The 144,179-nt window shown below is 40.5% G+C and overlaps 1 protein-coding gene across 1 annotated transcript; it reads left to right on the forward strand.

Annotated features, from left to right (window-relative positions):
- The first annotated feature begins 20,038 nt into the window (after positions 1–20,038).
- Positions 20,039–105,292, forward strand: LOC112207721 (MAM and LDL-receptor class A domain-containing protein 2-like). The gene is made up of 16 exons (XM_063800078.1): positions 20,039–20,374; positions 21,637–21,771; positions 22,234–23,140; positions 45,526–45,627; positions 46,559–46,705; positions 50,194–50,360; positions 55,853–55,945; positions 58,663–58,870; positions 61,822–61,933; positions 64,790–64,936; positions 73,658–73,755; positions 82,786–82,959; positions 92,115–92,290; positions 94,303–94,363; positions 95,283–95,421; positions 105,177–105,292. Exons 8-16 carry the CDS (start codon positions 58,727–58,729, stop codon positions 105,290–105,292), a joined length of 1,167 nt encoding a protein of 388 aa, XP_063656148.1. The 5' UTR covers positions 20,039–20,374; positions 21,637–21,771; positions 22,234–23,140; positions 45,526–45,627; positions 46,559–46,705; positions 50,194–50,360; positions 55,853–55,945; positions 58,663–58,726.
- The last annotated feature ends 38,887 nt before the right edge of the window (positions 105,293–144,179 follow it).

A 144,179-nucleotide genomic window follows, 5' to 3' on the forward strand; every position in this document is an offset into this window, starting at 1 on the left:
CCTGGATTGATGCAGGGAAACTTGGTTCCAGCCCACCTCCTCCTGCGGAGGCTGAGTCAGGGGCTCTTCCCTCGGCCAGGCTGAAAGGCAGCAGTTGGTCCCCCTGTGAGGTCTTCCACATGGCCTGGGAGAGTCTCCCCATCTCTTCAGGCAGAAGGGAGGACAGTCCATAATGTTCCTTCCAGTCCTCTGACATGTCATTTTTCTACCCCAAATCTTGCACTTTACCCCCATAGAGAGCTCCTGAAGGGGGAATTTTAACTGGCAAAACTCAGAACTCCATCCAAACACAACCGAAACCATCCTGGGTGGCTTAGAGGTGGCTGCCTCCCAGACAAGTCCGTAGCCCCACAGAAACGCCTGGTCCGTCACCTGCCAGAGCTCAGGCTTTTTGGTTGAAGTCGGAGGCAGGCCCAGCCCCGAGTGTGCCCCGGTTTATCCTGAGCACAGACTTGGTGCGGTGTGTGTGTCAGACCAGCGAAGCGGGTCTTGCTGCTTGTCCTGTGGTTGGCCCTTGGCTCCCAGCCTCGAGTCCTACCCTTAGGCCAGGTCAGAGCAGGTTCAGCAGCAGGACTGGCTAGGCACCACCCAGGCTCATGAGGTGGCTTTGTGGGGAGGAAATGAGGTTGTTTTTTTTTTTTTTTTCTCTTGTAAAGTTGCTTGTTGTTAATTTAAAATTTTAATTTCATTTCTGAATTAACATTCAGCAAAGCTGCTATTTTTTGGTGTACAGTTCTATGAGTTCAACACATTTATAGATTCACGTAGCAGCACTGTGGATACAGAGCAGTTACATCACCCCCAGAACTCCGTTCACAGTCACACTCCCCCCACCCAGCCCCGGCAGCTCTCCCTGTGGTTTGTCTTTTGCAGAGGAAATCCCGCAGCTGGCGGCACTTGGAGACCGGCTGCTCGCCGAGCCGACCGCGCGTGCGCGGCTCCCTCCCCGCGCGTGCTGAGCGCCGCGTGGGGTTCCGCGTGGAGGCGCCTGTGCCGCCGAAGCGTGTTTGGGTTGTTTCCAGGGTGGGATGGTTGTTGGGTAGAGCTGTTTGTGCATTTGCGTTGTAGGTTTTTGTGTGAACATAAGCTTTTGTTTCTCTCGGGTACGTACCCAGAAGTGCAATTGCTGAGTCATGTGGGCAGCGTGTGCCCAACTTTACAGGAAAACACCACCGGCCGCCCCTTCGCTGTGCGCTCCTGCGAATCAGGAATGAGTGCCTGCTGCTCCGCGTTCTTGCGGGCACCCAGCATTTTCCGTGCTTTACATTTCAGCCATCCCGGAATGAATGAAAAGCCTTTCCTAGTGGCTGTAATTTGCATCTCCCTGGTGGCTGATGGAAGCTTATTTCCCATCCATATCCCTTGCTTGGTGACGCATCTGTTCAAGTCCTTCCCCGGTTTGTAACTGGATTATTTGGTGTTTTTACTGTTGGATTTTGAGAGTTCTTTATGTATTCTAGAACAACTCCTTTGCCAGATATGAGATTCACAAATATTTTCTCCAACTCTATGTCTTGTGTTTTCATTCTCTCAACAGTGACTTTTGCAGCATTCATAGGGATTTTCTGTTTTCTTCTCAAAGTTTTATAAACCACTATATTTAAAATTTTAATTTAAAAACTATAAACCTATTATAGTTTTTAAATTAAACTGTAAACCTCTTATATAGATTTTCTGTTTAAACTCATGATTCCTTTTAAGTTAATTATTATGTAAGTTGTGAGGGTTGGGTCAAGGCATTCCTTTGCTTAAAATCCCCAGCTTTTCATTTCTCTCAGACAGAAGTCTTGACCTGCAGGGTCAGGCTCCCCTGCTCTCTGAGCTCGCCCTCCCCACGCAGCGCTAGCCCCTGGACTATTCTCACCACTCAGGCCTTGGCCTCCATACCCGCTTGGCACCCACCAAAGGGTCCGGGGACCCCTCCACAGGGCAGCGTTCTGTCTGTGAGGTGAAGCGGGAGCAGAGGGCCAGGCAGAGCCAGGCTGGGACCCAATCTCTGCTTCAGGCTGGTCTTTTTTTTTTTTTGAGACGGAGTCTCGCTGTCACCCAGGCTGGGGTGCAGTGACGTGATCTCGGCTCACTGCAAGCACCGCCTCCCGGGTTCACGCCATTCTCCTGCCTCAGCCTCCCGCGTAGCTGGGACTACAGGCGCTCACCACCTCGCCCGGCTAATTTTTTTGTATTTTTAGTAGAGACGGGGTTTCATCGTGTTAGCCAGGATGGTCTTGATGTCCTGACCTCGTGATCCGCCCGCCTCGGCCTCCCAAAGTGGTGGGATTACAGGCGTGAGCCACCGCACCTGGCCAGGCTGGTCATTTTTGCCAGAGTTAGTGTTGGATTGAGGGACATGGAGGGAGGAAAGGGGCTCAGTTAGGGGCAAGTTTACTTGTGCAGGTAACCAGGGTGAGGGCTCGAGGGGAGAGGAGAGATAAGGAGGGCAGAGCTCAGCCAAGTTGGCCTGATGACATGACCAGGATGTGATCACTAGATCCCCTGCCTGGAGCCCGAGTGTGGCCCCAGGTCTGGATAGTTACAGCCACTTGGGGAAGCTTCAGTTTCGGAGCCACAGAAACCAAGAATATCGTCTGGGAAGCTGATGTGCAGAGAGGAGAATGGAGCGGATGGAGGTGCGGTGGGGGAGAGAGACAAAGAGACAGAGAGGAGAGTAAAAGCCTGTTGCTGGCTCCACTGTGTTGGGCTTGTCAGCCCAGCTTCTTCTTGTCCCATCCATAAAATGGGCTGGTGTCGCCCATCCTGGTTAGGAGGCACAAGGAAGTGTTGCGCTGTGTGCTCGGCCCAGCTGACTCAGCAGCTCTCCAACCTTGGGGACTCTCCAGACAGGTGTGTGCAGGTGAGGTGCTGGACCAAGGAAGGGCAGGTGGAGGATATGGCCGAGGGGAGGTCTCTGAGCTTTGAGGGTGCCCTTGAGGCCCAGGACTGACCCCTGGAGGGAGAGGCTTCCTTCCTCCTGTTGGGGCTCAGAAAACAATGCCCCAAAATGAAGCCCTCAGCAGCAGCCTCAGAAGCAAAAGTTGTCTCTGACCTTCTCCTGCCCTCCTGTCTCTCAGTCTCATTCTCCCCGAAGGCACTGTAGAAACCAGACTCTCTTTTTCCCCAAGGCCGGTCACAGAAATCAGAACCCCTTCTCCCCAGAGCTGGTCAGAAAACCTAAAAATATTACTCAGTTTTCCATCTACCTTTCTATATAAGAGCTGACCAGAGAGAAATGATCTGACATCCCTTGTTTGACTGTAGGTTATGAGACTGTCATTCCAGAGAGGGCCCTGCCCCACGTCCAGAGAAGAAAATGCTCAGAGACGAAGACAAATCTAGACAGACCTTGCTGGGTTCCCACTCAGTCTATTCACATTAGATCAAGCCCTTTGTGTCCAATCCTTTTTTTAGAGGACTGTTCGTACTTTATTAAACCTAAACATAAAAATGGACAATTTCCCCCATCGTTGGGTCTTCGTTCTAAAGGTTCTTATATGTACACATTAAATAAATTTGCATACCGTTTCTCCTATTAATCCATCTGTCTCATGTCAGTGACTTCTCAGCAAACCTTTAGGGGCCAAGGGGCCCCACGCTCTGCAGCGGCAGGCACCGTGGGCCTGGGGTGCAGTTGTGGCCACACTCGGACCCTCCTTGGATCTGGTTTAGCTGTGCTGTGTGCTTGTGGGAATGGATTGCCATGATTTCTGGGCTCTAATAAATTGTGCTTCAATCGACTCTTGAGGAGTTAACGAGAGGCCTCACTTCAGACCATAAACACCCTCCCTGTGTGGGATAGAAACACACGTCGTCACAGCCAGGAGGTCAGTCGGGTGAGGGTCTGCTTTGCTTACAAGGTCCAGAAACCCAGCAGAAAACCCTCGAGGCCACATCAGTGAAGAGTAACTTATTTCAGCGACATTTCCACATGTGACACAAGACACACGTTTCCTGCATCCACCTTTAAAGTCAAGAAGTTGAAACTGAATAAAGCCAGCAGGCAGCGAAAATCACCTGCACTCAGTTCAGTTGTGGCAGGAAAGGGAAAGAGCCATGAAGAAAGGAGAGGGGGATGGAGAGGAGAAAGGAGAGGGGGATGGAGAGGGGGATGGAGAGGGGGGTGGAGAGGAGAAAGGAGAGGGGGATGGAGAGGAGAAAGGAGAGGGGGATGGAGAGGAGAAAGGAGAGGGGGATGGAGAGGGAGAAAGGAGAGGGGGATGGAGAGGAGAAAGGAGAGGGGGATGGAGAGGAGAAAGGAGAGGGGGATGGAGAGGGAGAAAGGAGAGGGGGGTGGAGAGGAGAAAGGAGAGGGGGATGGAGAGGAGAAAGGAGAGGGGGATGGAGAGGGAGAAAGGAGAGGGGGATGGAGAGGAGAAAGGAGAGGGGGGTGGAGAGGGAGAAAGGAGAGGGGGATGGAGAGGAGAAAGGAGAGGGGGATGGAGAGGGAGAAAGGAGAGGGGGGTGGAGAGGAGAAAGGAGAGGGGGATGGAGAGGAGAAAGGAGAGGGGGATGGAGAGGAGAAAGGAGAGGGGGATGGAGAGGGAGAAAGGAGAGGGGGGTGGAGAGGGAGAAAGGAGAGGGGGATGGAGAGGAGAAAGGAGAGGGGGGTGGAGAGGGAGAAAGGAGAGGGGGATGGAGAGGGAGAAAGGAGAGGGGGATGGAGAGGAGAAAGGAGAGGGGGGTGGAGAGGAGAAAGGAGAGGGGGATGGAGAGGGAGAAAGGAGAGGGGGATGGAGAGGGAGAAAGGAGAGGGGGATGGAGAGGAGAAAGGAGAGGGGGATGGAGAGGAGAAAGGAGAGGGGGGTGGAGAGGGAGAAAGGAGAGGGGGATGGAGAGGAGAAAGGAGAGGGGGATGGAGAGGAGAAAGGAGAGGGGGATGGAGAGGGAGAAAGGAGAGGGGGATGGAGAGGAGAAAGGAGAGGGGGATGGAGAGGAGAAAGGAGAGGGGGATGGAGAGGGAGAAAGGAGAGGGGGATGGAGAGGAGAAAGGAGAGGGGGATGGAGAGGGAGAAAGGAGAGGGGGATGGAGAGGAGAAAGGAGAGGGGGATGGAGAGGGAGAAAGGAGAGGGGGGTGGAGAGGAGAAAGGAGAGGGGGATGGAGAGGAGAAAGGAGAGGGGGATGGAGAGGGAGAAAGGAGAGGGGGATGGAGAGGAGAAAGGAGAGGGGGATGGAGAGGAGAAAGGAGAGGGGGGTGGAGAGGGAGAAAGGAGAGGGGGATGGAGAGGAGAAAGGAGAGGGGGATGGAGAGGGAGAAAGGAGAGGGGGATGGAGAGGAGAAAGGAGAGGGGGATGGAGAGGAGAAAGGAGAGGGGGATGGAGAGGGAGAAAGGAGAGGGGGATGGAGAGGGAGAAAGGAGAGGGGGATGGAGAGGGAGAAAGGAGAGGGGGGTGGAGAGGAGAAAGGAGAGGGGGATGGAGAGGGAGAAAGGAGAGGGGGGTGGAGAGGAGAAAGGAGAGGGGGATGGAGAGGAGAAAGGAGAGGGGGGTGGAGAGGAGAAAGGAGAGGGGGATGGAGAGGAGAAAGGAGAGGGGGATGGAGAGGGAGAAAGGAGAGGGGGATGGAGAGGAGAAAGGAGAGGGGGATGGAGAGGGAGAAAGGAGAGGGGGGTGGAGAGGAGAAAGGAGAGGGGGATGGAGAGGAGAAAGGAGAGGGGGATGGAGAGGGAGAAAGGAGAGGGGGATGGAGAGGGAGAAAGGAGAGGGGGGTGGAGAGGAGAAAGGAGAGGGGGATGGAGAGGGAGAAAGGAGAGGGGGATGGAGAGGAGAAAGGAGAGGGGGGTGGAGAGGAGAAAGGAGAGGGAGAAAGGAGAGGGGGATGGAGAGGGAGAAAGGAGAGGGGGGTGGAGAGGAGAAAGGAGAGGGGGATGGAGAGGGGGGTGGAGAGAAGAAAGGAGAGGAGGGTGGAGAGCGACAGCTGCAGAGGGAGGCAGGGAGGCCCGCTGGGTGTGGACAGCTGCAGAGGGAGGCAGGGGAGGCCGGCATGGACGCTGCAGAGGGGACACAGCCACTCTGGGAACAGCAGCCAGTGGCAGATCTGCCTGGAATGCTGTTCCCTCCTGTCCAGGATGGGCCTGTCTCTGCAGACAGGGGCCCTCCCCTTCCTGGCCTGGCTGTGCACTCCCTATGTGCATGGTGGAAGCTCTGCAGAGGCCGTTCTGCTCCAGAGTGGGGCATAGCCTTGGGCGAGGTTCACAGCTTGGGGGGCTGGTCCTGCCCTGTCCCACATGTGGCTGTGTGGGCAGCATGGATCTTCTTCCGCGGTGACCCTGTGTGCCCACCTCCGCCAACTTATGCCTGCTTCCCAAGGCCATGGGCCTTACCGTCAGACTTCACTTTTGTGTGTATGGAAAGACACAATTATCGGGACAGAAACAGATCAGTATTTGCCAGTGGGTGAGTGAGGGGAGAGGAGTTTACTACCGAGGGGCCGAACTGGGGCTATTTTTGAGGGATGAGAGTCTTCTGTGTGGCTCTACAGAGCTGGGTACGTGATGTTGTGTTTGTCAAGCCCCACAGGACTGGACCTCACTGTGGGAACAACAAGATCAACAAGAGGAGCAAGAACAACATCAAGAGTCGGGGCCCGGGGGTCCTGACGGGTACAGGACGGGTACAGACCCATACAGGAATCTCAGAGTGTGTTCCACAGCGGGACACGCCTGCGCTGAAAGAGTGGGCAGAAAGGAGCTGACCTGGGTAAGTCCAAAAACAGTGTTTTGATTAGATTCTGGAAAGAATCAAATAACTCTGCATATCTAAGCACTAAACTCCAATTGGTAAAATTGTTTCCCACAGCAATACATGTTAGCAACTTTGAAAGTACTTTTATCTATACTAAGGTTTCACAAATAAGTCAATACAGTATGGGTAGTAAGAGTCAGGGTTCTCACAGCTGGATAAGGAAGTCATGGAAAAGCCAGCGGGGACCCTGAGGTCCATATATAATATATATTATACATATATACAGATCAGAATGGACCCTGAGGTGGTCGGTTATAATCAGATATGCCAGTAGGAACTCGTGTTTACATGATACATATATACAGATCAGAATGGACCCTGAGGTGGTCGGTTATACTCAGATATGCCAGCAGGAAGTCGTGTTTACATGATACATATATACAGATCAGAATGGACCCTGAGGTGGTTGGTTATAATCAGATATACCAGTAGGAACTCGTGTTTACATGATACATATATACAGATCAGAATGGACCCTGAGGTGGTCGGTTATACTCAGATATGCCAGCAGGAAGTCGTGTTTACATGATACATATATACAGATCAGAATGGACCCTGAGGTGGTCGGTTACAGTCAGATATGCCAGCAGGAACTCGTGTTTACCTGATACATATATACAGATCAGAATGGACCCTGAGGTGGTCGGTTATAATCAGATATGCCAGCAGGAACTTGTGTTTACATGATACATATATACAGATCAGAATGGACCCTGAGGTGGTCGGTTATACTCAGATATGCCAGCAGGAAGTCGTGTTTACATGATACATATATACAGATCAGAATGGACCCTGAGGTGGTCGGTTATAATCAGATATGCCAGCAGGAACTCATGTTTACATGATACATATATACAGATCAGAATGGACCCTGAGGTGGTCGGTTATACTCAGATATGCCAGTAGGAACTCATGTTTACATAATACATATATACAGATCAGAATGGACCCTGAGGTGGTCGGTTATAGTCAGATATGCCAGCAGGAACTCATGTTTACATAATACATATATACAGATAGGTTAAATATATACACACACACGTGCGTGTGCATACATGGCTTAGCACACACATCTGTAGATCCTGGGTTTGTCCTTTGAGAGGGGACACCCCAGTAGCAGGAAGCACATTCCATGCCCAGATGTTAGTTTCTAAATTTCATCTTCAATAAAAGGAGCCAAGTCTCCCTGGAGAAATGGCTGATAATTGGGATGTGGGAGAGAAAATACAAGATGAACCTGGAGCATCTTGTAGTCCCAGGAAGTAAGAAAATGCTCAAAAATAAAAATTTTAAAAAGATGTGGACATTTCAAAAGGGCATGGAACCCAAAATGTAAGAGCTCCCAGTGGCCACAGCTAGAATGATTTGAGTGCACACACACACACACAGACACACAGACACACACACAAATCGGATTATACCCCAAAGAATAAAATGAATGTCCATGGATTTGTAAGCATATAAATAAATTATTGAATAAATTAAAACTGAAAGGGTAGCCGGGCGAGGTGGCGAGCGCCTGTAGTCCCAGCTACTCGGGAGGCTGAGGCAGGAGAATGGCGTGAACCCGGGAGGTGGAGCTTGCAGTGAGCCAAGATCACGCCAATGCACTCCAGCTGGGGTGACAGAGCAAGACTCTGTCTCAAAAACAAAACAAAACAAAACAAAAAACTGAAAGGGACAGGCCTTTCTTGGAACAAATTCCAAACAAGAAATGTGGAGTAAATAGGGAAAATCACCATCAGGCCGGGCACAGTGGCTCGTGCCTGTAATCTCAACACTTCGGGAGGCTGAGGCAGGTGGATCACCTGAGGTCAGGAGTTCGAGACCAGCCTAGCCAACATTGTGAAACCCTGTCTCTACAAAAAATACAAAATTAGCTGGGCCTGGTGACACATGCCTGTAATCTCAGCTACTTGGGAGGCTGAGGCAGGAGAATCGCTTGAACCCGGGAGGTTGCAGTGAGCTGAGATTGTGCCACTGCACTCCAGCGTGGGCAATAAGAGCAAAACTCTGTCTCAAAAAAAAAAAAAAAAAAAAAAAAAAAAGGAAAGAAAGAAAAGAAAAGAAAAAAAAGAAAGTCACCATCAGTGCTGCAGGCAAGCTCCCCTGAGGAATGCTAAAATTCCTGTGCAAAGTTTAAGGAGAAAGAAGATATTTGTATAGTCTCAAAGTGTCTCCCCTAAATGTTCAGTAATTACCGCGGTGCCCAAATTCTTTGATGCTCCTTCCTGTAGGAGTTGGAGCTCATGCTGGACTTCATGACTCACTCTTAACCAGTAGGACATGGAGAGGAAAACAGTCACTCTCCCGTGGGGAGACCTGGCAGGCCTCACCTTGGCTGTGTGATCAAGGTCCAGACCACCAGGGATGAGGCATGTTGACATCGTGGCCCCTGAGAGCACGTGATGAGAGGAGCGCCCCCACCCCCCGCCGTGTTCTTCCACAAACGCACAGTTCCAATGTAATCAGAGAGAACATCACACAAACACCAACTGAAGGGCATCTTGCAAAATACCTGAGCAGTACTCTGCAAAGCTGTCAAGGCAGTGAAACGAAGACAGGCCAAGAAAGGGTCACAGGTGCAGGGGACTAAGAAGACGTGAGGACCAGTGCAGCCTGGGGTCTTGGACGTGAGCTGCTGAGATTGCACCCATGTGAGTGTCTCAGTTTCTACACGTGCATCATTGCTGTGTAAGATGCTCAAGTGAGAGGAAGCTGGTGAACGGGTCTGTGGGAAGTTGCAGTACTGTCTTTGCAACTCTTCTGGACATCTTTTTTTTTTTAAATAAAATCTTTTTAACATGAAAATATGCAGAGCACGGTGGCTCGCACCTGTAATCCCAGCACTTTGGGAGGCCGAGGCAGGTGGATCATGAGGTCAGGAGTTCAAGACCAGCCTAGCCAACATGGTGAAACCCCCGTCTCTACTAAGAATACAAAAATTAGCTGGGCGTGGTGATGGGCATCTGTAATCCCAGCTACTCGGGAGGCTGAGGCAGGAGAATCACTTGAACCCGGGAGGCAGAGGTTGCAGTGAGCCAAGATCGCTCCCCTGCACTGCAGCCTGGGTGACAGAGCAAGACTCCATCTCAAAAAAAATAAAGGAAATATGCGTCGTTGGATGCTGTATGACAATCAAGCTACTTACAACAAACAAAATTGAAGGTAAATTAAAAATAATTTATAGTCTTTAAAAAGCAGGAACTACAAAATTTACATTTCTGAAAATGGCAGAAAAATCCCACATGGCTGTATATGTATGTGTGAGATTGTGTATGAATGAGCGCATGCATATATTTTTGTGTGTTTGGATTATATGTGTGAGGGTGTGCATGAGTGTGTATATGATTTGGGGGTATGTGTGAGTGTGTATGACTGTGTGTATGAGTGTGTATGATTTGTGTGTGTGAGTGTGTACATGTATACACTAGTGTGCATATGATTTGGGGGTATGAATGAATGTGTACATATGTATTTATGATCTGAGTGTGTATGAGTGAGTGTGAATGTGAACATGTGTGTGTGAGTGGGTATATGATTTGGGTGTGTGCAAGTATGAATATGTATTGTGTGCATTAATGTGTATATGATTTTGGGCTGTGTATGAGTGAGTGTGAATGTGAACATGTGTGCACGAGTGTATATATGATCTGGGTGTGTATGAGTGAGCATGAGTGTGAACATGTGTGCATGAATGTGAGTATGATTTGGGTGTGTATGAGTGTGAATGTGTGCACGAGTGTATATATGATCTGGGTGTGTATGAGTGAGCATGAATGTGAACATGTGTGCATGAATGTATGATTTGGGTGTGTATGAGTGTGAATGTGTGCACGAGTGTACAATCAGTGTGTATGAGTGAGCATGAATGTGAACATGTGTGCATGAGTGTATATATGATCTGAGTGTGTAGGAGTGAGCATGAATGTGTATGCACAAGTGTGTGTGTATGATCTGGGTGTGGAGTGTGAATACGAACACGTATGCACAAGTATGTATATGACCTGTGTATGAGTGTGAATGTGAACATGTGTGCACGAGTGTATATATGATCTGGGTGTGTATGAGTGAGCATGAGTGTGAACATGTGTGCATGAATGTATGATTTGGGTGTGTATGAGTGTGAATGTGTGCACGAGTGTGTACAATCGGTGTGTATGAGTGAGCATGAATGTGAACATGTGTGCACGAGTGTATATATGATCTGGGTGTGTAGGAGTGAGCATGAATGTGTATGCACAAGTGTATGTGTGTATGATCTGGGTGTGTAGGAGTGTGAATACGAACACGTATGCGCAAGTATGTATATGATCTGTGTATGTATGAGTGAGTGTGAATGTGTGCATAAGTGTGTGTATGATCTGGGTATGAGTGATTGTGAATGTGAGCATGTGTGCACGAGTGTGTATATGATCTGGGTGTGTGGGAGTGAGCATGAATGTGTATGCACAAGTGTGTGTATGTGTGTATGATCTGGGTGTGTAGGAGTGTGAATATGAACACGTGTGCACAAATGTGTATATGATCCGAGTATGTAGGAGTGAGTGTGAATGTGAACATGTTTGCACGTGTGTATATGATATGGGTGCATGTGTGGGTGTGTTTGTGCAGGTGCACTGGGAGCTTTCAGCATTGAGTCTGTGTGGCATCCAGGCTTTTCTGGATAATGTAGAATCAAACCCCATAATTCATTCCAGTAACTTAGAAATTTTCGCTTATGAATACTAAATTCTCCTCACCTAGCAACTGACTGAGCAGGTTGAACAGCACCCTTCGCCGTTCTCCTGCAGAACCCCGTGGAATGGGCCCTGCTTTCTCAGAGTGCTCCTAACGGTGATGAGGGAGCCCAGCTCATTGCGGTTCGTGCAGAAGGCTGTGTGCCATCCCCGGGACTGCACGGGGAGGCGGAGGCTCAGGCGTGGGATCTGAGCTCAGTGGGCCCTTTAAGGACCGCTGCCTTCTTTCCTCCCTTTGGCACTCAGCATCGACTTACGATGGCTCCCAGTCACAGTCCTTGTCACTGCCTGGCATTACACAGGGCCACAGTCCCTTAACTGAAACGCTTGGGACCAGATGCATTTTGGAATTCGGAATGTTTCTTGATTTCGGAGAGAGAAGAGGGGATGGACTGTTGGGCAGCCCTGATTAACCCTGCAGCGTCTCGGCTCTAGAGAGGAGCCTGCACTGCCGGGAGCGTCTCGGCTCTAGAGAGGGGCCTACACGGCTGGGAGCGTCTCGGCTCTAGAGCCACAGCTGATGCATGGCAACGATGAGCTCTCCTGCTTAGTGCTGATGTGCCTCAGCCCCTAACCCCACTGGTGTCCGGATGAGGACCTTGAAGCTCAGAGAAGCTAGGTCAAGGTGAACACCAGTGTTGAGTTTCAGCCCCAGGTCTACCTGATGCTGCCTCCACATTGACTGAGTTGGCCTGGTCCGTTGTGAGGGCAGGTAGAGCCAGGGTCGAGGCGGGGATGCCAAGGTCCCATGCCGCAAAGATGGGTGGGATGGCACAGGAGCCAGTCATCATCCCCAAAGACACAGCTCCGAATACCTCATCCTGAAATGCCAAAGATCAAAATCCCAAAAGTATAAATCTGGAAAAAATAATGTCGATGTTATTTATTTACATTTTTAAAAGGTATGTATTTGAGAAACATAAAAACACAACAGAACATTTCATAGGCCACTTTACACAATAAAATAGGCAACAATAACAGGTATTTTTGCATAAACACTGAGGTAACTAATGACGGCGGCATGGGTGTAGCAGTTATAAGAAGACAGACCATAAAGAAATAAGTCAAAAGAGAAACATGTACACGTATATCACTACAGTTACTAATTGTGTGCACCTAGCCCTATAGCTGTGGTCATCTGAAATATCAGGGATTTTAGACTTTAGGGATTTTGATCTTTAGGGATTTCAACATTCGAGATTATGGTGTTTGGGACTGTGTCTTTCAGGATTATGATCCAAACTCAGCTGGGCCTCCCCTACCTGCCCCAGGAATGTGGAGTGAGAACGTTGCAGCAGGAGAGAACAACACAGCAAAGCACAGCAGGGGAACCGGAAATGCTCACCCTTTGACAGGGTACTTTTAGTTCTGGGGCCTTATCTTAAGGATATTCCAACATATACAAAAAGATTCATGCACAGATATATTTACTTTAGTATTATTTACCATAGGAAAAAAGTTGGAAACAATACATTTTATGTTCTGTAAAATGAAAGAACAGTTAAATAAATCATGGCTCTAAGACAACTCCAGGGCTGTGTACGGAAGTTCAGGGACAGAATCAGTTGAGGCTGTTCCACCTGAGCCTAAGCTTCCTCTGCTGTATGTCGGGAATGAGGTGGGGGCCAAGCGAGATCACCACAGTGCAGGCCAGTGTGCAGGGCACAGGTGGGCACCAGGGAGGGGACGCCGCACAGCCCCATGCTCTCGCCAAAAACGTGCAGAACAATTTGGAAGAAAACATTTCCATCTGTTAATAAAGAGCAACGGCCTCCGGTCATAAGTGACACATGACCCTTTGCCTGAGTCTTTTTAAATTTTTCCATATGTTCCATATTTTCTACACCAAACGTAAGCTACTTTCATAATCACAAAAACTTAATGGAAAGAGGAGGAGGAGGACAGGGGTGGGGAGTAGTAGCCATGGGTTCGAGCCCTTCCTCTCCGCATGACTTGGATAACACAGTATATTCACACAGCCGTTTCCCCATCTATGAACTTCTGAGGTGCTTTTATTAGTTGATGTCTGGGACCCCTAGGAGCTCTCTTTATACCTCATGATATCAAATGCCCACCTTTCCAGCTCCTTTTGGCCTCCTGCCCTTCCTGGAGGGAGATGCGCTCCCTGGAGCTGCTGACTAGGTGGAAGCAGACTGGCTCCTTCAGTGGGTAGGCCAGCCTGCCTGTCTCCCTAGCCCAGTCCCACCGTGCTGGCCTCAGTGGTGGAGGCAGGCGTGGAGCCCTGGAGGAACCACTCCTCCCCAGCCGCCACCAACATTTGTGGCACTGAGAAGCACCCGTGCTATTCTGGACAGGGATGGGGTTGGACACCCATGCATAGGGGACCCTACACCCCCAGGTTTGGCTCTGGGCTAAACAGCAGGTGTGGATTTTGGCCTAGGCCTCGGAGAAGCCATCAGCTAGGGCAGAATTCCCATGTGGGCAGGATGTTATTTAGGAATTCCAGGGCTTTCTGTATTCCAGATTTCCTGTATTGTGCATATGTGCATGCACGTATGTGCCCTCAGCCATGATGTAAAGTGTTTTTCTGGCTGGGGTTGCATCACACAGTTTGGAAGCCACTGCTCTGCAGATTCTGAGGACCACCTCCCTTATTTCTCACCAAATTCCCATTTCTTCTGTTTTTGTTCCACCCACTGCAAAAAGCATACTGCCTTCTCTTCTTCATTGGTGGGCAGTGGGTCCTGCTGCTCAGGTTTCTCCAGCCAGGGCCCTGAACCTGAGCCTGGTGGCGTGGGCAGGGGGCTGACTCCAGGTGGGCCAAAGGCAACCTATCCAACTCTTCAGAATGGCTTTTCTCTCCTCCCTATAAAACATATTTTCTCTCCTCCCTACAAAACATATTTTTGTATTAGGGTGTTTGTTAAAATGAAAACATGAGATCGTGGATGCATAACGAGAAGCCGTGTCGTTACTTCCCAGGCCCTGTGCAAGGTGCAAATCGGCGTGTTAGTGGCTGTTTGCATTTTTTCAATTCCTTTTGTCTTTTCTCCTTATCCTGCCCTTTATATGGTTTCTGCTTTAAGTCAAACATTGTGAGTGGATTGGTGGACGTATGTGTGTGTGAGCGTGTGTGCACAGATGCACGAGAACTGCAGAGAGAGATGGGAGGTAACCAGGGGGATCACTGTTCTCTTCTTCCCAAACATTAACGTTAGGCTGTTCCGCTTCTGTTCTGGAGAGGGCACCCACCTGACTGCTTGGGAGCCTGGAAATGGCCCCACTGAAGCAGCTCTGAGGCCCTGGGCACCCTTTTCCTGGTTGTGGCCAGCTGAGTTGTGCATGGTCCTCCCCGTGGGATGTGCTTGGAGCATCTGCTGGTAGCAGAGCCTCAGTTCCTCTCCTGCGTTCTTTCGCTACAGGTGTTAGACCTGCTGCCCACCTGTGACCTGTTTACTGCCAGGGATAGACCTGTGACCAGTGTGGAAAGCGAGATGCTTTGTCCATACAGCCTGTGGGGCTCAGCCTTCCCGGGGTTGCCCACAGCTAGGCTGGGCCAGGACCCCCAAGCCTGGGAACTTACACCTTTCTCGCCTGCTTTCCTAAAGGTAGTTTTCCTTTGTGATCTCTCTCCCTGAACGGCTAAACCACACTCTGAACAGAAAACTGTCTGGAAAACTGCTTTGCACGTACATCTGATACGGTCCTCTGGAGGGTGACCTCCACTGTCTAGTGGGCGAGGATTGTTCAGCCGCCTTGGCTGTGTCACCGAGCTGCCAAGGGCAGACTGTACCCTGGGCTCACCAGCATGCAAAGATATTTTATTCATTTATTTATTCCATAAATATATATTTATATTATTTATATTTAGAGCCAGTGTATCTCTCTGTCGCTCAGGCTGGAGTGCAGTGGCACGATCTCACTGCAGCCTCAAGCTCCCGGGCTCAAGGAATCCTCCTACTTTGTCCTCCCAAACAAAAATATTTTTAAGGAGCCCACTAGGAGAGTGCTGAGTTTAAAATCTAAGTTCTTGTTTCTTTTTTATTGATGCATAATAGATGTACATAGTTTCAGGGTACATGTGATAGTTTAATGCATTCATATAATTGTAAAAATCAAATCAGCCTACTTGGAATATCTATCGCCTTAAATATTTGTTTTTGCTTTATGCTAGAACTGTTCCGATTCTTCTCTTCTAGCTATTTTGAAATATACAGTAGGCAACTGTCAACTATGATCTATGTAACACTAGGTCTTATTCCTTCTATCAAACCATGTATTTGTACCCTTTAATCAATTTCTCTTTCTCCCCCTCTCCCCGCTACATTTCCCAGCCTCTGGTAACCACGCGTCTACCCTCTATCTTCACGAGAGCTACTTTTTTAGTAGGTGGGTGAGAACATTCAATGTTTGTCTTTCTGTGCTTGGCTTATTTCACTGAAGGTAATGATCCCTAGTTCCATCTTGTACAAATAACAGGCTGTCATTCCTCTGTATGGCTGAATAATATTCCACTGTGTATACACACCACGTTCTGTTTATCCATCATCCGCTGATGAACTTAGAGGCTGATTCCGTATTTCGGCGATTGTGAGTAGTCCCGCAGTAAACATGAGAGTGCAGATGTCTTTACGATATATTGACTTTGTTTCTTTTGACTATATGCCCAGTTAGTGAAATTACTGGATCATACAGCAGTTTTACTTTTAGGTGTTTTTTTTTTTTGTTTTTGTTTTTTTTGAGATGGAGTCTTGCTCTGTTGCTAGGCTGGTGTGCAGTGGTGTGATCTTGGCTCACTGCAACCTCTGCCTCCCGGGTTCCTGTGTTTAAGCGATTCCCCTGCCTCAGCCTCCCGAGTAGCTGGGATTTATAGGTGCGCACCACCACGCCCAGCTAATTTTTTGTATTTTAGTAGAGACGGGATTTCACCATGTTGGCCAGGATGGTCTCGATCTCCTGACCTTGTGATCCGCCCGCCTCCACCTCCCAAAGTGCTGGGATTACAGGTGTGAGACACCGCGCCCGGCCAACTTTCATTTATTTATTTATTTTTTAAGGCGGAGTCTTGCTCTGTCACCCAGGCTGGAGTGCAATGGTGCGCTCTCCGCTCACCGCAATCTCCACCTCCTGGGTTCCAGTGATTCTCCTGCCTCAGTCTCCCAAGTAGCTGGGTTACCGGGTCGCACCACCACGCCCGGCTAATTTTTTATATTTTTAGTAGAGATGGGGTTTCATCATGTTGGCCAGGCTGGTCTCAAACTCCTGACCTTGTGATCCCCCTGCTTTGGCCTCCCAAAGTGCTGGGACCACAGGCGTGAGCCACCGGGCCCGGCCCCTTTTAGTTTTTTGAGGAGCCTCCATCTGTTTTCCACAGTGGTTGTACTAATCAACGTTCCCACAACAGTGTGTGAGGGTCCCCCTTTCTCCACATCCTCGCCGGCATCCCTTCTTCCCTGCCTTTTTGACGAAAGCCATTTTAACTGAGGTGAGAGAAGACCTCATCGCAGTGTTTTATTTGCGTTTCTCTGATGATTAGTGATGTTGAGCATTTTTTCATATACCTGCTGGCCATTTGTGCATCTTCTTTTGAGAAATGTCTACTCAGGTCTCTTGCCCATTTTAAAATGCGATTAATTGTTTGCTATTGTTTGAGCTCCTGGTTATGAATCCCTTGTCAGGTGGGTAGCTTGCAAGTATTTTCTCCCATTCTGTGGGTTGTCTCTTCAGTTTGTTGACTTTTTCCTTTGATCTGCAGAGGGTTCTTAGCTTGGTGTGATTTCACTTGTCTGTTTTTGCTTCGGTTGCCTGTGCTTTTGGGGTCCTACTGAAAAAGTCTTTGCTGAGAACAATGTCCTGGAGCACTTCCCTAATGTTTTCTTCCAGTAGTTTTATAGTTTCAGGTCTCAGTTTTACCTTTAATCCATTTTGGTTTGATTTCTGTGTACGGTAAGAGAGACGGGTCTACTTTCATTCTTCTGCATATCTTTATGTAGTTTCCCCTGCACCACTTATGGAAGAGACTGTCCTTTCCCCCGTATATTGTTGGTGCCTTTGTTGAAGATGAGCTGGCTGTAAATGTGTGGATTTATATCTGGGTTCTCTATTCTGTTCCACTGGTCTATGTGTCTGCTTTACCCGATTAGCAGGCTGATTTGGTTACTATAGCTTTGTAGTAAATTTTGGAGTCAGGTAGTGTGGTGCCCCTAGCTAAATCCTTGTATCTTATGGACAATTATGGACATAACAGTGTTTTGTTATATTTCCACTTCTGTGTAACTCGGGGATGCGTAGTCGGTGATTTGGATGTGGCGTCATATCCGGAAGGCATTGTTCCTGACCCTTGCTTCAGATTCCTATGCGACTCCCTCCCATGAATGCAGCTGCTGCGTGTACTTTCTGCACACGCGAGCCGCCAGCACGCACCTTCTGCACACGCGGGCCACCTGCACCGGCCTTCTGCCCACGCGGGCCTCCTGCACGCACCTTCTGCACATGCGGGCTGCCTGCAGTTTCAGGGAGGAGCTTTGACATCATCAGGTCATTGGAGTTTGATGGCAGCTGCTGCTATTCTTGCTTAGAAAATACGGATTGCGATGAGTTTAGTTTCAGTATCCTCAGCTGTAGGATTTTTTAATAAACGTGCTATATGAAGAATATATAATTTTGTCACTGGAGATTAGACCTGGAGTTTTCAATAACTAGATTTTTAGGTTGCGTGTGTTACATGTCCAATATGTATCCGTAGCCTTATTCTAAAAGTGCGTATATTAATAATTCACTACAAATTTGCTGGTGTAGTGGTTGATAATTATTATGTCTACATTCCTTTTCTATGGGGTAGCAGGTTAGCTGGCAGGGCCTGTAGGTCACACATCTTTGCCTCCCGAGACAATTCTCCAGTAAGTGCTGAGATCAGAGGCTTGGAGTGTCCAGAATGAGATCCAATAAGAGCTGAGCTGAGGCAGCCTCAAGAGGAGTGGAGTGCTGTGCCTTAGCACACCCCAGTTCCCATGAGTTCCTGATTTCTGTACCAGAGGCAGGAGATCTGGCCCTCAACTTCATTTTTCTTTGCCCACAGAACTCATATCAGGGGTATATTTCCACACGTGTCTACAGTTAAGCAGACACGCCTGGCATTTAAAGCCTTTGGCTATGGTCCGTGAAAGTCTGTTGGCTGAAGTCCTGCCACATGTGCCTGCTGCTGTGACCCTGAGGATATCTGTCCATGGGGTTCAGCCCTTCACTTCGGGGTTCATTCATACATGTGTGGCCCTCTTGGGCCAGACACATGGCTAGAACCAAAGTTACAGAGATGAAGGGACCCCATCTGAGAGCCCCAAACAGGAGGGCAACACAGCGAGGTGTCTGAGCACTCGTTCAGGCGAGACTAATGCTGAGCACTCACGGGCAGGCTCTCTTATGCCCCTGTCAAAGAGAATTACTCCCCAGACACTTGTTCAAAATGGCAAAAAGACTATTCAAGACTATTGCAATAGGTTGGCTCATGCCTGTAATCCCAGCACCTTTGGAGGCCCAAGTGGGAGGATCACTGGAAGCCAGGACTTCAAAACCAGCCTGGGCAACAAAGCAGGACCCCATCTCTACAATGTTTTAAAAAATTATTTGGTGCAGTGGCACACACCTGTAGTCCCAACTACGCAGGAGGCTGAGGTGGGAGGATCCTTTGAGCCTAGGAGTTTGAGGCTGCTGTGAGCTGTGACTGTGCTACTGCACTCCAGCCTGGTTGACAGAGCAAGGCCCTGCCTCTTAAAAAAAAAAAAAAAAACACTATTGCAAGAGGAGAGAGAGAGACTGAATTCAACTCTCAATACAACAGAGACAAGTGGGGATAGCCAATGAGCAGGGTGAGGGAGGTGATGAAAAGTTGCTGAAAGGAACTTGGTTAGTTAGCAAGGGTGGGGAAGATTCTCACTAAGGACCTTAGCAGCATTCCTTGCTAGCACTGAGCTCAGCAGGCCAAGGATGAGGCTTCATCAAGGAGAAGGCTCAAAGGAGCCTGAGTGGAGTTTGGTCAAGGAGAGCGTCTTTGTCATCCTTGCAATGACTCATTTTATAGGTAATTAAGTAGGGGGTTCCGACAGGTCAAAGAACTTACCAAAAGAGGAAATTGTGTCCATGTGGCTGGTGGCTCACACCAGGAACTGACAGTGGCTTACTCTTAGAAACTCAGAGTGTGCGTGTCTCTTTGAATCCGTATCTGTGTGTGGGTGGGTGTGTCTGTCTGTGTGCGTGCCTCAGTCTCTTCTGAATTTCTCTCCCAATCCCCGTCTCTCTTTCCTCGGGTCGGTGTTTCCCTCCTGCTGGCCTCTGGCCAGCTATTTCTGGAAGTGTCAGCTGCTCTGTCTTCCTGCCCCTGTCTCCACCATCACGTCTGTGTCTGACTCCCTTTCTTTCCCATACAAAACCCCCAATGCAAGTCCTACTGTTTCTGTAACTGGCCACTGCCTATAACAAATCTTTGCTTAGGTTGTGTTTCTTTGTAGAATAGACTGATGTTCTGTGTGCTTGATTTTTACAAGATGAGCACAATACCTTATCTTTCTTCTTTATTAAAAAAAGGAAAAATCCAACCACAAGATTAATATCTCGTCATGGACTGTGCCCCGCTCGAGCCTCTCCACATGCAGCCCGAAGGAAAGTGGAGGGAGCTGCTCCTTTCCGTAGCCGGGGTGCCCACCCCAACCAGGCTGCCTCTGCCACCCAAGACAGAGGTTCTCTGATAATAATTTATGGGGATTGTTTCCAGAGACCACACCTGAAGCTGCCAACTCCCCGGAGGAAGGCCCTGATTAATGGCCGATGAATTTCTCCTTAAGGCCCTGAAACTGCCTACTCAGAACCAAGCCAGTTTTTCCTGCCTGTCCTGTTTGGGCAGCCAGAGGAGGCAGCTAGAAACCCATTATGCAGGGGATGGGGGTAAGTGGAGGAGGGAGGGGTTGGGGGAGGAGTGGGGAGGAGGAGGAGGGAAACAGGAGACCTCAGGCTTTGGCTATGATGGGGTCAGCCTTTCTACACCATTCCGGGATGCTGGTGTCCACCACTGCTGCCTGGGCACGGGGAACAGAGACTCTGCCTGGTGGGAGCAGACAAGAGGTTCGAGGACCAGAGCTCATCCTCTTCGGTGTGTGCCTGGGAGGAGGTGCAGGTGCAGCCAGTGGGGTATGATTAAAAAGAAGGGACGCGAGTTTAGGGGACAGCCGCCTACGTGCACCAGCTCTCCGTGTGCCACAATCTTGCCTGTCAGGGACCAGGATCCCACTAGAGACCCGAGTTTAGGGGACAGTTGCCCACGTGCACCAGCTCTCCGTGTGCCACAATCTTGCCTGTCAGGGACCAGGATCCCACTTCACAGTTAGCAAATAGCAGCTCAGGGACATTAAGCAACTCGCCCAGCATCCCACCAGCAGACAGTCTCACCTTCAGGGTCGTCTGTGTCTGTTAAAGTCGAGTCTAGTTTCGGGTCTCAGAGCACCTCCCTAAAGCTGCTGTAAACCAAGAATAAAATTCTAAGCTCCACAGCCAATCGCGTGGACCCCGCCTCTGGGCCAAAGGGATTCCAGAGAAACCTGAAGAACTAGTTCAGGCCATGATGAGGACGAGTGGGGGCTGGACAGGCCTCATTATACCCTCCTCCCTTTGGAATTTGGGCAGAACTGACCAGAACCAACATTAAAACAGAGATCTGAAGACTGACAAGGCTCTCTAGCAATAAGATGCCAAATTCCAACCTGACTCCTGTGCAGCATCACATGACAGACAGAGGCCGTGACATCAATATTTTACCTCAAAATATATTTCTTTGACATACTTTGAAATGGCCCTGCCAAGCTGTCTCTTATGGGGGACATTTACATTCTGTAGAGAATCCCTTCCCTTTTCAGGTCTTTCTCTGATCCTGAAGACATTGGCTGAGAGTCTAGCACCTTCTATGGGTCTGAACAGGAAACATTTGCCATCTATTGTCTCTAAGGGTGGCCACCTATGAAACTTCATCTACATAATAAGAACCTTGGTCTCCACAGTCTCTTATCTTAACCCAGACTCTCCTTTCTATTGATAGCAGGTCTGTAGATAATAATTCTTTCAACCAATTGACAATCAGAAAATCTTTGACTCTATCTATGACCTGTAAGCCCCATTACTTTGAATTTTCCTCCTTCCAGACCAAACCAATGCAGACCAAACCAATGCAGAACTCCTATGTGCTGATGGTGGTCTTACATTTCCCTAAGTTTCTGCCGACTAAACTGTGCACATGTTCTCAGGACCTCCTGAAGCTGCGTCACAGGCACTAATCAAAGAACACAAACAAGGTGAGTCTCAATCATTTCAAGAAATCTATTTGCAAGGTTAAGGACACACCTGAGAAAAGAACAGAGAACCACAGGAAAAACTGTGGTCCGTGCTTTTCCCAAAGATTGTCTGGGGACCTCAGTAAGTAAAGGGGAAAAGTGTGGGTATTGGGGAAAGGGGAAGGAGTGGAAAAAATGGGTGTGGGTAAATCAGAGGCAAATGGTTGCATTCTTCAGTCTTTGGTCAGCGTTCACTGAATACACATTTTACATGCGATGGAGGTAGAGGCAGGGATGTAGCTTTTTTGTCTTTGTGTAATAGCTATCTTATTTAGGAACCAGATGGGAAGCAGGTTTGCATAAGCCAGTTCCCAGCTTGGCTTTTCCCTTTGGCTTAGTGAGTCTGGGGTCCCCGGATTTATTTTCCATTCTCACAGGTTGTGGTCCTCACATTTGGCTCAAAATATTCAAAATTCTTTCCAGAGTTTGGCCTTTTCTTCAGCACTGGGAATTGTGATCCAAAGCTTTCCCGGATGAAGCACAAAGTTGGAGAAACAAAACGCAAACTAAACAACAATGAAACAGAACAGAGTTAATCTGCTGTAGCTCAAGAGAGGACGTACCTGCCCCCACCCCGCATCCCTGGGCTCGGGTTTGCCTTGCTGACCTCTGCTGCCACCTGGTGCCACACAGAGAAACTGAGGAGAAACCACATCAGTCTCCTTCAGCCTCAGCTTCACATCTGTGGGTCAAGTAACCCTTTCAAAAGCTGTATAATGTGGGAAAGCTTTCCTCTCAGGAAAATGCACACATCTAACTTTGAGAAGATGCCCTTGGGGGTGCTTCAAGGATCCTAGATAAAGAACCCCCTTTCCTGAACATCCAAGAACCTAAGTTTTTTTTTTTTTTTTTTTTGAGAAAGTCTCGCTGTCTCTCCCAGTCTGGAGTGCAGTGGCGTGATCTTGGCTCACTGCAAGCTCCCCCTCCCAGGTTCACACCATTCTCCTGCCTCAGCCTCCCGAGTAGCTGGGGCTACAGGCACCTGCCACCACACCCGGCTAATTTTTTTGTATTTTTAGTAGAGACGGGGTTTCACCGTGTTAGCCAGGATCGTCTTGATCTCCTGACCTTGTGATCCACCCGCCTCGGCCTCCCAAAGTGCTGGGATTACAGGTGTGAGCCACCGCACCTGGTCCAAGAACCCAAGTTTTAGATCTAGAGTGATGTCAGCATGACATTGATTTCCTGAGGCCCAGGGGTGAAGGAGCTGAGGACAGCAGAGGGGTGAAGGAACTCAGCTACAGACAGCAGCAGCTGATGCACAGGCCTCCCAGCGCCTGAAGTCACCCGGAATTGGGAAGTGCTCAGAAGCTTACAAAGCTGCCTCGAGGTGGGAACACGACATAAATCCAAGAGCAGATCCCTGATCCTATAAAAATATACTAGATGCAGTGGGGTCATTTTAAATGAGCAGAGAAGGACAGACAGATAAACAGAAGGACAAACAGTATTGGGATTGGGATAAATGCTCAGCTTTTGCCCAAACCTTAGTGACTTAACACAAGCATCACTTATTTGCTCACGATTCTGTGGCGGGACCATTTGGTTTGGCTCACAGGGCAGGGACTGTGCTGGTCTTACCTGAGCAGACCTGCATGTCTGCGGTCAACTGGGTTGGCAGAGACAGAGTGACTGTCTTCCTCCAGGAAGCAGCAGGTTAACTGGTTGGCAGAGACAGAGGGACAGAGGGACTGTCTTCCTCCAGGAAGCAGCAGGTTAACTGGTTGGCAGAGACAGAGGGACTGAGGGACTGTCCTCCTCCAGGAAGCAGCAGGTTAACTGGTTGGCAGAGAAAGAGGGACAGAGTGACTGTCTTCCTCCAGGAAGCAGCAGGTTAACTGGTTGGCAGAGACAGAGGGACAGAGGGACTGTCCTCCTCCAGGAAGCAGCAGGTTAACTGGTTGGCAGAGACAGAGGGACAGAGTGACTGTCTTCCTCCAGGAAGCAGCAGGTTAACTGGTTGGCAGAGACAGAGGGACAGAGGGACTGTCTTCCTCCAGGAAGCAGCAGGTTAACTGGTTGGCAGAGACAGAGGGACTGAGGGACTGTCTTCCTCCAGGAAGCAGCAGGTTAACTGGTTGGCAGAGACAGAGGGACAGAGGGACTGTCTTCCTCCAGGAAGCAGCAGGTTAACTGGTTGGCAGAGACAGAGGGACAGAGGGACTGTCTTCCTCCAGGAAGCAGCAGGTTAACTGGTTGGCAGAGACAGAGGGACAGAGGGACTGTCTTCCTCCAGGAAGCAGCAGGTTAACTGATTGGCAGAGACAGAGGGACTGAGGGACTGTCTTCCTCCAGGAAGCAGCAGGTTAACTGGTTGGCAGAGACAGAGGGACAGAGTGACTGTCTTCCTCCAGGAAGCAGCAGGTTAACTGGTTGGCAGAGACAGAGGGACAGAGGGACTGTCTTCCTGCAGGAAGCAGCAGGTTAACTGGTTGGCAGAGACAGAGGGACTGAGGGACTGTCCTCCTCCAGGAAGCAGCAGGTTAACTGGTTGGCAGAGACAGAGGGACTGAGGGACTGTCTTCCTCCAGGAAGCAGCAGGTTAACTGGTTGGCAGAGACAGAGGGACAGAGGGACTGTCTTCCTCCAGGAAGCAGCAGGTTAACTGGTTGGCAGAGACAGAGGGACTGAGGGACTGTCTTCCTCCAGGAAGCAGCAGGTTAACTGGTTGGCAGAGACAGAGGGACAGAGGGACTGTCTTCCTCCAGGAAGCAGCAGGTTAACTGGTTGGCAGAGACAGAGGGACAGAGGGACTGTCTTCCTCCAGGAAGCAGCAGGTTAACTGGTTGGCAGAGACAGAGGGACAGAGGGACTGTCTTCCTCCAGGAAGCAGCAGGTTAACTGATTGGCAGAGACAGAGGGACTGAGGGACTGTCTTCCTCCAGGAAGCAGCAGGTTAACTGGTTGGCAGAGACAGAGGGACAGAGTGACTGTCTTCCTCCAGGAAGCAGCAGGTTAACTGGTTGGCAGAGACAGAGGGACAGAGGGACTGTCTTCCTGCAGGAAGCAGCAGGTTAACTGGTTGGCAGAGACAGAGGGACTGAGGGACTGTCCTCCTCCAGGAAGCAGCAGGTTAACTGGTTGGCAGAGACAGAGGGACTGAGGGACTGTCTTCCTCCAGGAAGCAGCAGGTTAACTGGTTGGCTGAGACAGAGGGACAGAGGGACTGTCTTCCTCCAGGAAGCAGCAGGTTAACTGGTTGGCGGAGACAGAGGGACAGAGTGACTGTCTTCCTCCAGGAAGCAGCAGGTTAACTGATTGGCAGAGACAGAGGGACTGAGGGACTGTCTTCCTCCAGGAAGCAGCAGGTTAACTGGTTGGCAGAGACAGAGGGACAGAGGGACTGTGTTCCTCCAGGAAGCAGCAGGTTAACTGGTTGGCAGAGACAGAGGGACAGAGGGACTGTGTTCCTCCAGGAAGCAGCAGGTTAACTGGTTGGCAGAGACAGAGGGACAGAGGGACTGTCCTCCTCCAGGAAGCAGCAGGTTAACTGATTGGCAGAGACAGAGGGACTGAGGGACTGTCTTCCTCTAGGAAGCAGCAGGTTAACTGGTTGGCAGAGACAGAGGGACAGAGGGACTGTCTTCCTCCAGGAAGCAGCAGGTTAACTGGTTGGCAGAGACAGAGGGACTGAGGGACTGTCCTCCTCCAGGAAGCAGCAGGTTAACTGGTTGGCAGAGACAGAGGGACTGAGGGACTGTCTTCCTCCAGGAAGCAGCAGGTTAACTGGTTGGCAGAGACAGAGGGACTGAGGGACTGTCTTCCTGCAGGAAGCAGCAGGTTAACTGGTTGGCAGAGACAGAGGGACAGAGGGACTGTCTTCCTCCAGGAAGCAGCAGGTTAACTGGTTGGCAGAGACAGAGGGACAGAGTGACTGTCTTCCTCCAGGAAGCAGCAGGTTAACTGGTTGGCAGAGAAAGAGGGACTGAGGGACTGTCTTCCTCCAGGAAGCAGCAGGTTAACTGGTTGGCAGAGAAAGAGGGACAGAGTGACTATCTTCCTCCAGGAAGCAGCAGGTTAACTGGTTGGCAGAGACAGAGGGACTGAGGGACTGTTTTCCTGCAGGAAGCAGCACGTTAACTGCTTGGCAGAGACAGAGGGACTGAGGGACTGTCCTCCTCCAGGAAGCAGCAGGTTAACTGGTTGGCAGAGACAGAGGGACTGAGGGACTGTCTTCCTCCAGGAAGCAGCAGGTTAACTGGTTGGCAGAGACAGAGGGACTGAGGGACTGTCTTCCTCCAGGAAGCAGCAGGTTAACTGGTTGGCAGAGACAGAGGGACAGAGGGACTGTCTTCAGGAAGCAGCAGGTTAACTGGTTGGCAGAGACAGAGGGACAGAGGGACTGTCTTCCTCCAGGAAGCAGCAGGTTAACTGATTGGCAGAGACAGAGGGACAGAGGGACTGTCTTCCTCCAGGAAGCAGCAGGTTAACTGATTGGCAGAGACAGAGGGACTGAGGGACTGTCTTCCTCCAGGAAGCAGAAGGTAAACTGGTTGGCAGAGACAGAGGGACTGAGGGACTGTCTTCCTCCAGGAAGCAGCAGGTTAACTGGTTGGCAGAGACAGAGGGACTGAGGGACTGTCTTCCTGCAGGAAGCAGCAGGTTAACTGGTTGGCAGAGACAGAGGGACTGAGGGACTGTCCTCCTCCAGGAAGCAGCAGGTTAACTGGTTGGCAGAGACAGAGGGACAGAGGGACTGTGTTCCTCCAGGAAGCAGCAGGTTAACTGGTTGGCAGAGACAGAGGGACTGAGGGACTGTCTTCCTCCAGGAAGCAGCAGGTTAACTGGTTGGCAGAGACAGAGGGACAGAGGGACTGTCTTCCTCCAGGAAGCAGCAGGTTAACTGGTTGGCAGAGACAGAGGGACAGAGGGACTGTCTTCCTCCAGGAAGAAGCAGGTTAACTGGTTGGCAGAGACAGAGGGACTGTCTTCCTCCAGGAAGCAGCAGGTTAACTGGTTGGCAGAGACAGAGGGACTGAGGGACTGTCTTCCTCCAGGAAGCAGCAGGTTAACTGGTTGGCAGAGACAGAGGGACAGAGGGACTGTCTTCCTCCAGGAAGCAGCAGGTTAACTGGTTGGCAGAGACAGAGGGACAAAGGGACTGTCCTCCAGGAAGCAGCAGGTTAACTGGTTGGCAGAGACAGAGGGACAGAGTGACTGTCTTCCTCCAGGAAGCAGCAGGTTAACTGGTTGGCAGAGACAGAGGGACAGAGCGACTGTCCTCCAGGAAGCAGCAGGTTAACTGGTTGGCAGAGACAGAGGGACTGAGGGACTGTCTTCCTCCAGGAAGCAGCAGGTTAACTGGTTGGCAGAGACAGAGGGACTGAGGGACTGTCCTCCTCCAGGAAGCAGCAGGTTAACTGGTTGGCAGAGACAGAGGGACTGAGGGACTGTCCTCCTCCAGGAAGCAGCAGGTTAACTGGTTGGCAGAGACAGAGGGACAGAGGGACTGTGTTCCTCCAGGAAGCAGCAGGTTAACTGGTTGGCAGAGACAGAGGGACTGAGGGACTGTCTTCCTCCAGGAAGCAGCAGGTTAACTGGTTGGCAGAGACAGAGGGACAGAGGGACTGTCTTCCTCCAGGAAGCAGCAGGTTAACTGGTTGGCAGAGACAGAGGGACAGAGGGACTGTCTTCCTCCAGGAAGCAGCAGGTTAACTGGTTGGCAGAGACAGAGGGACTGTCTTCCTCCAGGAAGCAGCAGGTTAACTGGTTGGCAGAGACAGAGGGACTGAGGGACTGTCTTCCTCCAGGAAGCAGCAGGTAAACTGGTTGGCAGAGACAGAGGGACTGAGGGACTGTCCTCCTCCAGGAAGCAGCAGGTTAACTGGTTGGCAGAGACAGAGGGACTGAGGGACTGTCTTCCTGCAGGAAGCAGCAGGTTAACTGGTTGGCAGAGACAGAGGGACTGAGGGACTGTCCTCCTCCAGGAAGCAGCAGGTTAACTGGTTGGCAGAGACAGAGGGACAGAGGGACTGTGTTCCTCCAGGAAGCAGCAGGTTAACTGGTTGGCAGAGACAGAGGGACTGAGGGACTGTCTTCCTCCAGGAAGCAGCAGGTTAACTGGTTGGCAGAGACAGAGGGACTGAGGGACTGTCTTCCTCCAGGAAGCAGCAGGTTAACTGGTTGGCAGAGACAGAGGGACAGAGGGACTGTCTTCCTCCAGGAAGCAGCAGGTTAACTGGTTGGCAGAGACAGAGGGACTGTCTTCCTCCAGGAAGCAGCAGGTTAACTGGTTGGCAGAGACAGAGGGACTGAGGGACTGTCTTCCTCCAGGAAGCAGCAGGTTAACTGGTTGGCAGAGACAGAGGGACAGAGGGACTGTCTTCCTCCAGGAAGCAGCAGGTTAACTGGTTGGCAGAGACAGAGGGACAAAGGGACTGTCCTCCAGGAAGCAGCAGGTTAACTGGTTGGCAGAGACAGAGGGACAGAGTGACTGTCTTCCTCCAGGAAGCAGCAGGTTAACTGGTTGGCAGAGACAGAGGGACAGAGGGACTGTCCTCCAGGAAGCAGCAGGTTAACTGGTTGGCAGAGACAGAGGGACAGAGGGACTGTCTTCCTCCAGGAAGCAGCAGGTTAACTGGTTGGCAGAGACAGAGGGACTGAGGGACTGTCTTCCTCCAGGAAGCAGCAGGTTAACTGGTTGGCAGAGACAGAGGGACTGAGGGACTGTCTTCCTCCAGGAAGCAGCAGGTTAACTGGTTGGCAGAGACAGAGGGACTGAGGGACTGTCTTCCTGCAGGAAGCAGCAGGTTAACTGGTTGGCAGAGACAGAGGGACTGAGGGACTGTCTTCCTCCAGGAAGCAGCAGGTTAACTGGTTGGCAGAGACAGAGGGACAGAGGGACTGTGTTCCTCCAGGAAGCAGCAGGTTAACTGGTTGGCAGAGACAGAGGGACTGAGGGACTGTCCTCTAGGAAGCAGCAGGTTAACTGGTTGGCAGAGACAGAGGGACTGAGGGACTGTCTTCCTCCAGGAAGCAGCAGGTTAACTGGTTGGCAGAGACAGAGGGACTGAGGGACTGTCTTCCTCCAGGAAGCAGCAGGTTAACTGGTTGGCAGAGACAGAGGGACAGAGGGACTGTGTTCCTCCAGGAAGCAGCAGGTTAACTGGTTGGCAGAGACAGAGGGACAGAGGGACTGTCCTACAGGAAGCAGCAGGTTAACTGGTTGGCAGAGACAGAGGGACTGAGGGACTGTCTTCCTCCAGGAAGCAGCAGGTTAACTGGTTGGCAGAGACAGAGGGACAGAGGGACTGTCTTCCTCCAGGAAGCAGCAGGTTAACTGGTTGGCAGAGACAGAGGGACAAAGGGACTGTCCTCCAGGAAGCAGCAGGTTAACTGGTTGGCAGAGACAGAGGGACAGAGTGACTGTCTTCCTCCAGGAAGCAGCAGGTTAACTGGTTGGCAGAGACAGAGGGACAGAGGGACTGTCCTCCAGGAAGCAGCAGGTTAACTGGTTGGCAGAGACAGAGGGACAGAGGGACTGTCTTCCTCCAGGAAGCAGCAGGTTAACTGGTTGGCAGAGACAGAGGGACAGAGGGACTGTCTTCCTGCAGGAAGCAGCAGGTTAACTGGTTGGCAGAGACAGAGGGACAGAGGGACTGTCCTCCAGGAAGCAGCAGGTTAACTGGTTGGCAGAGACAGAGGGACAGAGGGATTGTCCTCCTGCAGGAAGCAGCAGGTTAACTGGTTGGCAGAGACAGAGGGACTGAGGGACTGTCTTCCTCCAGGAAGCAGCAGGTTAACTGGTTGGCAGAGACAGAGGGACTGAGGGACTGTCCTCCAGGAAGCAGCAGGTTAACTGGTTGGCAGAGACAGAGGGACTGAGGGACTGTCCTCTAGGAAGCAGCAGGTTAACTGGTTGGCAGAGACAGAGGGACTGAGGGACTGTCCTCCTCCAGGAAGCAGCAGGTTAACTGGTTGGCAGAGACAGAGGGACAGAGGGACTGTCCTCCAGGAAGCAGCAGGTTAACTGGTTGGCAGAGACAGAGGGACAGAGGGACTGTCTTCCTCCAGGAAGCAGCAGGTTAACTGGTTGGCAGAGACAGAGGGACAGAGGGACTGTCCTACAGGAAGCAGCAGGTTAACTGGTTGGCAGAGACAGAGGGACAGAGGGACTGTCTTCCTCCAGGAAGCAGCAGGTTAACTGGTTGGCAGAGACAGAGGGACAGAGGGACTGTCTTCCTGCAGGAAGCAGCAGGTTAACTGGTTGGCAGAGACAGAGGGACAGAGGGACTGTCTTCCTCCAGGAAGCAGCAGGTTAACTGGTTGGCAGAGACAGAGGGACTGAGGGACTGTCTCCCTCCAGGAGGCAGCAGGTTAACTGGTTGGCAGAGACAGAGGGACAAAGGGACTGTGTTCCTCCAGGAAGCAGCAGGTTAACTGGTTGGCAGAGACAGAGGGACAGAGGGACTGTCCTCCTCCAGGAAGCAGCAGGTTAACTGGTTGGCAGAGACAGAGGGACTGAGGGACTGTCTTCCTCCAGGAAGCAGCAGGTTAACTGGTTGGCAGAGACAGAGGGACAGAGGGACTGTCCTCCTCCAGGAAGCAGCAGGTTAACTGATTGGCAGAGACAGAGGGACTGAGGGACTGTCCTCCTCCAGGAAGCAGCAGGTTAACTGGTTGGCAGAGACAGAGGGACAGAGAGACTGTCTTCCTCCAGGAAGCAGCAGGTTAACTGGTTGGCAGAGAAAGAGGGACAGAGGGACTGTCTTCCTCCAGGAAGCAGCAGGTTAACTGGTTGGCAGAGATAGAGGGACAGAGGGACTGTCTTCCTCCAGGAAGCAGCAGGTTAACTGGTTGGCAGAGACAGAGGGACAGAGTGACTGTCTTCCTCCAGGAAGCAGCAGGTTAACTGGTTGGCAGAGACAGAGTGACTGAGGGACTGTCTTCCTCCAGGAAGCAGAAGGTAAACTGGTTGGCAGAGACAGAGGGACTGAGGGACTGTCTTCCTCCAGGAAGCAGCAGGTTAACTGGTTGGCAGAGACAGAGGGACAGAGGGACTGTCTTCCTCCAGGAAGCAGCAGGTTAACTGGTTGGCAGAGACAGAGGGACAGAGAGACTGTCTTCCTCCAGGAAGCAGCAGGTTAACTGGTTGGCAGAGACAGAGGGACAGAGGGACTGTCTTCCTCCAGGAAGCAGCAGGTTAACTGGTTGGCAGAGACAGAGGGACAGAGGGACTGTCTTACTCCAGGAAGCAGCAGGTTAACTGGTTGGCAGAGACAGAGGGACTGAGGGACTGTCCTCCTCCAGGAAGCAGCAGGTTAGCTGGTTGGCAGAGACAGAGGGACAGAGGGACTGTGTTCCTCCAGGAAGCAGCAGGTTAACTGGTTGGCAGAGACAGAGAGACAGAGGGACTGTCCTCCTCCAGGAAGCAGCAGGTTAACTGGTTGGCAGAGACAGAGGGACTGAGGGACTGTCTTCCTCCAGGAAGCAGCAGGTTAACTGGTTGGCAGAGACAGAGGGACAGAGGGACTGTCCTCCTCCAGGAAGCAGCAGGTTAACTGATTGGCAGAGACAGAGGGACTGAGGGACTGTCCTCCTCCAGGAAGCAGCAGGTTAACTGGTTGGCAGAGACAGAGGGACAGAGAGACTGTCTTCCTCCAGGAAGCAGCAGGTTAACTGGTTGGCAGAGAAAGAGGGACAGAGGGACTGTCTTCCTCCAGGAAGCAGCAGGTTAACTGGTTGGCAGAGATAGAGGGACAGAGGGACTGTCTTCCTCCAGGAAGCAGCAGGTTAACTGGTTGGCAGAGACAGAGGGACAGAGTGACTGTCTTCCTCCAGGAAGCAGCAGGTTAACTGGTTGGCAGAGACAGAGTGACTGAGGGACTGTCTTCCTCCAGGAAGCAGCAGGTTAACTGGTTGGCAGAGACAGAGGGACAGAGGGACTGTCTTCCTCCAGGAAGCAGCAGGTTAACTGGTTGGCAGAGACAGAGGGACAGAGGGACTGTCTTACTCCAGGAAGCAGCAGGTTAACTGGTTGGCAGAGACAGAGGGACTGAGGGACTGTCCTCCTCCAGGAAGCAGCAGGTTAGCTGGTTGGCAGAGACAGAGGGACAAAGGGACTGTGTTCCTCCAGGAAGCAGCAGGTTAACTGGTTGGCAGAGACAGAGGGACAGAGGGACTGTCCTCCTCCAGGAAGCAGCAGGTTAACTGGTTGGCAGAGACAGAGGGACAGAGGGACTGTCTTCCTCCAGGAAGCAGCAGGTTAACTGGTTGGCAGAGACAGAGAGACTGAGGGACTGTCCTCCAGGAAGCAGCAGGTTAACTGGTTGGCTGAGACAGAGGGACAGAGGGACTGTCTTCCTCCAGGATCCGGGAGGTTAACTGGTTGGCAGAGACAGAGGGACAGAGGGACTGTCTTCCTCCAGGAAGCAGCAGGTTAACTGGTTGGCAGAGACAGAATGACTGAGGGAGTGTCTTCCTCCAGGAAGCAGCAGGTTAACTGGTTGGCAGAGACAGAGGGACAGAGGGACTGTCTTCCTCCAGGAAGCAGCAGGTTAACTGGTTGGCAGAGACAGAGGGACAGAGGGACAGTCTTCCTCCAGGAAGCAGCAGGTTAACTGGTTGGCAGAGACAGAGGGACAGAGGGACTGTCCTCCTCCCGGAAGCAGCACGTTAACTGGTTGGCAGAGACAGAGGGACTGAGGGACTGTCTTCCTCCAGGAAGCAGCAGGTTAACTGGTTGGCAGAGACAGAGGGACTGAGGGACTGTCCTCCAGGAAGCAGCAAGTGAACTGGTTGGCAGAGACAGAGGCACTGAGGGACTGTCTTCCTGCAGGAAGCAGCAGGTTAACTGGTTGGCAGAGACAGAGGGACTGAGGGACTGTCCTCCTCCAGGAAGCAGCAGGTTGGCTGTGTTTCCTTCGTGTGGTAGCTGGTCTCCAGGGCAGCAAGAGGGACCAAGCCCCAGTGCACATTCTACAGCCTCTGTGCACATCAGACTTGTTAATATCCCATTGGCCAGTGTAAGTCACATGGCCAAGCCCAGATTAAGGAGTGGAAAGACGGAGACTATCTCCTCCTGGGAGAGGAGGCAAAGGAGGTGGGAGCATTATGTGGCCGTTTATGTTTGCAATCTACCATACTTAGCACTTTGAGAAAAGAATTAACTGAGAAACTTGCTTCAAATAGGGCATTCAGTAAAATGAAGCCCCAATTGAAGTAAAAGGCATATATAAAAAATGAAACTGTGACCGATTTTAAGGACAGTATTGGCAAATATTTCTGTGCTCTTGGAGGAGAAGACCCTTATTTGCATGACATGTCAGAAACCACAATGAAAGAATTATTTTAACTTGCATTCATAAAAATTAAAATTATTCATTAAAAACATCGTGAATGAAATTAAAAGTCAAAATGTAAGCCAGAAAATTATTCACAATGTACGTGTCAGGAAAAGACAATACCCTTTAAACTTTGAGAGTTTACATCAGACAGAAAACAGCAAATGACATGATCCAAACTTGATAAAGGACATGAAAAAGAGCCAGCAGTTAGTATGTTTTCTGAATGAATAAGTAGCCAACAGCACATGAAAATGTGTGTATTCCATTTGTAAGGAGAGAAATGCAAACTAAAACAGTAAAGTGTCATTTTCACATCCTGGATTGGCAGAGGGTTTTATGTATTTTACTGATAGTGCTCAATATTAGCAGTAAACAACAAATGGTGAGTTAATATGAGCTTCGGAAGCTCAGGGAAATGATCTCCTTATTTAAACCTGTAGTTCCTTCCTACAGCCAGTGTCTACTGAGCACCTACTATGTGCCAGTCACAGCCTAAGTCCTGAAGGTGTAGTCTCCACTGAGACGGTGGTATTTGCACAAAGACCTGAAAGACAGGAGTGAACTGTGTGGATAACTGTGGGTACCCCTCCAGACAGAGGAGTAGCAATGTGGGTCCCAAGGTGGGACCACATCAGACATGTTCGAGGACTAGCTGAGGGAGAGAGGTGGGGGGTCAGAGGAGATGGGGGCCGGCTCTGCTGGCCATCACGAGCACTCTGGGTGCAGAGGGTGAGAGGTTAGGGTTAGGGTTAGGGTCAGGGTCAGGGTCAGGGTCAGGGTAGGGTGGGGGTCGGGGTCGGGGTCGGGGTCGGGGTCGGGGTCGGGGTCAGGGTCAGGGTCAGGGTCAGGGTTAGGGGTTAGGGTTAGGGTTAGGGTTAGGGTGTAGATATTTCCATGTTTATAGAGATAGCGGTGTAAATATTTCCATGTTTATAGAGATAGCGGTGTAAATATTTCCATGTTTATACAGATAGCCGTGTAAATGTTTACACGTTTATAGAGATAGCGGTGTAGATATTTCCACGTTTATAGAGAGAGCGGTGTAGATATTTCCATGTTTATACAGATAGAGGTGTAGATATTTCCACGTTTATAGAGATAGTGGTGTAGATATTTCCACGTTTATAGAGACAGCGGTGTAAATATTTCCACGTTTATACAGAGCGGTGTAGATATTTCCACGTTTATACAGTCAGCGGTGTAGATATTTCCACGTTTATACAGACAGCGGTGTAGATATTTCCACGTTTATACAGACAGCGTTGTAGATATTTACACGTTTATACAGACAGCGGTGTAGATATTTCCACATTTATACAGACAGCGGTGTAGATATTTCCACGTTTATACAGATAGCGGTGTAGATATTTCCACGTTTATAGAGACAGCAGTGTAGATATTTCCACGTTTATACAGATAGCGGTGTAGATATTTCCACGTTTATACAGACAGCGGTGTAGATATTTCCAGGTTTATACAGACAGCGGTGTAGATATTTCCACGTTTATTTTGGGCAGGAAGAAGGTCAAAATAAGAAGGGGCAATGTTTTTGGCCATATCATTGGCTTGACTATTTTATCTGGGTAACTTTATTTGCTAGGCAGGCTAACAAAACTGAATATTTAGCTTTTAGCCTTTGGAATAGAGGTAAGTAAGGAGAACAGATTTATGAGTGGAATAAGCAAATATATTTGCTACAGAAGCTGGAAATCAACAATGTTTAGAAGTAAACTCCAACTTTCTTTCAAAATCTGTTCCCTCTCGTTCATTCCCTGTTTTAGTCATTGGCAGTTGTTTTTTCTCACTCCAAAAGTTAAGAGTAATTTTTACATATTCTTCTCTTTTTTTCACCTTTATATCAATTTGGCTAAAAAATATTATGGAGGGAATGTCCTACCTTATTTCTTAAATTTTCTCCTCTTATTTATTACTACTATTTATCCAACCCTGACTTTGTTCCAGCCCACATTTTTTCCCCCTATGGGATATTTTTTTTCTTCCAATTTTAATGTATTCTACTCAACAATCTACTTCCAACAGATTATACTTTATAACAGACACCTATGGCCAGGTATCCACTTCTCATAGATCCATCAATAAGTCTTACTGACTCCAGGACAGAATTCAAATATTTTATCATGATATTAGCTCCTCACGATACTGCTCTTTTTCAGTAGTCCAATGTCCTCCTTCACATTTCCCCCAAGAATCCCATACTCTGGTCAAAACAAATTACTTGTGAGTTCAGCAACACAGTGTCCTCTAATTCTTGGGTATTATGCAAACCTCTTTTCCTCTGCCCGAAAGCCTCATTCCATGACTTTTCTTTTTCTTCTTCTTCTCATTTTTCCTCTCCTTCATCCTCTCCCTATCCTCCCCACCTTCTCTTCCCTCTTTTCTCCCCATTCCTCTCCCCTCTGTCCTCCTCCTACATTTCTCCTCCCTCCTTCCTCCACCTCCCTTGCCTTCTTCCTCTCCTTTCCTTTTTCTTCCTTCTTCTCCCTTCTGCCTTCTTTGTTCCTTCCTTTTCTTTCTTTCTTTCTTTCTTTCTTTCTTTCTTTCTTTCTTTCTTTCTTTCTTTCTTTCTTTCTTTTCTTTGTTTTTGATATGTCCTTCCACCATTTATGCTCAGGTTTCTGAGCAAAAGTTTCTTGTGAGTTGAGGTTTCTTGTGCAGGGAATTTTCCCTTATAGACTATCCCTCCACATTGCCACTACCACCCCCTACACACACACACACACACACACACACAGACACACACACACAGACACACGTGTATTGATTTATCTCCATGACTAAATTCTAAGTGCCTTGAGGCATAGTTCCTACCCTGTCTAATTCATTTGTGGACCCTAGAACAGAACAAGCACTTCATAAATATAGATTGACCAAATGATTGAACAAAGAACATGTGCAGTTATTCAAATGCCAAATATTTGAGATTTTGGATTTTTTCTTCTTCCTTGTGAGATACATATGCTCTATTCCATAAAAAAGCAGATTTAAATAAAATATCAAGGGAAGATGTTTTTAACAGTACTTACATTTGTGCTAAGAATATTATATTATTTCTAGGTTTTTGTTTTAGTGTGAAAAATGAAGCTAAGTCCTCAAAGTATATAATGAGGCTTTATTGAAGAAGAATTAATCTGGGCCAAGCATTTCCCATATTTTAATAGACATACAGGTACTTTTGCCATATTATAACAGAAATATTGTATTTAGAAATGAGTGGACTTAAAGAAAATGAGTGGACTTAAGTTGTAACATAGCCGTCTTGTGGTAAGTCTTTTTGATTTATAGAAATGATTGTTTAGGAGGCTGAGGTGGACAGATCACTTGAGGTCAGGAGTTCAAGACCAGCCTGGCCAACATGGTGAAACCCCATCTCTACTAAAAATACAAAAATTAACTGGGCATGATGGCGTGCCGCTGTAATCCCAGCTACTCCAGAGGGTTGAACCTGGGAGGTGGAGGTTGCAGTGAGCTGAGATGGCACCACTGCACTCCAGCCTGGGTGACAAAAAAAGACTCTGTCCTGGAAAAAAAATGATATTTAGATTTCCTAAAAAGACTTCTTTTCACATACGTGGGCCACTATGCACCTGCCCTACACACCCCAGGGCTAGTATATTAGTCTATTATGGCTGCCATAACAAAGTACCTCAGACTGTGTTACTCAAACAATAGAAATTTATTTTTTCTTGATTATTGAGGCCAGACATCCAAGTTCAAAATGTCAGCAGGATTGATTGAGTTTTGTGTCCTTTATTCTTGGCTTATAGATGGCTGTTTTCTCCCTGTGTCTTCACATGGTTATTCTATACCTGACTATGACCTAAACTCTAGTTTAAGTACACCAGCCATATTGGATTAGGGCCACCCTGGTTACCTCATTTTACCTTAGTTAGCTCTATAAAGGCTGTATTTCCAATACAGTCACTTTCAGTAGTACTTTGGGTTAACACTTCAACATAGGAATTTTGGGAGGCATGATTTAGCCCATAATAACCAAGTTCCAGACAACTAGAAACAGCTTCTATGTTCTAGGGCCTGCTGACATCATTAAAACTAGCCAGTCCTAGGCTTGCTTACCCTGCCTCCCCTGCTTCTTCTCCTAGAAACCAGAAGAAAGTTTCTTACCCACATTTCACTCCTCTTCCTCTGCCTCCTGACTGACGCTGGGACTTTCCCACGTGCTCCCTCTTCTTGGAGAGGAGGTGTCTAGAGACACCCAAGAGGAGGTCTATACTCTGGGTGACCAAATAATCTGTATAACAGACCCCCATGACACGAATTTACCTATATAACAAACCCACATATGTACCCCGAAGTTAAAATAAAAGCTTTTTTTTAAAAGTAAAAAACAACTCATAGAGCTGAATACTGGAAAATAGGAACTTTACCATATGTAAATTTATAAATAAATTTGAAAATGAAATGACCAACTTTTAAAGTTGAAAAATTCTGAGATGAGGAAGTTTATAATATATGTCTTATTTATTATACTGTTATTTATGAAAATGAAACTATTATTTTACCATATATATTTCTCTTTACTCTAAAAATATATCATGAAGTCAGGAGTTCGAGACCAACCCGGGCAACATGGTGAAACCCTGTATCTACTAAAAATATAAAAATTAGCCAGGTGTGGTGGCACATACCTGTAATCCCAGCTACTGGGGAGGCTGAGATGGGAGAATCGCTTGAACCCAGGAGGCAGAGGTTGCAGTGAGCTGAGATCACGGCACTGCACTCCAGCCTGGGTGACAGGGTGAGATCCCATCTCAAACAAAAGAAAAAAGAAAAAAATACATATAAGCTATTTTATTTATAAAACTGCTTAGTATTAGGTATGTTCACAGTTTCTGAACACTTTGCAAATTGGACAATAAAACTAATTTTTAATATGAAAGAAATTGTTTAGCCTATTTCCAGATTTTCAAACAATACCGTTCTAACCTCTGCCCCTTCCAAGATATGAAATTTTATTGTACATTTATTGAAAAGAGGATCACTTTAGATTTTACCAAAGTAGCTAGTATGAAAAAAAAATCAAGCCTTGCTATTGTGATTAAATAAGAACATGTTTAATCACTGATTCTTGAATAACACTGATTCTTAAAGAAACAGCTGATTATAATTTTGTATAACGATTTCATGCTGTGGCTCACAATCAGAATATTTTGAATATTCTGTGAATATTTTTAGATTGGTTTTTCAGGACTTTGCCTAAGTCTCATTTGTAAAGCCCTCAAATATACCAATCATCCCTTTATTAGAATCTGAATGATGCATATATATTATCCAGTTAAATAACTAAGGACCTTTTTTATTTTAGTAGCTTCCAGTTCTCTTTTAAGAGACAGTAACTGTTCCTTCCTTGAGATCCACTACAAATAAGGATAACTGACACATTGTCTAAAACCTCTGGAGTAAAAACTGGGTGTCAATTATAACTTTTACCACAATGGCCTTGAGACTTGGACTTCATTTTCTACCCTCTGAGAGAGTCTGGACAATTTCATTTAATCTGTTTGTGCAAGATAAGATTGGAAGGATGGCAGGCCCTAGACATGTGACTTCAGTGGTACAGACACCTTGAAATGGTTGGCAAAGCCTTATTCCACTAATCATGTATCATTGATGGAGGATTTGAAAACCCCTAAAATAATATTGTACTGCCAGATTGTGGTACAATGTAAGAATAAGAGAAAGAGAGTTGGGCACAGTGGCTCACACCTGTAATCTCAGCACTTTGGGAGGCTGAGGTGGGCAGATCACCTGAGGTCAGGAGTTCGAGACCAGCCTCAACCTGGCCAACATGACAAAACCCTATCTCTACTAAAAATACAAAAATTAGCCAGGCGTGGTCGTGGGCCCCTGTAGTCCCAGCTACTGGGGAGGCTGAGGCAGGAGAATCGCTTGAACCTGAGAGGCAGAGGTTGCAGTGAGCCGAGATTGTGCCACTGCACTCCAGCCTGGGCAACAGAGTGAGACTCTGTCTCAAAAAAAAAAAAAAGAAAGAAAGAAAGAAAGAGTGAGAGGAGAGAGGGAAGAAGGGAGAATTAATATGAGTATAAATAACTGACATCTTTAATAACTTTGAGCTCTGGGATTGAATGCACTAAAATAAAAATAGCTGTCCAGATTTATTAATTGACAATTTATGCATACCAGGCCAAAATACTTACTCATATACCACTGGTTTTATGGTTGTAAATTCCAGTTTTCAGGCCAAAGGTAGTTAAAGTGGTAGACACTGGTGAAAGAAATGTAATACATTTGACAAAAGCTACGTTTTTAATTCCATGCAATTTGTACTCAACTGTTTTGCTATTTTTGTTTATAGTGCTTCTGGGTTTTTTTTTGTCTTGTGTAAATAGTGATGAATTAGAGATAATATGCAACATTTAACTGAACTATGGCAAATATTTACTTATGTAGCTCTAGGGACAGAAGATTTGTAGCTATTATATGAATCTACAAAAATTACAGTTTTAATTGTTTCATGGTAATCGTTATTGTGCAATCTTAGCTTCATTTATTGCCAACATTCCCTTAATTGCATATGCAGCTTTGTTTTCAGTGCATCTTACATTCAAGAGGATTTGCATATTCATCATTTGTAAACTCCCATTATGAGAAACCAGATTGTGGATGCATTCATAAATCATTTCCATAACCAATTGCTTCAGTTTTATCACAAATAAAAGTGAACATGATGTATATTGAGTCTACAATGTTTTAAAATTTTTCGTCAGGTTGTTCTTAGGCCATTTATTCATTTATCAAACAAGTATACATTGAGCACCTATTATGCCAATAAGTTTTTTAGATAGTCGTGTGATAGCAGTGAAAAAGCAAATAGTAATCATTGCGTTCACCAAGCTTACAATTTAGTCAGGGAGAAAAATGATACTAAGCAAATAAATAAAAAACATAGTTTATGTCAAGTGGTGATATTTGCTATGGAGAACAGTAAAACAAAAAAACTGTGATAAGAAGTTCTAGAAATGAGGATGAGATGGTGATGTTTAAATAGTCAGTATGGTCACATTAAAACATATAATCTGAGAAAAATAGCCAAACAATAGAGGAAATAAGCCATGTGAATATTACATATGTTGACAAAAAGAGTCAAGCTCTGTAAAATATTAAAAGAGATTTATTCTGAGCCAAACATGAGTGATCAATGGCTCATGACACAGTCCTCAGGAGATCCTGAGAACAGGTGCCCAAGGTAGTTGGGCTACAAGTTGGTTTTACACAATTTGTGGAGACATAAAATATCAATCAATGAATGCAAGATGTACATTGGTTGAGTTTAGAAAGGCAGAACAACTGGAAGAGGGGGCTTCCAGGTCATAGGTAGATTCATAGATGTTCTGGTTGACCATTGGTTGAGTTATTATCTGAAGACCTGGAATCAATAGAAAGTAATGTCTAGGTTACAATAAGAGCTCGTAGAGACCAAGGTTTTACCATGTAGATGAAGCCTCCAGATAGCAAGCTTCAGAGAAAATAGACTGTAGATGTTTCTTATCATACTTAGTTTGTTCTACCAGTAATTACAAAAGGGAGGAGGGTATAATGAGGCATGTCTGGCTTCACTTTCCCATCATGGCCTGAACTAGTTTTACAGGTTAACTTCGGAATGTCTGTAGATGAGAGGAGGAGTCCATTCAGATGGTTGGGGGCTTAGGATTTAATTTTTTTATTTATATATCCAGCTATAAATGCAGAGGCCTTGAGGAAAGAGGCTTTGGTTTATATGAGGAAGGTCATAGTAAGGCATTGATGTTTACTCCATGTAGGATGAAAACCCATGGAAGGGCTTTAAGCAGAGGAGACATGATCTGACCCTCAAGATTATAGTGGAGCAGGGACAAGGACAGAAAGACAAATTAAGAAGTTACTAAGATGATCAGGAAAGAGATGATGTTTCCTGAGCCAGAGTTGGCAGTAGTAGTGGAGGTCGTAATATGTAGTTGGATTCTGGATGTGTTTTATTGATAATGCAGAAATTTGCTGATGGATTGCATGTTTGGTGAGAGAGAGAGAAAGAGATGAGTCTTGGAAGACCCCAAATTTCTCACCTTAACTAGAAGGATGGAGTTTCATTAACTGGGATAAGAAAGGCTGTGGGAAGAGAAAGTTTACGTTGAGAAAAATCAGAAGTTTATTGAGATAGTAACCGCCCAAGGGGTTCACCTTGCCAGCTGCCTGGGCAGAGCCAATTCATCAAGATGGGAATTGCAATAGAGAAAGAGTAATTCATCCAGAGCCGGCTATGTGGGAGACTGGAGTTATATTATCACGCAAATCAGTCTCGCTGAGCATTCAGGGATCAGAGTTTTTAAGGATAACTTGGTGGGTGGGGGGAAGCCAGTGAGCCAGGAGTGCTGACTGGTCAGAGATGAAATCATAGGAAGTCGGAGCTGTCTTCTTGTGCTCAGTCGGTTCCTGGGTTGAGGCCACAAGATCAGATGAGCCAATTTATTGACCTGGATGGTGCCAGTTGATCCATCAAGTGCAGGTTCTGTGAAATATGTCAAGCACTGATCTTAGAAGCAGTTTAGGGAGGGTCAGAATCTTGTAGCCTCCAGCTGCATGACTCCTAAACTATAATTTCTATTCTTGTGGCTAATGTTAGTCCTACAAAGGCAATCTAGTCCCCAGACAAGAAAGAGGTCTGCTTTGGGAAAGGGCTGTTACCATCCTTGTTTAAACTATAAACTAAGTTCCTCCCAAAGTTAGTCCAGTCTCCACCCAGGAATGAGCAAGGACAGCTTGGAAGTTAGAAACAAGATGGAGTCGATTAAATTAGATCTCTTTCACTGTCTCAGTCATACTTTTGCAAAGGTGGTTTCAAGATTTAGACCTATTTCTGTGACCCGAGGGAAGAGGCTTAAGTCAGTATCAGGATACTACTGGAGTGTAGAGTTGGAGTCCACAAAAATTTTGGGCCTGAGGTATAATTTTATGAGTCCCCAGCATTTAGGAAAGGGTTTCATAGCATGTTACTAGGTGATATTAACAAGGTTGTGGGTGTGTAGAGAGGAGAAGAGATGGAGGGACTGAGCTTCCAGGCAGTCTCATGTTGAGCAGATGAGGGAAAACCACAAGAGAGACTGAGAAAAAAAATAGGTGGTAACACAATCAGAAAACCAGAAAAGAGTTTTATGCAAAAGCCTGGTGAAGAAAATATTTCAAGAAAAAGGGAGGGATCAGCTCTGTCCAATATTACTGATATGTCAAATATGTTGATGAAAAAAATTAAATATGAGATTTAGCAATATAGAGGTCAATCTTGATATATGCAGTTTCAGGGGAGTGGTAAAGGTGATGAAAAAACAAACAAACAAATAAGGAATAAAATACTGATCCATGCTACAACATGGATGAACCTCAAAAACATTTTGCTGAGTGAAAGGAACCAAGCACAAAGGCTACAGCCTGCATGATTCCATTTATGTGAAATAGCAGAGTCGGCAAATCCATAGAGATAGAAAGCAGATGTAGTGGCTGCCAGGGTAGGGGGGAGAAGAGAGAATGGTGAAGTGACTGATGGGTACAAGTGAAGAAAATGTCTTGGAATTAGGTAGTTTGATGATTGCACAACATTTCAAATTTAATAAAAGCCACTGACTTGTACACTTTTTTGTTGTAGTTGTTGAAGCAGAGTTTCGCTCTTGTTGCCCAAGCTGGAGTGCAGTGGCACGATCTCAGTTCACTGCAACCCTGCCTCCCGGGTTCAATTGATTCTCCTGTCTCAGCCTCCTGAGTAGCTGGGACTACAGGCATGCAACACCACACCTGGCTAATTTTTGTATTTTTAGTAGAGACGGAGTTTCGCCATGTTGGCCAGGCTGATCTTGAACTCCTGACCTCAGGTGATCCATCTGCCTCAGCCTCCCAAAATGCTGGGATTACAGGCATGAGCCACTGTGCCCGGCCTTTTTTTTTTTTTTTTTTTTGAGTTGGACTCTCACTCTGTTGCCCAGGCTAAAGTGCAGTGGTGCGATCTCGGCTCACTGCAATCTCCGCCTCCTGGGTTCAAGCATTTCTCCTGCCTCAGATTTCCTAGCTGGGATTACACGCGTGTGCCACCATGCCTTACTAATTTTTGTATTTTTAGTAGAGATGGGGTTTCACCATGATGGCCAGGCTGGTCTCGAACTCCTGAACTCAAGTGATCCACCTGCCTCGGCCTCCCAAGTGCTGGGGTTACAGTTGTGAGCCACTGTGCCCAGCCTACTTGTACACTTTAAAATAGGTAAAATGGAAATGGTTAATGATATGTTTTGTGAAGTTTATCTCAATTAAAAAAACTGTTATTGACATAGATTCAAGAGAGAATAGGAGGGGAAAGAACTGGTGTTTGAGTCAGTGTGAGAATAGGCAGAACTTTGAGAAGTTAGTTGGAGAAGGTTGTCGGATCAGGAGAATGTTTTTCTAAGATGGATGAAGTTTTGGCCATTTAGGTCCTGAAGGAAATGATCTTGTAGAGAAAGAGAACACATCGTTGTAAATGAGAGGAGAGGGAATTGGCAGCATGATTCCTTAAATAGCCGAGCAGAGATGAAATTTCTGTCTAAATGGAAGACGTCATCCAGAGAAGGGCATGGAGAGTTGACCCGCTCCTACAGGGGGCAAAGCGTGTGGACAGCTGGCCAGTGAGATTGATGATGCGACTTGTAAAGTTTTCTTCTGATTTCTCTCATTTTCCCAATGAAATGTGAAGCAAGGTGGTGAGCTGAGAATGACAATAGGGAAGGAAGAGCTGGAAGTTAAAAGAGGGAATACAAAGCTTTGAATAGTTGTCTAGGAATGCGGAAAAGGAAAGAATGAGGGTCAGCCTGATGCCAATGGAGTGAGTAGTCATGAATACGAAGTCATTTCAGTCTGCATGATTGTGGACAAAGTGAAATCTGCATGATTTCTTCACTCATTCAGCTGCACAGATACAGGCTTGAGTAAGTGAAGGGATTTATTTTCTAGAGTTTTTGCCATGAGAGTATGGAGAAGTACGAGCATGGCCAGGGAGTGATTGCTTTTCTGACATCTCTAATGAAGGAAATGAAGACAAGGTAGGTGAGGGAAATAACTGAAAATAATTTAGGATCCTGGGCTTGTAGAAGCTGGCGCAGCTGAAATATTGTTAGAGTAGAGATATGAAAAGAAGTGAGCTGGACAGATAGGGATGATGGTTGGTGAGTGGACCACTTGAAATGAAGACAAGGAAACGTTATCATCATTAGTAATGGTAATACTTCTTTTGAAGAGTGATGGCAAAGGTTGTTTTTCATCAAAGTTCTCCTTCAAAGTCATCAATAAGAAGAGATCAAGAAACTGAGAAGCAAATAAAAGTGAATATTTACATGACAGAGAATGACAGTGAGCTCAGAGCTAGAATCTTCAGGGGTTGAGGGACAGGGCATCCTCAGGGCTCACCTACAGTGTCTGTAGGTGATTGTAACAAGCTGGAACAGTGAGGGGTGCCATTTGACATGAGAGTCAAAGCTTGGGTATTTAGGAAGGTCAGAGGGAGAATTGTCTGCAAGTGGTATGGGCAGAAAGGACTCCTAGTCTACCTTCAAGTCTTATATTGGGGGGCTTGGGGAAAAGAAAACAAAAACACAGGCACAATTTTTTTTTTTTTGAGATGGAGTCTCGCTCTGTCACCCAGGGTGGAGTGAAGTGGCGTGACCTTTGCTCACTGCAACCTCCACCTCCTGGGTTCAAGCAATTCTCCTGCCTCAGCCTCCCTAGTAGCTGGGATTATGGATGCATGCCACCACGCCCAGATAATTTTTGTATTTTTAATAGAGACGGGGCTTCACCATGTTGGCCAGGCTCATCTTGAACTCCTGACCTCAGGTGATCCACCCTCCTTGGCCTCCCAAAGGCCAGCCCATGCCTGGGATTACAGGTGTGAGCCACCATGGCCGGCCAACAGGCACAATTTGGGAAGGCTTCAGAGAAAGCAGTTCCAGGGAAGATCCACCTTCCATGTTTAAGGGGCACCATATCTTGTATTGGACACATGTACAACTGTCCTTCAAATAGTAGACTCTGAGTTCCAACATTAGGGCAATTTTTTTACTCCTATGAAGGATTGGCTTTGGGGCTTGCCTGTCATTATGGAGATATGATTAAAATTCTGAAACATTGGCATAGTTGTTTTGTTCTGTTTTTCTCTGTCTCTATTTGAGTGGTGTGTGTGTGTGTGTGTGTGTGTGTGTGTGAGAGAGAGAGAGAGAGAGAGAGAGAGAGAGATAGGGTTACCTAAAGGGTGATGATACCATAAAGAGAAATTGGTTACAGAGTGCTTTGTAGAATGAATATTAACATTAAAGTAAAATACATGAGTCTTTCCAGTTGCACCTGCATTTCACTTCTTGCCAATCTTTAAATTTAACAGATGGAATTTTACTGTGTCAAGAAGCATTGAATGCTGAGCGGGAGCTATGTCATCCAGATACAGATCTCTGCAGATTTGATGCTACAGATGAAGAGTTGAGATGTAAGTGTTAAATTGAGATATTCACTTTTCTGGTATATATGCAATATGTGAGACTCAGAGACCACTCACAGGAAAGTGCACACGCCAACCTTTGTTGCCATTAATGTCCTAGTTTTAGCTGGAGTGTTATTGGGAGGCTGTGGTGGTTTATACTAAATACATCAATTTAAGGCGATGTCATTTTGTGAAACAAACTAAAGCCATTGTGGAATGATATGCAATGTTTCTTCTATAAAATTTCAGTGTGATTATGAATAGTAAATAATTTAAACTAACTAATCTAATCCCATAAAGTAGGTAAGGTAAAATATAAAGCCATTTTAAAAATTGTTGACTGGGTATGGTGGCTCATGCCTGCAATCCCAGCACTTTGGGAGGCCGGGATGAGAGGATTGCTTGAGGCCAAGAGCTCAAAATTAGCCTGGGCAATATAGCAAGATGTCATCTCTACCAAAAGAAAAAAAAAAAAAAAGAATTACCTGAGCATGGTGGCATGCACCTGTGGTCCTAGCTACTTGGGAGGCTGAGGCTGGAAGATTGCTTGAGCCCAGGAGTTTGAGGCTACAGTGGGCTATGATTGCAACACTGCATTTGGCCTGGGTGGCAGAACAAGACCCTGTCTCTTAAAAAAATTAAAACATATTGTGACTGAAGTGGTGACACATACAACAAAAACTAGGAATCTCCTTTTTTTACGGCAATGGGTCACATTTAAGAGGATATTGTACATGTGGATCAACTGAGAAATTTTTGCAAAATGGAGTTGCTGGGACACTCTAAGGCTTATTGAATCCCAACTTCCAGATATAAATGAGTGTGTGCTGATGTGTATGCGTGTATATAAGCCTTTTGGTTGATTACAACACATAACTTGGTTAAGCAGCCACTCTAGCAGACTAATAGTCCACCAAGATCTTTTTCTCCCGTTTAGTGTGTCAGGCCTGTGGGTTTGAATTTGACATGTGTGAGTGGACGTCAGAAGCATCTGCTGGCCAAATTTCCTGGATGCGCACAAAAGCGAGAGAGATCCCTGCATTTGAATCCACACCTCAGCAGGATCAAGGAGGTGATGATGAAGGTAGAAAAAAAAATAATATCTTTTATGTATTACTTTCAGAATTCTGCTTTATGGTGACTAGTTATAAGACATTACATAGGAGGCCTTGGTGAATATACTGAGTATATTTTATTGAAAATACATTCTGCCATAGGAGCTGAAGGTGAAAATAACAATTATGTTTCCAACAGTGTAAAACAAGAATTATACTAGGTTAACAATATTTTTTAAGTTTTATTATTTCCTTCAGGATTTATTATCGTGTGAACAAAAAGTATTAAAAGGCTTTTTTTTTTTTTTTTGAGACAGAGTCTCACTCTGTCACCCAGGCTGGAATGCAGTGGTGAGATCTTGGCTCACTGCAACCCCCGCCTCCTGGGTTCAAGTGATTCTCCTGTCTCAGCCTCCCAAGTAGCTGGAACTACAGGCACGTGCTACCATGCCTGGCTAATTTTTGAATTTTTAGTAGAGACAGGAATTCACCATGTTGGCCAGACTGGTATCAAACTCCTGACCTCAAGTGATCCACCCACCTTAGCCTCCTGAAGTGCTGAGATTACAGGTGTGAGCCATCATGCCCAGCCAAGTCAGCCAGCTCTTTCTTTCTCTCTTTCTTTCTTTCTTTCTTTCTTTCTTTCTTTCTTTCTTTCTTTCTTTCTTTCTTTCTTTCTTTTTTTCCTTCCTTCCTTCCTTCCATCCATGCTTCCTTCCTTCCTTCTTTCTTTCTTTCTCTCTTTCTTTCAACACTGCTCTGTTGTCAATGAGTTTCTTCCTCTTGCTAACATATTAATTTGTATTTTCTGTTTACTTTTATTCTTTTTGCTTTTTTTTCTTTCTTCCTTTTCTTGGAGGGGTGGGTATTGTTACATTTTTATTTTTATTTTTTTCACTGATCTGGAAGCTTTAATTTGTATATCTTATGGTTATGACTATTCTTAATTTTTAGGGTATATTCTTTATATGAAATTTCTTTAACAAAACCTAAAGTGCTCTAGTATTTCTGCCTTCTTTAACATGAGAAAGACCAAACTATCATTTAATTATTTTTTGGTCCTGAGTTACAGTTTAACATTTTAAAGAGTTTTAAAGTCAATATCTTGTTATGATACTTGTAATTAGTAAGTTTATATATTTCATTATTTTTCTTACTCACCATTGTTTTTTAGATTTTATGCTTTCCTTCTTGGTTCCCTTATCCCCTTGCAAAGGTTGACTCTTTAATCAATTTTTCTTTTATTTAGAAAAGATCTGTGGTGATGAGCTCCCATAGTACCTGTAAACTTAAAATGTTTTAAAATTGTTCTCACTTCGAAATAATAATTTATCTGGTCATACAATTTTAGAATTTTTTTTTTAATTTCTAAGTACAGGGTGATTTTCCCTCTTTAGCTCCTGATATGTGCTGTAGTGACGGAGAAGTCCGAGTGCATGTAATGGTTTTTAGTTTAATGCAGATTTTAAAAATGTTTCTTTATCTTTGTTATTTGAAAATTTCAGTATGATGAGTGCAGGAATGAGTATATATTTAATTTTTAATGCTCAGAATGCACATATATCATCACTTGCAGAAATTATGTTATTCTATTCAAGTAATTCTCTCTTACTCCCTCTAATCTTTTCATCTTGAGTTTCTATTAAACCCAACTAATGTTCACACTCCATAACCTGACTCCTCCTTTTTATTTTCTATATAATGTACTCTATTTTGAGTTACATTTCAGGGCTTCTGGTACATGAATTTTCTCTTTGACACTATGGCCAGTCTAGGTTATATTCTGCCTATTGGGCATTTAATTTAAAGTCTTAATTTATTTTTGTTTTAAGTGTATACTTGCTAATATTTTCTTATTTATTTCCTAGTGTATCTTAATATGTTTTTAATAGAATGTATTAGAATTGCATGAAATTTAATTTCTTTTTTGTACAATTTATAAATGTAATTCGTTTTTGCTGTCTTTAGCATTATATTTATATATTTTACTGTGCAGATTATTATTTTGTATTTTTTTATTTTTTGGGGGTAGCAGTAATATTATTATTATGGTTATTTATTTTATTTAAGTTCCAGGCTACGTGTGCAGGATGTGCAGGTTTGTTACATAAGTAAACATGTGCTGTGGTGGTTGGCTGCACCTGTCAACCCATTACCTAGGTATTAAGACCAGCGTGCATTAGCTATTTATCCCAATGATCTCCCTCCCCTCACCCCTCAACAGGCCCCAGTGTGTGTTGTTCCCCTTCCCTGTGTCTGTGTTCAAGTTGTTCAGCTCCCACATATAAGTGAGAACATGTGGTGCTTGGCTTTCTGTTCCAGCATTAGTTTGCTCAGGATAATGGCTTCCAGCCCCATCCATGCTCCTGCAAAGGACATGATCTCATTCCTTTTTATGGATGCATAGTATTCCATGGTGTATATGTACCACATTTCCTTTATCCGGTCTATCATTGATGGGCATTTGGGTTGATTCCATGTCTTTGCTATTGTGAATAGTGTACAGACTATTTTTAAAAAGATTAATAGACTTTACTTTTTAGAATTACTCTTTTCAAACTGCTTTTTGCCTTGCAGGTGCCTTGTAATTTTTTGTTGAAAGTCAGACATGATTTACTGTGCAAAAGACATTAATGTAAATAGTGTAAGCTTTTACATTACGTTTATCCAGTTAAGGATCATATTATGCTTAGTATTTGCTGTAGCTGTAAATATGTGAGGCTAAAATTTGGTCTCATGTTCTTGTTTTTGTCTTTCTTGTTGTATTTGGGTTTCCTTAGAGACTTCTTTTTAAATAAATGTCAGAGACGTGCAGCAGTTTCAGTAGCATGAAGAAGCATTTCAGACTTTATTTTTGAAAATGAAGTTGTAAAATTATAGAAATCTCTTTATAAATCTGTGTTGTCCTTGTTATTAAGTTCAAGAACAGCTCCAACTGGTTTTAAATATCAGATGGGGGAAAATTTATATACAATATCTTTATGTAAAACAAAATCCATAGGTGACGTTTAAAAGGACTGTAGATATCTCATACCTCTATGTGGCTTGGTAAGAAAGAAGACATTTTAAGTTGTATTTCCTAAAACTATAAAGGATTTTCTACAAAAAGTAAATCAAAAAATCATCCAGAGGGGCAAGAATTCTGGGAAGGATGAAGAGAAATTCTTGATTAAAAAAGGATTGAATTGTGATATTTAAAAGAAAATGACAATAATTTGGTGGTATAGCAATTTGTATATGTAGGTTTCTTTTACAGGAATCTTGAACTTTTACAAAAGGGTGTTATCAAATTTTGATTATAGAAATTAGGAGATTTCTCTACATATTGGAAATGATATATAAAAATGAAAACCTGTTATTTGTAGTTGATGTAATCATTTGAAGACACTCTATCCTTTTAAGTAAAATATTTGTGTTTTAAGTCTGGTTTTGAAAACTTCAGAAATGAGATAGTTTTAGTCAGACAGAAAGAAGCTAATGTTTTCCTAAATTGCTTCTTTTTTCTTTTATCTTTCAGGTTATTATGTATGGGTAGGCGCTAAGCATGCTTTCACTCTTAACCATTTAGACAGCAGGGCTTACCTAAATAGCTCTGTGTGTCATTGCCTGGGCAAGAGCTGTCATCTTCAATTCTTTTATGCAATGGAAAGCAGTGTCCTGAGAGTAAGACTGTATAATAATAAGGTAAGAAGAAAGTTGCATTTATTTCAAATTCATTGAATCAATGAAGTTTCTAACTCTTGGCAACTTGTGTTTCGATTTCTCAGTTGTGCATAGGCTTTTATTCTTTAACTTGACTTTATTTGGTATACTTTTAAAAAGAATGATTAAGAAACTAGGATAGGGGACACTCTCATGTACAAAAGTTAATGTGATAACTTGCCCAATATTATTTCATAAAGTTTTCAAAATTCATGGAAGTTTATTAAAGAAACTATAGATCTAATAAAAATGGGATAGCTGAGATTCTGTATTGTGAGCTTTGTATTGAAGCTCTGATGTGATCTGTTTTGGACATTACATCTATATATCATTAGAACTATAAATATAATGGTTAAAACTTACTTGTTTGGGTAGCAGTAGACATAATTTTTAAGACTGGTAATTATTGATTAAATATTGAACAATGGCACACTGGGTAGAGTGAGTCCATTCTTCTTCTCTCTCCTTGTCCAATATGCTCAATGAGTTCTAAAGTGTAAAGCTGGGTGAGTACTCCAATTAGTATAACAGATAAAAACAAACTGACAGCTGATTCCATAGTATAGGAAAACACCCTGCTTTTTCTACTCTTACGCACTCAGCACTCCCAATATCTCACTTCTGACACCAGATGCGTGTTTTTTTTTCCAACACAGCAATTCAGTTCTCTAGTGGACACCAACTGAGTGTCCTTTGATTTGCCTCAATTCTGACACTGCTACGTGAAGATAGTACAGATTCCACAGGTTGAGGTCTCAGGCCCACAAGACTACCCCCACTTCAGATGTCAATCACAAGCTTCCTATTGTGCCTCTTACCTACCAGCTATAAATTGGAGTTCCCATGACCCCCTTCTTAGGTTTGATGATTTGCTAGGATGGCTCACAGAATTCAGGAAAACACTTTACTCATGTTACCCATTTATTATTAAAAATGTAGATGAACAACCATATGGAAGAGATGAATAGGGCAAAGTATGTGGGAAGAGGGGTGGTGCTTCTCTTCCATGCATTCCCGGGTGTGCACCCTCTAGGAACCAAAATGCGTTCAGCAATCTAGAAGCTCTCTGAAACCTGTACTTCAGGAATTTGTATAGAGGATTTGTCACATAGGTATGATCATTTATTAGCTCAATCTCCAGCCCCTCTCTTCTTCCCCAAAGAGGTGGGGCTGAAAGTTCCAAGCTTCTAATCATAGCTTGATCTTTCTGGTGATGAGTCCCATAAGATTCTATTAACATACCTACTGATTAGGAAATTAACAGGTTTTTGGGAACTATCTGCCAGAAACTGGAGATGAATAAATATATTCATAATAAATAATATATAATGTATAATTATATGTAATATAATATATAACAAATAATATATTTATTATTTTATGTATCCAGATTTATATGATTCACATAATTACATCTATATGTATGTGAGATATCTATAGATATATATCTCTACACATCAATATAGACATAAATATATTGATAGATAAATATGGATGTCATATATATATCACATATCTGTAGATATGTGGATGTGATTTTATATATATATATATCTCCCCACACATCCATATACACACATATAGATATATAAAGTAATATACATATGTATATAAATTCTTTTTTAATTGAATGAGATATAATTTTCCTGGCATTCTGGAACTTGTTATGTTTTTGTGTTTTTTGCAATAGTACTTTGTAGTCACTGCCCTGCAATCTATTTAATATATTTCACTCCATTTGGTAAGGTGTGGGGGGAGGAAGAAAAGGGGACAACATCTCCCTATCCTTCCTGCAGCATTACAAACTGTCCATATACGTGGGATCAATTTTACCAAAAAGGAAGAGAGAAAAAATTTAACTGTATCCATGTATGTTCCACCATTCATGCCTCAATATTTCAGTTGCTGTCACCTGTGCTGTTTGAACCAATCCCAGCAAGCCTCCATGCAATCTACAACATTCTATAATTTCCAACTCCTTCTTCAATAAAGGCATAGTAGAGAAATTCTTGAATAATTTCGATGAGTTTAAATTATAGTTAAAATGGTTAAATTATATATGTGGGCCTATGGTAATGCTTTTCAGATGACAGATAATTAATTATTTCATTAAAATTGAATGAATTTTTAGCCTAAATTTAAGTGGAAATTTGTAGTATAATATGGTCTAATCCTGAGGATTATTTTAATCTGCTCTGAAAATGAGTGATGTATTTTAAAAGTTTCAATGCATGTAGAATGGAATTGTGTATTTAATTATGAATGTGAGTATGTACTGTGTATGTAATTATGAATGTGTATATGTATTATGTAATTATGAATGTGTGTATTTAGTGTGTATGTAATTATGAATGTATATAGATTGGAATTACTGAAAATGAGCCATGCCATTCTTCTGGTGGCTTTAGAACCATACAAGAAAAGAGTGAAAACAAATTGGCTTCAAGTGTTACATCATATAAAAATGACGTTAGATACCACACATCATTAACTCTATTAATCAGTAATACAGTTATCAAGATTCTGTCTCTCATATTATAAGAAAAGAAGTTAATCATAGGGAAATGATCTAGTGTATTAACCAGAACCAAATGAATGTACATCTTAGAGATTGTTGACTGATGTTTGATTTGTTAGTATCCTGTGAGGTGTCCTGTCTTTTCTGACACTATTTGCTATCCTCTATACATATGTTACTCACTGATGCAAAATCTGCATCAAAGTACATTTAAGTCCCAAGACAATGTTTTATCACACACTTAAAATGACTCCAAACAAACCTATCATTTAAAAAAGTAGCTCTTGATGAAAATGATGATTTACATCTTTCCATGAACAGAATGCTGTTGTATGTTGCGAACATCTATTACTCTATAAATGTGAGGAGGTAAGCCAAGAAATATCTAGCAAGAATGCTGAAGGTTGTTTTCTTTATTTCCAGAGGGCTTTAGAACTTGAGAAGTGAAAAACTCAGGTGAAGGCAAGTTGTTAAATAAAGAGTTCACTCTTTAGAATCAGCTCAAGTGTGTAGCAATTCTAGTTTGTACCATCTAACCATTCTTGGGTTAGATCTGCGTCCATGATCTATAAAATAATACTCATAGCAACAGACCACTTTTGTTCTGTGTAGGGTTTCCATGTAATTATTTACCAAGAAATTTACATGTAATTTTTCTTTACAACCAAATTTACTTGTAATTCTTTACCAAATTACATGGTCTTATTCCTAGATGTGATCAAAAGTAGTGAAACTCAACAACATTGACTTTGGTACCCTTGATTTCTTCACTGGAAGAGAAAAGCATAGACTGGCATCTCTAAGAGATAGAGTGTTAATAAATATGTTAAATATTTTTCTTGAAAGGTAAATCGGCATTATTGATCCTGGACCGGCGGAGCAAAGATATATTTTTTAAAAAATTATTTACTGATTTTAAGATAAAAGTAGAACATCACTTGAAAAGCTTTGCTGAGTTGGAGATTTCTTTTTTACATTAACACCTGTGAAAAGTAACTAGAAAGTGGAAGAGTAAGAACAGAAATAAAATGAAACCTGATTTCACTAAGAATAAATTCTTTTTACAAAACATTGCTAGTGCCATCAGACTGGAAAATGTATAGAAAAATATAGATCTCATTCACTGTGTACTATGAACTTGGCTTATGAAAAACTATTTAAGTTTGGAAAGAACACTGCTCACTTTTCAAAAATGTAAGTGCACCCATCTTCAGGGGGAGCAGAGGGGAATCAATTAGTCGCTGTGAAAAAAGAGCACGGTAGCTCTAAATTATTTTCATAAAATGAAAACGGGGGAAAGTGGTGAATGCAATTTGCCAAGAGGTGTCACTAAAAGCATCTGTGTAGGGTGTAAGTGTTTTGATGCTAAATAACTGAAGTTGTGTAAGAAATAAGCAGAAGAAAAATTAGTTGCTTGTCTCAACTTTTTATAACTCCAGTTCATCCTGATCCGCCATGAAAGCTATCAGCCGAAAATATGTCCACCCCATGTGCTTCATTGTCTTGTGGAAATCTTCACAGTTGATATGAATAAGTAATGAAGCAAATTGTAATGGATTTAGACTATCTTCTGAAATATTTAGGTCTTGGAAATTTGGAGTAGGCATCTGAGGGTGCAGGACTAAGTTGAAAGTAGATTCATTTTTAGAAAATCTTGGGCATGCATAAAATATGTGAGGCTGAGTGAGGACACAAATATTGATATCACTTATCATTTGGATTAAAACAAGATGTTGCCTTTCAGGGCCGTTTTCTATCTCATGCTAGAAAGTGGGACAGAGCCAGGCTCAGAGCTCAACCTGAGACATAATTATGTCAATCTTCACATTTTTACCATATTGTTACCTAAAAATTCATGCATTCTATATGTAAACATTATGAACAATTTGGTCTATTTTTGGGAAGAAATGTGAATTTGAATGTCTAATAAAATGTAAATAAAAATAAGATTTCAGAGCATAAAAGCATCAACATAAATCATAAAGACCAATGCCATACATGCCGTAGACAAAATTTTGAGTACCTTATAGACTTTTTAAATTTTATTTAGTTTTTTTGAGATGGATTCATGCTCTGTCGCCCAGGCTGGAATGTAGTGGTGGCATCTTGGCTCACTGCAACCTGCGCCTCCCAGGTTCAAGTTATTCTCCTGCCTCAGCCTCCTGAGTAGCTGGGATTACAGGCACCCACCACCACGCCTGGCTAATTTTTGTATTTTTCGTAGAGATGGAGTTTCACCATAGACTTTTATTGAGCTTCTTACATTCAATACATGTTTTGAATGCAGTAAAGGCTTGTTACTACACTCATAGCATGTAGTAACAATTTTACATAGATTTTGCAATCTGAAAAATGATCATTGTACAGGTACATAACATAGATTTCTCTAAAAGATGTAAATAGGCCTTTGATAGAATGACCAAATTAAGAATATAATTTTCAGAATGTAACTGTATTGTTTGGAACTTGGACCAAATGTTTCCACAGGAAAAAATATTTAGTATAAATTGAAATTGTTCAGAAAATGCATCTGACAACATTTTTAACCTTTATATTGTTTGCCTGTAATCTTTTTCTTTTCTAGTATCATGGCAATATTACAAAATGTAATAATGTTATTGAGATCAACATTTAAATTGCTGATCTTATTAACTGTTATTTAGAATTTTATTTTTGAAACGCAGTACTGTTTTTTTAAAAGATTTCATCCAAATTTTTGTTCCATCCTAATACTGTTTATCTACAAAAAGCAGCTTTACTACATAAACATGCTTCATTTTCTTATTTTTTAATGATATTCAGCTTTTTCAATTTGACTACCAAGACTTTAGATTTCCTAGTACTTTATATCATACAGGTAAGGTAATACCTACTACAATGTAATTAAAAGAGCATGTATGTAAATGTGAAGATTAGAATATGGGTAATGAGTGATGTCTTTCTCTTCAAACCAAAGGAAGAAGAAATATTTTGGACATACAACATATCAACTCACAGCCAATGGGTGAAAGCAGATGTGTTAATACCAGAAGATCTGAAGACATTTAAGGTATGAAAGAAAAAAAAGTATTTTTTTTATCATGGTTTAAGTTTTAGCTTTGCAGCAATAAATTGATCATGCACTGCTAAAGTTAAATTAGCATTTAAGTTAGGGATGCGTGCTTGTATATTTGGGGAGAGTGATTGTTTACTTTTTAAATTGTACCTTTTCCTTCTGAGACCAAATTTCCCATGGCGGGGGAAATAGAGTGTATCCACTCTTGTTCACAGCTTCCTCATTCTGCACAGCCTTCCTTTCTTGCTCCCCAGCACCATGCTTTGCCCCAGGGAAACAAATTGCATTATGAAGTAGGTAAATAGTAAACTGGTATTGAAACTTAGTAGAGTATAGGCAAATGTTTTGAATGCAATAATTCATATCTTTATAACACATGGAAAGCTCTATGTACACCAAGAAACATATGAAACATACATAGGCTCAATAGGAATGCTGTCTCTTAAAAAATTAAATTGATATTTTGTGTTGTATTAGGTTGGTGCAAATGTAATTGCAACTTTTGCCATTGTGGCTTTTGCCATTGCTTTTAATGGCCAAAACCTCAATTATTTTTGCACCAACATGATATACGGAATGCGTAAGTTTATTTATGCTGGAGTGTGAGTATAAAATGATGATACTGATTATATGTGTGGGTTATGAAGCCAATTTCATTTCTTTATAGTGATATTCCATTTATACATCCTATCACAGCCTATTGAGTTAACATTTTGACAGTATTTAATTTTCATAGGCTGATATCTGTTTTTATAACTTCTCAGGTACTAAACAAGTTTCTTTTTTTATAAACTGAAGATTAAATTTTGTTTTAACTCAAAGATAAAATGAAGTAAAATGTAAAGAAAATGAATTTGAAAAATAATAAAAAAAATAAATAAAAAAAATAATAATAAAAATAAAAAAAGAAAAATCCCTAAATAAACCAAGTTTAAAGAAAAAAAAATGAATTTGAGAGTTATTCCAGGTTCTCAAGTGGATATGTAATGTAATTAGCTGTTCAATAATTATAGGCCTTTGAGATCTAAGTTTAAAACCATCAATTTTTGAACCTCAAATTGATATCATTTCTGCATTTCTGATCTCTTGCTGCTATGAAAATATACAGCTATACATTAATAATTTTTACATGTATGATATTCATTATGGGAAAAGTATGTAGCAGCATACAAAGTTTTCTTATTGTTGGATATGATTTAAATTTAATATTATTTTCTAAACCAAATTATTAGACATATTTGCAAACTGAAAATCTGACCTTAAGTAATTATTAATGAACAAACAAATATATATCCCTCGTATTTTGTTTGTTTGAAATGGAGTCTTGCTCTGTCACCCCGGCTGGAGTGCAGTGATGCGATTTTGTCTCACTGCAGCTTCCACCTCCTGGTCTCAAGCAATTCTCTCACGTTAGCCTCCCAAGCAGCTGGGACTACAGGCATGTGCCACCATGCCCAGCTAATTTTTTGTATTTTTAGTAGAGATGGGTTTTATCATATTGGCCAGGCTGGTCTCGAATTCCTGACCTCAAGTGATCCACCTCCTTGGCATCACAAAGTGCTGGGATTACAGGTGTGAGTCACTGCACCTGACCTATCCCTCGTGTTTTGAAAAGAAAATCTATTCAGAAACTTTAAGCTGGATGAAACTGAAGGAAGTCAATTTTAATTCTTAGTATCTGGCTGGAATTTTAACCACATTTAGTGCTGTTTAATAGAACTTTCTGCCTAATGGAAATGCTTTATATCTGATGTCCAGTATGGTAGCCACTCATCACATGAGGCTATTGAACAATTGAAATTTGGCTACCATGACTGAGGGAACTAAATTTTATTTTATTTTCATTAATTTGAATTGAAATAGTCCTCTGTAGCTCATGGCTAATGTTCTGGACAGCAAATAATTAGTTATCTGTGATACAGTCAGCTATTTATACTTCTGCACTTTTGGTGTTAAGTAATAATTGCTCTTGGTAGAAACTCAAGGAATGCTAATACTTTGACATTATCTTACACTTGACCAGCAATGTGTGGTTGTTTCATTTGCTAATATTGCTTATCTCCAGAAAAGCTAGCAATTCAATTGGTGACAACAAAATTTATTTACTATAATTGACACTTCTTTTCTCATTAAAGAAATTACTCTTTTATGTAAGTTGAATAGAGTTTTATGTTTATTCCCTTACATTTTTTTATTCCTATATTGTGTCTGTTTCCGTTTGCCTGATATTTTTCTTCATGTATTCAAATACTAATTTCACTAGTTAAAAAATAAGTCAGATGCAGTTACAGCTCTTGTTCTATAAGTAATGACAATACTTCTTATTTTCCTTGAAAATGAAAGAAAGAGAGCTGTAAAGATGATGACCAAGTAACAAGTTTGCAGTCAGGGACATTTTTGATAGTTAAGTGGGATGCTTGTGTTTTGCCTGATCCTGGGAGGTTTCTCTGAGCCTTTAGTGGAGCAAATGTTTCCATCAGTTTTTTTTTTTAATACTTTAAGTTTTAGGGCACATGTGCACAACGTGCAGGTTTGTTACATCAGTCGTATGAGCATGGGTTGAGCTTATCAAACAGGAACTTTGCTATATATTGCCTTGGTTGCTTTAAACACTTTTTCTCAATAACTACTTTGTCTTTATCAACCTTCTTTAGTTTTTTGTCTTATTAAGGAGATTGCAAACTCATAAATTCATCTTTTTCTTCCTAAAGATTATTTTTGAAGGGACTCTTTAGAGCCAGAGAAGTTTTATTGCCCTTGATCACCTCTGGGTCTATGCCTGTGGACAGACCCAATCCAGAAAGCTTTGCTCTGAAGACGAATTCCCTTGCACTAGTGGCCAGTGCATCGCCAAAGAATCTGTCTGTGACTCTCGGCAGGACTGCTCCGATGAGAGTGATGAAGACCCAGCAACTTGCTGTAAGTGAGTGAATGGCTTACTAGTTAACATGCTCTAATTCAAGACTGTTAGTTGGATTTAAAACAGTCTTTGTTTCTATCAAGGCAAAGGTAAGTCATATGTATGAAATGTGATAAATATGCATTATTGCTCTGAAACTATTAGTACTATGCCTTCAGGGATCTCTATTTTAACTTAATGTTTTGGTGCTTGTTGCAAAGTCTGCAACATCTCTCAATTTATTCTACAAATGAATAGTTGTGATTATTGTTGGCTGGGTGTGCGAATGTGTGTGCTTTGATTAAAGAGAAGATGGGTGGTAGAAGGAAACTTTTTGTACCTTTGCCTTGGAGGCATATAGTATGGGTTGCTAACTTTTATTGTGCATGCTTTTTTCCTCTCTAGTCAATCATCTTGGAAGCTGTAGCTGTGAGGGATGAGTAGGAGGAGGGTGGCCCTTCCTCCAGGGCAGCTACCATGATTGTAGAAATCACTTCAGCCATCATGGCTGCCCTGGAGGAAGGGCCGCTCTCCTCTTACTTGCCTAGAAAACACTTCAGCCAACCGGGTGCAATGGCTCACACCTGTAATCGCAGCACTCTGGGAGGCCGAGGCAGGCAGATCACGAGGTCAGGAGTTCAAGACCAGCCTGGCCAACATAGTGAAACCCCCGTCTCTACTAAAAATACAAAAAATTAGCCAAGCGTGGTGGTGGGCACCTGTAATCACAGCTACTTGGGAGGCTGAGGTAGGAGAACTGCCTGAACATGGGAGGTGGAGGTTGCCATGAGCTGAGATCACGCCATTGCACTCCAGCCCAGGCGACAGTGTGAGACTCCGTCTGAAAAAAAAAAAAAAAGAAATCACTTCAGCCATGACTGGCATTTGGGAGGGCCAAAGTGCCCCAACACCTTTCTTTCAGGCCTTTTCTGAAGAGTCTTTGATAGAAGTGATGACAAGAGATCCCATTGCTATTCAAGCATAGTCATAGTTCAACAAAAATATAATTTAATTTACAATCCACAGGATGATTCTCATATGAGGTAACTTAGCAACTGAGATCCCTGTGTCTCTTTAGAAAACATGAATTCCAAGGATATGAATCCAATTTCTGTATCACAAACAGGTGGTTTTTAAAAGATATTAAAAATTTGACGTTTATTTTACTGCAGTGTCTTATTTTAGTGAGATGTTTTGTTGAGCAGAGGTGAAAATATTGTAATAAGATAAATGCCACCTTTTAAGTGAAAAGCTCTGTATAATTGGTTTCTCTTGGGAAGCTTGGATTTTATTAAGAGCAATGCGGAGGGACACAGGAGAGAGGAGATGAGAAAGTAAGGCTAAAATCCCCTTCTGCCATGTTCATCAACAGCAATCCAGTTAATACTTCAGACTCCTAGCTTTAAACCAAGTAATCGGCTAACCAGTGTGAGCTCAACGGAGCTTTTGGGCTGCTCTCTTCTTTTGTTCAAAACAAGCGATGTAAGAGCAATTTATTTACTCCAATGTATGTGAAGTTTCTTTCTATGTTTTATTTAAATTTTTTACAGACAATTTGCTTCATTTCTGTTGGGGAAATATTTCTTTCTAACAGTTTCTATAATTCTTAATGTCAATAACTGAAGGAAAATATATTTCCTTTCTTTCCACGTATATAATTTTTTTTTTTTGAGACAGAGTCTTGCTCTGTCACCCAGGCTGGAGTGCAATGGCATGATCTCGGCTCACTACAACCTCCACTTCCCGGGTTCAAGTGATTCTCCTGTCTCGGCCTCCAGAGTAGCTGGGATTACAAGCATGTGCCACCACACCCACATAATTTTTGTATTTTTAGTAATGACAGGTTTCATCATGTTGGCCAGGCTGGTCTTGAACTCCTGATCTCAGGTGATCCACCGGCCTCAGCCTCCCAAAGTGCTGGGATTACAGGCATGAGCCACTGCACCTGGGCACTTGTATATTTGGAAGCTTAGCTTTTTCCCCTCCATTATTTTCCCCGTAGTAAATCATACTTTATGTTCACCTTTAAAAAATTGTTTAGCATTTGATTTTTGACATATTTTCTCATTTATTGAAGTTTCATTGATTATGTATATGACATTTTTCCAGTTCAGTAGCTCTTGATGGCATATTCTGCTATTTTCTTTGGGTGAATGCAGGAATGGGTAATTGTGTTTCTCAACAAAAACAGTGTTACTTATTAGTCTTTTAAGTTTTTAAATAGTGTAACCTCATTTGTCCAAAGAAAACCTGTCATGTTTGCATGATTGAGATTGACTTGATATAGGGAATATGTCATAAAAATGTAGCCATATTGCATACAGTATATATGTGTATTCATGTATTTTGATACCAAAATGAGTGTTTCATGTAAATGTATATACAATTATTTATGCTGTGAAATTATATAGATTTGGATTATTAGAATTGATATAAATTTACACTATTTGCTGCACTAAAGTATTTAATATATTTTTGCGTATAGACACGTGCATATGTACATTCTTACAAAATAAAAGAGGCTTTCCTTTGAAATTTAAAACCATATTGAAACATTTTACACATACGAAAACATTTGTGTTTTACAAATTTGAATTTGTAATATCAAGTTTTTTTCATAAATGATTCTTCCATGTTCATGAAGCACAAGAAAAATATCTTTATATATATATTTTTATTGCACTTTAGAATGAATCTCTAGGAGGGTATAGCTTGTGCAGGCAGTTTGAATAGCACCAGGAATACTTACCAAATTCTGGAGAATGAGTAAATATGAACTCGTGAGGATTGTCAGTTGGTATTCCACAGCCAGTGTGCTTTTCCCCAAAGGCAGACTCACTCAGGTCTTCTCTCATTATCAAGTTGCTCTTACTTTTAGGTATTATTTTAATATATGGCATAACATAGCCTCCAGACCGGTGGCCTTTCAAAATCAGTTAATAAAAATGGCCTGTGTGTTTTGCTGCAACAGCAGACTCCATGGACCAGAGCATCAGCATTACCTGGGAACTTAGTGGAAATGCAGAACCTCAGGCCCTGGCCCAGCCTTACGGAACCAAAAGCTACATGGAACAAGGTCCCAGGTGATTTGTCTGCATATGAAACTTTGAGAACCACTGTACCAAAGAGGCTTCAGGAAGGAAGACAGCTAGGGGAAGAAACAGATGGCATCTAAAAAAATTGAGAAAAACTAAAGGCAAACAAGTCAGAGTTCTCTCAGGGTAGAAGCAAAAACTCTCTTTACTTTGCTAGTCCTTAAGAGCATCAATATTAATAAAATATTTATAATGTGTATTTGTAATGTATATTAACACAATATTTATAATAGAATCCTGTTAGAATCTAATATATTCTCATTAAATGAAATATTCCCCATTCATTTCCCATACATAGCTTTCTTTCTTATTTCACAGAGAGCTGATTAACTTCTGGAGGATTCATAAAATATTTTACTTTCCATGATCCAGAATTTTTCCCAGCTGCACAATGAAATTCTTTCTTGTCTGCTCATATGCTGTAGTGGTTAAATATGCAAGAGAAAGCTTTGTCATGATCTTAAAATATTACTTTAACTGATGAACTCTGAGTAAAATTTCTCTAAAACCAAACAATAGATTTTTGATGTTTATTAACATAATCCTGTATTAAATGAGGGCAGTTAAGATTAAAATATATCTGCACCCTCATGTTCATTGCAGCATTATTCAAAATATCCAGCCAAAACAACTGAAGTCTCTGAGAATGGATCAAACAAGTGGGGTGTGTGTGTGTGTGTGTGTGTGTGTATAAAATGTATATGTGTTCACAATGAAATATTGTTCAGCAATAATGAAGAAAAAACTTGCTATTTGTTACAATGATGAGCCTGGAGGGGATTATGCAAAATGAAATAACCCAGACAGAGAAAGACAAATACAGCACGATCTCACTTATACATGGAACCTAAAAAAGTTGAATTTGTAGAAACAGAGAGTAGAATGGCAGTTGTCCAGGGCTGAGGCCTGGCCGAAATGGGGAGGTGTTGGTCAAAAGATACAAATTTTCACTTACAAGATAAATAAGTTCTGGGAGTCTAGTGTACAGCCTGGTGGCTATAGTTAATAACACTGTATTGTATACTTGAAATTTGCTGAGAGTAGATCTGAAATGTTCTGATCACACACACAAAAGGTAACTATATGATGAAATGATGCTAATTAGCTTTACTGTGGTAATCTTTTCTCTATGTATATGTATATCAAAACATTACATTGCATACCTTAGTTACAATTTTGTTTGTCACTTATACATCAATAAAGCTTAAAAAATTAATACATATATGTGCAATATGTTTTAAAAATCTCTATCAAAATAATTAAAATACAACATGCCAAACATGTCCAAAGATACACATTGGATCCCTGAACAGTTTATACATGAAATAGATCTAATTTTCAGACACATGCTACAACATGGATGAACCTTAAAATAAGCCAGAGACAAAAGGACACGTATTGTTTGGTCCCAGTTATATGAAGTACCTAAAGTAGGCAAACTCATAGAGACAGATAGTAAAATGGTGGTTGCCAGGGTTTGAGGGGAGGGGATATGGAAAATATTGCTTAATGGGGGTGGAGATTCAGTTTGGGAATGAAAAAGTTCTGGAGATGGATGGTGGTAATGGTTGTACAACAATGGGAATGTACCTAATACCATAGAAGCTTACATTAAAAATTGTTAAAATGTTACATTTATGTCATGTATATTTTACCACAATAAAATACACATTTGTATTTATATATAAAATTTCAATAACTCATATAGGAAAAAAAATATATATATAGAATCTACTTCACTGTGTTCCAAAAAAGTTGGCATGATAGATATATCTTCAAATCAAAATAGTTCAGGAAATTCCATGAAAAAGGGGTTTTTTAAATTATAGGACTTTAAAAACAATTTTAAATGCTAATATGAATTGTGTACCTTCACAGGGGACGTTGGTATAATAGTCAAATGAAAGAAATTTAAACCAAGGATCTTGTATGATGCATTAATTTTTACTGTGATATTGTCTCCAGATGTCTTTCATGTAAAAAAAAATGTTGGGCTGGGTGTGGTGGCTCACGCCTGTAATCCCAGCATTTTGGGAGGCTGAGGCGGGTGGATCACGAGGTCAGGAGATCGAGACCATCCTTGCTAACACAGTGAAACCCCATCTCTACTAAAAATATAAAAAATTAGCCGGGCGTTGTGGTGGGCGCCTGTAGTCCCAGCTACTCGGGAGGCTGAGGCAGGAGAATGGCGTGAACCCGGGAGGTGGAGCTTGCAGTGAGCCAAGATTGCACCACTGCACTCCAGCCTGGGCCTCAGAGCGAGACTCTGCCTTAAAAAAAAAAAAAAAAAAAAAAAAAAAAAAAAAAAAAAAGAGAGACAAAAGATAACACCAGCTCAGTTCCGAATATCTAATTTACCTGCAATTCCAAAATGGCTAGGTATTTTTTTTTTTGAGAAAGTGTTAGGATAGAATAATAAAATGCATACTGAGATGCTGACCTCAAGTTATTTGTGTGTCCAGAATTAATTTAAACTTCCCCCTTCCCAGTGGATTTTTTTCATTTAAACTACCATCTCAGCAGGTTTATAATGGGCAAGCAAATTAGTTACTCCCTGAAAAGCTTTGGAGTTCCACCTTGCATCATTAAATAAAATGGAGATGGCCAACCAGAATGAAATGTACCAGACTTACAGATGGAAGCATGTGGAAGGGTCATGCCTCACACAGCACCTGAGATATTGTGTGTGACTAGATAAAGGAAAGCGATTCCGATCATTAGAGAATATTCACTACCAAGCAGAATAATTTTGCAGGCCTCCTAAGATGATTAGCTAGCGTAGAGCAGTGTTTGCCTGCATGCTCTTCATTTCTCCTCACCTGTTTTCTCTTCTACGTGTAACAGCAAAGCATCTCGCCTGTGACTTTGAGTCGGGTTTCTGCGGTTGGGAGCCATTTCTCACAGAAGATTCACACTGGAAGCTGATGAAAGGATTGAATAATGGAGAGCACCACTTTCCTGCAGCTGATCACACAGCAAACATAAATCATGGTAGGACATTTTCCTCTTTAAAAAAAAATAGTTTTCTTTCTTGCATGTTGTGGAATGATGATACTGTGTATTTTCATTTCTATTCTGTAGACTGTATACATGGAACTCTGGTTTGTCTTGCTTTAAAACCTCCTGACCAAGTTAATAATTGGCGGGTAATTGAGTTCCCTGAAAGGAGCATTGTTTTAATCACCAACATGTTTGTTGTTGCAATTTTTATAAGTTGGGTTAAAGGCATAAAGAGGTGGAAAAGTTTTCTGATCATTTTCTCAAGTTGCCCAGAATCAAGTACAGTAGGCTTGCCTTCTTTTTAGAGCAATCCAATTTTTTCAAAACAGGAAGAAAAATAGTCTAATCTTGTTTCTGGGAACTGAGAACAGAGATTTAGCACTATCTGTGAAATAAATTTACAAATACTTGAATGCAATTTAATCAGTCTTCGGGCTTCTTTATAATAAACAGTCTTATTCTTCCACATATATATTTTTAACCATCATTCCAGTGTTTACATATCATCTTAAAATAGAGGAACCATAACTTCCTGTGGTATTCCAATAAGTGTCTGTGAAACTCCAATAAAACAGAAAGGGTTTGTTCTCTTTTCTCTTTTGTTTTGTTCACATTTATCATCGGATGTCATTCCCCATATACGTTAGCATCGTGTTAACTTTACTTTTTAAATGTATATGTTTTAAGTAAAGAGTGTCTCGCCATGTTGCCCAGGTTGATCTCAAACTCCTGGCCTCAAGCAATCCTCTCACCTCAGCCTCCCAAAAGTGCTGGGATTACAAGAGGGAGCCACCACACCTGGCAAACCTTACAATAGCACAACTGTACTTGTACTATAGATCATCTTTCCACCTCATTGAACATTATCCTATTTGTTTCTTCTTTCAGACTTCCAAAGAATTATACCAAAAATAAGTATTGATCATATTTTTAATTACAGCCATTGGAAATTGGGGTTGGTGGTAGTGGGTGAGGGTGCTAGGGGATGGGGTGGGAAAATTCAACCATCCATCTGTTGGCTACAGCCATAAACCTAGTTAATTGTTTAACAGTGTGGTAAGTTCTTAATTTTTGCTTTTGTGCCATGACTCATTTCTTTAACATTTTGTAGCAGACAAAGTTAAGTTTAAAGTTTAAAATAGAAAGGGGACTATAAATCATTGGAACTATGTATTAACAACACATTTTCTCTAAACTCATATAATATTTTACTTCTTTTTCTCTGTTCAAGCCAATTATTAAATACATAGCATAGACGATACCTGGATGCACAAAGATGGATGCCACGATCCCTGCCTTTGAGGTGGTCTCAGTCTGGTAGCTTAAGTAGATAAGCAAGGAATTGCAATCGGTTATGAAGAATGCTTTAAGAGGGATGGAAGGTGATTCAGATGGATTCGAGATGCCTTTTTGAAGGAGATGACTCCTGAACTGAGCACTGAAGGGAAATGAAAAGTAGTCAGGAAGCCAGAAGTAAGGAATTACTGAGAGAAGACGGAACCAAAGAGAGGTGGGAGGGATCATGTCCTAATTGGAGGGAAGAATCCCCAAAGAGGGCAGAAAGATGGGAGTAGTTAGGGATGAAAGACGTGTGTGATTGGACAGGGAGAAGAGAACTGATGAAACAGGAGAGGAAGGAAGGGGACTCTAGAGAGTGCTGAGGAATTGGAAATGTGTCTGCAGGATGATGGTGACCCAGGTAGTCATGTTAAAGCATGTGACCAATCAAATTTGCTCTAAAGGGCTGTTCTGTCTGAGATGAGGAGAATGGAGAGGGTGAAAGGCTGGAGTCAAAAAAACATGGATGTGCTGAAGAAATATCTGTGAGAGATGATGAAGGCCTAAGCCAAGGCAGTGATTCTCAAAGGGAAGCTGTGCGGGCAGTGTGTCATAGTGGTCTGATGTGAGCATACCATAACCAGTTAGGGAAGAGCACGGGCTGCCCAGGGTTCCGACACGATGTTGACACTGCACCCATGTCTAAATATTAGGGTGCTTCAGTTTTATTAGATAGAAAATAGAGAAAAGAAAAGTAGCTTCCCTGTGGAGTTGTCATGAGGATTAAATGAAATAACACCTGTGAAGGTTTTTCCATGTAGTAAGAGCTCCATAAACATTAATAGATATTTGTTGTCCATTCTAATAAGAAGACTAGGAAAAACACCAGATAAGACAATTAGAAAATATGTTTGTAATTCACCTTTAGTCTTTTGCCATCTTATAATTACTACATAACTATGATTTGCATTAAAAAGATTCTAATAGAGCCCCTGTGTTAGATGTTGAAAGACCCATTCTTTTCCGGTGAGTTGAAGAATAGTGAAAGATAACAATATGACTGATAAAACTAGGGGCAGCTGGTCTCACCCAGAGTGTGAGGGACAAAAACGCAGTCTTTCTCATTTTAGAAAGGGCCAATTAAAAAAAAAATATATATATATCTGGATCACGGAGTCAACATCTCTTTACCCATGATTGCCATGATCAAACCTTAAAGAGAATCAGTAGTGGTTTTAAATTGCAAGTGAGGAGGAGAATTAAAAAAAATGAAAAAGGACCAGGAAGGGAAAGGAAAGTGAAATGGAAATTTCTGGTAGAGTCAGAGGCAGCCTAATAGTTCCGATATCTAAGAAAGTGGAGTTCTAGTTCATTTTGTTCTTACAGCCTTAAACATATAGATTGCAGCTTTTAAATCTGTCTATCTGTCTGTCTGTCTATCTATCTATCTATCATCTATCTATCTATCATCTATCTATCTAACTAGCTGAGACAGAGTCTCACTTAGTTGCTCAGGCTGGAGTGCAGTGGTGTGATCCATGCTCACTGCAAACTCCACCTCCCAGGTTCAAGCAATTCTCCTGCCTTTTCCTCCCAAGTAGCTGGGACTACAGGTGCACACCACCACGCCCAGCTGGTTTTTTGTTTTTGTATTTTTAGTAGAGCCAGAGGTTTCACCGTGTTGACCAGGCTGGATATGTTGATATTATGTAGTTTTTGTGTGTATGTGTGTAATTAAGCCTCGAATTTCCTTCCTGCCTTTTTTGCTTCGTTTCTACCTTCCTATTCCTACTCTGTTAAATTTCCATCGAAATAGGCAACTCATGTTAATTATGTTCCACTTTTATCTATGTTCATATAGTCACACACAGATATATATATAGTAGATACATACATATTCAAAATTATATGTGTTTCTGTGATTGTTTGTTTTTTAAGAAATATATTATCTTGTAACTATTGTCCCTATCTTCTTACTAAAGATAGCTTATGGCAGTTGCTCCAAGTCATCAAATACTATCTATTTTTTTTCATTTTTTATGATAAAGTATTGGTTAAATGTAAACTTCAACCATTTTAGTGTACAGTTCACTGAGTTCTGACATACATACACAATTGTGTAACCATCACAAAAATGAAGATATAAAACAATTCTATTCCTGCCCAACACATTGTCCTGTGCCATTATGTACTCAATAATTCTCCCACCTCCCACCACTGACACCAATGATCTGATTTCTAGCCCTAGTGTATGCCTGTTCCAGAATGTCTTGAAAATGGAATCATATCATATGTAGCATTTTGATTCTGCCTTCTTTCAATTAGCATAAAGGACTTGAGACTCATCCATGTCGCTGGCTTCAGCCACAATTCCTTCCTTTTTCACTGCTGAATAGTTGGGTCCATTGTGTGGATGAGCCACACTTCATTTATCCACTAACCAGCTGAAGGACACTTAGATTGTTTCCAAATATTGTCAAATATGAGTAAAAACACCATTAAATTTGCATACGTGTTTCTGTCTGGACATAAGTGTTTATTTGGTTTGAGTTCTCTATCCAATGCCTATGTCTGTTTTTGTTTTTGTTTTTGTTTTTTTTTTGCACTCTGGTTGGTGAGAGAACTCTACCATTTCTGACTTTCTGTGACCTTCAGGAAATGTTCCAGCTATTCATTTCAGGTGTTTTTACCCCCAGACTCAGGTAGTTTTCTCCAATCCATGCACACGATCGGTCCTTACATGGCAATTTAGGGGGGACTGTCTGCAGATCTCGGGAGCTTGCTGTCTTTTCAAAGCTCCAGCACCTGAAAGGGGCAGCTGGCACTCTGTCTTATGAATTCTACCCATGTGGGTCTCCCCAAAGCACCGACTCTATCTGTTTCAACTTGAGGAGACTACCACACTCCTGTGTTTCCCCTCTGCACAGGCACCTGGAAACTCTGTCTAGGCAGTAAGCTGTGGGAATTACAGGACTTAACTCATTTGTTTCCCCTCTCTCAGAGATCACTATCCTGTGATCTATCACTATCTTACATTCCCATTGTCCTATATTTGACAGTCCATGCTAAATATGCTTTTTTCCTAATATTTTTCTTTTGCTCGTTTAAGACAGAAGATAAAATCCAGTCTGTGATACTGGATTCATGTTTGTTTATTTAGCTAAATTTATTTGATTTGGATATACCATAATGTATCTAGCTATTCCCCTATCCAGTGACATCAATATCATGACGATGTTTCAAATTTATTCTTGTACACATTTCCTCCTGTAGGATACTTTCGATTTTATGCAATAGATAATAACTAGGAGTGAGACTTCTATATTTTTTAAGCAAGATATGTATTTATATTTTCAATAAACATTTATAGATTCATTTACCCTAAAACTTTAGTACTTCAATTTTTAGTGACAAAATGGGACTACTTTTTCCTATTTTCCTACCAGCAAGAGGCATTATAATTCTCTATAAAAATTTCCAATTAATGGGTGTACAATGATTTCTCATATGCAATATTTATTTGCATTTCACTGAAAAATATTTTTTTCAAATGTTTCCAATGTCTCAATTTATTTGGGTTCTTTAATTTTACTAAGTAATATTTTACAGCTTTCGGGGTAGAGATTTTGAAAATCTTTTGCTAGTATTTTCCTAGGTTTTTGTGTTACTTTTAAAGAACTTCTGATTTTGATTATTGCTGACATATAGAAATGCATTTTTATAGAAAATATTGACCTTGTATCCAGTGGCCTTGCTAATTTTATTTATCATAGCTAGGAACTTATACATATATATTTTATTTTCTAGGATCACAATTATTTTGTCTGCAAATAATGGCAATTTTATTTCCTTTTTTCTAAATATTAACAGTTCTATCTTCCTTTTGTTGTTTTATGTACTGGACAGAATTTCTAGAATGTGTTGAATAGAACTGGTGGTAGCTGCTAGACTTGTCTTATTTCTCTCTCAGAGGAAAAGCTGTCAATAGTTGAACCTTAAGTGCCATGCTTACTGAAAAATTGTATTCTTTATCAGATAAAGATGTTCCCTTCTATTCAAGAGTGTGCTTTTTAAAAAAATTAAGAAATTGAATGTGTGTTAAAAGTTTTCAGTATTTTTCAGCATCTATTATGATATGATTGTCAGATTATCTTTTTTGTCTATAAGGTAAATTGATTTTTTAAATATTAAACCCCTCTTGCACTCCTGAACCAAACCTAACTGGAGTAATTTTATTTATTATTCATTTCTTTATTCTATATGGTAATGCTTGTTTATAACTTTTGCATTTGTGAAAGTTATAGAGACTGGCCTCTAACGTTCTTAAGACATGTAAGGTGTTACTTCTAGGCCAGTGCATTAACAAGGTACCTGTTTTGCAGAAGGTGAGGTCGAGCCAGATGTGAACACTTTAACCCAGGGAGACTATTCACTCTGTCCTTTAATTTTTATATTGTGCTGGTCACATAGCCACTCTGGGGTATGTGGGTGTGTAAGAGTTTTACAATAAACAATTCTGATTATGAGAAGTAAACTCCTTGCCATGACCAGGAATAAAACTGGTAAATTCCACATTTCTCTAACTTGGCTCATTGTTTAGAGCAGGCTGATAGGAAGATAAATCAAGGGACGTGTTCCTAGAAGTCCCTGGGCCTGTGGTCAGAGTTTAGACTCTCTATACCCCTTACCTGCACATATTAATTTTAACGCAATATTGTCAACTTTCTAAATATTTGGTTAAAATTATCATAGGATAGCATTTAGCTTCCAAATCAATGGTCAGTAACTTCATGTTTTAATTCTATTATCTTTCCATCTAGAAACATGTTATCTCTTTTCATCTAACCAGAGAGTTTGCAGTCTTTCACAAAGTTTATAATGTTCTTCATATAAATCGTGTCCCTTTTCTGTTAAATTTATTCCTACATTAAAAAAAATAATTTTGCTATCAGGAGTTGGACATTTCTTGCTGTTTATGTATCTGGAAACTTACTGCTAAGATAAGATAAGTGATTGTGTAATATATCTGTTTCCATTTAGCTTACCAAATTTTCTAAATGATACTATAATTATAAAAAATGGAATACTTTGGCTTTCTATTTTTACAATTATATTATTGGTAAAAGATGGGAAATTTACTTCTCTTTTTCTATAATGTCTACTAGATATTTTATTTCCTTGACTTCTACACTCACCAGACCTTTAAGATAATATTAGTCTAAGATTATAAATATTGCCTAATATTATCTCTAATTGATAGTTGTGACAGAAATATGTCATTTCCCATTTTAATTAATATTGTTTTATCATTTGCCATTTAGAATGCTATTTATTTTGAGGTTGTTCACTAGTCTTTATTTAATTATTTCCTTTTATTTTATTAAGATTTGTGACTTGAAATTGTTCACTGGTTTTTCATAGTCTTTTCAACATTTAGATAGGATTCTATGACTTGACACTTTCATTTGTTGTTGTAACTGAATATGGAGACCGAGCTCCTAAATTAAACCAAACCTACATTCTTGGAAGGCTCAGATTAATCAAGACACACTATTTTTGGATAACAATTTCAAATTTATTCGACATCATTTTAATTAGAATATTTGTTCCTATGCTCACAAGTGAGATTGCTCTCTAGAGTTTTAAATTTTGTCCTATTTTCATCCATTTTATTAAAAATTAAAGATATTCTGGCAACCTAATATGAATCAGGGAGCTCTCCATATTTTTCTAAGATCTGAGGTTTCTTGAATAATGTTGCAAATATTTGTTTTTTAAAAATTATATAGGGAGCCAGATGCAGTGGCTCATGCCTGAAATCCCAGCACTTTGAAGGCCCAAGGCAGGAGGATTTCTTGAGGCCAGGAGTTTGAGACTCTGCCCCTACAAAAAAATTTAAAATGTATGTGGTAGTGTGCTCCTGTACACCCAGTGGGAGGCTGAAGCTGGAGGATTGTTTGAACCCAGGAGTTCCAGGCAGCAGTGAGCCACAATCATGCTACTGCACTCTAGCCTAGGTGACAGAGCCAGACCCTGTCTCAGGAAAAAAAAAAAAAAGAAAAGAAAATTAAATTTAACTCAGATGTGGGACCATACATTTCTCTCTAGATTTTCTTTTCATTACTTTTTCAGTTACTTTTGTTGTCTAAACGATTTATTCAGGCCTTTTGCTTCATTTAGATTTTGGCGTCTTAATGTGTACATGTTCTCACCTTCATTAACCAGCTTGTTTGAAATTGTGTATATTCTTTTGAATGACTGGAGGAGTAAGGTCTTTGAATATCGGTTCATTTGTTTTTAGAATTTTGATCATCTTTTTAAAAATATTCATTTGAATTTTACCGAAACCTGAGCACTTTTAGGTGGAAGAATTTTTCAAAATCAACTTTTCCCATTCTTTTCCTTTTTAGGTGAAGCATAGAGAATTTAATGAACTTGCTCGCATGCACTGTTTCCATTACCTGTAATTTGGAATTTGGGGACAGTAAACTTTATCTTTCCAAGTAGGTTTTGAGATTTAAAAACAATATAAACTGGGTTCTATTTTTCCCACTCAAAGATGACACTACTGACTCACATCCTTGGTTGTTTGGTTAAACATGTGATGGAGTCTATAAAATAATACATTCTAATTCTAAATCCTTTCCTTTGTGTGCAGTCGGCATTGACTTGTATCTAGGAAAATCACTCTCTGAATACGGTATTTTCCAATGAAAATAGTTGGTTTTCCAAATTGCCTATCACTGTGATTATCAAAGGGCAGTATCAGACCTTGACATTGTTGGGTATAGCCTTCCTTGTAAGTCTTCAATATTCAATGAAACTACCCCAGACAGCAGCTCTGAACCTGTGATCTTTTAAGCTGCTGAGAGATGTTATCCCCTGCATATTTGCCATGAGCACATCCGTCGTAGTTAAAATCTAAAAGTGGTGATTTTGTTAATGTTCAGATTAGATCTTTAATTAAGCTTTGATCCCCTCTAGCACAGACAACAATGTCAAACACGTAAGACCCGGGAGAAACTAAAATTCCTTCCATAAGCTCATATCCTTCGGTACTTTGTGAAGAAACTAAAAAATAAAGCTCTTGTGGGTATTTCATAAGGGCGTGTTGAATATCTAATTGTCAGCTTAGAAGCTTCATTTAATTTGATGTCAAACTCTATGACATAAATGAAGCCAACAGAAATGTTTGTTTAGGTGATTTGGATCAAGAGCTTGTTTTAATTGATTAAATGTTATTTTAGGTATTTAATGTTATACCGGTATAAATGCTATTTGTTATCTACAAACCATAATAGTAACTATGTAAAAAATGTACTTTTCTTTATCTAATTGATAGTTTAGCATGTGCAAGGATAAGATTGTGGAGCAAAGAACAGCTAAGTGTGTAAGAGAACTTGCATCCGTATGACTTTCCCTTTGTTTTTGCAGGATCGTTTATTTATTTGGAGGCACAGCGCCCCCCCGGGGTGGCCAAGCTTGGAAGTCCTGTTCTTACAAAATTGCTCACTGCCTCTACCCCATGTCAGGTAATCAACTGTTCTGAATTTCCACTGGCCATTCTGTGGTTGTAAATCGCTGAGCTTGGGTTACTCTGCTAGTAAATGCCCGCCATGTTTTACTAGCACTTTAATAATGAATTAAGAGATTTACATGCGCTATTTCAACACAAAATGCTATGTCCTTCTAGAAGACCATTTGTAACACATAACTGGCACCATTCTTTTGAGGGCTATTAAAGCTTTCTGTTATTTTATATTCTTTTCACACAGTCATTTCAATAATCTAAAGCTGTGGATACGCGTTGCCAAAATTTTTGGCCAACAATGTACATTGAGAAAAATAAAGTCAGTTAAATAAGTGTTTGTTGAAAGAAAGACAAATGGAAATGATTATATTTACTGAAATTTGAGTTTTTTAAATGAGTCCTCTGGTGCCAGGCAAACACAAACTAAGGAGTGAAATACCCATTTTATTTCAGCAGCATATTAGAGAGGTTGGACTAGTTAGACTTGGTTCAAGTCTCTTTTGCCACTTTCTAACTGTGGCTCAGACAAATTGTATATTCCTTTTGAGACTCAGTGTCTACACCAGAAACATACATGATTGTATGGATTAAATGTCAGCGTTTACATTGGAAGCATACACGATTATATGGAATAATGTCAAGGATTAAAATGTGATTAAATAAAGCACCTGGCAAAATATTTGGTACATAGTAGGTAAACAATGTTTGTACCAAACATTGGTATATATGTACCAAATATAATGTTAATTCAGTAAACATAATTCCTTTGCTTTCCATAAAAGTAACACCTAAATCAGAGGTCTGTATTCAGCTTGTCTTATTTTCAGTCCTTTTGAGAGCTCCAACATGCCTCTCGGCCCTTAGGATTTCAGCTAATTTTTTCGTCTTTACTTATCAGAAAATAATGAAGAGATCAATAGTGCCACACAGTAAATTCATTGCCTGTAAGTGTAGTGTTAGAGCAGTTTACTTGGGCATTCCTGGTGATAAATGACATATTATTCCGAGGTATAAACCTAATTATACCTTCAGTTTGGTATAAGTCTAAGTGGGAGTGCCCTGAGTTCTTAATAGTGGTGTCCATAGATACTTTCTTTTAAAGTCCTAAAGATACTTTCTTTTCCTTTCTTTTGTTTTTTTTCTTCCCATTTCTTTGTGAGAATAAGAATTAAAGCAAATGCCTGGTCTCCATTTCCATTTTATCCAAATGCCTTTTACCCATTCCCACCTCTTTATTTTAATTAAATCCTATAAGATAGACAGAAAAAGAGAAAGATAGATATAGAGTGTTTTTTTTTTTTGAGGGGAAACTCCAGAAGCACTTCTTCTTTGAAAGTACAAGCTAACTTAGATATAATTCAAGGTCATGCATTAAAGTGATGAGATCACAAATGTTAGATATATAGAAAAAATTGAATGTAAAGGAATATGATGTGTTAATTCTGCCTGCTTTACAGAAATTTGAAGATATTAAGAGTGTATTAGAAATTCCTATGACTCACCTAGAGTCACTGAGAAATCATATGCATGTATATGATTTTAAAATGTAATCTACCTTTCCCATCATTGTATGCTTCCCGGTAGCCATTGATTTGTGGTCACTGGGATTGAGTTTCAGTTTATCATTGTTTCCACTTGAGGACACTTAATTTTTGCTTAAATTGGTAACTTAGTTGGGGTTGGGGTGTTATTTAGGTGGGGTCTCAGTGAAAATGCTGTCATGGACATTTTGGGTGCTTGGTAGTTTATCTCAAAACCAAGGCTTCGATCTCTAAAGGCTATGGATACTGACTTAATGGTTTGCCTTGGTTTTTGAAAAACTGAGACTGTTTCAAGGCGCCACTGCAGACTGCCAGAATAGATATTTGTTTTTCACGCTTTTCTCTATGTGCTTGAATTTTAGGAGTCTTTGAGTTAGCAGGAAGGATATTTGAGTTACTTTGTAATGCTTTCCAGTTTAGGAAGTAGGAGTAGACTGTAGGAGAATGTTATTGATAGTCTGAGATACACATAGCTAAGGTTCTCAGGATTTTTCTAAGACTATAATATGAATTTTTTAAATAAGTTTGTGGCAATATGTGATATTTTCTTTTTCTTTCTTTCTTCTTTTTTTTTTTTTTTTCCTGAGACAGAGTCTCACTCTGTCGCCCAGGCTGGAGTGCAGTGGCGCAATCTGGGCTCACTGCAAGCTCCTGCCTCAGCCTCCTGAGTAGCTGGGACTACAGGTGCCCACCACCACTCCTGGCTAATTTTTTGTATTTTTAGTAGAGTCGGGGTTTCACCATGTTAGCCAGGATGGTCTCGATCTCCTGACCTCGTGATTCACCCGCCTTGGCCTCCCAATGTGCTGGGATTACAGGCGTGAGCCACCGCACCCGGTCGATATTTTCTTACATAAAAGTTACAGAATAAGCAAACAAAACAAATTCTTACCTTCTTGGGTAACTGGAAAATCTAGCCAATCCTCTGAATTGGAACGTATTAATAATAGTGCTTTCATGGAACCAATGTTCTTCATTATAAGGTAGTAGAGTCAAGCAGTGAGATAACCAGTGTGGGGTACTTTGATATGATTAAAGCCTTCATTTTCTGAAATTATATGGTTTTTTTTTCCTACATAATCCTAGCAGACTAATACAGTTAAGAATTTTTTCTTTTTTTGAAAGGAATTTAAAGCAACTTGAGCTTTCTCGTGAGTTGCCATTTCTAACAGCACGATTTTAGAGCCATTTTGCATGGATTACCTTGTACTTTATATGTGGCCAACACATGCCATCAGCATGGACAATTGTTCTTGCAGCTAATCATTGTTCAAGATGCGGACTTTAATTTATGCTTCAAAAGTCCTTTCAGCCACCAGTGGAAAATTGGCATTTTTCTTTGAAATACAAGATAGGACAAACAGAACACGAGGGAGCCCAAAGCTATTCTATCTTACTGCTGTTGAAATGCTGTTACTGTTTACAATTAACTAGGAAATGTAAAGTATGAAGGGGATTAATGTGGGTACTAATATTTTCTGAGTTTTCATATTTGAGTTACTGTGTAAGTAACATAATCTCTTACTTTTAGGACTTCACAATTAAATACAGGAAGATGGATAATATGAAGCTTTTGCTTTCAAAGTTAGTTTGTATGTTCATCTATTGATCTTTTGTTTTTAATTCTCCAACTTGTTTTGCAAGTACATTAATATTCCTTCAGTAAAAGATAATTCATAGATTGTTTTACAAATATGAATGTGAAAGTCAGGACAAAGGTAGTTGAAACCAGAGATAGGTTGGATCCCAAAGTAAAGTTTATGAGGGCCAGCCTACACATTTGAGTCTGCCAATGCAGAGAGGGCCACATGTGGTTCAGATTCAAGGAAGTAAAGAGAAATAAACAAAACTGAAAATAGTTCTTCTGAGACTTCTCCCGAGTGCTTGCTATATTACCAAAGTAAACATTATACCTACGATTCAACACATATATATTGCTTATCTACTGTGTGTTGATCACAGTCCTCGATGCAGGGAATATAATGACAACAACCTAAACACATGCTTGCTCTAACAAAATGTTGTTTAGTGGGGGATACTGACAGCAATTCAGTGTAAAATGCTGCAAACTACAAGAGGGTGAGTCCGGTATAATAATAACACTCTACAAATCTCTCTCAAAGAGTTTTAAAAGGCCATGTCTTACAATGTCCCCAAAGTAGGACAATGAACTGGAGTCAAAGAACAATTTAGAAAAAAAGTAATTTTGGATCATGTCCTGCAATGGTGCAGTTGTGCTCTATTCCCTGGTCATTGTGTTTAATCCAAAGATCAATGTTAGAATAGCTGATGGATTCTAGAGGAAGCAACAGTCTACAGAGGAAAGGGCGAGCAGGTGCTCTCTCCAATCTGTATATCAAAGCACATAAAGATTAATCATTTAAACGGGAAAAACAGATTCTGTTTTATTGAAGATTCTAAACCTCAACATAAGCTTGTTCAGGAAAAGAATGCCCAGGAAAAAGCATAACTGACTAGGAGCCATAAAAATCACTATGGTAATGGTGAGGGATGTGTGTGTGTGTCTGTGTGTTTATGTATGTGATGAATGATCCCCTCTTTCAATATATACTTATTCCCAGCTGAATTTTGAGGAGCTATAGATATCTTAGCTTGTTTTTTTTCTTTTCTCCCATTTATTTATTTTGCTTTTTTGGCTATTCTTGTCCTTCTGTATCTTCGTATTCTAGATCTTATAAAGGTGCAGCAAGTGTGGCAATAAGCAGACTGAGGAAGGCATAAGGGGTCTGATGTGAAGCAGAGAAGGCAGAGGTGGCTGAGGGTTTGGAGTAAAATCGAGAATGGCCATGAAGATCTGGCCAAGGAGCTCTGAGATTGAGAAGGAATTAGAACAAAGTCCATAGGGAAGTTGAGAAAATTGGCAGGAAATTTGAAGAGGAGGGTTTCAACAGGAGATGATCAAAATTAAAAAAAAGAAACAAAGAAAACAGAAAAATAAGGAAGAATTCATTTTGAACCTCTGAATCATGATCTTGGGTGTCCCAGACTGAAGTATCAGAGAGCCCAAGGTCCCAGAGGCACTGTACAGACACGAGAGCCAATGGAACTAAGACTATCACCCCCTCTCCAGCTTAGGTACTCATCCATATGCAGTAACTGGTGTAAATCACCAGATGTTCTTTCCTTTGGTAGTAAAATATATGATTTAATGTATACATATATATTTTTTAAAAATAGAAATAATTTAAAATCATAAGGATACAATTAAAAATGAAATAATTGGAGCTTCCATTTTTATCTTCAATATTCAGAAAGAACTGTTTGTTGGAAACTTTTTTAACCACATGAAATTCTCTTGAATGCAGTGATTCAAAGTCTTGAATAGTCATACTATATATAAAATCTGCCTTAGTGGAGACCCAATAAAAATAAAAGCAAGCCCTTTTAATGAACATTTTACTTAACTTGTTTTGAATGAAGCAGGCATGCATCAAGAAAATTTCCTTTAAAAATGATCAAGTAGTAAATAAAATTTGAATGTTTGGTGTAATTTTCACTTACATGCTTTGCAGACCTGTTTCATGCAACATTCTGGGATGATGGACAATGTTCCCTATGTTAAGTATAGTAGCTACTAGCTACATAGAGCTATTGAGCATTTAAAACAACTGAGAGGCCGGGCGCAGTGGCTCTGGCCTGTAATCCCAGCACTTTGGGAGGCTGAGGCAGGCGGATCACAAGGTCAGGAGATCGAGATCATCCTGGCCAACATGGTAAAACCCCATCGCTACTAAAAATACAAAAATTAGCTGGGTGTGGTGGCACGTGCCTGTAGTCCCAGCTACTCTGGAGGCTGAGGCAGGAGAATCACTTGAACCCAGGAAGTGGAGGCTGCAGTGAGCCGTGATCACGCCACTGCACTCCAGCCTGGGCAACAGAGTGAAACTCTGTCTCAAGAACAACAACAACAACAACAAGAACAAAACCATAACTGAGAAAATGAATTTTTCACTTTGTTTAATTTTAATTAATTTAAATTTAACAGCCACACTATTTTCACAATTTTGTAGTTATGCTCATTATAATTAAATGTTCATTTTCTTTTGCCACTCTTCCTCCAAAAGACTCAAAGGTCCCTAAGGACCTGTAATGCCTTATACATTTTTTTGACATAGAAGAGATTATCTTTCTTCCTCTCTTTCCTCTCTCTCTCTCTCTGTTACTTTCTCTCTATATATTTCTGAATGTTTATAAGCATTTACTGACAGTCTTCTCATTTCTTCCTTCTTTTTTTAATGCAATTAACTGAATACTTAGAAAATACAAATTACTATAATAAGTTCTGTGAGGAATTTATGACACGTTTCATGATTTGGAGTTTAAGGTTTAGTGTTCTGCTACTGGCATGTACGAGGTTGAGAGGCACAGAGTTTCCATACTTGAGTACTACTTATGTGAAATCACAGCTTGTATCAATAACTTAAAATTGATCATTAGAGAAATTCAAATCAAAACCACAATGAGATATCATCTCACACCAGTCAGAATGGCCATTATTAAAATGTCAAAAAATAACATGCCGGCAAGGTTGTGGAGAAAAAGTATGCTTATACACGGTTGATAGGAGTGTAGATTAGTTCAACCATTGCAGAAAGCAGTATGGCAACTCCGCAAAGAGCTAAAAGCAGAGCTACTATTCCACCCAGCAATCCCATTACTGGGTACATATACCTACAGTACTAGAAATTTTTCTACTGTAGGTCAGGTGCAGTGGCTCATGCCTGTAATCCCAGTACTTTGGGCAGCTGAGGTGGGTGGAGTGCTTGAGTCCAGGAGTTTAAGACCAGTCTGGGTAACATGGTGAAACCCTCATCTCTACTAAAAATTAAAAAAAAAATTAGCTGGTTGTGGTGGTGCAAGCCTGTAGTCCCAATTACTGAGAAGGCTGAGGTGGGAGAATTACCTGAGCTCAGGAGTTTGAGGCTGCAGTGAGCCGTGATCATGCCACTGCACTCCAGCCTGAACAACTGGAGTGAAACCCTGTCTAAAAAAAAGAAGAAGAAAAAAAGACATCATTCTATCATAAAGATACATTCACATGTAAGTGAATGGTCATTGCAGCGCTATTTACAATAGCAAGGATATGGAATCAACCTAGATGCACATCAATGACAGATTGGATAAAGAAAGAGTGGTACATATGTACTGCGGAATATGCAGCCATAAAAAAAGAACAAGATCATGTCTTTTGTGGGAACATGGATGGAGCTGGAGGCCATTATCCTTAGCAAACTAACACAGGAAAAGGAAACCAAATACCGCATGTTCTCACTTACAAGTTGGGAGCTAAATAATAAAAACAATGAACACAAAGAAGGAAACAACAGACACGGGGGTCTACTTTAGGGGGGAGGGTGGAGGAGGGAGAGGAGCAGAAAATATAACTATTGGGTACAATGCTTAGTACCTGGGTGATGAAATAATCTGTACAAGTCCCCGTGACACGTGTTTGCCTATGTAACAAATCTTCACATGTACCCCAAACCTAAAATAAAAGTAAAAAGGAAAAACAATGAATTAAAAAACTTTGTGGGCTGTATCAATAACTTTTGTTCAGTGATTTCACCCTCAAAAATTCAAAAGATAATGGAACATTCCTTGGTATTTAATAACTTAAGAATTTAAGTCTGCATAATGCAAATTCTATAAAAAAAGTAAATTAAATATAAGTTCTGAGCTCTTATCCCATTGACTATGGATCCCGTTGGCATTTATACTTAATACACTATTAAAATAACTTCACACTGGTGATGTACTGAGTGACAGTTTGACAGCTCAAAATTCTGATGGGACATGCACATCTCTTGTACAACTAGGTTTAAAGCTCTGTTTTGCATATTTACAAGCTTGGGACACAGTGAAACTTACAGCAGGGATCTAAAATGTAATCGCATTTGAGAAACATGAATCCTCTCTTTCCATGGAATTTAATTAAACATTTCCATTATTTTTGTTTCTAACTCACCTGTCAAGGTGTGAATTAAGGTAAGCACAGTAATAAAATCTGAAATGAAATAAACAATCAGAATTTTTAAATCAGGTGGTCACAATTAAGTAGACATTGATAAAAATGTGTACCAAATAGATGCTTGGTGTTTTAAAATGAACAATTTTTTTTAAAAAAGCATTTAAAACATTTTTTTTGGTCAACATTCATCACTGGACTTGGGTCCCAACAGTGAAATACATGGCTTGCCTATATATACACTAGTATCTGTCCATGTATCAGTATAAAAGCACAATGATGAATGGGAAAACATTTTTAAAAAAGAATTTAAAATATAATGAACCTGAAAAAATGTCACTGAATCTAAAGAGAAGTATTCCACTTTTGTGGGACCTCATCTTTAAATGTTGGGTTTTTCTTTAAAACATACAGCCTTAGGACCTGTTATATGATAATGAGAAGAAGCAAAAAAATTTGACTGCAGCGTACCTGAATTTGTTTTAATGGAGGTTTTGTGGGCATATTTTACAGAATGAATCATCCAGACAACATTGAGGGAATTAATTTTTGCCTCACACAGCTCCAGGTACTTAGAAAGTGGTCAGTAAATATTGGTTGAATCAATAACAGTATGCAATTTCATGTTAGGGCTACTGCTATCAGCACCTGGCATAATCCTCTCTATTCTCTTCACTATGTAGTTAAGCCATCAAACCTTTAGATTGTGTCATTATTGATGGTGAATAGGAAGTGAAATGATTAAGCCTCCCTACCCTCAAAGAATGTTGTCTTACTTGGCTCAATTATTGATGAACAGTATCCTGTGAGCTTCCCCGTTATTTGTTAATGCTACCACAGAGACTAAATTGATATAAAGTATTAATTACAGTTTTTAAAATTAACCTAAGAAAATAATTTTTAAGGAAAGTTTTTCTTGTTTGAAACATCAAGTTTGTATAGTAATACTTGATTTTGTAACGTTGAGTCTCAACGTGTACCTCTCATATTTGTAAGAAGCCAGAGAGAAGGATTCTGGAAACTTCCATGGAAACAGTGGTACTGCCCATGACTGGGTTACACATCTGGGGGTAAGGAGAATTGAGAAGATTATATTTAACACAGAAGTTGTTTGGAATATATATATATATATATAGTTGTTGTTGTTGTTGTTTGTTGTTGTTGTTTTGTTTTGTTTTGTTTTTTGAGATGGAGTCTCGCTCCTGTTGCCCAGGCTGGAGTGCAATGGCGTGATCTCAGCTCACTGCAACCTCCCCGCCTTCTGGGTTCAAGCGATTCTTCTACCTCAGCCTTCCGAATAGCTGGGATTACACGCATGCACTACCACACCCGGCTAATTTTTTTGTATTATTAGTAGAGATGGTGTTTCATGCCTGTAATCCCAGCACTTTGGGAGGCCGAGGCAGGCAGATCACCTGAGGTCAGGAATATTTCAAATTATAGGGAAAACTACCAGAGACAGGTCAATGGAATATTTATATCATTGAAAACATGTTTTCAACAGGTGCAGTTTTGGTATCATTTGTCTCAACATTCAAATCTCTCAGTTTTTACAAGAACGTCTCTAGATGGAAACTTGCAAAAGCAAGGCAAAATAATCAGATTCTCCGAATCTCAGTGGAGCCACGCAAAAATTGATCTCATTGCAGAAGCGGGAGAATCTACTCTACCTTTTCAGGTAAGCACATACGAAATTAATACAACTCAACAGAAGACACTTATTTAATGCTAATCCTTTCAGATAACAATGTAACACACATAGCTCATACCTTTTCAGGTGAGCACATATGAAATTAATACAATGCAACAGAAGACACTTATTTAATGCTAATCCTTTCAGATAACAAAATAACACACGCAGCTCATGAATTTATTCAACATTAATGAAGCAAACACATTCAGAGATCAAACACATGATCTGTGATGAGTAGAGAGGTTGTTTTGACTATGCACTTAAGACATGTGTAGAATAGTAGCAAAAATGGAGATAAGAAATGAATAAGATGGCAGAGAGAAGAGTAACTTAAAATCATTTCTAAGTGAAGACATTGGATTATATGATGTAGTGAAAAAAAGTCTGACGTGGGCTGTAATATTTTAATCCTATTGCCTCACTTTCTGCTGCCTGGTAACATTGAGAATGTTATCCACCTTTGGGAACTGGAGGACATTATACAAAGTGAAATAAGCCAGGCACAGAAGGACAAATATGGCAGGTTCTCACTCATGTGTGGGAACTAAAAAGTTGATCTCATGGAGGTAGAGAGGAGAATGGTGGTTACTAGAGGCTGAGAAAGGTGGGGAGGAGGAGGTTAGGAAGGGAGGTTTGTTAATGGTTAAAAAATGTAGTTAGTTAGATAGAAGAAATAAGCTGTAGTATTTGATAGCACAGTAGGGCAATTATAACAAGTTATTGTGTATTTCAAAATATTTAGGGGATAAGATTTGGAGCGTTCCCAACACAAAGAAATGAGAAGTGTGTGAGGAGATGGTATCCTAATTACCTTTATTTGATAGTGACACATTATATGCATGTATCAAAATATCACATTTACCCCATAAATATGTACAACTACTATGTATTAATAAAATATAATAATAAAAGAAGGCAATTGTATCTTGTCAAATGGGTGTTCTAATTTCTACCTTCCTGTATATAAGTCTTCTGGATGACATTTGAAAAGAGCTATTTTGGAAACTAGATTGGATGGAGTGGAATATGGTGGAAAGCACACTGTTTTGGAGTCAGTGGTCTGAGTTTTAGTCTCTGCTCTGCTCATTGGTTGCTAAGTGACTGTGTAAATATTGTCTTTGTGCATCAAATTTCCTAATGTGTGAAAACCAGTGATGATAAAAGCAATACTCCAGGGGAGTCTGAATATTAAAGATAATATAGCTAAAATGGCAGCCATGAACGTGGGCTCTGGAAACTTGGGTTCAAGTTAAAGGGTTGGGGTTGGTGGTTCATGCCTGTAATCCCAGCGCTTTGGGAGGCTGAGGCGGGTGGATCACAAGATCAGGAGATCGAGACCATCCTGAGTAACACGGTGAAACCCCAACTCTACAAAAAATACAAAAAATTAGCCGGGCATGGTGGCACGTGCTTGTAGTCCCAGCTACTCTGGAGGCTGAGGCAGGAGAAGCACTTGAACCTGGGAGGTGGAAGTTGCAGTGAGCCGACATGGTGCCACTGCACTGCAGCCTGGGCAACAGAGTGAGAGTCTATCTTAAAAAAACAAAAACAAAAAAGTGTATGATTATAGGGAAGTTACCGAAGCCCTCTATGCCTCTTTCATTAGTGGGGTGTGAGGATAATAGTTGGGGATTTAAGGTCATCTCATCCTCATTTCTGAACAAATTGAGATAAATATAGAGGTTAAACAGGTAGAGAATACATATTTTGGAGCAGATGGCTTTAGAATGTAGAGTCACTTATTTAAAATAATGCTTGATCTTAGAATAAATAGAATTACCCAGAGGACAATTGACTGTGCTGGAGAAATATAGAGCTCATACTCTAGGCGAAGTTTCTTACCTTTAGCCAGAGATAATATCAGTGTGCATGCCTCCTGAGGACAGGCTGGCTCCCAATAGTGGGTGTTGAATGGGAGAAGAGGATGAATCGAGCTCCCCCAGGTTACTCTTCTAACTTCACAGTCAGGTAAATCTTCCTCCTCCCACGGAGTGAGGGGTAAGTAACAGCAATGTTACTACAGTGAACCACCTCCCCATGGAAGCAGGAAGACTAGGGCATAAGCATCAACTGTAATCAATTACTGTTCTCTACTTTATACAGTTATTGTGAGGATTATATGGTGTATACTTGTAAAGCACATGGAAGCAAATCTGGCACAAACACAGAATTCAGCTGTTTTTATTGCTGTAGTTATTCCTTGGATATTGTCTGGAAATAGTAGACACTCAATAAATCTTAGTGTTCTCTGTTTTATAAAGGGAATTCCCGCTTGATCAGAACTCTAGGCTTGATCATTAAAGGCTTCTTTACTCAGTGAAGGTCCCCAACGTCCCTTCTCAAAGATCAATTTATTCTATTCTCATATTTAATGGACAAAGACATCATGAATACTAGCAGCTCTTAATTGGGAAGCATTTGACACAAAGGCTGGTCATGGAATCATTTTGGTGTCAATCTCCATTGCAAGGAGCAGGGCAATGAAATCAGAACAATTTGATCTTTTGCCTCCTGCATTTATATTCTATAGAAAATTGTTTTCATTCGGTTTGCTTTGAGTTAGAATGAAACTCACCAAGAAGATCGTTCAGAGTTTGTCATTAATTGACATATTGAGAAGAAAATAGAATGTCCTTTCTAGCAGTAAGTAATTTAGAAATATGAGTTGAAACACATGCCATTTCTGTCTACAGCTGGAAGCTCTCATGGACCCATCAGCATTACTGAAGAGTTTCAGTGAATGCAATTTTTGTTTTCTCTTTAATGTTCTACTTTTTGGATATAGTAATGGTTTTGCTTTGCAGTGCAAATGGAGACTATCCCTTATTATCTGGGGGCATATTAACTAGTTTGTAGATGGGCAGTTGTTTGGTTAGATTCTGTGATTTGGCTGCAATGGATGTGTGAGGGTTTCTAACCCAGCCCTGCTCCTCCCTCTCCCTTCATCCCCCTGCTGGTGGCTCAGCACCTTGTGTTGCTTTTTCTCTCCAATCAGCCTCAATGCTGAGTTCTTTCGAGGCCTCGGCCATATTGAATTCACCCCAGAGAAGCTAAGACTTTTCCTCTGTGCCTCCCCACTTAATCTGCCTATGAGTTGGCTACAGCACACATTTATTTTGGAAACTACAGATGAGTAAAAGAAAAATAAGAAAAAAACATCCCCTCACATTTCACTCTCAAGAAGCCCATGACAGCCCTATAATATCCAATCAGCAATTTAGAAAATTAAGTTTGGAAAGCAATAAGCTTTTAAAAAATGAGTTTAGAGGCAAAACCCAAGCTGCCCTGAACCACTGTGAGGCCTTTAGGCAGCTGATTTCATGATAGGTTTGATTAAACAGTGCTGCCCCCAATCTCCCAGAGGGTGTCATGTAATAAACACTCTCGGTGTTATGTTACCATTCTCAGCTCTGAGCTATTCACATTTCAAAACTCATCTGGCCCCAAAGACTTTAGATAAGGAACTGTGGACTTGCATTGATGTTCTGCTGTGAATCAGTCTGGATTTTATACATACACAATATATAAAAATAGATACACTTGCACAGATACATACATGGTAATATTTAATCCATGAGTATTGCATATATTTACTATTAAATATTTCTAACTAGTAGTTAAAACAGAGAGAAACAAATACCTAAATACAGCTCAGGATTAACTAATGTTAACATTTTGTTTGCTTATAATGTTAAAGTTTGTTTGCTTATGAAGATGCAACTTTTGTCTTCCTTGTATCTCTCTCCATCCCATTTCTTATCCTCTGCAGAAAAAAAAAGATGCTAATATTATGCTGGCTTTAACCTGATTTCTCTGAGTGTATTTTTAAAGATATGAAAATATACATGAGGATTCTAGCTAGGTACAGTTCTACTTTGTTCTTTTATCGACAACAAATGAAAAAGATATTTTACCTACAAATAGTTAATCTAGCTTTTTAAATATTCAAATATTTAAAGTTTGTCTTCTTGGATATAGGCTAGGATTTAAGATTAGTAGCCTGAATCATTTAAGGGTGACCTTAGTCATTGTCTAGCTTTCAGTTCCACGTGACTAAGCTCTGAACATATTTATACAGTACAGTGTAATCCAGTCCAAATATTGGAAAGAAGAAAGACATCAAATCACGTGACCTCTGTGTTCCCTTTTAGCCATGAAATTCTGATTCAGTGTGGTTCTTTTGATGTCAATTGTAGACAGTATAACAGAATACAGATTGCTTTGGGTTTCATAGCAAATAAGCACCCCTAGTTAGGTAGGGCATTTGCTCTTCCTGCTGGCAAAGAATTAGGTTTACTGTTTTCTCTGTAAGAACAGCAAATTAATGACATTTCAATATTCCCTCTATTTCTTGTGAGAGTTTATTGGAAAAATTTAGGTCAAAGAGTTAATAGTATTTTTCAAATCTGTTTTAACTTGGCCTGCTCACTTGCTATGTTCAGCTTTTCACACAAATAGATTCTTTTAATATTTCTTTTCCCCCCAACTGTTGTGCTGTTTTAGTATATCAAGGTGGCACTTTTTCTGAGTAGTCCATTGATTTCAAGTTGCTCTACTTTCTTCGAGCTTCCCATTAAAATGTAATTGTATCATATTTTAGATTTCATTTTGAAATGAACCTTTTGTGAAATTTCACACAATGATGGATACCATGTTCTCTCTTTATCGGAGTCAATGATATAAATCAATAACAATTTCCTGACATTATTTGACGATTCAGTGAAGGGTAAGATTCATAACACAAAAGTAAAAGGTGATCGAGTCTCCGTAAAGTTGCTGTGTCCTTGGCCTGCTTAATCTAGAGCTGCATGAAATCTTGTTTCTCCAGACAGCCCTATTCTGCAGCATCCACTAAAGCCCAGTTATCTCTTTATTTCATTAGAGAGATGCAGGATAGTATAATCATTAATGGCTCAGCTTACATATTTTTCTTACTTGACATGTGACATTCAACCAATTACTTCTATTCTCTAATCTTCTGTTTCTTTCACCTTAAAATAAGACGAAAATAGCATCATCTTCACAGGATTAAAACAAGTGAATGTGACTGGCATATAGTAAGTGCTAAATAAAAGGTGGCTGCTGCTCTTATTATTGATACCATCATAATTCTTCAAAAATTAATATATTCCTACTACTCTCTACTCCTTCTTACTATATCTCTATTTTCTCTTGGATTCATATTCATTTTTCGCTCCTGTTATTTTTTTTGAAAACAAGATTTCTATGTTAATTGCGTATTTGTCTGGAAAAGCACCTGAGTTTTGCACTTGTAAAAAGTAATCACTTGATTATGAACATTTATGAATTTTTGTGGTTCCTAAAAGCAAGAAATTATTTTGTTCATAGAAGGAATAATGTAATTGAATAAAACAAAAATCAACAAGATCCCAAAAAATAGTTTTAGAAGAGTGAGTCATCTAATTCAATTTAAAATGTAAATTATTCAATTACCTTGAGAATCTTATCAAATGAGATTTTCACTCTTCCTCCATCTGTGGTTGAAACAGCTCTTCTGAGTGACCTCTTTCTCACTTATTGATTACCAATTGATGCTGACTGTAGTTCTGAAAGGGAATTGGTCACAACATTTTATATATATATATATATATATATATATATGTATATGTATACACACACACACACATATATATACACACACACATATATATGTGTCTATGTGTGTATATAAATGCACACATATATATGTCTATGTGTGTATATATACACACATATATATGTGTGTATGTGTGTATATATACGTATATACACGTATATACGTATATATACGTGTATATACGTATATATACGTATATACGTATATATACATGTATATACGTATATATATCATATATACATATATGTGTATATATATCAGTTTGGTTATATATACATATATACACATATATACATATATACACGTATATACGTATATATATGATATATATCATAATATATGATATATACATATATGTGATATATATCTCATATATGTATATTTACACATATATGGATATATATATCATATATCCATATATGTGTATATATATCAGTTTGGTTATGTATATACATATATACACATATATACACATACATATATATACATATATACACATATATACATATATATACATATATATATGTATATGTATATGTGTATATCAGTTTGGTTAAAACCAGCAATAAAAAATAGGAACAGCCAAGGTGATTTTGAAACCATGAGATGGTCATTATTTACAGGTGTAACAGACATTTTTTGAAGGAAGTAATTGCTTGTATTTTAAAATTCGTATGATTTTAATTAATGGTAGAATTACATTTTCTAATTGTATAATTATGAATTTAACTATGTAGAAGTCAGCAAGCAAAATATAAATGACCTAATATTATTTTTATTTGGCTTTTGAAGTTGGATTTATCCTTCCATTTTAATATGAATATCTAAAGGAACCTGGTGGGTCCCTTCAGGTAAAATAATGTAACCACATTTTAAAGACTACCTCAGGATTTTACTTCACCTCATCCCAGGGCCCACCCATTCCATTCAAATAATGTGAGCGTGTACCTCTTTAGGAGCATAGAGAAGTGCCTCAAACTGTTGTTTTTTTTTCCTCCAGTTTTCTCTGAGTAGCACAGACCTTCAAATATGATGGTCAACAAATGCTTGTCTAATGAGTCTGAAGAATTAAACATCTATTTTAATTGACATCAATGCAAGATGTATTATAATAATGAATATAGAAAAACTCTTTCAAAAGTTAAGCTGTCCAAAAAAATCACAGTCACTTAATGGTATTAAACACAATATATTTCTAAAGTACAATACTTGTGTATATTTTACCAAGATCCTTCTTCAAAACCTATGTTATTTTCTGCCTCTGGAATGAAGGCTAAATTTCTTAGTTTAAGATTCTACAGAAATCATCTCTAATCAGAATCTTAAAAAAATATTATGCACATCACATTTAAATATCAAAAATTGCAAATAAAGCAACAGTCCCTGCTGACCACCCTCATCACCCACCATAGATTTTATCTTGAGTATCTTTAGATACCAGTTTATTTTTACTTCCAGTCCATTTTCTATTTACTTAATATGTATAAATGTACCACATATACTTGGAAATCTAAACCATTGTATGTTTTCAGCCTAAGTAATATTATACTATAATATTTTTCTGTAACTTAATTTTTTTACTCCAAAACACATGTTGAATTTCTTTCCATAATGACACATGGCGATAGATATTATTTTTAACTGGTATAGTATTTATCACTATTGATTGATTCATTCACATGTAAGTTCTTTCCTGTCATTTGTCATCAAAACCAGCACTGAAATAAACATTCCTGCACAAGCCTTCATGTGTATACCTTTGAGTGTCTCACTAGGATAAATGCCAAGAAATTAACTCAATTTTTATAGTCTATGCAATTTTTCTTTTTAACAAATGCTATCTAGTTTCTCTCCAATTGAGCTGTACCAACTCATGGAATTTTCCTCTCCATCTATTATCTGATTAATTTGTTGTTCTCTTAAAATCTTATACTCCGTTAACACCCATCAACATTTTCTAAACACACCATACACTTTCTCTTCTCTGTGTTTTTGCTGCGATTGCTGCCTCAGTTTCTCGAGGTAAAATGTTTTGCCCAACAAAATTTGGTATCATGGAGGCTTACTATTACTTCTCCACCAAATCTTTTCCCAAACTCTCATTATTGGCAGAAATAATGAAGTGTCTTCTTTGAGTCTCCTAGTATCTTATACTTATTTCTTATACAGCATTTATGATGTAGGGTAGTGAATGTATCATACGAAGTGTAGGAGAGGAAAAGTAATACCATTTCCTCACTCATCACAAGGGACATGGCTGGAACCCCTATAACAAAAGAGAGGTTAAAAAGAAAAAAAATAACAAATTTATTAACATTTTATGTGACATAGGGGCCTTCAAAAACAAAGGCCTGAAGACCAGGGAAAACTCTCTATGTTTATGCTTAAGTTCAACAATGAATGGACAATCATGAAGAAATACAAATGGACAGAAAGAATATGATCTCATTGTAAAAACTTGGAAAGAACTCAGCAAAGATCTTTATGGGCCTCTCTGTGTAGTGTTTCTTTCATCCAGGTATAGATAGGGTAGGACACCAGTTAAATGAGGTTCTTATGGCCTATTTTGAGGAGAAGTAAGCCGGATAATTCCTTTATGGCTGGCTCTCACAAAGGAAAGAGAGGGGAAGGCAGAGAGGGACTCCAAGGTGCTATATTTTGGGACAGCATGTTCTGACTCCAAGGTGTTGTATTTTGAGATAGCATGTTCTGAGCCCTGGCACAAGTAAATTTAATGATCCTTGAGATTGGAGACCCTTCTTGATAGGATAGAAATGTACCTTCTGTCTGTGCCCTGGAGTGGTGGTCCACTATGCAGGTTCATAAGATTCCTGGCATAAATTACTTCTTCCTTTCCCTCCTTTCTCTCTCTCTCTCTCTTTTTTTCTTCTTGGAATAACAACATAATATGAGTAATTAACAAGAAAGAAAACAAATTATATCAGTCATTATTCAGCGTTAGAATAAACTAAAATGAAATAGGTGTCTCTGAGTGCTTCAGCATATGAATATTATCAACCACTGTATGTGGTTATTGATGTGTGCTTTACTACAGTGAGTATGTTTCTGTGTATGTATATAATATATATTATGTTTGTATGAATGTATATAATATTTAAATATTTTAATATGGAAATAAATCATTGCCTTCAGCACACTGATTACAAATCAATTCATATCTCAATTAAATTGAGTTGTAAGTCACACAGTTGATTACCCCAAAGAGCTCATTATAAATGCATATGACTTAATGGCTCCAATGAGAAGAGAGCCCTTCACTCGTGATGAATGTTACCACTTTAATTGAACCAAGGTTACCTTTGGCATTAAGGTACATAAGACGCTGTCAAAGCAGTTATGGTTTTATCAATTTAAATTAGGATGTTCTGGTCAGAACAGTTTTCTAAAATTAGATTGGAGAATGGGACAGATGTAAATAGGGTTCCTCTACACAAAGAAATATGATTGTAAGACATTACTTTTGTGATGTGTTTTTAACAGTTTTATCTTTCTGTAATTATAGTTAATTTTGGAAGCTACTGTTTTGTCATCAAATGCTACCGTTGCTCTAGATGACATCAGTGTGTCCCAGAAATGTGAAATTTCCTATAAATCACTACCAAGGACCAGTACACAAAGCAAGTGTAAGTTTTTCCTTGTCGTTGTTGCTGTTTTAAACATTGAATTAAGCTCCTCTCAGTATCAAAATATAAAATGTATTAGAGTCACGAATACCTAATACAGGGTGTGGATTATATCACCTGTTCTTGAAACCTAAAATATATATATATATATATATTTTAAAAGGTAAACAACTGGTCTAGTCCTTAGGCCTCTCTTCCAGTAATATGGAAAATATTCTATGCTTGCAGCTGAAATTATTGCATCCAAATATTTTAATTATAAATATTATGAAAAAATTATAATTATTTTGCATATTTTAAATACACTTTTATAAATATTCACTTCTCCATTAATTTTATTCAGAACTTCAAATGAGCATGTAATAATATTCATATTTCAGGATCACCCAGGAGTTCAAAAAAAGCCAAAAGGTTGTGTTTGGGAAAATGATGTAAGGCCAACCAAAATTTAAAACTGGACCTTAAAATTCTGTGTTTCTATTCAAAATTTAATATTTTCAAATCACAGATGGAGTTTGTCTAATTCTTTGACTAAATTTTTTGGAGAGAATATCAATTACAGGCCAGAAATGTTGCCATAAAAATGGATCTCATATAGTCAACTATGTATTTTAAAACCTAATCATTATTTAGATTCTGGGATCATGTACACATAGAAAGAATTTACACTATACCTTCAGTTACTTTCTCTTTCTAGTACTAATTGATGTTTCTCTCTGACCACCCCGACCCTCAGATCTCAATGAATCTGACAATATTAAAAATGTTTTCTGAAAAGTGTCACACTTTATTTTTCTTAATCTGTATCTATGGAAAAGATTTGCATATGAAAATCAGACATACTGTATATTCCTAAGTTATATTTACTTAAACAACATATTTAGTGAGTGCAACAGTTGTATTCTTACAGGAGCTGAATGGACTAATCAAGAAAAATTTGGGTCACATGATTCTGGATTGAGACGATTAAAGAACTTTTAATTAAAGGTCCTTTATTAAAGATATTTTTCATTCGAGAGAGTGTATATTTCTGGGTGCTAACTTATATTGGGTTAACGTGTATTTACTTTGTTCAGAATGTGTATCCTGCATGCATAATAGACCATTCTAAGCTCTGCACATGTGTTCATGCAAGTGTGTGTGTGTGTGCATGTGTGCGCGTGTCTGCCTGTGTGTCTGCATATGTGTGTGTGCATGCCTGTGTGTCCGTGTGTGTGCGTGCATGTGTGTGTGCGTGTGCATGTGTGTGTGCATGCTTGTCTGTGCACATGTGTGTATGATTCTGATAGACACCGAGGAGTGCAGAGCAGCAGATTTAATGATTCATTTAAAGATTCATGAGTTTGGCCAGGCGCGGTGGCTCACACCTGCAATCCTAGCACTTTGGGAGGCTCAGCCGGGCGGATCACTTGAGGTCAGGAGTTGAAGACCTGCCTGGCCAACATGGTGAAACCCTGTCTCTACTAAAAATACAAAAAAATTAGCCGGGCGTGGTGGCGGGCACCTGTAGTCCCAGCTACTCAGGAGGCTGAGGCAGGAGAATGGCGTGAACCCGGGAGGCGGAGCTTGCAGTGAGCCGAGATCGCGCCACTGCACTCAAGCCTGGGTGACAGAGCAAGATTCCTCTCAAAAAAAAAAAAAAAAAAAAAATTCACGAGTTTTTAAGGGTTAAACAGGATTACCTTATTTTTGTTGTTTAATTAAAGATTTTCTTTCTCCTAATTAAATACCACATCACCAGAATCATAATAGCTGAAAAGCATTAAAGTTGACATTGAAGAGCATTCTCTTGTAATGTAGTATTTGGAGGTATAGGGGCAGAAAGGTATGACAAAAACCTTTCCTCACCCATCATAAGGGTCACAGCTGACACTCCGAGAATGAAAGACAGTTTAATGAGAGAAAAGCATAACAAATTTGTTTATCAAAGTTTTACTTGACACAGGAGCCTTCAGAAATGAAGATGCAAAGACCCAGAGAAAAGCATGTGCTTTATTTTATTTTTTCGTTTTTATTTGTTTTTCAGCCCCTTTTCCTATTTAGAAAACTGTGTATTTTTCTGCTTAGTTTTGGTGAAGAACAAACAGCCATTTTGAAATGTGATCGGACAAAAGGGTATGATCCAATGGTAACAGACTGAGCAGGGAAACTTAGCAAAGCCTCTGTGTTCAGAGTCTCCTTGACTCCTTTGTGTAGAATTTCTTCACCCCTGGGAACAGGAAAGGACCCCTCTAGAATGAGGATCTTGTGACCTAATTTCAGGCAAGATAAGCCAGATAATTTCTTTATGACCAGCGCTCACAAAGAAAGGTCAGGGAAGATCAGAGTGACCTTGCTCCTGGGGTACCTCCCAAACTCCTTCAGTTCAAAGTACTTTGGGGCAGCCTTTCCTGAGCTCTTACCGAGGCAAAAGTGTGGTTAAAGGTTTTAAATCATTACTAAAGTTAACCTTAGCAAAAGTTTTTGAGACACTTGATCTTGCTTACGGAGAATTCTTTTCTTAAATTCACTCAGGATTCATGGATATGTGCATCCATCTGAACACCAGATCAGTTGGATAGATAATATATCTAATTAGGACAAATTACATGAATGATTCCTGAAAGATTAATGGATGTACACAAAGGAAAAAAAGGCGTTTCTTATTGTTTTTGCAAATATGTCCGGTAGACAATTATAGGATCTCATTTGTGGAGTTCAGTATTAGTAATGGGCAGAAGTTTATGGAGAGAAACTGAAAGGAATATTTAAAAATGTGCCATGCTCCATTGACAGTAAATTGTTATATGTATGGAGCAGAATGGCCAAAGGTTTACCCAGACTACCCAGACCCTGTACAGGACTTGAAGTTTTGAAATCTTTAATAGGCATACAAATGGCTGCACCACTTCAAAGCAATCTTAGAGCTGTAGTTTTCTGCTCACAGTCCGCGTGATGAAAATCGCAAGTGCTACTTTGATTTGGCCTTTAATCAAGCTTCTTCTCCTTCAGAATATTTAAAAGCTACTGTTGATGAAATAATTTTACATTCTGTTTATTTGTTAAAGGGAGAGAGCCTGTTTTACGCGCTTAATCTCAATTTTGAAGCCAGATTTGTGCCTGGTGAGGATGCAGGTTGTATTTCATCCAGGAAGATACGCGAGTTTCCAACTGAGTGCCCAAAGGGAGCACATGAAACTAATTGCTGTGAGTGCATTACTGACTCCTTCAGCAGATATTTATATGTACATATTTACTCTCTGAACGTAAAGTGCACACTACTCAAGTGAGCATTGTATGATGAAGACAGTCAGAACAGAGACCTCTGCATGATGGAAATGACTTGCCGGTGAGAACAAACCAGATTCTCTTTAAACTAGTGGCGATGAATGAAAACGCCCCGCTAACTTTCAGTTTTGCCCTGTTGGAGAATAACATTTGAAATATATGCAGGATAGCGCTCAAAACACAAGAGCAAGGATGTATCTAGCCAGTCGTAGAAAAATAAGTAACACATGACACCACTTATATGAGGTATCCATGTAGTCATATTTGTAGAATCAGAGTAAAATTGTGGTAACCAGGTTCTGGGAGGAGAGGAAGTGGAAAATTACTAATCAACAGGCATACATTTTCAGTCAAACAAGATGAATAAGCTCTAGACATCTGCTGTATAACATGGTATCTAAAGTCAATGACAATGTATTGTACACTTAAAAATGTGTTGTGGGGGTAGATCTGGCTGGATGCAGTGGCTCAAGCCTGTAATCCCAGCACTTTGGGAGGCTGAGGCAGGTGGATCACTTGAGGCCAGGAGTTCAAGACCAGCCTGGCCAACATCACAAAACCCCATCTCTACTAAAAATATAGAAATTATCAGGGCATGGTGGCACACACCTGTAATTCCAGCTACTCAGGAGGTGCAGGTTGCAGTGAGCTGAGATCACACCACTGCATTACAGCCTGGGTGACAGAGAGAGACCCTGTCTGCCACCTCCCCATAAAAAAGAGGGTAGATCTTATATTTTCTTATCACAATATATGTATTATAAACATTTATTTATTAAATTATTTTTAACATCATAGTATTCTTACTATCGTAAGCAGTTGCTATTTCAGTACAACTAGCAGTAGAAGACTTTATACTGCTTACAAATGTTATTTCAAATGATAGTGTATCAATAAATAGTTCTATGGTCATAAAACTATAGATCCTGCCTAGTTCTATACATTTTTCCACCTTTAAGAGTCTCCTTTCAGTTTGTCCTTTTCCAGGGCAATGCCTCCATTCTTTCTGCATTCTACTTAAATGATTCGAAAACTATCCTAGCATCCCTGAAAAAGTAATACAGAAGAAGAAAAAAGAAGGTTGTCTGTTGGTGGATAAGCTTTTCCAAAAGTATTTTAATAACTGTGCTATTGAACACAATAAAAAAAGGCAAGAGGAAAGGCAAGAGAAGCATCCCATTTTATTGATTACCCATACCCGAGGTGAAAACCAAGGTGGTTTTGAGTCAAGACAGTGGAGGAACACAGACATTTTCCAGAAGTGTGGTGGCGCAAAGAGTTGGAGAGACTCTTTCCTCTGCATTCAAAACATACATGAGAATGACGAGAAAAATCAGGGCCATTGCTGATTGCTAATACATTGGCAAGCAGCCATGCTGCGACCCACAAAAAAACCTTATGAGCATCTTTTCTATACCAAGAGATTTGGTAAGAAGAAATTGTGATCATTTCCCTCGAGAAACATAATCTATTACAGAGAGCTCAGAAATAAATCTAAACATAAAAGACCAAATACGTTTTGACAAAGGCACCAAGAGGACACAGCAGGGAAAAAATAGTCTCGTCAATAAATGGTGCCAGAAAATCTGGTCGTTCTCATGTGAAAGAATGAAATTGGACCTTTGTCTTACACTGTACACTTAAATAAATTCACAATGTAAGAAAGTCCTAAATTTAAGACCTGAAATCATTAAACTCCTAGAAGAGAACTTAGGGGAAAAACTCCTTGACATTAGAGTTGGCAATGGTTTTTTAATACCACACCAAATGCTCTGGCTACAAAAGCAGAAATAAATAATGGGATTACCTCAAACTAAAAAGCTTCTGCACAGTAAAGGAAACACTCAGCAAAATAAAATAGCAACCTGCATATCGGGAAAAATATTTGCACACCATATGTCTGATAAGGGGTTAATATTCAAAATTTATGAAGATTTTATACAACTCAGAAATAGATAAATTGATAAAAAATGGGCAAAGGCCCTGAATAGACATTTCTCCACAGAAGACATAAAAATAATCAACTGGTATATGAACAGATATTCCACATTTCATTGGCATTAATCATCAGGGAAATACAAATCCAAAACTCTTTTAGATACCTCCTCATATCAATTAGGATAGCTATAATAAAAAAAAGCGTAACACATTTTAGTAAGAGCGTGGAGAAAAGAGTACTCATACTGTTGGTGCAAATGTGAATTGTGCAGCCATTATGGAATATGGTATGGAGGTTTCTAAAAAAATTAGCAATAAAAGTACCCTATGATTTAGCAATCTCTCTTTTGGGTATATACCCAGAAAAAATGAAATTACCACTTCGTAAAGCTGTCTGCACTCCCATGTTCGCTGCAGGATTATTCTTGATAGCCAAGATATGAAAACAACCTAAGTGTCTGTTGATGTACAGATAGATAAACTGTGGTATCTAAAAAACAGTGGAATATTATTCAGCCTTAAAAAAAGAGATTCTGCCATTTTTTCACATCCTAGGTGAATCTGGAGGAAATTATGCTATGTGAAATAAGCCAAACACAAGAAGGAAAATATTGCATGATCTCAATTATGTGTGGCATCTAAAAATTATATACAGATATAGAGAATGAAACAGTGGTTACCAGAGGCAGGGGCCAAGGGAAGGAAATGGAGATATGTAGCTCGGAGGATATGATGTAACAGATATGGAGGAGAAATGTGTCTAGAGATGTAATGTACAACGTGAGGACTACAGTTAATAACACTTGAGGACTACAGTTAATAACAGATTTGAGATTTGAGATTTGATAAATGAGTAAGTTTTAGCTACTCTTGCCACAAAAAAAGAAAAAAAGGGCAATTATGTGAGATAATGGATAATTTGCCTCACTGTAATAACCATTTTACTATCTGTATGTATCACATAACCTTATGTTGTATATCTTTAATATACATAATAAAATTTGTTTTAAAAATTAAGAAAAGAAGCTTAGTCTATTAGGTAAGAAATGTATCGATTTAATAGTGTTGTAATGATAACTGGAATAGAGATGTAAACAAGTAGCTATTTTAACTCTAGGAAGTTGGAGAATATATTCAATAGAAAGTAGGTAAGTCCTCAGCAGCAATTTTATTTTATTTTATTATTATTATACTTTAGGAATTTCTTAAGATGTTTTCTAGTTTTCTTGCTGTGTAAGAAGAGTGTCTATTGCAAGTTCTGCCAGGGATTAACAGTTCTAGGGCTGTCTCTGATATACATTAAGACTGTTACCAAATGTACATGGTTTAAGAACCTTACCTATATAGTCTTTTAATCAGCAAAATAAATATAAGAGATACTATTTTCCTCATTTTACGAACTTTGTTGTCATTTATTTTCTTATCAGTTAGAATTCCATTTTAAACACAGTCTGCCTCCAAAACCTACATTTTTTTTTTTTTTTTTTTGAGACGGAGTCTGTTGCCCAGGCTGGAGTGCAGTGGTGCGATCTGGGCTCACTGCCAGCTCTGCCTCCCGGGTTCACGCCATTCTCCTGCCTCAGCCTCCCGAGTAGCTGGGACAGCAGGCGCCCGCCATCACGCCTGGCTAATTTTTTTTTTTTTGTATTTTTTTAGTAGAGACGGGGTTTCACCGTGTTAGCCAGGATGGTCTCTATCTCCTGACCTCGTAATCCGTCCGCCTCAGCCTCCCAAAGTGCTGGGATTACAGGTGTGAGCCACCGCACCCGGCCCAAAACCTACGTTCTTAACTGCAAATCGTATAGCCTTTCTATCCTTTTAAGGTCATCATTACATTGAGAATGATGTTTTTAGAAAACGTGAAAAGTTCCCTACATGAGCAGTTTAAGCAATGGGAAGTTTGAAGCCAATGATCAAAACTTCACTTTTGGAGGAGAAACGATGCCCTTAGTCTCTAATATGTCAAATGGTCACTTAGTAAATGCTGTCGAGAAGTTTAAGGAATGAATGTCTTTAAAAAATAATACTTAATACTTTCTCCTTAGTAATTATTTCTTTAATCACAGTACCTTTTATAATCTGAAATGTATTAAATTGCTTTTAATTCTTATAGTGCTTTTCGGGGACCTAAAAGATAATTTTTTAGACATAAAAGGAAAATAAAAGATCACTATTTGGATAAGGGACCCACCCTCATAGGGAATTGAATTAGAAAATTAGCAAACGACCTCCAGTTCTCTAAAGTCTTATTTTGAGGGTTTTTTTTTTGCCTGCTTTTTTGAAAAAACTAATTTTTATACTGTGAATCTGTTTATTCATAGAAATGCTAATTCTTCATCCCATTTTTGTGAATCCTTTCACTAAAGATTCTGGCAATGAGTGGAGGTGAGGTAAAGACACAGTGAAGAATACAGAGAAGTAGGAGTCTTTTTTTTTTCTTGTCTTCTTTGCAGCAAAAAGGTTTGAAGGAAGCATGCAAAATTTAGGCTGCGATTCTAATGTTGAACAAATGAGCATATCACTTCTCTTACAGAGAACTTAACTGCTTGAAAAAACAGGGGTTTCTTATAAGGAGGAAAAGGCAATGCCACCCTCAGGATTTCTATTTATGAACTTAAATCCTCCTAAAAAGGACCATTGCTATTCTTGAATTTCAAACATTTAATATTTTAATGCTATTTATTTTAATTTTTCTCACTTTCACAACCATCTTTAACACAATTTACTTTCTTTTTTACATGAGACTGATTATGACCTACTTCAAACGGGTTATTAAGTTTGCTAAAAATTTAGGTCTTCAGTGCCTTGAAATATTTTCAGATTTTGTAGAAAAAAATAGCAAACATAAATTGCAACCAATTTTGGTAAATGAGAGAACAAGTTATTGGATTTGTTCAAGAACTGTTTGGGATACATAGAGGTTAGGAAGTTTTGCAGAATTTTGATAGCCTTGGATAATTTAATCGAATGTTTCCATACTTATTTATATTATGATATAAAAGTGCAGTTACTTAAAATGTAACCCAGGTGTACAGGTTTTCAAGGAGTCTCTCTCTCTCTGCCAGTTAAAACACCACACACTGACTATGATGTTAAATTATCTCTGATTTTCATTTATGATAACTGAAGGGCTGAAAAACCTACATAGCATGACAAATACAACATATCTCAACAAAACTTCTCTGGACCTTCAGAAACTCTAAGGGACAGGCTGCAGGGTGAATCACTGTTGGATGTAATTTTTGCCTGGACATAGCGAAATTACAGTGTATCAGAAAAGTTCAATGCCAGAGTGGATTTTAGACCTGGGATCATGTTGCCATTTATGAGGAACTAGACAAATACTCTGTATGTTTTCATTTAAGGGAATGTTTAACATGATCTGCACATCTTAGCTCTCAAGTCAAACTTGGCATCAGGACAAACCCTAAAAGAAGGCAGATGAGGAGTGAGCTCCAGAGAGCAGAGCCAGTACCTAGGTGTCTTCCCATAGTTCCAGTGTTCTGAAAAGTCCATTTCTCCTGGATGGGTTATTTGATGTTGAGGCCAATCAAAATGCTACCTCATAATTTTTGAAAGCTTATCTTTATTTTTTTTTAGATCAAAATTGTTACTCTGAATTGTTTCTAGGATAGATCATAAAAAGGGAAATTTGGGGTTTGAGTTTTTTGTAGTTGTTGTTTTGTTTTGTTTTTGAAACAGGGTCTTGCTCTGTTGCCCAGGCTGGGGTGCAGTGGTGCGATCTTGGCTCACTGCAACCTCTGCTTCCCGGATTCAAGTGATTCTCCTGCCTCAGCCTCCCTAGTGGCTAGACTACAGGTGAGCACCACCGTGCCCAGCTAATTTTTGTATTTTTAGTGGAGATGGGGTTTTGCCATGTTGGCCAGGCTGGTCTCGAACTCCTGACCTCAGGTGATCCACTCGCCTTGGCCTCCCGAAGTGCTGAGATTACAGGCATGAGCTGCCATGCCTGGCCTAAATTGTCATTTAATGACATTCAACACATTTTGCCAAATGTTTCCCCAAAACATTATGCTAATAAACAATCATATCAACAAAGTAAAACTGTGGCAGTGTCCCTGTGTTTGAAGTCCATTTTGAAATTTACTTTCACTTTTCATGATTACGCAAATACTATTTATAAGTTCCTATTTTTGTGAACAAATACTTTGTTTCATCAAGACTAAAATAAATAATGCTACTTTATGTAGTGCTTTCTTTCGTTCCAAGAGATAATGTGTATACTGGAAAATGAAGATATTATGTGTCAAATAGTATGAATGGTACATTTTCTCACACCTACATTGTATTAACAGGACATATATAAACTATTTTGTTCTGGCTGTGCTATGTAATGCAGGCAAGAAAGCCAAAATTTACTTAAGCAGCTCTGTAAGTTGTAAAGACATTTTAATATTTCCAAACAACATTTAGTGAGCACTATAATTTATTTCTGTCTAAAACCTATTTAGTCCAAAGTGCATGTACTAATTTTATGAAAAAATTCTAAACAATTTCCTATATTCTACTTTTCTGTCTACTCATGAGAAAAAAAAACCATGTAAGTCTCTACTGAGTAGTTGAATTCAATGAAACCTTAGCCAAGGTTGAATAGTACAAGGAAAAGGAGTGATTTATTATTTATCTATTTATTCAATCTTAGATGCTGATTATATATTTTCCTCAAACTAGTATATCTGCTAAATACAGAAATATGTGCATTAGACACTGGCATTTCCACAGCAGAGATGCATAATAGAGACAAAGTCCTTTTATGTGTGTTGATACTTTGCAAGCCATGTATCTTATGTACTCAGTATTGACCAAGAATAATTGCATTACTCTGCACTGAGACTTATGTTTTCTTTTATTACATAAATGCATTAAGAGAAGGCTTGAATTTCCTATAGCAACTCTCTGCTCTATATGTTTTAAGATGTGTGTGTGTGTGTGTGCCCATGTCAGTCTTTGAATTAGGACTACTTTTTTCAGTGTATTTTCTGAAAAATGTTTCTGAGTAGGCCTTTTTGGCTAGATTGGAGATACTTCATCTTAATTATAATATTAAAGGATTTCTATGATGTGTCTCTCTGTATAATTACAAATTACTTTTAATTTTGTAAGGTCTAGAAAAATGAGCTGCTGTTTTCTATGTTCTATCTTATATTCTTTTTCCATAGCCCTGAATACAAGGAAAAAAAGTCTGAAAATATACCTACAGTTGCTAATTATTGAGCATCTTCCCCTTTTATTAGATGCATATTGGCAAATAAGTCTCTGTAGGGAAAAAAAGTCTATCTAGTTATTTTTCCTTAGTAAACTGGATTTCCATTCTCTTCTCATTGTCCTCAAGTTTAAAATCTAGACAACTATTTTCTATTCAGACAAACCCCTCTAGACAGATGTCATTGTGAAAGACCCTAATGGGAGGTTGTTTCTGGTGAAGGCTCATCATTTCTGTGGCATGAAATCAAGAAGTGGAGAAAACGTCCATTCACCCTCATTTATGGAAGTCACTGATCTCCGATAAAGAAAAGTGAAAACTATTTCTATAGTCAGGTAAAATCTGATAAATAACCCATGCTATTTTGATCAATCTTTGCTGCAGATAATCATGTTGTTAAATTAGGAGAATTCAGGATAGTAGTGAAAATAAGTGATTCTTCTTCCGCCATTGAAAATTCTATTGAGAATAAAAGTCAGGCATTTAACAAGAAAGCCTTTTTCTGTAATTATTTAAGATTAAGTTTCAATACATTAGATTATTAATGGTGACTGTGGAGAGAGTGGATTTTTTTTTCCATGTCATACTTTGAGCTCGGCTGGGATATTATTTTTTTGACAAGATCATTGTTCTTCTTCACTCTTAAAATTGTGTTAGAAGTATTACTGCCTTTCCTTTTCTTTTTGTTGCTTATCTGCTGAAACTATTCAGTTCTTCTCTTTTCTCACATGCCACTACTCTTGTTCATTTTGTTTCCATTTTCAGGTTTGCAATGTGTGTGATAGGTAAAAAGGGGGTGGAAAGAGCCTTCCCCACCTAACACTAAGTGTTCCAAGCATCCAAGCAATCGACGTCTCCCTGCCTTGCAGAAACACACCACTGTAGGGAGTGAAATGTACACTGCTTCTGATGTGATATAATTATCTCTTTGGGTTATACGTTGAAAGACACCTAAAAGACCACATAATAATTTAGTTAATTTATGTAGTATAAATACTCACATGCTTACTTTTAAGCACTTACTTTATAGCTGACAGTGTTTGAAGTAAATTTGCATGCACAAACTAATTTATAGCTCTGTAAAATAAGGCATAAAGAGGATTAATATTAGGGCCCTGCTTCCTAGCTTGGGAGAGACTGACCCTTATAATGAGTGAATAAATTATGTACTATTTTTAGAAGGGATGTATGCTGTAGAAAAAAAATGAGGCAAGGAAAGGGCAATGGGGGAAGGCAAGGGAACTTTGCAATTTCCAAGAGAGTGGTCATAGTACATCTCAGTTACAAGGTGGCATTGTAACAAAGACTTGAGAAGGTGAGGAAACAAGCTTTGAGATATCTCAAAAGAAAAGAAAGAGTGTTCTAAGCAGCAAGAAGGAACTAAGGGATTGGGACAGGAATACATCTGGTGAATTTGAACAATAGCAAGGGGACCAATGTGGCTGGACGAGGTTGATTATAGAGAACAATTATAGGATAATAAGGCTGAGGAAGAGCAGCCCACCTAGAGCAATGGTTCCCAACATTGGCTGTGTGTGAGAGACACTCAGAGTTCTTTGCAGCAACATGGATTGAGTTGGAGGCCGGAATCCTAAGCAAATTAACAGAAACGGAAACCAAATACCACATGTTCTCACTCGTAAGTGGGAACTAAAACATTGAGTTCACATGGACATAAATATGGACACAATAGACAATGGACTACTGGAGGGTGGAGAGGTGGGTGGGTTTCAAAACTACCTATCGGGTACTGTGCTCACTACCTGGGTTATGGGATCTGTACTCCAAACCTCAGCATCGTGCAACATTGCCATGTAACAAATTTGCACATGTATTCACTATATCTAAAATAAAAGTCGAAATAAAAAGTCTTGAGGCAGGGCTAATTAAATCACAATCTCTAGGGTAGAATCCTGACATTCACAGTTTTTAAATTATGTGCAGCCAAGGTTGAGGACCATTTCAGCCGAGGCCTTATGGGTGATTGTAAGGACACTAGCTTTTAAATGAGACTGGGAGCATTTTGAACAGAAGACTTGCAAGATCTGACTTGCCACAATCACTGTGTTTGCTACATTGAGAAGAGATAGAAGGGGGTTATTGATGCCCATCGTCAATGACCACCTGTAACAAGATTGGGTTTATTGATAGTTGCTAAGCAAGGAAAATAGCCTACTAGGAGAAACTGGGACGTGGCTTAACAAGAGGAACTTGTTCTAGGATTTGGACTTGTGTTGGGTCATTTAGAGAAGGGCTCAAGGAAGCAAGAATTTTCTTTTGATTGGATGTTTTCAAGAAATAGGATAATTCTGTAATTGTATATCTGAACAAATTTTATTTAGGAGGTGAGAGAAATTGAACTAAAGTTATAATTGGTTAAAATACAATACTCATGTCAGTCAGGAAAGGGGAATGAATATTTGAGGAGTTTCGAGTTTACACTGTGATCTTTTTTTGTCTGTGTTCAGAAATGAATAGAGTGGCCTTCTTTTTGTGTGGTTTTATTTCTCAGTCTACGGAGTGACCTTGTTTAATGTTGTTGATATGTGCAAATCTTTATGTTCAACGGAAGATCACTACAGCTCAGCTGTTATTGTAAGTTCAGGTACTAGCAACACCAAAGTCTAGACGACATCACCAGCAAACTGCCAACTGTTGGCCAGTGTCAGAAATGGAAGCAGAAAGAGCAGTTGGGGAGTATTCCAAGGACTGAATAAGGAAATGATGGTGACTGGAGCTAGGTAGGGAGAGAGCAGTAGAGATGGTCAGAAGTGGGCAGATTCTGGATCTATTCTGAAGGCAGGTAGAAGTGAAAAGCTTTGATAGAAATGAATAAATAATATAAAGATAATAAAGCAAATCAAAGAAATCAAACATTGATTCTTCAAAAAGATTGGTAAAATTGACAAACCTTTAACGAAATGGACCTAGGGAGAGAGACAAAGGGAGAGAGACAGAGAGAGGGATAGACAAAGAGAGAGAGAGAAGATTCAAATTACTATAATCAGAAATAAAAGTGGGGACATTACTTTCAATTCTACATAAATAAAAAAGATTATAAGATTAGAGTACCATATACAAGTACATGCCACAAAATTGGATAACTTAAGTGTAATAAATAGATTCCTAGAAATGTAAAACCTACCAAGATTAAAGCACAAAGAAATAGAAAATCTGAATGGACCTACAACTAGCAAAGAGATTTGATGAGTAATAAAAGATCTGCCAACAAAGTAAAGCCCCATTAGTGTCCCATTAGTGTCAGTGGTGAAGTTTGCCAAGTATGTAAAAAAGAACTAACAACAATCCTCTCAAATTTTTCCAAAAAATTGAAGACAAGGAATATTTTCTAACTTATTCAATGAGGCCAGCATTACCCTGAGACTCAAGCCAGACAAAGAGACTGCAAAAAAAACTATGAACCTATATCCTTTATGATCATTTATGCAAAATCCTCAACAAAATATTAGCAAACTTATTTCAGAAGCATATTAAAAAGATTATACAACATGACCAAGTGGGATTTTTTTCCTGGAATGCAGGAATGGTTCAACCTAGGAATATCTGTCTATGTAATGCACCACATTAACAGAACAAAGGAAAGAAAAAAACACGTGGTCACCTCAATTGATGCAAAAAAAAACATTTGATACAATTCAATATTTAATTCAGGATAAAAATACTCAACAAACCAGGAATAAAAGGAAACCACCTCAACATAATAAAAGCCATGTATGAAAAACTCACAGCTACATTATACTCATTGGTGAAAGACTAAAAGCTTTTCTTCTAAGATCAGGAATAAGGAAAGGATGTCCATCCATATCCATGTTTGCCACTTCTATTCGTAGTACTAGCAAAAGCAATTAGTTTAAAACATAACAAAAAAGAAAATAATAGGAATAAAGAAAATGAAATAAAAGTCATACAAATTGGAAACAAAGAATTTTTATATGTAAATATCCCTGTAAGTTCTACAAAAAACCCTGTTAGAACTAAAAAATGAATTCAACAAAATGTAAAGTTAAAATACAAAAATTGGTTGCATTTCTTTACATTAGCTATGAACCATCCAAAAAGGAAATTAAAAAACCAATTCTCTTGCAATAACATAAAAAAGAATAAAAGTCTTTAGGAATTAAGATGGTGAAAGACTTGTACAATAAAAAATAAAAAACATTTCTGAAATAAATTTTTAAAAATATAGGTAATGAAAAGATATTCCATGTTCATAGATCAGAAGACGTAATATTCTTAAGATGTCAGTATCACTCAAAGTGATCTACAGATTCAATATAATCCCTGTTAAAATACCAGTCACATTTTTTAGCTGAAATAGAAAGTAAGTTCATATTGAATCTCAAAGAACCCCAAATAGACAAAATAATTCTGAAAAAGAGGAACAAAGTTGGAGGACACACACACCCTGATTTCAAAACTTATTACAAAACTACAGTAAACAAAACAGTGTGGTACTGCCAAAAAGACCAATGTATAGATCAGTGGAATAGATTACAGAGTCCAGAAATAAATCCTCACATATATGAAAAAGTGATTTTTTTTTTGGCAAAGGTACCAACACCATTCAATTGGTAAAATCCAGTATTTTCAATACATGCTGCTGGGAAAACTAGATATCAACTTGCAAAAGTATGAAGTTGGACCCTTACCTAACTTCATATTCAAAAACTAACTCAAAATCAATCCATAAACTAAATATAAGACCTAAAACTATAAAACTCTCAGAAGAAAATATAGGACAGAAACCTTATGATGCTGTGTCTGTCAATGATTTAATGGATGACACCAAAGACACAGGCAACAAAATAAAAAATAGACAAATCGGACTTTATGAGAGCTTTAAAATTTTTTGCATCCTAAAACACTATCAACAGAGTAAAAAGGCAACCCCAAGAAGGGGAGAAACTTCTTGCAAACTATATATCTGATAAGGGATTGATATCCACAATATAGGAGAGAACTTCTAAAACTCAATAATAGACCAACAGCTCAATTCAAAAATAGACAAAATATTTTAATGGACATTTCTCCAAAGAAGACAAAATATTTTAATGGACATTTCTCCAATAAGCATGTGAAAAGATGTCCAACATCACCAACATTAGGGAAATGCAAATCAAAACAATGAGATACCACCTTGCATCCATTAGATTACTACCCAAAAATAATAAAAACCCAAAACAAAACCAAACAAAAAACCAATCCAGAAGTGAACAAGTGTTGGTGAGGATGTGGAAATCAGAACTCTTGTGCACTGTTAAGGAATGTAAAATGGCATAGCTACTGTGGAAGAGGAAAGCAATTCTTCAAAAAAATTAAAAATATAATTACCATATGATTCGGCAATTCCAGTTTTGGGTATATACTCAAAATAATTAAAAGCAAGATCTCAAAGAGATATTTGCACACTCGTGTTCATAGAAACATTATTCACAATAGCTAAAACCTGAAAGTAACCCAATTATTCATTGACTGATGAGTGGATCAGAAAAATGTGGTGAATGCATACAATGGAATGTTATTTAGTCATAACAAGGAAAGAAATTCTGACATGCACTACAAAGTGAATAAAACTTGAGGACATGGCCAGGTGCGGTTACTCACACCTGTAATCCTAGCACTTTGGGAGGCTGAGGTAGGTGGATCACCTGAGGTCAGGAGTTTGAGACCAACATGGCCAACATGGTGAAATCCCATCTCTACTAAAAATACAAAAATTAGCTGGGAGTGGTGGTGTGCATCTGTAATCCCAGCTACTCAGGAGGCTGAGACAGGAGAATTGCTTGAACCTGGGAAGAGGAGGTTGTAGTGACCTGAAATCGCTCGTGCCATTGCACTCCAGCCTGGGCAATAGAGCAAAACTCTGTCCAAAGAGATAAGCAAATAAATGAAAATAAATAAAATAAAAAAAAACTTGAGGACATACTGCTCAGTGAAATAAGCCAGTCACAAAAAGAAGTAATGATATGATTAGACTTATCTGAGGTATAGTGAATAGCCTAAATCTTACAGACAGAAAGTAGAATGGTAGATTCCTGGGCCTGAGGGAAGAAAGGAGTGGATAATTCTTGTGTAATAGGTACAGATGTCAGTTTTGTGAGATGAAAAGAGTTTTGGACATGGATGTTGGTGATGGTTGTGCAACAATATGAAAGCACTTAATACTCCTAAGTTGTGCACTTAAAATGGTTTAGATAATAATACATTTTATGTTATGTGTATTTTATCACAATAAAGAAAAAGTAGGGGAAAAAGCAAATAAGAAGAGGGCTTGATATACCACTGCTGGTTTAAAGATGTAAGGAGCCACATGAAAAGATATGACAGGTGGGCTTAAGGAGATGAAAGAAATCCTCAGCAGACAGGCAGCAATAAAACAAGGATCTCAGTCTTGTAGCCACAAGAAACTGAATTCTGCCAACCATCTAAACGAGAATAAGCCAGGAAGTAGATTTCCCCCCCCCAGCCTCCAGATAGAGCCATCGTACCTTGTACTTTTATTACTACCTTTTGAGACCCTAAGCAGACAGCCATGCCATGCCATCCTAGACCTCCGACCTACAGAAACTAAGAGATAATAAATGAGTGTTGCAAGTCTCTAGGTTTGTGGTTGTTTGTTACATAGCAATAGAAAACTAATAGAAACTAAAATAAAACAAATGCCCTGGGTATCAATAGAAAACAAATGCACTGGCAGTTACTTTCTTTCAACACTCTAAAGATAACATTCCCTTTCCTTCTGGTTTCCATTGCATCTATTAAAGAGGTCTAATAATTATTCTTTGAAGGTGATTTATGCTTTTTTTTTCCAGCTGCTTTTAACATTTTTCTCTCTGGCACAGATTTTTGGCAGTTTGGCTAGGGTGTGCCTAGCCAAACTGTGGGTTTTCTTTGTATTTGTTCTTTTGTGCTCACAGGGATCCTTGAAATATGGCTTTATATTCTTTTCAGTTTTGAAATTTATTAGACAGATTTTTCAAATATTTCTTCAGTTCCTGGAAATACTGTATGCCCCACAATGAGTTCTGAAAGGAGGCCAACATTATTTCAACAAATGATCAACAATATAATTGTTAAGAGGGAATGGGAAGTAGTGATAAAATAACTTACAACATCAGGCATACATAGTCATGAAATAAGATGGAACTATCAAGCCAGGCTCAGTGGCTCACACCTGTAATCTCAGCACTTTGAGAGGCTGAGGCAGGAGGATCGCTTAAGCCCAGGAGTTCCAGACCAGTCTGGGCAACATGGCAAAACCTCATCTCTACAAAAAATACAAAAATTAGCTGGGCATGGTGGCACATGCCTGTAGTCCCAGCTACTCAGAGGCTGAGATGAAAGGATCTCTTGAGCCCGGGAGGTTGAGGCTGCAGTGAGCCGTGATCATGCCACTGCATCCAGCCTGGGCAACACAGCGAGACCCCATCTCAAAAAAACAAAGAAAAGAAAAATGGAATTATTAAATTGTGCTACAAGACACGGGAATATTAATGCAATTGCACTTGATTTGGGTTGTAAAAATGGGTAGCATTAATATAAATAATTCCTTATATCCTGGAGAGCAGGTTATCTTGGGTAATAAGAGATCCCTGTGAATTTTAAGCAAGCAACTTGAATTTTAGCTTAAAATATTCATATTTTGGCTCTTTAGGTAATTGAGCTTTTGTCAAGAAGTATGAAACATTGAGATCATTAGGCTAGTCTGGGGAAAAATATATATATATACACACACATATATATAATGCAAAGACAATATAAATAAACATTTAACATGACAGAAAAAAATCACGTTATTTTAAAAATACATCACTGATTTCTGCCTACCCCCAGAGAAAAAATAGTAGGGTCTTTTACGAATCATACATTTTGTTCATCTATATTACTATAGTATACTGTTAATGTGATTATCTAAAAAAATTATACTATTTGTCTAATAACAACCCACCTCATATCACCATAGCACTAACAATCTTCTCATAAATGTAAGCATAGTAGTGGGTACTGTTATTAACATGAGCTGACTAATACAATTTCACATTTCAAACGCAATTGTGGGTGCTGTGCTACTCCATATTATATTAGTAATTATTGTTCTCTAAAGGTTCTTAAAAGCAAATAAACAAATGCAAGGCAAAACATATGAAATGCAAGGCAAAACATACGAAATGCAAGGCAAATGCATTAAAAACTTTTGAGTGTTAATATATAGATTTTATTTTATCTTTTTAATTTCTTTTGCTTAACCAAATAGATTATGTAGTTTTGATTAACTGGCCATGAAATAGCTCTGCCTACATAGAATTTCCCATGAATAATTGGTTGTGGAGACTTTTGTGTGTGACCCAAATCCTCCCTCAAAACTGAAGTTTGCCCAGCTATTGGGAGTGTTGGCAAATCATGCCTCTCAGCTGATTCTCTCTAGAATTTATTCTCAGGAGATCTAATTAATAACTTGTCAAGCTGATGTCCATCCTTGGGGACAACTCGTATCTGAAGAATGGCCAGTGAAAGGTATTAAAACTCCATACTCCTGCCTCAATTTAGGGCAACTCTGAAGGGTCACCCCAGCTTCTCAGCTCCCCCTTGAGATTAGCTGAGGTATTTGTTGTGACTGCCTCACATCTCAACTCCCTTTATCCAATTCAGCTTTTTCGCCACAGTTGTTGGTTCCTAGGATTTTACCCAGTTAAATGTTCTCTACACAAATCTCTATCTCAAATCTGCTTTACAGGGAATGTGGCCTCAGACAGGTTTTCATTAGGTTCTGGACATAACTCTCATTAGTCATTGATATGATTCGGCTGTGTCTCCGCCCGAATCTCACCTTCATTGTAATTATCCCCACATGTCAAGGATGGAGTCAGGTGGAGATAATTGAATCATAGGGGCGGTTTCCCCCTACTGTTCTCGTGGTAGCGAATAAGTCTCACGAGATCTGATGGTTTTAAAATGGGAGTTTCCCTACACAAGCTTTCTTCTCTGCTACCATTTAAGATGTGCCTTTGCTTCTTTTTTGCCTTCTGCCGTGACTGTGAGGCCTCCCCAGCCATGTGGAATTGTGAGTTCATTAAACCTCTTTCCTTTATAAATTACCCGGTCTTGGGTATGACTTTATTAGCAGCATGAGAACAAACTAGTACAGTCTGTTCTATAAGCCCAAGTCGGATCACAGAGTCCCGCTTTCTGTTTTTTTTTTCTAGCCCATATTTCTACTAAAACTTGACTCATATAGACTTAAAACAAAATAATTAAGCATGGCTAATATTTATTTAATATTTTATACGTGTCAGGTACTGTATTTTGTAACTTATCTTTTAATAATCTTTCCAAATCTCTAAAAGGAGAATTCTGCTCTTTTATAGAGAAAATAAGGATGGCTCTGAAAATGTTAGTATTAGGGGAAGTAGGGTGAGGGACATAGGGGGCACTTTGTGTTATTTGTGCATTTTACTATCAGTCTAAAATCAGGTCAAAATAAAAATTAAAAAAAATGAGTAGTAGAAGCAGGTTGTTAAGATTTTCAGTGTGACTCTAGAATTTTTTTGTTTGTTGTTTGTTTTGGAGTGTAGTGGTAAGATCTCTGCTCACTGCAACCTCCACTTCCCAGGCTCAAGCATTTCTCCTGCCTCAGTCTCCCAAGTAGCTGGGATTATAGGTGCCCACCACCACACCCAGCTAATTTTTGTATTTTTTTTTTTTTTAATAGAGATGGGGTTTCAGCATGTTGGCCAGGCCAGTCTCCAACTCCTGACTTCAAGTCATCCGCCCGCCTCAGCCTCCCGAAGTGCTGGGATTATAGGCATAAGCCACCACTCCTGGCCCAAAGTTCATATTTTAACTACTAACCTAAATTATTTTAAAAACAAAAGTCTCCTTGGACTCAAACCAGGTCAGAGTGACATGATCATGTGCCTGTTTTGTGCAGGGTGAAGTGAGATTATTATCTAGGAAATAGCTGAAATGTCCTGAGGGTGACAAAGAGGAGCTGTGTTTTCAGCCAAATATCAGAACCGGGGCCACTACCTGCCACCGAACCCCAGCGGGCACCCCTACTTTGTGTTTATCTGTGGTGGCTATGCTTGCCCACCTGGGTGGGAACCCCGAGAATGACTCCAGACTTTTCCAGGGACTGCATGCCAGGGTATTTTTACAATTTATGTGTAGACTTTGTTCGGGTGGAAAAGTTATTTTATGAAGACGAAACAAGCAATTGAGGTACCTACCTTATGGCATTTTTTACATTGAGAGTGTTAAAAATACCCCTCCCCTAACCAAAACCCTGACAAATAGAGCCAGGGAAGGCCATGCAAAAAAGGATTCTTGGGCTTGTATGCCTGATAACAAAAACTTATCACAGAAGACTGCAAAAAACACAATCTTGCACAAAGCCCATTGCAACTTTGCACACAACAATGCTTCTGAAGGATATTTGCCCAACAACTGCCTGTCCAACCTGGGCCTGGCATCACCTTTGTTATTGATCTTTGTAGCCAAGGATAATCATTTCCAAATGATCATATAATCTTCCTCATTTTTTCTTTTGTCTTCCTTTACCTCCGTGAATATGCATATAGTTTACTCTGGCTTGCCTATTTCTATTGCAAGGCTCTGTTTCCAAACGAATATCTTTTTCTTGTGGAGAGCCTCTCTCTGTTTGTTATTTAGGTTGATAAGAGAAATGTGAAGATTTGAGAGCTCAGGTAAAAGGCCTTAGTCTACAGTGAAACTTTTTTGCACCCTTAGATGCTTACTTCCACTACAACTTGCAGGTGGGCCTTGAAAAGTTCTTGGAATAAGTTTGAGCTTTGATCTTCTCCAATTCATTTAGCATAGATTCTCAAAATGTGGTCCCTGGACCCACAGCATCAGCATCACCTGGAGATTGTTAGAAATGCAAATCATCGGGCCTCATTCCAGACCCTCAGCTGGAAACTCTAGGGGCATGGCCAGACCCTCTGTAGCTGAACAAGCCATCCAGGTGGTTTTGATGCAGCTAAAGTTCTGGAACAACTAATGTAGCCCCATTTGGAAAACTTGGCTCTACAGGCCTCCCTAGCTGGTAAGCTGCTAGCATTTTTTGTTTGTTTGTTTGTTTTGATACAGGGTCTTGCTCTGTTGACCAGACCGTGACCTCCTGGGTTCAAGCGAGGACTCAGCCTCCTGAGTAGCCGGGACTACAGGTATGTGCCACCACCATGCCCAACTACTTTTTGTATTTTTTTTTTTTGTAGGGATGGGGTTTTAGCCCAGGCTAGTCTCAAACTCCTGGACTCAAGCAATCTGCCCACTTTGGCCTCACGAACTGCTGGGATTATAGGCATGAGCCACTGTGCCCGGCCCTGCCAGCTTTGTATAAGCTGAGGAGTTTTTAAAAATACCTAGACTCAGGGAAAACCCCAGACACTTAAGTCAGATTCTCTGGGAGGTGAAGCCCAGGCACTGGTATTTTTAAAGTCTCTACAGATGGTTCTAATGTGCTGCTAAGTTAGAGAACCGCTGATCTAGACCAGGCCTTTTCAAACTTATTGTGCACGTGAATTACCTGGACCTTGTTAAAATGCAGATTCAGTCTGCATAGGCCTGGGGTGGAGCCTGAGCTTCTGCATTTTTAACAAGTCTCTAGAGGATGCTGCTGCATCTGGGCTGCTAACTACACTTGGAGATAGGAGGTTCTGGAGAGCAGAGGAAAGAGCATGAACCATAACCTAGGGGCTGGTAGTCCTGACTTCCGAGCCAAGGTTTGCCTTTATGTGGCTGGCAACTTGCTTGGACTCCTACCTCAATTCTTTGGGCCCAAGGTTTGTCCTGCCTCAGAAGGATGTCAAGAAAATTGAGTGAGTAATGCAGAATTGTTTCTTAAAGTGTGTGCAGATGCTCCATGAATTTAGAGAGTATGTGGATGCACATTACTAAATTTTAATAGTTGTGAACATGTTGTTATGAGTACTTAGAACAAGTAATAATGGCTTTTGATGTATAGTAGTAAGAAAGCTTCCTTTTAAAAGGCATGTATTTAAGTTTCAAAAGTGGGCCTATTTAAAAATATATGAAATAAATAATAGTAGAGGTAATTGACAGAGCAAAATTAGGAAGGCAGGATGAGAATGACTCAAGTTTGGGAAATGCTGAGAAAGCAGATGCCCAAGGGCTATGAAAACTTAAAAAAATAGGTAGCACTTGATTTTGATTGGCTGAATGAGATGATGTGTTTGATCATTTATGGGGTTGGCATTTGGCAACATGCACTGGGTGGCTGGGATCACTGTTGATTAAAAAATATTTGAGTCTCTACTTTGCACTAGATACTCTTTTAGTCTCTTGGAAAAGGGATTGGGGGGCAGGCAGGATAAAAACAAATCATTTGTGCCCACAAGAAAATTGCAGGAAGATAAAAGTCATGAAATAAACTCTATGCTTCTAATTTAATATTTTTTATAGATTATGAGAAAAAAGTTTTGTTCACTATCAGCTAGGAAAGCTGTCTTAGCACAACCATTCATTCTTGCACAAATCAAAATCAAGACGAGCCAGATTTAATTTAATATTTTTTCACAGATTATGAGAAAAAAGTTCTAATTTAATTTTTTTATAGATTATGAGAAAAAAGTTTTGCTCACTATCAGCTAGGAAAGCTGTCTTAGCACAACCATTCATTCTTGCACAAATCAAAATCAAAATGAGCCAGAAGGCTCCATTCTGACAGCTTCTAATGGAGAAGCTACATTTACTGGACATGGGGAAAGTTGCTGGGCTCTAAGGACTGTGCTCATTTCTTGAACTAGATAAATGGTCTTGGTGTAGCATAATACCAAAACTTCTTGTCGCAGCCCGTAAGGACAGAACTCAATCAGCCTGAAAAGGAAGTCAGTGACTCCGACTCAACACAGGAATGTTCTGTGATTCCTGAAGAAGGATGTAGGAGTGTGGCACAATTCAACCACAGTCTGTGGCCCTGTGCCTCTGCCTTGACATGAGTGGGATTTCCCAGCTGGTCATTTTCTTCTTATCTAAGACATTGGGAACAAATTACTTGACCTCCTCTGGGCTTCAGTACTCCCACTCATCAAATTAGAGGACTGGGCAGTCACTAGGCTCTCTTTAGGCATCATATTTTAGTTTCTGTGATTTTAAATTTGAGAAGGGGTGTCTAAGGGAGAATACATAGGGGAGGGGGAAAGGCTTATTAAAAGTGTAGTTAGACACTGAATGTTTAAGAATTGCATTTTGTAATAATACCTTTACCTAATCAGGACTGACAGTCTTACCTGATGACAGCACCTGGAGGAATGGCTGCATTCAAAAATAAAAATGAAATAAAACAAGACCTTATTTGAACTTAGCAATAATGCTGATTCCTCTTTTTGATTTGAGGAGGTTATAGCTGTTGTAAATGCTTGAATTGGGTCTGCCCAGGCAAAACGGAGTCAAGAGTCCATGTCTGATGAATTTTAACAATGTAGACAATAGAAAGGGTTGCTTAAACTGCCCCTCTTTTACCAAAACACATTTACAAATGAAAGAACAGCACTTCCATTTTTTAAAAACATTTTTTGAGATGAAGTCTTGCTTTGTCACCCAGAGTGGAGTGCAGTGGTGCGATCTTGGCTCACTGCAAACTTTGCCTCCCGGGTTCAAGTGATTCTCCTGCCTCATCCTCCCGAGTAGCTGGGACTACAGGTGCCCACCACCATTCCTAGCTAATTTTTGTATTTTTAGTAGAGACAGGGTTTCACCATGTTGGCCAGGCTGGTCTCGAACTCCTGACCCCAGGTGATCCGCCGACCTCGGCCTTTGAAAGTGCTGGGATTACAGGCGTGAGCCAACACGTGTGGCCAAAAAATTTCCATTTTTAATTGCAGGGTCTGGGGAATTAAAATGCATCCGTAATTTCTTGCATCTCTCTGCTTGGGCTTGCATGAATGCAGAGGGATGGGGAGGACTTCTTGAGGCAAGCATCCCCCTCTTGTCGCCTGCCATCTGGAGAGAGAGGGCTGTGATTTATCTCACTTTAATCAGGAAGGACCCGATGGGTGGATGGAGAGGTCTGATGGCTTTGTTGCTCCATGTGGGAAAGAAACGGACAGAGTGAATTTGTGTATGATCCCTAAGGAGAAAGCGTCTTCGTGCTCTATTTCTTTTTGACCTGGAGCCCCTGAAAGCAAGCTAGTTACAAGTTGAAATAGGCCGTTTCTAAAGTGTGATTTTGTTTCTGTATGAGCCTTGATTACAAAGGGGAAAAAAACCCGCTTAATTTACATACACCACATGTAGTGCAGGATCCCCTGGGCTGTCTTTTCAGGTATCAGGAAACTTTGATGAAAGTCGCTTGTCTCATCTAGGAGTCATTTCATATTGTTTAGCAGAGCCTGGTATTAACATTTCCTTCCAACTGTTTACTGGAATCTGTGTGTTCCCTTCAAGTGATGCATACTAGGTGCACAGGCTTCCTGCCACTGTCATCCTAATCTTTCCGTGCGGACAGGAGCAGAGGGGAGAGCGCTGAGCCAGGCCCCAGCTTGCTTTTCTTTCCTGACTCAGCCCGGCTCCGCTGCACTTCTCAGCTCTTGCTCTAGGTGGTGCTGTTTGACCATTTTCTTCATGTGACCCTCCACTCGGTAATATAAATTCATTCGGAGGATGACCTGATATCAAAAAAAATTCCTTTTGATTAGTAGAATCAACTTGTTTCTTCACACGATACTCTTCCCACTGAGACACATGGAGACAATTCTGACTCCAGGTTTGCAACCTTGAGATTTCTCTCAGATGCAATAAAAAAAACAAAAAAGCATTTTGAGTGGCACAGTGATGCCTAGTGCATCATCATGTTTGTCTGCTCAAACATTAAAGGGAAACTGGTGGGTTTGAGGATGCCCAGCAGCACGACAGCTGCCAATGTAAATGAGCCGTATAGAGAGAGAGGGGGCGGGAGGGGACTACAAACTTCAGAATATGAGCTGATCGTTTATAAGTTAAAAAAAAAAAAAAACAAGTCAAAAGGGAGCCCAGGATGGTGCAGGAAAAAGGAGAAAGGAAGACTTTCCTTGCAGCTAATCAGGAGAGTTCATAAGGGCTGATTACATGAGTGGAAGCCTTAAGTTCTTTTTTTTTAAAAATGTGAAAGTTTGCATGTATGTATGTATAGCTTCGTGTATTACCATTATTATTGCAATCAGCAAATGGATTTACTTCCTTTATCTCATGGGCTCCTTCCCACTCACTTCTGGCAGCACATTTTCCTTTCTCCTTCATCCCAGAACACCAAAGAACAGATGCGCTTCCTAACCCTGGCTCCAGGGGACTTTATACAATGTAAACAGTGCATCTCTAACGTGGTTCACCGCTTAGAGAACGTGTGTCCCATTTTAAAACTGTGACTCCTTTATATTTTGCAGTGCTTATTTTAATAAGAGACATTGGACTTGTGACTTATTTTTCATGGAGGAGTGAGCTTAATGGTTGAAAGTAATTGATAAACTTGTTTTTCCTCTGATGCCATCAGCCAAGATCCTATGGCAATAGTAAGAGGATGACACTGGGCTGGCACCCCCTCCATAACATATTTGGACCATGTTTTTCCCCCAGAATGCACATGCAATAGCTTTGGTTTGGTAAGAGAGAGATGGTGTACTTGGTTTCCTTCTGTCACACTTTTGGTGAAATGAATTAGACTTTTAAATCAGGAAATTCAGCGAGATGAGTTAGATTTTTACACAAGAGCAGTGGAGGACTTCCAGCTGGTTGGGGGAATGATACGGAAATGTCTTGCTAAATCAGGGTCTGGTGGAATGCTGCTCCCCTTGCAGGCTCCTCTTCCCAGGGAGCAATCTGTGGGTTGCTTATAGAACAGAGCGAGCAGGAGGCATAGCATGGTCTTGCTCATGGGAAGACCCGGTGTTCAGATGTTTGTCATTAGGAACTGGGTGTGGGCTTTTTCAAGTTAAACTGAAGCAGCAGTTCTATTAGGAAGAGCCTCCCAGATCAGCATCTTCTGTTTCTGGATACTCTCCCTTTGAAAAGCCAGATTTCAGCAAAAAGCTTTGCTAATGGTGAAATTGCACAACTGAAACCCTACGGGAGCAATGGGAAAGATGGAGAAAGAGGTGGTTATATCATGTACTTCAACAGTTTATTTAGAGGCTGTTGACGTTAGAATAACAAGCCAAGACAAACAAAAATACTCATTTTGGATGAAAATATTGTCTTTTCATGTTATTATAGATAGCTGAGTCCTAAGACTTATACAGAAACACATTTTCCTAATGAGTGGCTGATTTTTCTGGTTGTGCAAGTAATATCCAAATTATTGTACAAAGTTTTGGCTCAGGAGCAAACATTGTATTGCATATTGAGCTAATCACTTGCCCTTTCTAAGGTAAGCCCTTACCTCTGCTTTCCCTTCATCTTGTCATTTCTGTTTGTTGGGTACAGGTTTCCTGTTGGTTCTTTCTGTTGGCTCTGATGTAACATGAATGATGTTCTTAACATCCTTTCAGACATAAACACAACTTAGCTCATTGTTTCTGAGTTCATATGGAGGTTTTCTTGCCCCTGAGACTTTCGTGTCAGACAGCTGGATGTTGCTGTGTTCAAGGCTCTATATGTTGATTTTGTATCCTACAACTTTACTGATTTCACCTATCAGTTCAGTTCTAACAGTTTTCAAATTTTATTTATTTGTTTTTGTTTTTTAAATATTGTATGTTTCATTTTAGAGTCAGGAGGGTAGATGTACAGGTTTCTTAAACAGGTATATTGCATGGTGCTGAGGTTTGGGCTTCTAATGATCCCACCACCCAAGCAGTGAGCATAGTAATCGATAGGTAGTTTTTCAACCCTTGCTCCCACCATCCTTCCCTCCCACCTTTGGAGTCCCCCAGTGTCTATTGTTCCCTTCTTTGTGTTGAGTTCTAACCTTTTTTTAGTGAAGTTTGTAGGGTTTTCTATATATAACAAGATCATGCCGTCAGTAGAGACAGTTTCACTTCTTCCTTTCCTATTAGGATGCCTTTTATTTCTTTCTTTTGCCTAATTACCCTGAGAAGTGGTGTCTGTGGGCATCCTTGTCTTGTTCCTGATGGTAGAGGAAAAGTTTCAACTTTTCACCACTGATTATGGTGTTAGCTATGGGTTTGTCATATATGGCCTTTATTTTGTTGGGATACAGTCCCTCAATACGTGATCTGTTGGGTGTTTTTTTTTTTCACCATGAAAGGGTTTCGAATTTTGTCAAAAGCTTTTTCTATATCTATTGTGATGGCCATATAGTTTCTATCCTTTATTTTTCTAATATGGTATATTACATGTATTGATTTGCTTATGTTGAACCATGACATGATCATGGTGAATGATTCTTTCAATGTGCTATTGAATTTGGTTTGCTAGGATTTTGTTGAGGAGTTTTGCATCTATGTAGATCAAGGATATTGGCCTGCCATTTTCCTTTCTTGTAGTGTTCTTGTCTGGCTTTGGAATCAGGGTAATGCTGGCCCTGTAAGATGAGTTTGGAAGTATTCCCTCCACTTCAGCTTTTTGGAAGAGTTTGAGAAGGACTGGTATTAGTTCTTCTTAAAATATTTGTTAGAATTAATCTGGGAAGCCATCTGGTTTTGGGTTTTTCATTGATAGGAGACATTTTCTTACTGATTCAACCTCCTTGCTTGCTATTAGTCTGTTCAGATTTTTAAATTTCTTCATGAGTCAATCTTGGTAGGTTTTATGTGTCTGGGAATTTATCCATTTCTTCTAGATGATCCAATTAGTTAGTGTGTAATTATACCTAGCAGTTTCTTCGGATCCTTTGTATTTCTGTGATATTGGCTATGATGTTTCATCTTTCATTTCTGATTTTATGCTCTATTGAAAACATGAGGCATAGCAGGTAGGGGGCACTGGTCAGGACTTGGGGTATAAACTGGCAGATGTTAAGGTAGGTGATTCTGGTTAACTCAGAAACTCCGAAGTCCCGTGTGGAAGAATTAACTGCCTGTACTCACCTAGTAATGTATACCCTTGGTCAAAAAAGATCCAGCTGAGAATGTTGGATGAAGGGACCAAATCAATATTCATCATTATATTGAAAACAAGTCAGATTGGCTGTGGTCTTTTGACAGCAGGTCAGTGGCTAAGTCTATTTGAACAAAGTTAGGGCAGGTTCAAGGGAGAATCCTGAGATCGGTATTCTTTGTTCCGTACAAACTTGCCTTTCAGTTTCTTCTCCCCATGCCTCCAGGATGTCCCTACACAGCCCGTAGGGCCCCCTCCTTCAGTACCTTGCCTTACGAAGGGGAGAAAATGAGTTTTCCAATGTTAGCATATATTTAGCCTTCCAAAATTTTCTATTTCTATTTTAGGGGAGCTCTAGGAAAACAGCAGATTACTCTAAATCCCCAGGTAAAAATCTGAAATGGTGGAATTTCATATGACCAGGAGACATATTTTGGGGCAAGTGGGCTTTTCACAATCACTTGGACATGAAGGCATCTGCTTCTTCTATGCCTAAAATAGTCCTTCAATTTAGTAGTTTAATTCCTCTTCCTCTTTTTCAAATTTCAAGACAATACATGTAGTGACTGAACAATTTGGATCCAAGTTTCACTATTTAACTGCCAGTGTGACCTTGGGCGAGTCACTTAATCTTTTCAAGGCTCAATTTCATCATGTAAAGTAGAAGTACAAACAATCCCTGACTTAGAATATTTTGACTTACGATTTTTCAACTTTAAGATAGTTTGAAAGCAATACACATTCAGCAGAAGCTGTACTTTGAGTACTCATACAACCATTCTGTTTTCCACTTTCAGTACAGTATTCATTATATTACATGAGATATTCAAAGCCCACTTTATTATAAAATGGGCTTTCTGTTAGATGATTTTGCCTAACTGTAGGTTAATGTGAGTGTTTAAGGTAGGCCGAGCTAAGCTATGATGTTTAGTAGGTTAAGTGTATTAAATGCATTTTCAGCTTACAATATTTTCATAAGTTTATTGGAATATAACCCCATTGTAAATTGAGGGGTATTTGTAATAATGATATCTCTTCAAGGAGACTTTGTGAGCCTCTCATAGGAAAATGCATACACAGATGCATATAAATATATAATCTTTCTTTTCCATACATATGATATTCTTTAAGGATATTCAAAAATCTGGAAACAGTTGCCTCCAGGGAGATAAATGGTAGTGGGTTGGGAAACTTTTAACTGTATACGCTTTTGTACCTTTTGCATTTTGAATCAGATGAATGTATAATCTACATAAAATATTAAGAGTAAAACATCACCGAATAACTTATCAGGAGTTTGGTGAACATAAGGGAAGGCCACCTATGGTGGCTGTATTTTATTCAGTGTTGGTCACTGTTGGGCACTTCATAGAGCTTATTTCATTTCATCCTCACAAGCGCCATAGGAGGAAGGGGCCCCAGAGGGATTCATGGTTAGAATAGCAGAGTAGGAGCATTTGGCAGCTATATTCTGTGTAGGTGATAACTTTAAAGATATTTTTGTTATAAAATGTTTCAAACATACAAAAAATATAGAGAAGCAGTTTTCTATAGTTATTAAATATTCTTAATGGGTAGTCACAGAAATTATCATCCAAAGTGGGATATTCTTGAGAGAAAAAGGAGGTTCTATTTATAATTATGGCGGGATAAGAAACTTAAGATGAACAGCTCTGGACAAACTGGGTTGTATGGTCCCTGGAAAACAAGGATTACTGTAAATGTGAGTCCCGCCTTGTGCTTCTCTCTGTCCCACCAAGAAAATATGATCTTGATACAGATGTTCATTGTGTCAAGGCAACCATGGCAACCATGATCTAGATACACTGTTCAAGTTTTATGCTGATCCTACCTATATATGTCTCAGGAAATTTCCAGAGTTTCCTTTGAGTGCTTCTAAATTTTCCATAAATGGTATGTTGTCCCTTGTCTCTTTTTAAAACCAGTAAGCCATTTTCCCTTCTTTTCCTGGAAAATTAAAGGAACAAAGACCAGGAAATAACAATGTATTAGCTAAGGTTCTGTTGATTGAAAGCAACAGAACCTAATTCTGGCTAGCTTAAACCATGCTAGGATTTAATGAAGAATACTGCAGAATCTTAGATATCTTATGACTGGGAAAGAGGAGGTTCAGGCAGTTCCTGGGATGTCAGCAACAGGTAGCTGTCAATTAACTGCCCCCACACCACCCACTGCTGCCGTCATCAATATAGCACACCACGATGGCTCCCAGCCTCTGTACGTCTGGGTTCCTGTGTTCAAATTCTAGAGACAGCAAGAGAAATCCCATTGAGTCAGGGATCCTTCCCTGGGTCACACTCCCTGCATATGGTCAGAAATGCAGGATTATGTACTAAAGACACAGCTAAAGAGGACCCATTTCACTGTTTTGGGACCATTTGCAGGGGAGGCAAAATTGTGAGCTACTCACTTAAAGAGGTGATAACCATAAGTTTGCAGGAAAAAAAAATTGGAGAAGAGAAGGATAACACTATCCTACGGTTTCTTCTGAAAATGGACGAAGGGAACAGCATTTCCATTTGGAAATTCTCTCCTGGCATTTCAATATTTATGGATTCTGAATTCTGAGAAAAATCAGTTGAGAAATTAGGAAAATGGGAAGGAACATTCTAATTTTCCTGTGAAAATTACAGCTTAATAGTCAGTATAGAGAACTTACTGGCTTGAAGAAATGCACTGACTTCAAGTCAAGCAAGATGAGGAAGCACTGACATGTGGAGATGAAAGTTAAGGTGAACAGGACAGGAGCAGTAAAGGAGCCTCAGTCAGACTTTCTTGTATCTGTTGCTGTGTTACAAGTGTGTGTTCATGACCTTGTCCACTGCTAACAGTGAACCATTTCTGCAAATAAATATTAATGTGTTCATAGGCATAGTATATGTTTTACAAATCCTATGAGAGGTTTTCTAAGAAATGCCAAGTTTTAGAAACAAAATATGCCCTTAAATCGGCAATTTTGACAGTTGCTTCTTTCTAGTGCTATTCATCTTGCCAGGAGATCAGAATGTTATGTTATTTAAATGGTATTGGAGGGGATGATTGATGCCTTGTTTAACAATGTCATGTAAACAATGATTAAAGCATTAAGTATTTGTGGTGTTACCTTTCAATCTTCAAAGGACTTTAGCATTTATTTTGTGATAATATTCATTTCTTTTTAATGTTTTCTCTATTAATGCTATTGGATTTTATAATCTTGTTACAATATGTTGGCTCATAATAATAAATCATCATTTGTTATCATATCTTTTTAAAACAGAAGACTACTAAAACTTTTCATATAATCCTGTTACAGAAAAAAACGACTATTTGCTTGTTATTATAGTCACTTATTATTTTTCAAAAACTTGTAAGTGAAGTGTTATGAAAATCATATGAATTTGGGAATTCCCAAGCATTCTCAGAAATTCTATTTCCTTGTTCCCAAATCCCAATGATTAATATCTGCCAGGAGTCGGAAAACAGTGAAAGGAAGTAACATCCTATGTTGGATACCTGGTAGGGTTAGTGAAGAAACGTTATTGCTGAGCTCTGTGTTACGCTCACGAATGATGCCATTGAGGAAGTCACGCTTGTTGAAAGGAACGCAGATACACAAAGAGTTTTGCTGCTGTCTGTTGGATAAGAACCCCCTGGTCGATTTCAGCTCCTACTGCAAGTTACAAAAATCAATCTAATGATAAATGAAAAGTGACCAGTGTGCTGGGAAATAACTTATTTTTTGACTTCAGAGGAAATTTTAGAAACAGTGCCAAGTGAAACGTAAAAACAAACTACGAAGACGTTCATGAATTTCCCTCTGAAGCTGACAGCCGTATTTTAGCAGATGGAACTCCTACTATTAGCCCAACTCTTGGGTTGAAACAGTGTGTCCAGGAAACCCTATATTAAGATGCAATGTGTTGGGGATATTGTTCCTCTATTTGCTTGAGTTAATTTTCAAATTAGTGTACTCTTGCTTAGCTGTGCTCTGAGGGAATGAACAAAAGATTGGTAAACTCTGATGGAGAACACTGGTCAGGCAGGGCACATAGAATCCCTGGGGATGGTGGTTCCTGACAAATGGGGGAGGAGGACCTGAGCCAGGCTTGGGCTGGGCTGGAGGAACATGAAGATGGGATCTACTCACAACCCCCAAAACTGAGGGGTCCTGGTAACACATTATTTCACCCTCAGCCATGCAAATTCATGATTTTTATGGATAAAATAGCTTTAAAAACTAATTTACATTGAAATGTTAAAATATTTATATAGAGATTAGAAATATTTATATAGAGATTATTGGGAATCCCCTCCTAAAGCCCAAACATAAAAACTACCAAAAAAAAAATTCCGTGTAGGCTAAGATTGCAAATGACTGATGGAATGTAATTTAAATTAAACATGGAAAATATATTTCCTCTTTAATAAAGATCTAAATTCTATTCTTTTTAGGAGCCTTCAGAAATGAAATTCAACTATTAAAAAAAGTATAGAGAAGCCTTTAGAAAAGAAACTTTTCTTTTGCTGTATTATATATTAAAGAACTTTGATGAGAATAGTTCTAAAGTGTTTAATAATCGATTCCACTGATGTTTCTAGGTATTGTGGGGAACACCTAGAAATTAAATCTTCATCTTTGGCAGATCAGAGGCCTATTATTTTTAGGTAAAACAATTAAAATCTGCTTTTAATAAATCACAAATTTTGCAAGTTAGCCATTAATAGTAAGTGCTTTTCAAAGTTTGGCCCAATACATGAAAAAGCCAGAAAAACATACCTGCATTAGTTTTGCCCACCACCTTCTTATGCTGGCCTCAGGAGATTTATTAACAGCATTCAATATTTTAGGTAGGCTGGATGTGGTGGCTCATGCATGTAATCCCAGCACTTTGGGAGGCTGAGGTGGGAGGATGGCTTGAGACCAGGAGTTCAAGACCAGCCTGGTCAACCTAGTGAGCCCCTCGGTCTCTCTGAAAAGAAAAAAAATTTAGGTATCCTGTGGCTACCTCCCAAAACAAACTCCAGAGGAACTGAATTTTTTTTTTTATTTCATGTGTTGGGATAATGGCTTCTTTTGCAGTTACTTATGAAGAATTTAAGGGTCAGTAAAAATATTTTTTCATCCTTAATAACATGAATTCTCTAATTTGTGTGTGATATAATGCTAGATATTGTGCCAAAAGTGTTACATAGACATAATCCATGCCCATTTTCAAAGATAATACTAATATAGAGAATAAGAATCATTATTATTGTAGTAATTATTATTTTAGTAATAGTAGTAATAATCAAAACAATTACATCAAACACTTATTAAACCCTTATTATGTGATAGGTACTGTGTAAGCAATTTCCACATATTAGCTCCTTAAATGTGATCACTAACCCCATGAGGTAGGTAGCATTATGTCCATTTTATAGATGCAGAAACTGAGCTTTGAAGAGGGAAAGCAACTTGCCCAAGGCCATGCAGGCAGTCATTGATAAGGGTGGGGAGCGAGAAGTTGAAGTCTGAGATGTAAGTTCACAGACACGAGTACACAAACACGTACAAGATACTCGTATGACATGTGGGGTTGCTTGAAATATGTAATTGACTTTCCCCAGCACAAGAAAGTGTTTGGACAGATTTCAAAGGGATCTAACACTTCCTCAGAGGACTGCCCTACGACATTTTTCCGTGTGCTTTTCTGCCTCTTGTCCTATACTTTTGGCATTTCTTCTGCTCTTAGAGGCAATGAGTCAACAGCATATTTTTAGCACCTCCTGTGTGCATAGAAGTGGCCCCTGACTCAATGGGAGTGTATAACTACCATGGGCCAAATCAGTGTGCTTTCCTGTTAGCCAGGGGATTATAGAAGAACACGCTCCCCTGATTCCAACAGAACTTGCTGCCACTCTGATGTCTTCATTGTAAGGCCTCTAAATGAATGTTCAAGAAATTCATGTTAAAGGCACGTGTCATATGTGTAACTTGTAAACATTTGTGTACTTGTCTCTGTGTCCTTACACCTCAGGCTTCAACTCTTGTTTTTACCTTTATCAATGACTACCTGTGTGCTGTGTGGCTTTGGACCAATTGCTCACCCCCTCTAAAGCTCAGTTTCTGCATCTGTAAAATGGATATAATGCCATATATACATAGATATAGATATACATACACCAATATATATACACACATATGTATGTGTGTATATACATATATATATATAATATAGAAACTGAAATATATAGTTATATAAATATTTCAGTTTAAGTTTCAAAAATCACTGGAGGGTATTTTTATAATACCCGTCAGCAATTTTACCTGCTGCCTTTGCACATTCTGGTGAATTTCTAAATGGAAGTCTGATAGAGATTAATCTTTTAATGCATCATAAATAAAAAAGAAAATCACAGAATGATGTAGCTGGAGAGGACCCTGGGGATCTAGTGTTTCATGAAAGATTAATGTCCTTGATCTGTTTGTAAGTGTTTTGGAAAAATCTTCCATGGTCAAATAAAACTTGGCAATGTTGGATTAAAGTTAAATAGGTTTTTTTTTCCTGCAGAACTTCATAGTCTTTAATATGCTAATATGTTTTGTGAATCTACAAGGAATGAAGTGTTTCAATGCTTATTTTACCCAGATTCTCATTTTGGGACAGGCTGGTCAAGCTGAGTCAGCTAGTATATTCTCTAGATGGAGATGATGGCTGATGCCTTTTTGAGAGCAAGAGAGTCCCCAGGGGAAGCAAGGGTATATCAGTTGCTCCATTTCATGCCAAGGATCCTCAGTCTTTAGAGGCTCAGAGAAGGCTGAAAGGCTACTCTAGGCTATCAGGGCTACCATTCATTGTGACCCATGCTACAGAGAAGCTTTGAGCTCAGTGCAAAGGAGTGACCAGCCCTTGAGAATCAGGAAAATTTATTTATTCCTGACCTAGTCCACTGAGGACATACAAGGAATGGGGCAGGGGAGTGTCACCAGCTATGGTTACAAGCTAGTCTGATTCTCTTTCATTAAGAAAACTGGTCCCTGTGAGTTTAGATTGGGAAGCACCAGGTTAAAAAATGTTTAGGCCAGGAGTGGTGGCCACTGTACTCCAGCCTGGGTGACAGAGTGAGAATCTGTCTTAAAAAAAAAAAAAAAAAGTTAAGTGATGTCTTCTGTTGAGGACCTCTCAGAACTTTTAATATGAAAGTGTGCATTGTGAAGAATGGGAGTAGAGTGTACAGGAGTTTTAAAAGCTACTTGGTCATGAAACTCTTGCTTTGTGCAGGATTCGAGGGGCACTAACATTCTGAGGAAAATATTTTGGGAAACATTGATCTAATCCAAACTTCTCATTTTACCAGCAAACAACTGTGGGGCCCTCTAAGTTTCCTTTCTCCATCATTGTGACAAATTCATTGGAATTAATTCAATTAAACCTGGGGTCAGCTTTGAAGAGATTTATTTAGCAGGTAAATCTGTTTTGTACATTTTGAGGGAGTTCTGAGTTTCCATAGTCAAAAACCACAGATCAATTTAACCAACCTTTATGGAATATCACCTATGGCCCAAAGACGCTTTAGCTACAGTGATGGTCTACAAAAATATAAACTGTAATTCTTGCAATACAGGAGATTAGTAATAATGGTAAATATAATGATGACACCATGAATAGCTAACATTTATTGAATGCCTTTCTATTAGTCAGGCACTTTACTAAGTATTTTAATCCTCCCAACAATTTATGAGGTAGGGATTATAATAATTCCCATCTTATAGTGAGGACACTGAGGTTAGGAAATTATCCTAGCCTAAATGTTAAGTATAAGCATGAATAGAAAGGTGTTATCAGCCTATAAGACATTCCTTTATGAGTGATACAAAGTCCTATATAAATTCAGAGAAAAGAAAAGTGGTTTTAGAAATCCTTGATCAGTGAGTGTGAAGCATGTGGTGGCCCGGTTACTGTTTGGTTGCCCATCTGTCCTCCCTCTGGGGATCAGCACCCCCTTACTTTGGAAGAATTGTTTTCCTTTTCACTGTAAGGTTCTTTCTGGCTATGCGATGGGGCACATTGCCTCAAACTAGCCCTGTTCCAGTCTTTGAGAACCTTGAAATTGGAACCAAGGGAAGAGGATTGCCTCTTGAATGGTAATTCTCTAAAATCTAGTCTGAGGTGCTGGTGCCTAATCCCTGGGTCTGTGGAAGGAGCTGGGCTGTGAGAGGGGAGAATGATGTTGATGTCAAGAGAGAGGCAGGTGCTAGGAGCAGAGAGATGGAGGCCTGGAGGGTTTCTGGGCTTCTCTGAGGCTTAGGGTTTGGATCATTGTCTTCGTTACTGGAACAAAGGATTTACCATACCTGCTCTTCTGGGAATGAAACTGTCCTGCTTTGCAAAATAAAGTGTCGTTAGAAAGAGATCTTAAAAACCCCACACCATAGACAGGTGCACAGATCCGTAGAAGTGTTAAAGTTCTGTGTGTTGGATGCTAAGCCAAGACTCTTAAGTATGTTCTAAAGAGAAACTGGTGTGTGTAGGCTGTGCACTCCCAGGGAGATAAAAAGTTAGGAACTTTATGGGTTGGGCTTGGTGGCTCCCACCTGTAATCCCAGCACTGTGGGAGGCTAAAGTGGGCAGATTGATTGAGCTGAGGAGTTCGAGACCAGCCTAGGCAACATGGTGAAACCCCATGTCTACAAAAACTACAAAAATTAGCTGGGCGTGGTGGCATGTACCTGTAGGCGGGAGGATCGCTTGAGCCCAAGAGGGAGAGGGTGCAGTGAGCCATGATTGTGCCACTGCACTCCACCTGGGTGACAGGAACTTTATGGGGAATGGGATCTTGGAGAGTGAGTAGAGACTAGAGGAAAAAAAAAAAAACTACCTCCCCAACTGGCCACACTATACTTTTAAAAAAATGTTAATTGACAAATTAAAATTGTATGTATTTACGGAGGTATAATGTGATGTTATGATATATGTATACATTGTGGAATAATTAAATCCAGAGAATTAATAGATTCATCACCTCAAAACCTATCTTTTTTGTGGTGAGAACATTTGAAATTTATTGTCTTAGCAATTTTGAAATACACAATACTTCATTGTTAACTACAGTCACCATGCTGTGCTGTAGATCTCAACAAAATGTATTCTTCCTGTCTCAACTAAAACATTGTACTCTTTGACAACATTTCCCCATTCCTCTCACCCCCTCCAAAAACACCCATTCTTTATGTTGAAGAGAATGGCTAAAAAGTCCCAGCAGGTTTCAACTGACGGCTTCAGTGGTTGTCCCATCACACTTCAATGTTATTAATAGAAAGGGGAGGGGCAATACATAATTCGGACAGGCAGAAAGTACCATTGTAACCACTTTCCTGACTTCACAGAAGAAGTCCTCTTGTTTTCATCTGTAAAATGGGAAATGCGTGAATACCATTATTCTTTTCTTCAGCCTCCAAAGAAAAAACAGATGCAAAGCCTTTTATCAATTGCAAAACAGTATACAATGTGTGTTATTACTCACAGTTGTCTTACTGTGACCAAACACTTGATAAGCCTGCGGCAAGTCAGCCTTACTCTCAGGAAGTGGACAATATTTGGGGAAGGAGAAGCAGCAGGATCTTTCAGGACAGTAGCCTTGGTGGGTCCAAAAATTCCTTGAGCGAAATGGGAGACAAAACTTTCTTCCTGCTTTGGGGTTTATCCTGTTAGTCTTTTCTCTCTTCACTCCTATTTTCTATGGAGAATTTCCTGGTTTTGGAGTTTGGGTGCGTTTTATGGAGAGGAGGCAGAACATCTTTAGCTCCAGCAGAATGAAAGGATACATGCAAAGGAACCTAGCACAGTATGTGGTACCCAGTTCCCCTTTAACTTGGCTTTATTCATTCACTCCTGGTAGGGCATTAATAAAGGATTTAGCCCCCTCCTATTGAAAACGATTAATTCAGGGAAGAGTTGAGGCAGTGTGGACAGATACAGTGTAGGCCAAGCCTGTTTCTAAGGCAGGAGCTGGGTAGGGAGGGTGAGAAGGGCGAGAAGAATAGGGAAATATGTGTCGTCTGTGTTGCTGCTGTTGCAACCACCACAACAAACAAACAAGTGAAAAAAAAAAAAAAAAAGAATTGTCCATACTGGAAAGTGTGCTGTTTTGGAGGAGGCTGGGGAAAGTGTGGATGGCTCGAGTGGGTCCTGTTGGATTGAAGTCTGACAGTGGTGATTCCCTTCAACAAATGGTCGGGGTGGGAGGGTACACACACACATACACACACACACACCCCACACGCAGCACCAAGCCTCCGATTTCAGCGCTGGCAGGAGATAACCATTCTTAGCTCGCCTTTCCAGGGTTATTTTTGGCTGAGGCTGTTCGCTGATGGCAAAAGGTTTCAGCCCCCTCCCAAATCCCTCCCCGTGCTAGTTCTAAAGAGAAACTGGTGCGTGTAGGCTGCGCACTCCCAGGGAGACAGGGAGACGGGCCTGGGGCTGGAGAGGAACCCGGACTCTGCCGAACGTCTCGCCACCCGCCGGCTGTTTTCTGGCGGAGGGTGTGCCCCGGAGGGCGGCGATCGCGCGTGAAGGCTGGGGCCAGGCGCGGGTGCAGGCGTCACCAGGGTCGGGCTAGCAGGCCCTGGAATCAGGCTTTTGGGACACCCCGAAAGTGAGTCCAACTTGGGGAGAAACTGAGGGCACCTCGGGCGGTCTGGCAGCGGAGAAGGTGGGCGGGAGAAAGCTTTACAGGAAGGCAGAAGCAATCTCCGCCGAGGGAGTCAGCGAGCGGCCACGTGGAGAGGAGGGGCGGGCGGTCCCCAGGCGGGTGGACGCAGGGCGCAGGGCGCCGACCTGCCGGAGAGGGGGCCCGGGCACGAGGCGGAGTCCCGGCGCGCGGCCAGGCTGGCGGAGGCCCCTGGCAGGCTGCAGATTCCCTCCGGCCCCGGGAACCTCAGCAGGACCGGCCAGGAGGCGCCATGGAGGGGAGCCCCATCCCGGTGCTGACAGTGCCCACCGCGCCCTCTTCGAGGGCCAGCGCAACTACCTGCCCAAATTCATCCAGAGCGTGCTATCGTCCATCGACCTGCGCGACCGCCGGGGCTGCACCACGGTGGGCAGTGACGGCAGGTACTTTAGCAGGACGGCCATCGAGATCGTGGGGCAGATGGCTGCGGCCAACGGGGTGAGTTGGGGTGATGCCCCTTGCTTCCCGCCGCGCTGCCGCCATTCCCTCTCCTAGCCCTTGTCCCCCTGCTGCCTCCGGGCCCAGCTGGGAGGCCCCTGCCCGGCCCCGGCTTTGCTTCCTCACTCCCGCGTCCTCACCCTCCAGCGCCCCACTCCCGCCGCGCTCGCAGCCTCCCCGGCGCACCCCGGACACTGGGTTCTATTAGTACCCACCGCCCCCAAAAGCCTTGAGGGGTGTCCGTCGTTCCTGGAGCCACTCCGGGTGCCCTGGACTCTTCTCCGACTCTGCACACATCCCGCACCTGCTCATTTTTCTTTCGGACATTCTCTTACCCGGCCCTGTAGATTCCAAGGCAGCTCCCAGTTTTCCATATTGTTCCCAACGCGTTCACTGCCCACAGTCCCCACACAAACTTCTTTCCCAGGCTCACAACATAGTCCTTCTTCCCCGTGCCCTTTTTGCAATAATCTGCCAGTCCCCTAAGTCTTAGCTCTGCCTATTTAACAGTAGTGGTGTCTCAGAACACACACACACACACACACACACACACACACACACACACACACACACACACACGATCCCTGACATATTTGGCAAGAGTAGGCCCTGAAGGTTTTTAATATTTTGGTTCTTTCACCCAGTGGAATTACTGAATGATTTATTTAATTAGGGTAGGGATGGAGTGGATCCATTTGTTTGATGCTAAACAGCCTGAGCTCGCAGTTCCCAGGGGGCATATCTCTAAATGGTCTGAAATGAGATTTGCAGTGGCTTTCTTAATGCAATTCCCAACTTCTCTCCAAATGCCTTTTGACATTTGACAACATTTCATGCCTCTTCCCCTTTCGCTTTTCATCCTTGTTTTCTCTCCCTTCTGCCATGACCTCGGTAGTCTTCTGCAATCCAGATTCTCAGACTTCGAGTTTTTCTCCCTCTGCCCCTTTCCTCTCTGTCCTATAACTAGAAGCACCTTTTGGCATAGACCCGTATCCCAGTTTCCTCTTTCCCAGGTCCAGCAGCATCTCAAGGACATCTACAAGAGGGATACCTAACTTCAGGGGTCTCTGAATGATATGTGGGAAACATCGTCTAAAAAAGTAATTTTATCCTTATTCATGCAACCAGACCCACACTCATAGAACTTTTCTTTAAGGGGAGTGTCTTGCAGATGTATAAATGAGTGTTAACATCTTTAAAGGCGAAACTGAACAATTCCCTGGCATTTGAATTCCCTCCTTCCTTCCCAACCCTCTCCTTTTCATTTTCTCATTTATTATTAAAAATATTTTTAAAGGATCTCCATGCTTCATATTTATCTACTATAATTCCTCCTTCTCGGTGTTGCAGGGATGGGGAAAGAGGATTTTTTAAAAAACACAATAAAAAGCAATTGGGAGAAACAGGGCCAGTGGTGTTGGGGTGGGTAGTGGAATTGTGATTTTTGACTCCAGTAGACAATGATGCTGGATATATGGGGTTTGATTTCTCTCTGGCTCCTCACTTGAGATTGATGAAGTTTGGCTAGAATCAGGGAGTTGAAGAGAGGTTGACAAATGGTCTTTCACTCTTCTCTGACAGGCTGTTCCTGTGGAGTGATGGAGAATAATGAGCCTTGGGAGAGCTATGGGAGCTCTCATAATCCTTCCCGAGCCAATTTTTTAGGGAGTGAGAGAAACATGGCCTGTCCAATACTTGTTGTGGGTCAGGATATTTTTGAAGGTACGGTTGTTGATTTGCATGGGAAAATTATTATGTCTTATTATTTCTTGTCCCACTTTACCATAAGGGCTCCTCAGCTTCTTACTTCAATGGGTCTTCCATGACAAACACACTTTATTAACTCTAAGAGTGGAATTTATTTTAACAGATAATTAGCATAGGTCAATATATGCTTAAAATAGAGTCAAATTAAACCTACTAGCTGTTATAAAGGACAGATGACAAAATCCACATAGAAGCATCGACTCTTAAATAATCTGAAAGTACTACTTCTAAGAGGGGCGGGCATGGGTGAAGGGAATGGTGGACATGTTTCAGAATTTCAAACGCCAACTTTAACCAATCGTTTCCTCATTTTGTTCACCTTCTTGGGGGCTTATGCTAAAGTGAAGTGAATAGCCATAAGGCTGGCTTCAGGAGAAAGGTGGTCTAAAAGAACTGGATAATTATAAGCAAAATTGGTCTCGAATGATTGAAAATTAATGAGAATGTGCTTGTCTCCTGATTTGGCATCCTGAGTTAGACTCAGGAATACTGAACATGGATCCCAAAGGCTTTGGTCTTTTTTGATATCCTATTGGATAATCATAAGCAGGCTAGAAAAATAGGAAACTAGAATTTATTCTCTTTGAACTGACAAATCTGACCAGTGGGCTGCATTCTCTATATCTGAAAAATCTTGGTTTTGATTGAAAAAGTTAATTGTACAAAGCCATTTTCTTTTTTAAATTAAATTTCATTTTTTTTGAGACAGGGTCTCACTTTGTTGCCCAGGCTGGAGTGCAATGGTACAGTCTTGGCTCACTGTAGCCTTGACCTCCCCAGATTCAGGTGATCTTCCCACCTCAGCCTCCTGAGTAGCTGGGGCTATAGGTGCACGCCACTACGCACAGCTGATTTTTGTGTTTTTACTACTCATAGGGTTTCTCTGTGTTGCCCAGTCTAGTCTCAAACTCCTAATCTCAAGAGATCTGCCTGCCTTGGCCTCCTAAAGTGTAATGAACCACCATGCCCAGCCTACAAAGCAATGTTCTAGGAAAAACTACAGTTAATCTTTGATTATGTAATTGCTGGAGAAGAAAAGCATGGCATTTCTAAAATGATGAACTATATTACTTATATTTTAATATCTCATAAAGTTTGAAATGGACGTTTCAAACATAAACATGTATAAAAATTTTTATAGATTAAAATATAAAATCAAAAACATTTTACAATTATTTTATTATAAAATTATTATAGAATCAAAAACATTATAAATTTAAACAACTTTTTAAAAAATTTATTTTGGGATTTCCCATGGAGTGATGGAGAATAATGAGCCTTGGGAGAGCTATGGCAGCTCTCATACTCCTTCCTGGGCCAACTTTTTAGGAAATGGGAGAAATATACCCTGTTCAATGTTTATTGTGGGTCAGGATATTTTTGAAGCTATCGTTGTTGATTTGCTTGAAACTTTAAAAAATTATTATAAAATTATGGGATGTAAAAAAATTTATTATAAAACTCTGAAATTTTCAAACTTTTAGAAAAGCAGAGAGATGAGATTAATGGCACTCACAGGCAAGCATAGAACATAGATTGTAAACATTTTGCTATATTTGTGTCATGACTATTTTTTGCTTGTGTTTGAAAGCATATTAAAGAAAATGATATTTTACCCCTAAATTCTTTAGTACAGATTTCTAAAAAAATAAGAACATTTTCCTGTATAGTTACAAAATCATCTTTTCAAACAAAATAAAAAATGGCTTTTTTATATCATTTATTACCCAGTCCACATTCAGATTTCCTCAATTATTATGAAATGTCCTTTTATTTTTTGAGACAAAGTCTTGCTCTTTCACACAGCCTGAAGTGCAGTGAAACAATCATAGCTCATTGCAGCCTCAAACTCCTGGGCTCAAGTGATCTTCCTGCCTCAGCTTCCTGAGTAGCTAGGACTATAGGTGCACACCACCATGCCCAGCTAATTTATTGTTTTTGTAGAGATGGAGGTCTTACTACGTTGCCCAGGCTGGTCTCAAACTCCTGGCCTCAAGTGATCCTTCCAGCTTGGTCTCCCTGAAATATCTTTTGTGGCTGGTTTGTTCAAATTAGTTTCTTCTAATCAAGGGACACACATTGCATTTGATTATTTAGCTCAAGACTTTTTTAACCTGGAAAATACCCATACTCTTTGTTTATGTGTTTATTTAGTGAAATTGACTTGTTGAAAAACTAGTCAGTTGTCCTGTAGAATATTTCCCCTTCTGGAATTTTCTGGTTGCTTTTTATGGTGTCATTTAACTTTTCACTCTGTTTTTTCCTGGTTAACTGGAAGTTAGTTCTAAAGGCTTTTAGGCCTGCTATAACAAAATACCAAAAACTGGATGACTTATAAAGAACAGAAGTTTATTTCTCACAGTCCTAGAGGCTAGCAAGTTTAAGATCAAGGAGCATGTGGTTTTGATATCTGGTTAGGACCAACTTTCTGGTTCATAGATTGGCCTTCTTGCTGGGCACTCACATAGTGGGAGAGACTAGCTAGCTCTCTGGGGCCTCTTTTATAAGGGCACTAATTCCAATCATGAAGCCTCTGTCCTTATGATCTAATGACCCCCTAAAGGCCCCACCTTTTAATACCAGCACCTTTGGGGTTAGGATGTCAACATATTAATTTTGGGAAGACATACACGTTCAGCCCATTGCAAGGTTTAGTTAGATTCAGGTTCAACTTCTTTTTTTAAAGACTATTTCATAGGCAATAATGTGTATTCACATCCCATCATTAGTGATGGTGAGATGATCGCAAGGTTAGGGTGATCACTGCCTATCTCCTCTGCTATATTCCCCCTTGGGTCAAGCCAGTAGTCTGTGACGTGAACTTTGTACCATGTGTATATTCAGTTATATTCTGTATCAATAGTTACTTGATTGTTTTAGCATTTATTAATGATCCTTGCTTGAGTTGATTATTTCATTAGGGGTTTCAAAATGGTGAATTTCTAATTCTCTAATTCTATCTACATGTTTTAGCTGGCATTTTTCTATAAGCAGACCATTTTCTTCACAACTGGGTTATTTGGCTACCCTGAAACATAGTTCCTTCCGGGAAGGCAGAACATATGTTTATTTCTGTCTTTTAAAAATTACTGGTGTTTGGAGTGAAGATGAGGTGAGCTAACTACCTCCACAGGTGACAAATGAATTTTGTTTTGTCTGACTTTTGCTTTTTTGAATATCACTGTGGCTGCTTGGATTTTTATATTTAATTTGAATGGATTAGGGAATAAATGAGAAGATAGGTTTTATCTGTTTCTGTAGTTTTTATGTGGCTGTGTGAACTTAATTTTAAAAATTCCCAGAAATATTTTAATTCCCCTTTAAAGATATAAACTATGTCATACTATAAAGCAAAAGAAAAACCAATCATGTGAAGAGTAAATAGTATCGTTTAAACGAATTGTGGTTAAGCTTAGTTTGTAACTAATTCGTTTTTTATTTTCTTTCTACTTTTATCTGCTTCAGAGCCTCTTCAGTGGTTTAGATCTTCTATGTGTCAAATTATTCTAATCTCCTAAAAAGTTTAAGAGCTAAAATACAACACAATGACTACAAGAATGCCTTTGTCCTTTTCTGGGTAGGTACACCTAAGGCAACTTCTTTTTCTCTTCTTTGTTCTCTTCTTCTTTCTTATTCTTAAATCATCTTCAATATTGGACAGATGACAGCACTATGCCTGCCTCAAGATGTTTCTGACTTTTTCTTTTTCTTTTTCTTTTTTTTTTTTTGAGATGGAGTCTTGCTCTGTCACCCAGGCTAGAGTGCAGTGGCACAATCTTGGCTCACTACAACTTCTGCCTCTGGGGTTCCAGTGATTCTCCCAACTCAGCCTCCTGAGTAGCTGGGGTTACAGGCATGCACCACCACGCCTAGCTAATTTTTTGTATTTTTACTAGAGATGGGGTTTCACCATGTCGGCCAGGCTGGTCTTGAACTCCTGACCTCAAGGGATCTGCCTGCCTTGGCCTCCCAAAGTGCTGGGATTACACGTGTGAGCCACTGCGCCCACCTGTTTCTGACTTTTTCTAAAGTCTTCTTTCTCTGGAGATGACATTATATAATAGCACTGTTCAATAGAAGTTTCTTTGATGATGGAACTGTTCTATAATCTGCATTGTCCCAGCCACTAGCCATATGTGACTACTGTAACACTTGAAATGTGGCTAGAGCAACTGAAGAACTGAATTCTGCATTTTACTTAATTTTAATTAATTAAAATAGAAATACAAATAACCAGAAGTGGTTAGTAGCTACCATACTGGACAGCAAAGATCTATAATTCAGCATTTAAAATCGATTTTGTTTTGTTTTCAAAAATGGAGTCGGACTGTTACAACCCAAAAGAACTGTAGGTTAAATTAAGGTAAATCACCAAATACTACATACACATTTGGGAAATCCAAACCAGATTTTTTCATGTGATAAGCACACCCTCTTTTGACTTTAGCCTTGGAGGTAATGGAGTATGGCAGAAAAAACCCTGTATCAGCAGCTGGAAGACTCACCTTCTTTTCCTAGCTCTGCCATATATTGACCAAAAGAGTCAAAGTCCATTCAGATGGTTGAGGGGCCTTGGAATTTTGTTTTTGGTTTTCACATACAAGTTGGAGGCCAGATGCGTTAGCCTCTTGAAATACCCAGAAACCACTTGTTTCCTCATCTAAAAATCAGGTATGACAGGATCATTTAATTATCCTGGAAATCAGATGAAGCACTGCATATGGAAGCACTTTGTAACATCGATAGCACTGGGAAATGTAAAGACCTTTTACTGAAATATAAAGGTTTATGGTCAACTGAATATATCTCAGATAGCTATGATTTGACTGTATATATTGAATATAACCTGTAGTGGGCCCCTTGGTAAACAGCTTACAGTTTTGTTGCAAGTTTTAGTGAAGAGAAAATTTATTTGTTGACTAGTCATGCCCTTTATTGGCCACATGATGAGCAGCCAAGATATTACCACACAGTGCACCTTGCAGAATTCAAGAATGTCTCAGTGTCTTGTGAAGTAGGAAGCTGAAATGCAGTGGTATGCAGAAGGCTGTCTCAGTAGGAGCCTTGGGAGTGTCCTCCAGATAGATGTTTGTGCAGGTTGTATTTGATTCCAGTTGGCCATGAAAAGCTGGTTGCTCTAAAGAATGAGAATATACTTGGTTTTGCATTTACTAGAACTATCTGGGGAACAAATCTTGGGGTGGAAGAAAGGAGGGAGGGAGGGAAAGCTGTGCTTCAATACCTAGGGCTTCTTTCCTGGAATGGATCTGAGAATCTGGGATTGGGTGGCTAATATGTCATCTCTAGAAGGGAGAAAGAACTGGGTGGTGATGGCTTTGTATTTTCTATTGGAGTTCACTACAGAATAGGTGAATGGAATGGGCTGCTATGATCCAGACATTAGGGAGGACAGGTTTGTGATACATTAGAAAACTTGAATGAGCCCTTCTATGATTCTCTCTTCCCTCTTTCTGCTTCCCGTTCTTAATCACCATCCGCAGGTTGTGGAATTAGCAAATCTATTATGTGAGCAATAGCAAACTTACAGGAGCCCTTGGCTCCATCTATCTCCCTGTTTGTGTCAGTTCCTTCTGGATGCTTTTAGTCTGTGGTCTTCATTCACTCTTTTTATGGGGAAGTAAAAGGAGTGGGATGGATTATGAGAACAGCTGGGTCCTCCCAGTTGCTGGGGTGGTTATTTTAAGCTTTGTTTAATGTGTCCAGAGACCCAGATGGCATTTTTAACTAAGCTACTTTATTAAATCTTGTGATAAATCGTAGTGATGTTTATTGAAAAGGCAGACACGCATCAGCAACATTATGCGTGAAACTTGCTCTAAGAATTTTCTATAAAACATCTGTTCTCTTTGAGCCTTTTGTGAACTCTGGAAGTTTGCTAGTTTCTATACAGACTTGAGGACAAGAAGTTGGAACCCACTTTTGGAGATGTCCAAGCATATGTATTGGAATCATTAATCCTAACCCTCTCAGTTTTAAGGCCCCGGATACCCTTCTGTTAGACAACAGTAACATGAGCAAGCACTGTAATAACATTTAAACAAGATTATTTGGAAATAATGGACAAGAAAAATTAGTATAAATTGTTTGGGGATTTTAAAATTAAAGATAAAAAGCTAGGGCTTCAATGACCTGTGCCAGCCTATAGCCTTAAGAGTCAATTTGCAAACACTCAAGATTTGGCCAATATGCCTCTACTACTTCTACTTAACACAGTCAAAGGGAAATTTTTAGATTCTTTCATCTGATTTGACTCTCTTAGTTACGAATAAGAAGATATCTAGAATAAATATGTGACTTGTTAAAATGCAAATCCACCTTCTCTGAGTCTTCAAATATCTTTCATATCTTACATTCTTAGTCACGTCAACTTTTGAAGTCATGTCCGTAGTTGTATGAAAAGAAAAATTTCAGGAACATTCAACCTCAAAAGTTCTTTTTCTTAGTCTGAAGTCGTAGAAGCATTTGACTTTTACTTTCTCTTTTTAAGTTTGTACTAGTAGGTATTTTGTATAAATATAATATTTAATTATTGCCTTTGTATTCTTTTTCTCTAGTAAACATCCTGGTTTTTAGCTATCAATATGTAGTTTTACATTTAGGGATTTCTAATGGAAAGAGAAAGGAATCTGAAATCAGAGGACGAGAGTTTATTCTACTTGACCAAACACATACACAATACTGGAAGGAGAGTTTTACAACAAATATTTAATATCTATGACATGTAAAAAGTTTTTTGAAATCAAGAAAATTCAAACAATTCAATACAAATATCATCAATAATAACACATGAACAGGTGGCCAACCTTATTAATAACCAGAGAAATATAAATTAAAACAATCCATCAACTTGTAAAAAAGATGAAATTACCAAGAGTTGGTGTAGGTGATGGAAAATTGTCATGTTTGTATACTGTTCATAGAAGTTAAAGTGACATAACTTTTTGGTCAGGCAATTTGGAAATATATATCTAAATTAATAGAGTAGTTTTCTAATAACCTGGGAATCTCTTAATCTAAGAATCTTTACTGTAGATTTTTCTAGAGCAAATGTACAAACATCTGTGTACAAGGGTACTCACTGCAGCATTTTGCTAAGGAAAAACTCAGAAAAAATATATGTATTCAACAGAGAACAGGTACATAATTTATGACACAACTGCACAATATACACCACTAAAATAAAGGATATAAAGTTATATGTAGTATGAAAAAGATGTGAATGATAGCTTGTTGGTGAAAAACAGCAATGACTGGAATATTGTGTATAACGTAATCCTGCTTTTCTGTATATAATGTAGGCATAGAAAATAGGATTGAAAGGACATACTCTAGTCAACAGTGTATATAGCTTGGGTGGAGGGGGTGTATAATGGGGAAGGAGAGTCCCTTTTCCTATCTATTCCATATACATCTCTGGATTTAAAAGATCATACATGCATATGCATTACCTTCAAAATTAAAATGATAAAGACAAAAGGAGAAGCTTTGGATTTGAATCATGATACTACTGTTTGCAACTTCTATGACCGTGGGGAAGTCGCCTAGCCTCCTGGGGCTTATTTCCTCATTTATAAAAATAGGGAAAGTAATAATACTTGTCTACATATCTTCTAGGGTAGTTGGGAGGATTGAATGTGATAATGGGTTACAGCATTATGAATTATTTATTCATATAACACAATTATTATAAAAATATTTTGCTCTGATTAAAATAAAAGAAGGACGAGATCGTGTGTGTTTTTCAGTCCCAGTAGCTTTACTAACCAGAAAGCGCCTGCTGATGTGGTGATCACAGTTGCTTTGGTGCAGCTTCCTCTTGACTTTTGGCATTTCTCCATGCTGCTAGCTAAGGCTGAGGTGGCGACTGTGGAAGGTGTGATCTCCTCCCCCTCCCAGCACACATTTGTGTGCATACTCACACTCATGCACACACAAACACACACATGCACACTCTATCACAGTACATGAGGTGGCAGCAGCTGCTCCAGCATAGACTTTCACACAACATAAAGGGCTTTTTTGGTGTGGTCTGTGCATTATCTCCTGTTAAGCATGAGCTTAGTCAGTGCCATGCTTTTCCATCTGAAACCTTTCTGAGGCTCAGGCTGTGTTAAGAGCAAACCCTCTCCCCTCCATGCCCACCCCATGGCCCTCTACTGAAGCCAGATTATAATCTGCTCATTTCATGAGGATTTTCAAACCGAATGGACTGGGTCATTTGAGAGATCACTGAAAGGAACAGACCAAGCAGAGGCTAAGAGACTCCATGCTAATCTGCTGAGTCATCTGAAAATGCACAGCTGTGGGAGCTCACGGTGCTTTAAAGTACTTTGGCAGGATGTTTGTTCAGGGGGCCTGTTCCTGCAGCCCTGCTGAATGTTTGGTTAGGAGGCATAACCATTTTTTGGACAGGATCTCCCAAATGTAAAGTGACAGATGCTAATGTGGAATATAATACAGAAGATCCAGCTTGGACGTCATAAATAACAATAAATTGTTTAATCTTGCTGAGTTGTAAATCTATGATTGCCAGAGGTCTTTAGTTCACTGGAACATAGTATGGGGGCAGGGGCACTTAGCAAATAGGCACTTATGATTTTCCAACCAGACAGAAACTGGTCTGATGGAATTTATCTAAAAAGGCATACACATGTATTTTAATTAATTGTGACAATTACTCAGAGAAAACACATGGCCCTAAAGAGGCTGAGGGGTTTTTTTGTTCTACCTATAAATGTATATGTATATTCACCTATATTCTACCTATGTATAAGTAAGAGAATGAGTTTTTGTTTTGGAGATATATATTTATACGTATCTATACAGATAGATATACACATACTTAATTTCTGTCTACCTATTAAGGTGCGGTGCCAGATGGAAAGTATTTTTAAACATTTAGATAGCTTATTCTATAGCATATGTGTGCATATAGCCCCCACATAAAGCTTTGTCTCTTTTCTGGATATATTTAACAAGAGGCTAGAACAGAGTCCAAAATGTCAGAAATGTTTGAACATTCCATAGAAATGAAGGAGGTGTTTCCAAATGACCTATGTTTCTATGGCTTCACAATAGAAGTTGTGCTGCGTTGGATGGGTCAGGAGTAAGGAATATAAACAGTGTAAGTATGACTATTCCAGGCAGAAATCTACCTTGTAAGAACAGCTTTGTGCAGTGAGCTCAACAACATTGATCAGTTAGCAGTCCGGTTCAGTACAACATTGATCAGGTAGCAAGACGGTTCGGCAGTGCCAGTCGGAGACACAGATGGGGACAATCAAAGAAGATGCAGGTCAGGACAGGGATGCAGACATGTACCTGTCACTACCATGGACTTCAGCAGCTTCTTAGTGAGCAGGTTTATGATCAAAGAAGAAAGAAATCGTTGATATGTAAGCATGTTACAATGAATTTGCTGTTTAGATATTAGCAAACTACATCCAGTTCTTAGTTTTTAGGTTTTTTTTTTCTTTTTCTTTTTGGAAACAGGTTCTTGTTCTGTCATCCAGGCTGGAGTGCAGACGTTATCCAAGCTCACTGCAGCCTTAAACTCCTGGGCTCTGTGGATCATCACACCTCAGTCTCCCAAGAAGCTGGGACTACAGGTGCACGCCACCATGGCCAGCTAAGTTTACTTATTTTTTTGTAGAGAGGAGATCTTGCTGTATTGCCCAGGCTGCTCTTGAGCTCCTGGCAGTGTAGATATTTCCATGTTTATATAGATGGTGGTGAAGATATTTCCATGTTTATACAGATGAGTGTGTAGACATTTCCATGTTTTTAAAGATGGCGGTGTAGATATTTCCATATTTATAGAGATAGTGGTGCAGACATTTCCAAGTTTATACAGATAGCGGTGTAGATATTTCCATGTTTATAGAGATAGCAGTGTAGATATTTCCATATTTACACAGATAGCAGTGTAGCTATTACCATGTTTACACAGATAGCGTTGTAGATATTTCCATATTTATACAGATAGCGGTGTAGATATCTCCATGTTTATATAGATCACGGTGTAGATATTTCCATGTTTATACAGATCGTGGCGGATATATGTCCATGTTTATACAGATAGCGGTGTAGATATTTCCAAATTTATACAGATGGCGGTGGAGATATTCCCAAGTTTATACAGATGGCGGTGTTGATACTTCCATGTTTATACAGATGGCGGTGTTAATATTTACATGTTTACACAGATGGCGGTGCAGATATTTCCATGCTTATACAGATGGCGGTGTAGATATTTCCATGTTTATACAGATGGCAGTGTAGATATTTCCATGTTTATATAGATGGCAGTGTAGATACTTCCATGTCTATAGAGATGGCGGTGCAGATATTTCCAAGTTTATACAGATGGCGGTGTAGGTATTTCCAAGTTTATATGGAGAGTGGAGTAGATATTTCCACGTTTATATAGATAGCGGTGTAGATATTTCCATGTTTACACAGACAGCGGTGTAGATATTTCCATCTTTACACAGATAGCGGTGTAGATATTTCCAAGTTTACACAGATAGCGGTGTAGATGTTT

The sequence above is a fragment of the Pan troglodytes genome, chromosome 19 (genome assembly GCF_028858775.2).
Source record: "Pan troglodytes isolate AG18354 chromosome 19, NHGRI_mPanTro3-v2.0_pri, whole genome shotgun sequence".
Lineage (NCBI taxonomy): Eukaryota > Metazoa > Chordata > Mammalia > Primates > Hominidae > Pan > Pan troglodytes.

What these genes read in the sequence shown, in the direction of transcription:
- LOC112207721 (XM_063800078.1), top strand. Translation starts at nt 58,727, where the DNA reads ATGCCTGTGGACAGACCCAATCCAGAAAGCTTTGCTCTGAAGACGAAT. An exon ending in TACATGGAACAAGGTCCCAG is followed by an intron (nt 61,934 to 64,789) that starts GTGATTTGTCTG and finishes TACGTGTAACAG; the next exon opens with CAAAGCATCTCGCCTGTGAC. An exon ending in AATCTACTCTACCTTTTCAG is followed by an intron (nt 82,960 to 92,114) that starts GTAAGCACATAC and finishes CTGTAATTATAG; the next exon opens with TTAATTTTGGAAGCTACTGT.